Source organism: Necator americanus, chromosome X (assembly GCF_031761385.1).
Source record: "Necator americanus strain Aroian chromosome X, whole genome shotgun sequence".
NCBI classification, from domain to species: domain Eukaryota; kingdom Metazoa; phylum Nematoda; class Chromadorea; order Rhabditida; family Ancylostomatidae; genus Necator; species Necator americanus.
Window position 1 is genome coordinate 1,538,566 of NC_087376.1, and position 127,599 is coordinate 1,666,164.

Below are 127,599 nucleotides of genomic sequence, written 5' to 3' on the forward strand. Positions count from 1 at the left end.
TTCTATTTTACAGTTTTCAGGTGAAAAATAAAATTGCTATTCTTGACGTCGTAGAGGCGGACACTCGTCCTGTGTTTTATCAACATGCAATGAGTAGGTTTTTGTGCATTGTTTTTATGAAACATTTCTTTCAATATTTTAAAAATAGTCAAAAGACAAAAGTATGTCACATAAAAACATAAATATGATAAATATAAAGAGTGATATATAAATAAAAAATAAAATGTACTTCCCTCGACTCATAATACATTTTCCATTTCTTAAAATGAAACGAAGCATCTTATCGGCCACTGTTTAGTGCCGAACTAATCGACACGACCAGGATCGTATTGATCCGAGTGAGGTAGACTCGGTCTTTGTCAAGGTTCCTTGCTTTAGTGAAATGAAATGTAAAAATCGATTCAAAATGCACTTCTTTGATTAAAACTGTTAATAAACTGATTTTTACCTATTTTGTTTCGTTTTATATGGAAATTGAGAGGAATTATGAATTGAAGCCGCTCCCGAATAACTAAAATCCTCGCGTTCATGTAAAAAAATATCTCGAAACCAAATTTCCTTGTTAACTGGTATTTTTACAACAAATTTACGACTATATTGCATCGATTTTATGACATTTAAAATCTTATTCCAACAATAATTTTCTAATGGCTCTTGTTTTGGTGTCTGTCGCATGCTACGCTCGTGCTCAAGGATACGAATTTCGAATAGTATTCTCATCGAATTATTCGAAACAATGTCCGCATAAAGATGTGAGGTAGCCGTATTTTTGAAGTAGATTAACAGCCTCAAACCCACTGTAATTTAGGTCTATCTACGACGTCATTGTGTAGTTGCACATGTTCTGCCGGAATACCATACTATTTTATATATAGACGCTGATATGGGAGTTGTGAATCCAAAGAAGTTCGACTTAATGCGAAACAATCTCTGAAGTTTTGTATCAGACATATTCTCCATTATTTCACTATAATTCCAGAAGAATTGAGGAATACATGGATGATTCCGTTGAAATATCTTTTTTCGATCGATTCTATAACTGGGAAGTTGCCGCTGGTTCATATATAGTCAGGAATACCGAATGGACGCAGAAATTCCTCAAAGGTATGTTGTATTTTTGCGCAAATCCATAGAATTTGGGAAATTCTAGTGTTCTTTACAGGTTTTGCCGATTATGAATTTCGTTTACCAAGATATTATCATGGTACAGATAATGGAGCTTTACATGTGAGTACTGGAAATTTCCAGAAATATAGCAATTAATTTGATACAATTCATTTAATTTTAAAGGGTGACGAGAGGAAAATTCAAAGAAAAGGAAAATTCATTTAATTTCAAAGAGCGATAAGAGGAAAATAGGAAAAATTGGGCAAGAAGACCACCCGCGAGGAAATGGGAATTGAGCGGTAGATCAATAAGTGCTCAATTTCCACAACTCATGCTAGCGAAGCAAATTTTAAGTGAATTGAGATCTAATTTTTTTCCCTGTTGCTGCAAAAAAGAATCTCGAAACTTTAGTAAATAGGTTTTATTGCCTTATTTTTGCTATAAGTTTTAAATACTGAACAGTCAACAAAAAAAATTTCTCTTATTTCCCCGTAATTTGTGCCGCTAGCATGAGCGCAGGACAATGAGTAGTTGTTGACCTACCGTTCAATTCTTATTTATTTGCTGGTGGCCTTATTGTTTAGTTTTTTTCTGTAAATAACTTTTATTCCTTACTTGTTCCTTCTTCTTTATTGAATAACCTGTTGATTTTAGAAAGTTTAGGCTTTCCTCGGTGAAATACTTTTCGGGAAGAGCCGGAGGACAGAACTAGCATTTTGTCTTCACATTTATTATAATTTGGGCAGTTACGAGGATTTGTTCACGTTCGAGGCGTGTATTCGTCAAATGCTTGGAATGCATTCAAATATGGGAAAAATTAAGATTTTCAAGAAAGTAAGTACAATCACATGTTTATTGTGTCATTGATGGAGCGTTAATTTTTCAAATTTATCCAGTTTATGAGGAACTTTTGAGGGAACCGCATGGGTACGGGATAACTGGATGACAAATAGTAAATGGTCGCCGAGTAGAGATTTTATGATGCACAATTGGAAGATAACGCAACTAAGGAAATATACAGAATATGACCTACCTATTTCGTTAGTTTTTTTTCTCAAAATATTTAAATCTTCATAATCATAATTTATTTTTATTACTCTATTTTTCTCTTTATCTATTTTTATTTCTTTATTTTCCCTTTATCTTTATACTTTTTCTCCAAGTGTATTATTTTTTAAATAAAAGTTGCACATAACTTTTATATTTTTTTTCATCTATCTTTTTTTTTCTTAGGATTTAGAAGTCAATTAAATTTTTTAAGGTTACATGGTCCATCAAAAGGTGAATGGTTTATTCCATTTAAAGGACATCTTCATCTTAATTTATGCACACCAGGGTACGTTTAATATTAATTAGAAATTTTGTTTAAGAAAATCGTTTTTTTTTTCAAACGGGAGGTTGTTCAGGAATATTACATGGAATTACGATCAGAATCTCATAGATACACAAAAAAGGATTGATGCAAAATTAGAAACTCTTTACGCTCAAATTGATAAAGATCGTATTAGAAGCATGGCAAGGATGGTGGACTTCCTTTAAGACTATAAAATTATTTAAAATAGGTACTAGGAGATTTTTAGAGGTTTTTTTTAGAAATAAACGATATGTTTCACACTTGCTAAAAATTATGTTCTGTAGAATTTTTCAAACATATTTAGTGATATATGTATGTGATTATTTGTAAGATATTGTCTTAGCATTAAAGTCGTGCTCCTGCCCTTACCAGTGCTTTTGCTCAGACATCTTTTTATATAAACATTTCATATTTTGAAATGACAACTCTTTTTGTGAGAATTTCTTTTATTCTGCACTCTTTAATCTTTTTATTACATATTTATTTACATTTTGCTCATTCATAAAATGGTCTACCGTCTTAAATTCTCTCCAAATATTTGAACTTTCGTATTGATACATATTTTACTTCACTTATTTATTTTTATCTTTATCTTCTAACCTATTTCTTCAAATATGTCACATATTCGGAGAAAGAGAAAATATATTGAATAAATTAAGATGAAGATGTCCTTTGAATGGAAGGAACCATTCACCTTTCAACGGACCGTGTAAACTTAAAAAATCTAGTTGACTTCTACAGCCTGAAAAAAAAGAACATAAAAGCTATGTGCAATTTGGATTTAAACAACATAATATATTTGGAGAAAAAGATAATATAAAGATAAAGAGAAGGATAAATAAATAAAAAAACTATGAATACGAAGATTCAAACCTTCAGAGAGAATTTAAAGTAGCAACTACTATGAAGCATCTTTTGTTTTACGCGAGGTATCCTGAAATTCACATAGCATTCAAAGTTTTTCATAGAAGTACTTTTGTAAAATGGCTGCTTCATAGTTATTTTCGACAAAAGTGAGTAAAAAACTGCTTCACTCCGAAATGGATGTAAGATGTGTGATCATTATCAATTTTTTACCTGAGAATCATAGTACTTTTATTGATCGTGCATATTCTACATTCTCAACTTTATTTTCTTCTCAACACGAAATAGTAGGTCTTGAAAAGAAATAGAAGAACTTAACGCTTCACTCAATGAAAAGGGTAGATTTTCTTCGTTCTGCCTGACCAACACAATCCATTTTCACTCGGATTTTGCATGATAGACGAGTTGATTTCGTTTTTCTTGTCGTTCCCTTTCAAGCTTAAGAATAAGCTCCTTAGGCGTAGCAACCACATCCTCGCTGTTTATCCAGGTTTTATAAGAGCGAATAATTGCTGCAAGGACAGTTGCAAGTGCCGAGTTCACGAGGAACAGGAGGCAGACCCAGTAAAGTGCCTCCATGATGGAATTCTAAAAAAAAAGAGATAATAAAATATTGAGATTAAAAAAGATTGAAATATCGAGTAAAGAAAGGAAGAAGATCATTTCAGAATTCATCCAGCTATCTATGATCCATGACTTTTTTCCACTTTTTAGTTTACAGATCCATAGAAAGCGGCCATATTATCCACATAAAAGTTATTAAGTTATTTTCCGGAAAAATCGATAGTTAATCTAATTTCTGCTCAAATAGGCCACAATTCCATTGAAAAATTGACGAAATCACTTGCAGCAGACAACACAATTCTTACTTTTGTGTTATGAGCATAAATTTGGGACCCAGTAACGGTTGTTAATGACATCATGGCAAAGATTTGAGCAAGTGCTTGCAGCATATCGACATTGTTATGGGTTGAGTGTAGATAAACACCTGAAAATTTAAAAATTCAAGAAATCGTCAGGATATAGCAGGTAATAAAATTAGTTCAAGCACAAATTCAACATACAGAGTGCAATCGCCCCAATACCGTAACAAAGCGATAAGGCCATTACGAGAAGATCTCGGATAAGCAGATTTTTCTGATAGGCAGCTGTCAGGCATTCAGCTAAATCTTTCGGTTCCGGAAGAAGCACAAACGATAGCAGGACGGTGAACAACCAATTGATCGTGGTGGTCATTGAAGCTGATTAAAGGTAGATTTTTAAAACGCTTTACACTGTATGGTAAAATAAATAGAATACACATTATCCACAACCTAATATCCACAACCTTACCAGAACATTCTTCCCATCCTCGTTGGTTTTACGCCACATATTTTGAATCAAATTTAGCGAATTATTTTAATTTCAAAGCATATCACTGAGATTTCAACGATTTCTTGATTAACCGAATATAAAATTGGGAAAAAATACAAAAATGAATGATATAATACTGGGAAAATGAATCTTTGCTCATGTTAGGCTTCTTCTGGATGCTTCCTATAGCAGGAGCAGCTGATCCTTGGTTGCTGCTTAAGCGGGAACAATTCATTAAGGGTTAAAATACGCGAATAATTGCAAAATGTTGGAAAAAAGAAAATAACCACTTATTCTACTTATTGAATATCTTTTTCAAATAAATTTGAAGTTTGCATCTAGGTTTTTAGACTTATAAAATGCAAAAAATAACTCACACTCTGATTTTAGACTGAAAGTAGTAAATTTTCACCAATGTCAACTGCTATAACCGCTTCTACCTCTGGAAGTTCTAATTCTGAGGAGTTTAAATGAGGAACTACCCACCTATTGCTAAAATAGCAGCAGTTGGACCAATAAGTTTATTGTATAATGAGAAAAGATGAGTGACAACGGAGAAAACCTTCTGTTTTCTGATCGGTTCGAGGGACATAATCTGACAGACAACGTACCATACGCTGAAAGCAACAATGCTAATGAGGATATATTCGAAATTTTTCTGGACTACCTTGTTGGATATGTCCAGAAGGTTGTGACTGAAAAATCCGATGGACTTGTTACCGAATTGGGATACTGCACATCTACATAATTCGCAATAATATCTGAAAATCCAAAAAAAATTGTTTTCCTCAGGATAGATGGATTGGAATGTTTATTTATTTCCGAGTTTTTTCTGCCCGAACGAGTGCGATAGTACGTAAAATATACTTACAGGCTAAAATTATTTTTAAAAATATAGTTTCATTGGATCAATACTCTCTAACTAAAAATAAGCTATTTAAACTGTATGACTTCATTGAAATTAACTTATCTTACTCCTTTTACAAACAAAAAGCAATGTTTTCTTTTTAAAAATCTTTATTATTATTTAATTTTTGATATTCTGTGTTTTATTTACCTTCTATCTCGGTTTCGGGTAGTTTCTCACTCTGCAAAGTTTTAGAGATCTGCTCGGACATCGTAGTACGGGAGACTTCCCACTATATTAACGTATTGAATATAGCTATTTAAAATCTCCAAGGAATATCACAAGGAATCCAAGGAATACCTTTAACTCTGAGCTGTAACGTGTTTGAAAATCAAGCTGTTCAAGTCTCCATTCGTTCGTGTACATAATCCTGAACGTTTGTATTTGCTGGAGATAAACAGTGCTTAAGAAGGCGGACCTACCAAGAAGTTCCAAAAACTATGAAGGCAAAAAATGCTAAAACAACGATGCACCCAAAAAGCACTCGTACCACGAACATTTCTAAAAAATTTTTACAAAGACAGAAAACACTAGAAATAGAAAAAAAAAAGAAGTCTTCACATTGCTAAACATATAGTAACTAGTTTCTCCTAGCAATAAGCATAGCAACTGGAAGAAGGAAAGGATTTTTATTGCCATGGATACACCAGTTTAAGATCCACGTTAGCATTGAAGTCATCAACACGTTAATTTTCCACCTGAAATCTCGCAAACCGTATAAAATCTGGACCAAATATCTCTGGAACAACGATAAATTTTCGGAGTACATTCACAGCATCCACAAATTGAGCGAACCAACTGATATGCACAAATGCTGCTCTGATTTCTCTGAATTTTTACACACGAGTGTGGAATACATTTGTGAAAGATCAACAACGTAAGGAATTTTTTTAAAAATGTCTTTCTGGGTTTTCAGCTATTTCTAAATTTCACGGGTTCTAAGCTTCTCAGTGTGGTATCGGATTATCGGAAAAATTAAAATTATAACGTGTTTTCTTCTGTTTTTAGAGGTTATTTACTCATAGAAAGAACAAAGATCAATCCGTGATATATTGCCTATTTTGTTCGATAACTTTTTTTCAGTGGAATTCATAATTCTTCATTCCTGGATAGATCTGTCTTTGTAGGAAAAAGAACTGCGTATGCTGCTGATTTAAAGCCTCATCTGAATTGAATGTTGTACCGCGGTAGGAGTTCTGAAGAGAGGAGTGAAAGAAGTGGAAATCTGATGTCGAGCTTGGATGCGAGGTAGCAACACATCTCATCCAAGCTGCAATAATTTTTGAGCTTAAAGTGCTCACTGAAAAATGACGAAGGGTTAATGAACAAAAGTTCTATATATCACCGATTGATTTTTGTTGTTTGAATGAAAAATAACTTCAAAAAAAAAGAAAAGATACGTCATTACGTTCTCGACAACCCAATAATTCGCATATTTTCCTAAATATTCTTCACGGAATATTCTTTTGTCTGGGATATGAATAATTAAATCCAATAAAATAAGTGGATTAGATCCTTCTTCCTACTTTTTCACTTTTACTGTATAAGGTGTTGATTTCTCGGAAAAAAAAATTCTCCATATATCTTTCTGCAATACCTTTTTCCCATTAGATGAATAAAGATCTGCTTACAACCTTCAATTTTCAAAAATCTAAAAAATATATAACAAAAATAGTTCGGTTTCAACAGCAATATCTTCAACAGCACCAAGTACTTTTCTTCTAATAAGGCAGCACTTCGTCTCTTCTCCTACAGAAATCCACAGCTTTCTGGATAACACAAAAAACATACGTTCTAGTGACAAAATGCCAACGAAGATAGAATAAACAACAAATCAAAGTTACACACTACAAACAAAATCCGAAATTTGAATCAAAATTGTAACACTATCTTTTTTTTCAAGGGAATAAATTTAAAAGAAATGTAAGTGAGAAAATGAATGTATGTACAACAGATACAAATTAGATTAACAATCAATTAGATACAGAGCAAATCACTGAAGCACAGAATAACCGTCATGAGAAAAAAAATAAAACTTTGAAAAGATTAAATGAATATTATATAGTGCCTAAGCCATTAAAGAACCCATTTTTCCAAGCGGATCATCTTCAGTATCTTTTTCCTGCTGATCATCCTTGATCAAATCGGATCGACCGTGAAAAACCGCGACTATTGGGCTACCTTAAGCAACATTTTAACAATTAGAAAATGAGAATGTGCTGAAACATTACATACCATGGATTGTTCCGAACACCACCGGTGCTTCTTCCAGTTCTAATTTAGGTGGAGACGCTAGGGCTGAGGTGAACACACTTGAAACTACGAGGATGATGAGGAGAGAGGTTGTCATAACTGAAATGTTGAAAAATATCGTTGAGAAGAAAGCAGACCAAGAAAATTGCTGGAGGTCCTAGAATCCATGAAATTGACCCAGGAGGAACAAGAATGCTAGCAAGTTATGGACAAGTGTAGAGAAAATGATTAGAATAGGGTGCAGGAAACGGTATCAATGGGTGGGGCGGTGATGTGGGTCCGGCGACTGTCGGTCGCTGGCTGGCGCCTCGTTGGCGGTACGCCTGTCATCTCGCGACAACTCGAACACACGCGTTGAAGATGGATCACACCTGAGAAATCAGCGAAAATAGAAATCTAAGACGAGTGTTGCTGTCAATAGAATGAAAAAAATATGAATTTGAAGAGCTACAAAATAAAAAATAGTCATAAAAGAGAATAATAAAAAATTAGTATTAAAATAAATCAAATAATAATAGAATAAACAATCAAAATAAAATAATAATATAATAAATCTCTAGACTATTTATAAAAATAACAATAAAATAGAGTAATAAAAAATTAGTAATAAAATAGATCAAATAATAGTAGAATAAACAGTCAGAATAAAATAATAACAAAGTTAATCTCTAAATTATGTTTCTCTTAGCGGTCCACAAGGATAGAGGATAATGTTCTTAGCGTGGATGAATCCCTCACAAGTGCTCCCTCTAAGAAATTTGCAATTAATTCCAATAGTGAGCTCAAAACAAAATGTTCTCCTCTTCCTTTGTCTCGGATCGGTTTTTTGTTTGTTCCACAATGTTTACTTCTTCGTATATTTTCTCTTGGTTCTTCAAGTAAGATAAAGATTCAAGTGATGTGTTTTTTTTTTCGAATGTGTAATACCTCTGTTGTGACTCTAAAGGAGGGACGGATACTGGAGACAGTAAACTTTTATTTTTATTTCTGCAGAAGTCGACTGTGGACCTTCCCATTATTTTAAACAACGCTACTTATTTTTTATTGTGATCTCTCGCTACTAGTTATTTTTACTCCTATTTATTGTTTAATTTTAGTTTATTTTCCAACGACTTCTCCTATTTACCTTCACGTCATATTCGTTAAAGAAATTCCATTAAAAAAAGAAAGAGACACTTCCATTTATAAATATCATTGATATTTCCTCTGGTCATATTTTAGCAAATCACAGATCCTCTTACTAATTTCGAATATCGATCCGTGGAGCTTAAGAATTTTCCCTTTGCTAATCTTTTCGAATTTCTAAAATTCGATTTATTATCGAATTTATGTGGGTTCGATAGGTACTTTCTCCTAAAACTCCTGAAACATGAAATTTTCTCCTGAAACGTCGTCGCTTTTGTGGGGAGAAGATTCATTAAGAGGGAAATTTCCCAGATGAAAAAAAAATGTCATATCGAAAAAAATCAAATCTTATTCTGGGTACGCCCTTGAGCGTAATAAATAAATAAATAAATAAATATCGAGATTTAATAATGTGATATCATTTTTTAATCATTAGCTATGATTTCTCCTCGATAAACTCTCTCGTTATAGGCGTTTTCATTTGCGTTATCGTCAGCTGTTACGATCTCATCACACGTTACGATGCAATTCGAAATGACATATCAACGACGTTGTGTTGTAACAAAGAGTTTTCTTCTTGAATTCTGTTTTCGGTGACGATGACGATATTCAGAAATGAACTATGACAGTATTTCGATCAAAGTAGAGTAGCCACGATCAAGGCAACACACTCGTTTTTTTTTCCAACGCGTAACATCCCTAATTCGATTTTTTTCCAAGGATTATTAGAGTAATTTTTTCTAATAATGCTTCGCTCGCTCTTTTTTCCAGATCTACAATGTATCCGATGTTCCCGATACTTTATGGGATGCTTCGATATCTATGATAATACTATTAGTATTGAAAAAAAATACTAAGAAAATACTAAAAAAATACTGAATACAATATAAAATAAAGAAATAATAATATAATATAACAAAATACTGAGCTCTACATAATGGAAGTACTAAAAAATAATATATTATAAATACTATAAATAGTACAGTAATAAATAAATAAAAAGATAAAATATTATAAATGCTATAAATACCACAGTAATAGATAAAAAAAAGTAAATTAAAAAAACATTGAAAATAAAGTTAAAATACATAACATAAAATAAATCTGCAAAAAAATCTATAGTAGATCAATGAAGATCACATTAGTAGGGGTTTGTTCTTCTTTTAGTCTTTTGAAGGATTATGAGATCCTCAAATATGAAGAGAATCTACAGTAACAAGAATTAAGAACATCAATTAAGCTAATAAACAGGTTTTATACCGAAAAATGTTATGATTCACCTCATTCTCGAGGAAATTCCAACAGATTTCATACCTCTCTCGTTACGTAAAAAAAACTCATTGTAGCAAATACTAACGAATACTACTTTAGCGATGATTTTAGTCATTTCTTCGTATATTTTGCAAGTTTTTCACCGGGCACCTGTTCATTGAAGAGATGTTGCGATATGCATAAGAAGTGTGAAGGTTCATTTGCGAGGCTAACTTTTAAGTTTAGTTTAAAGTTTTTTTTTACATATGTAATGCGAGCCATGCACTATGTTCTTCTCTTTAAACTCCTTCACGCTTCACCAAGTGTTTATATTTTGAAGAAAATAAACTGCACCGTTCATACTACTGCACCGTTCGTGCTCATAAACATCATTTAAACACACAATAACTAATTAGCAGAAAAGGGATAACACAAAATAATTTACGATCATTCTCCCGGATAAATCTCAGGAAGGGACCTCCATGTTTTTTTTTTCAAGATTACAACTCTCAAGTGCACGTATGTGATTATCGTGGCGGTGAGGACGAAAAAAAAAGAGGAGGCGAAATGATAATTGGCCATCCACAAGCCTATTGGATTCTAAAAGAAGAAAAAAATAGTATAAAAAGCCAAATTAAATGAAAAATGATTGAAAGTTTGATAGGAGAATCAACAGAGTTTCAAATAAAACCTCGGAATCTTGCGTGATTGAAGCTTTGTTTGTTTTTCTTCTAATCTAAAGTTTTATTATTCTGGAGAAAAAGGTGTTGCTAAATCTTGGCATCAGAAACTTTATACAACACTGGTTAATATAATAAATATTATATATTATAATAAATAAATTGAACAAATATTATTTTATAGGACTGTCGTACAAGAATTTTGAACTAGGAACACAGTATTTTCTGATTACGATATTATTCAAAGAAAACTCTTCCTCATCTACTTCCTTTTCTCTTCTTTGGGTGTCCATAGTACTTGTCTCGATGAAAGAACCTTTTCCTACTTTTATTTCCTCCTTTTCTTCACAACTGGAAAGCTAGAAATGTGTTTTTAAGGTGAGTATACGGAATTGTTTTGGAAACATTTTGGGAATTGAACTGTATAAAAAATACTTGTAATCCTAGAAAAAAATTCTCTCGTAACCAGCAGAAGTAAAATGCTTAAAGGCTGGTTGTTACTTCAACGAGATCAAATTACTTTCTTTCTACAAATTCTTATTTTCATGATTTGTTTCCGTATAAACATAAATGCGTAGTTTCTCCCAAAAAAAGAAAGCTCCTATAAAGACGAGAATTCTTAAAAGTTTTTAGAACAACCATTGCTTTTGTTGATTCCTGAACGAAGTTTTGCGATTACGCGATCAACGTTAGTTCTAAGCAATTCCAAATTTGCTTTAAACTGTGTCAGAAATTTACAAAAATTGAATCCTATCGGAAGAAAAAATAAATAGCTAACATCACTGGTTGTATCTGTGGCTTTTTTCAAGTTTAACCTGATCTTCTCAAAAATATTGAAATAAAAACAGTAAGTGTTGGTTGAGAAACGAAACCGATATGAAGGGAGACACTTCAAAAAGAAAACGAAGGTATGTTTCATGGATCAGATCGAAAATAATAGTTTTCTTTTTATTGAATTAGGCTACACATTGAAAAATATACACTTTTTATCATACTCAGCCAAGAAAAAGTGTTGCTCCTTATTTTAACTTTCAAAGGATATTGGTACAATAAATTCCAAGAATTAGGTTGTTCAAGGACCCAGGAGCTTCTTACCATAAGCATGTTCGTTTATAAATTTCTTATTTATAAAAATTCTTTGCATTTATACCTTCTGGAAGAAGTTTCCAGTTAGAAGGTAAGAAATGTGACCTATGGGTCTACAGTTTATAGTCTCAGGAGTTTTACTCGAGTAATATAAAGCTAACCTATTCGTTGTGTGCACATGCACAGTTGTTGTTGTTCTTCCGGTGCCTAACTCAATCGCCGAGTTCCATGTTCGCGTAGCGATGTGAAGTAACCGAAGCTGTGTTGATGTGCACGGCGACAACGTGTTGTGTGCGATTAATCGCTGAATCGCATGTCGCGCACATGGACATCTCATGTTATGTCGTGTTTCGTTATGATCGTATTTCATCATCTCATGGATATCCCTTCGGGGCTCCGAGGTAGCGTGAGTTATGTTTGTCGTAATTAAGTTAGCCACTGGAGCGATGTCTCAACACTCGCTCGGTTTAGTGAATTTGTAATTTTTCCGTGTACTCGCTGACTGCTCTCTGTTACAAGAATCTCTTTTACGTATCTAAATTAAAAAAATAGAACGTTCTTGTACGAAATTCACAGTAGACGTATCTTGTTCGAACACACTGTAAGGTGAATTAGATTAGTGTTTGCTTTTCGCTTCATTGAACAGCTCGAAGTTCACAGATACCAATCAGATTGGTGAACACAAGACGATTATTATCGTACGATAGAGGTCATACAAACCAATCCTCAATTGTTTTGCTTCCTCATGCATAATAAAGTGTTTTCTGGCACACATATGCACCAGGAATTATGAGAACCTACGAGAGTTCAAGCGATATGACGTTCAATTATCACTATAAACTTCACCACATTCATCCTTAATATTTCTGTATAGTGTTTGCTTAATTTCTCTGAAATTCTCCCCGTAGTTTTTCAGGAAATCGAGCGATTTCAAGTGTTTTTCTTCAATAACTCGGATTTTCTTCCTAAAGGTTGGGGTTCAATAGAGCTATAGAAGAAAATATAAAAAATATAAAAATAAAAAATAGAAGGCAAACATAGCGTCGCTACTCTTCTCTATGGTGACGATTTTCGTGAAAATTCATAATTAATCCTACCATTTTTATTTTATTTTCTCGGATTGTATCCATCGAGGAGCTGTTCCTAATATTTTCCGAATTTTTATCCTTTTATTGCACTCATCAACCTTGTACCATAGAAATCTCATTAGCTATAATTCCCATAACTGCTGCACGTAGCGTTCTATAGTCAGAAGCTTCAATTAAATTATTTATTTAATACCTCCTCATGAGAATAACCTCATTTCTTTGCGTATTTTGCACTATTTTAATTTATTTATTACACCCATTTTCCTGAAAATCTCCTCATTTCCCTCTTACAACAGTCCAACTTTTGTCCAGAAATATTTCCACTAGACTCCCCTAAAGGATTTCACTAATTTTATGATCTTTGTTGATCGTCCTTTAAGTGATGTTCCAGTAGTTGCCGGATGAGCTTATGGCCTTGTGCCAGAGGCATAAATTGCCTCATGGCATATGGCTTTGCGCACTTGGATCATCTTTAATTAAGCAGTCAATAATGAGTGTTTACCGATAAGTGATTTCGACCCTCATCAAGCGTCGAAACGATGTGGTCATGGATTCTGTAGCTGCTGCTGCTGGAAATGAAGCTCCTCATGGAAGTAGTGAGGGCGAAGAACAATAGTCGTGACATCACGAATGCATGAAATGAACTGGAACAAACCTCAATAGTTGAGGATGCGGTGCTGAATGTTGTATGAATGAAAGTTATCCTCCATGTTCGAAATGAGGTCGCAACGACCCTATGAGATCGTAAATCGGGGATGTTTCGTGCAATGTTAGTCATGCTTCCAGAGGTCATCCAGAATGGATTAGGTTCGGTTGTGTTCTCCACTATCCTTACCTTACCGGTCGGCATGCTCATAACCTATCATCTGCTGTGATTTGACACCAAGGCGAAAAGTGCCGATGCAGGTGTGAGGGAAATTGGACTCCTTCGTTGAGTACAAGTTGTAGTCAACTGATTAACGCTGAGAGAGAGCGCCTATTCTATTAGACGTCGTCCTAGTGGCATTGTGAGACAATTCGAATTTCCTGCCCATTGTTTTCTTCTCCTCCTCATCCTGGGAACGAACTTGTCGCATGTTTTTATCACCGATGTGTTGCGAATGCGGTTGTATCATAGTGTGGATGTGCTTGCTAGCCTCGTACCTACTCACCGAAACACCTCGCTCGACAGAAGCTATAATTATGCCGGTTGCGCAACGTGTCAATGATCATTAGATATCTGTTTAACTGGTAATCTTATTAGTTGTAGAGGTTATCGTGGTTGTCGAGCACTGAGACCAGCCGTGGGAGCGGTTTGTGAGAAAATCAGCGTCGAATAAGTGAAACTCAATAGGGAGGCGTTCAGCATGCACACCACCTCCTCCTATATCAGTTGTGCCAATTTGTGGTCGCTGTGAGAATTATTATTTCACGCGACAAGATTGCGATCGTGTATATATCGGCTAGTATAAACCATGATGTTGGCAGAATTGGCTGGTCATCGTATTGTTTCAAGCCGAAGCCTCCATTTGATTGTTTGGTTGGAATTCTCCAAGATCCTAAGGGAAACTCCGAAAAAATCTGCAGATCTACTTACAATTGCTTAACTTCTATTTATATTGTGAGTGATAACAAAGTATATGAATAGTGCCAGTAGACGATTATATGTACCTCCTTCGTCGAACCTCCTCACTACTCTTTCCCCGCCCACTTCATCCTCCACCCGCTCTCCCTGTCGCCCGTACGGCCAACTTAAAAGACACTACTGAGACATATGAGCCATTGTATGACCGGTGCAGCAGATGTACTTTCCGGAACTTTGCGTACCTCGTGGAAAATGCTCACAACGGTCATCAGCCATTTTTGACTCCTCTCCACGAACATCTTCTACTTACTCGACACCGCCCTCTCATCAAATTCAAGGCTCCAGACAACATTATAAGGAAGAGAATGATCCGCCGATGCAACGATGGATCGTTTACTTCCGCCGATTATGAATTTTCCTCTTCCGTGTAAGATTTCTTGCATTCTAATTCACCCCGTACGAATGTTATGTGATGAGGGTCACTTGCTAATTTTTACTATTCACTCCGGAATTTTTCACATCTCATCTTATTTCTTTTCTGTTCCTGCATTAATATCATCGAATCCCTTACCATTTCTCGACATTTTTGCATCCCCTATACACTTGCTGCTCAAGTGTTTTCCTGTAACTCTTCCTCTAAGAGTGGTACAAAATGGAACCTGCTGCCGCTAAACTTTTCTATACATTTTATGTGACGAACTGAATCCATCCTATTCACAAGTATCAACAAAGGGCGAGTTTCCCACCCAGCCTAAGCCACTTATGCTGGGCGGATTTCTCTCGCCTCTCAAGGTTTCTCACATTTCATTCCAAATAATCCAAATAATTCAGGTAGTGGCTATTTTTTGCAAAAATCTACAAAACTTTCTTGTTACGTAATATAATACTATGCATTTTCTCATATTCGTTGAATAGAAAGAAATAATGCTGCTGGCTACCGTAGTTGTAGTTTATCTACATTTTTCCAGCCACCTATTTTTTCTCAGTGGAACAGAAGGAGTAACTCAAAACTGGTTTTCTCTACGCATATCCGGGATACTCTTCAACGAGTTTACACATTTAATCTGTAGAAAGCGTTTTTTTTTTGTTCACTATGGATGTGGTGCAGTCCTACTGAATGAGGGAAGGCGGTGTTGTCCCAAATGCGGCAAAAGAGCTGTCGTGCAGCTGGCCCGGTTCGCATTTACATGTATGGAGGCAACCTCATTAATCACGACTAACATCAGTATCGAGACCGACTTCGTTATTCATAAGCAGCTTCTATTATCAAACAGCCGCTTCCCTCATTCCTCACACTTCATTCCCCCGTCATTTAGGCTTAGCTGATTTTCAAATGCACTTTCACATCGAAACTTGTTTTGACATGTTAAATAGACTTCTTCGTCCCTTTTTCTACGTTTTTCTTAAGCAAATGTAAGTGAAGTGAGAAGAACTGCAAGTACTTTCCCTCATCTTTTGACGAAACCTTTATTTATTCATGGGACATGGATTTTCTCATGTTCTTGAAAGCTGGACATGTAACCATTGTGCTCGCTACTGGCCAACAAACAACGCTGCTGATATTCCTATACGCGTATGATTCCCAATATCTTCGGATTTCATTACCGGCGATGTCGTTAGTTCCGTTCGTAATTTATCCACGTTTTCGCAAGCTCTTCCTTATGAGTTCGATTTTGAATCTATTCCTCCTGCTATGGACCTCATTTCCACGAGATGAAATGATTCTAAACATATGCTATGATCATTTTTTGAGGATGTGATTGAACTGGTATCCATCAGTACAACATTAACACATATTACTAGTAGCTCTCAGCAGTTCTATTTTCTTATCAGATGGATCTAATCCGAGCTCATTTCAACTCTATTAAAATTCTTTTTTTTTTGTGTTACTCTTTCTTTCCCTCTCCCTCTTTTCGTCTCTTTCTCTCTCTTCAGTAACGTGATCAGGTGAAGTCGATTAAGTTTACATTCCCCATTCAAATAAACAAACACATCGACAAATGTTGCGTCCAGCTGAGTTTCAACATAAATTTCCATATTATTCATCACATATATTATATAATTCCTTCCACTAATTGCTTCCGTAAACTCAAATTAATCGAAGAAGTTAGGAAGGTATTGATGTTTTGGAAGATGTTCGGCTCTATATTTTTTATAGCTGATTCCTTAGCTCTTGCTTTTCGCAGTTTCTGCTCAACTTCAATGGTTTTGTAAAAGTTTAAATGTAGCGATTAGATAGTATCGTATTTTATCCTATATTAAAATGAATCAACTCAGTGTAACTCGGATCCACCGTCACCACCGCGCTTCCTTCCCTGTTTTTTATCCGATTTTCGTTTGAGCGAGATAATTTTCCGTGAACATGCGGCGATGATGCCTCGAGAGCACTTCCCATATCCGATTTTGTGACACTAATTACACCGGGTGCATCTTACAACAACCAGCTGCCTTACGCCACAAGAGGCTCGTTGATGCCAACCTCGTCGACCCTCATATTTGCCCCAAATTTGCGCTGACCATCGCGCTTTTATCGTCTCCTCATCGGATGCGGTCATCGGAAGCACAGGAAGTGATTTGCTGAAATGAGGAAGAAATGAACACTTGTATTGTCAGAGCTCAGTAGCACGTGAAATCGTAGAAATCGTAGCACATATCCTTGCTTTAAGCGACAACATGACGTTCTCCCACGACGCCATGACGTCTAGAAATTTCATCCTCAATCCCTCATCACGTAAGTGAAAGGAGGAGAAAAAAAAACCGTATTACAACCACTACATCCGTTCAACGAAATCGTGCCGATGTATGTAATGGGCGAGTGTAAAATGTGTTTATTACTGATTCACGCAATGCTTTATTATGCAACGAACATATGTTCGAGCTTGGTGCGAAATCGTCCGAATGGAGACAGCCTGAATCAGTGAGGTTCCCGGATATTAGCACGTCTAGAGGATTGTTGAGGTGAGTAGTGAGCAGGAAAACCGGCAATCGTTCAGATAATACTTTCGCCACACACACACAATACCGCGTATTTTCGCGTATCGTTCCACAAATCCTGTGATTACTGTACATGTTTATGCAGTTCCTCTCCTTTTTTTTAGCAATTTTTTTTCGTTTAGTCTTTATCCAAAAACAGACTGCACTCTTTCCTTTTGACAGTTGTTTTCGCGTGATTCTTTCGGCAATTCATCGTTGTGACCGTTTATTTCACAGACGGCATTTGTCGTCCTCGTGGTCCGGGCATCTCCTCGATCCATTCATCTCGTCACCCGCCAGTTTTGTGAGTTCGAAAACCAGTTTTCGATCGTGACGGCCTTTTGATACGTTATGCTCAGCGTGCTCGTTACTGTAGCTGACTAGCCACACCTTTAAGTAGCGGTTTAAGTAGCGGTTACAGTAATTCAGTGCAAAAAGCGTTTTTTGATTGGTATTAGGGATCCGTGTAATTATAGTTTGCGGATTACTGTCTTTTTTAGTCCAGGAGACCTTGTTGCTTAGTTATAGAGGAAAAGGCAAGAAATCACTCCTCTCGATACAGCGTTTGATCTACAGACCGTACTTTGGTAGTAAGTTCCTATATGGTAGAAGATCCATCTAATAAACGCGCATATGATCTACTGACCATTCGATCGGGATCGATCGAGATGGGGGTCTCCGTTTTATTGATAGCACATAGGTGGTCCGCAGATCATCTCAACCTGTCGTCAACTATTTCGCGCCGTCTTTTTTTTTCATTCATCCACGACTATTCACTACTTTAATGTTTTCTCTTTTTACCAATCACTGATGGTAATGTGTCATTGAACTTGTCAACGCCTATCTCTGTAATTCATGACGACGTTACACATTTTTGTGTTTTTATTCGTGTATTTTCACTTCCTTTACGTATTTCTTCAATATATCTCTTTAATAGATGAACTTGTTTGTTTATGAGCGATTAATTCACTGTTTACTTGTCCTATACGAAATCACCGCGAAGTGCGACAACTAAGAAATGAGAGAGGAGAAGCAGGAGGATGAGAGCATTGAGGGACACTCGGAAAGCTTGCGGTCAATGCCCAAAAACAAGCCGACTTAATGAGTTTATTCAGTTTGCGGCCAGCCTTGCGCACATTCTGATTCGATTTAGCAAAAAGTCATGTCGACGGGACGTTGATAACCTCAACCGATTTGCTTTTCTCACCTTATGCCAACTATGTCCTTCCAGTTGTCGTGATTCTATGTACTTTCTCCAACACATCTTCTCCTACCTTGTTCTCGTCAAACGGGAATTTAATTCACTGCAAATTTTACGGATTAAATTTGATTTGCACATATTGTAACGAGTGCTGCCTTTCTCTTGCTTACGAAGAGAAAGAAAGGAGAGTACAAAGATAAGCTACCCTCCTTCTCCCTATAATTTTATCTCTTTTAAGATCACATAACATATGCGAGAACTACTAATAGCACTAATAATTCCGTTAACAACATCCATCTCGCAAGTGACCACACCAACACAAGGACAATGTCAGGCAGTTTGCCTGCGTGAGGTATGTGACTCTTGAAAACAAAAAAAAAAGAAGTTCTGTCTGGCGGGCGGTGGCAGTCCGTTAACTGCCCACTCGTTTGATAATTTCCCCTCACCACATCCGCGTTATGTACCAGATGTGTGAGGCGAGTAACGTGCTTCGACTGACTCGGCGCGAAAGTCAGTGCTGTGACGTGTTGGGGCAAAAAAATAAGCACGAAAATAAGATTACGCTAAGTGATTTCAGTATGCAAACCTAAAGGAATTTATCGCCCTGGATGGAAGCCCATATCGCGAACCGAACGTCGTTAACAACAGCGATTTCGCATTGGTATGGTAGTATTTGTAGTTTTGAAAAGAGTGTAGAAAAAAAAATGTTCATCGAAAATCTTTCAGTGCAAATTGGGCTGCGGTTCACCCGGATTCACCGAATTGAAATTAGAACCGTTCAAAAGAGGGCAAGCCATCTATGCGACGATCATTAATCAAGACGACCGAAGCGGTGAGTTGCTTTGAGGTGTTTAACTCGAATGTGCAATTAATGATTTGAGTGATTTGATGGGTATTCAGTGTTTATCGCAAGTAAATCACCGATTCGAAATGTGGCATTATTGTGCGCTGATAGTGCTGAAAATAATGGAAGTGTTTTCTGGAAAGTTGGACTTGATGTTCGAAATATGAGCGAGGATGGAATGTTAGCTCATTGGGTCGAAGCTGTTCGACGAACGAATAATGATGTGGCCAGTGATACGGTTGTCTTCAGCACATGGGTGAGTTTTTGATCTATTTATGGTTCTGGAGTGTTTGTTTTCGCGGATTTCTATCAATCTTTTAAAGTTCCAATCATTCCTGACAACTTTCCATTTTTTGGCAATCGCTGTGCTGCTCTCTTTTGTTCTTCTTTTTGTTATTGCACTTAGTTACCCGAAGATGCGTGCACGTAGTACTAATTTTAAGGATACAGTTCCAGAGTAACTATCCACTAAAATTGAATTACTCTAACTAAATAATTTTTTATCAGCAGAATCCCCTCAAGGATTTTTTTGAAGACTTCGTTTTGATTCAACTTTCGTCTAAATTCTTTGTCTCGTACAAGCTACTATAGATCGATTCTGCCAAGGAACTCTACTACTTTCGGGTCGTTGTTTTTCAGAGAATGTTCTTATTTTTTTCCCAAGTACGACTAAGTGAATGATTGCATTAACCTCTCAACACAGAAGGAGGATCATTCGTTTATGTAACACCGATCGATTTTGTTATGATGCACGTTTTGGTATCGGATTTTTTTTCTCGGTGTGCACTGAAAGCCAGTTAACAATTAGAAAAAAGATATCAAATAAATTATCGATTCATGAGATAATAATTGGTGTAATGAATCCATTCCATTTTTAATTACTATCATGTATTTATTGGGTGTATTCCGAGATGAGACAGACGCGTGGAAAGACATGGGACAAATCAGTTGATATTTCATGCTTTCCCTCCCTTAATAGCTCCTTTTTAGGAAATTAAAACTTCCCATTTTTATAAGTTTAGTAGTTATTAATCTTCACTTTTTTACTGATTAATTCCTGCTGGAAAGAGCTACCATTTTTTGTAAATTCAATGATTTTAACTTTTATAAGTAATATTATTTATCAATTTTTACACTTTCGGCGATTAATTCCTGCTCGAAAGAGCTAGTGTTTTTTTGTCAGTTTTTTCATCTATTTATTGGGTTAGCGTGTTATTTTTATTTTCAAGAATTCATTTCATTAAACAATATAAAGGTACACTATTAATCTAATAAACACTTTCGTCTATTATTTAAAATATCTTCCAAATAAACGATTATGTTCCAGGTCTCTAAATGCTTCCATAAAGTGGGGAAAACATTCCGGATCTGTTTTTCTCACCATGTGCTCAGCATCTATAAATATTCGCAGTTGCTTCTGGTCCCTTCCACTGATTTTATTCCTCTATTGAACTCGAACAAAAGAATATGAATAGAAATGTCAATTTATCTCACACTTGGATCCTCAAAATTTTTAGCTGCCGAAGGAATTATTTATGAATCAATACAAAAAGTTTTAAAAGCTTATAAGAGAATCTCTGGAATAGTCAAATTTGGGTGCTGGCTTTCATTTTTGAGTTGCCCTGCGATAAAATTCGTAATTAGTTGCCAGAGTTGATATTTTTATAGCATTGTTTTCCGGTTCTGTAAATAATAGGATACCTAGATTGGATTTCGTTAGTTGTAATCCCTCAAATTTTGCTTCATTTTATTATTTCCATCATTTTTTTCTTGATCACGGATATAATGACCATCGTGAGAATGGTGGATACGAAATGACGATGAAAACAATCAAGTAGGAGTTAAGATAAAAGAAAAACAGTTACTCATGGAGTATAGGAGGGATAAATCTTTAAACAAACAATATAACAACAATAAACAGAGGAAAACTGTTGTTATGAAGAGAAAGGATCCTTTATCTACTATTTATTGATAGTTCTTCTTGTTCTGGAAAATCTATTCCCACTTTCCCAGACGTAACCCTTCGAACTTCAACGGAATTCAACCCGTTTTTCGGATTTATAATGTAAAACTTTTGACTTCGATGCAAATTCACAGGTTATAGTGCTGCTATAGTGCTGCAAATTCGCATCCGTTTATTCTCCTTCCCTTATTTGATGAGTATTCGTTCTGAGATCTATTCGCACGCTCTGATTTGACTTCATTGAATGAGTCCAGTTAGCTATTATGAGGAGGACGCTGCCGCAAATTTCCCACGATGTAGTGGGCAACGCTTGAAGCGGGCAACGGAGGCGATCACCGGAATGGAAGGAGGGGATTAGCCTCCGCAAACAAATGTTAAACACAAGGGATTTGTAATGTCATTTCAAGTGATAACAAAATGAGGTACACCCCGTCATTGGTTTGACGTCGGGAATCCCTCAGAATTACAAATTATCCACGAAGAAACCAGTGCTGAATTGTCACAATGGACTACGGTATTCAATACGTCTGTTTAGACCTACTCTTCCTATGTGGAATTTTATGGTGCGGTCAGTGTAGCAAATGCATCTATACAATTTCGTGTCACATCATTCAATGGAAGCGGACTTTTGGGACGTGTCTCGAATTCAGAATGGTACAGTGAAGATCAGCTGGCAGGAGGGAATTTCATAGAAATGAGTGTGGTTGAGGAGGTGAGTTGAGGAGGTTGCGGTGTATTCGAGTAGATTTTTTTTCTTACTTTAAAAAGCACCACTTCTAGATGTGGAAGGACGAGTTAGCAGCAGCTCGGATAGCATTCAAATCCACGAAAATATCCTCATGCTCACTTGTTCTCTCCTATAACTCGCATATGGGTGTTGAACAACGAACAGAATTGATGATGGTTTGTTGAAGAATTTTATATTTTCTGAATTTATTATATTTGGTGAAATTCACGTCAGTCTAGGACCGTTCTCGAGGATTTCTTCTGGATCGGCTAGCATTTGATCATCCATACACAATTCGTTTATGGCATATTGGTGCAGTAACCACTTCCTATACTTCTTATGAATTTCGTACTCCTGAATGTCTTAAGTTGGTTAACGATCCGGCATTGTGTGGTAAGTGCAGAGTTTTATATTTACACAAAATCTCCTGTCGCGTTTTCTTCTCGCTTTCTTTTTTGTTTTGTCACCCTTTTATTTTCCCAGGACACCTTTTTTTCAGCTGTAAAGTATGTTTTTTTTTTCTCTTTCTAACCAGATAGATTTTCCCATATCCTGTGATTGTACGCAGGATACGGGAAAATTTCTCTAGTTACGTATTGGTGCGTGGGGAAAGAAAACCTGTCGAATATTACAAGCCGAAGCTCAATTCCATTATTTTCGTCAGACTTTAGATTTAAAGGGGCAGGAAATAAATGATCCACAATGGTGAACTGTGTTACCCAGGAATTTCTCGAAAAGCCTGAAAATTGGAGATTGAAGACATTTTAATTGGCTACTTTGGGGCTAGAGATTCTTTGAGCTTTTTGATTTAGCGCATATAATTCAATAATCCTATCCTTCGTCATTTTTACCAACTGCTCCTGTAACTAGGTCCCTAAAATTTCTTTAGACATAAAAGAAGCTAAGATGCTATGATTTCATATTTTTGAGTTCTCCGGGAAAGACAGGGATTTTTCTGCAGTTAACGCCTTTTTTTAAATGATTTTTGCTTTTCTCGACTTGTATTTTTCGAATCATGGGCTTATAAGGTGTTTTTAAGGATTTATCTGTAAGTCAACTAATAAATTTAGATTAATATTAGATATAGGACTAATCTCAGCAGCAGCTGCGTAGAATCGTTCAGACCGCTCCAGTACATTGCTCTTCTCAGCAAAATGACTAGTCGTGTGCTGTTTTTTCTCCTCCAATTTCCATGTCCATTGAGGTTTATCTGAGAGTTCAATCTGCCACTAACTCGCATCCATCAAGCTGGTTGTGCTTGTCCTATTGTCTAATAGCCAAGCACTCCAACTTGTGTTCCATGCGTCGTAAAACAACACAGGGATACATTGGTTTTACGAGTTTGTTAAGGCCCGTTACCTCATATTTCATAACTCATCTCCTCCCATCGACGAAAAGAATAGGAGCACACGTCACACATGACGCAACATTGTCCCACTACTGGCCTGGATACGGTAGTTTTAGCACCACCTCCTGTCAGCGATATCTCATGGAGTTGGAATTCTACGGCAAATGAGGGGAATCGTATTGTTTTATCGTGGATTTATGGATCACCCACTCAAATGGTGGAAGATGGTGAGAAAATAAAAGAATTTACGTTGTTGTTTTCATCCATCTTCAGACTATCTATTTAAGGATCTCGTGTTGAACGTCGGGATTCAATACAACCTATTGTGACAGCATTTCCTAGGATGGTTCATTTTGATATAGCCATCAATCCTTTAGTTACAGCATCACAGTATCAGTGTCAATTCCTGGACGGACAGAGACGTGTTGTGACATGGGTGAGGTGTAGCTACTTATTGCTTCCGGAAAACTATGATTCATTTATGGTTTGTCTATAGAAGCTTCTCAAGAATTGAAAAAATTTAAATTTTTCTAGGTCCTAGGACTTTGCCTAGAACTTATTCAACCCTGATAAAAGGAAAAATGAAAAGTATTTTGAAGATTCTATAAATATAGATCAATGGGACCAGTAGTTGGCAGTTTTCCAAGTCCTATTTCTATGTTACTAATTATGTTATAATTATTTTAGTACTACTTTATGCCAGTAAAGTAGTTACTTTACTAGTATTATATAAATGCAACGTAGAAAAGAAGTTTGCAGAAGTTCTCTGTGAAATTCATTTACTTTTTATTTAACATTTTCCCGATTCTGAGCTGAGTTCTTTTTTTCACTGGAAAACTGTTGGATGAACTTTTAGACATTTTTTTTCAGGACAACTTTGTTATTATTTCTGCAAAGTTAAAGTTTAGTGTATTTTATTAAAGGGAAACTTGTTTAGTATAGGTTTTTGCTAACTTGTAAAAAAATATTTGAGTGATGTCCGTTCCCTTTCTTTTTTCTTCAGAAAAGGAAAAACTTATAGTCGTGAGTTTAAAAAGGTTCTCTTTTTATCTTTACTACCATCTTTAGACTCATCGCTCTGTCGTTCTGTATGTGCCGAATGAAGAATGCAATTACGGTATTGAAATTACCGTAGTGGATTCGCGAAATCGTCGAAGCACGACGACGAAAACACAAGTGATTCGTTACGATGAAAAATATCAGATGCTTTTGTCTGGAGACGGATGGAATACTGGCGTAGTGAGATAAATTTTCTTTTTTTCTTTTTTATAACGATACTTAGTAGTTATGAATCTTCAGATAGTGTTATCCTTGGTGATTTTGGCGTGTTTTCTTACGGTATCAGGAGGTTTGGTAGCGTGTCGAGTGCGAGATCGACGAGAATGGAACACGATTAAGAGGAGTATCAGTCCTCCCTCACCAGGTCTTACCATAACAAGGACTACGTCAGCGTCTGTTGTTGGACTCACAAATAAATACGGTACTATCAATGAACAGTTTAGCAGTTGAAGTATTCCTTTTTTGGAATATATTATCTTTTTATATGTATTTTTTCATTTTCTCTTTATATTTTTGTTATTTTTGTTACATTTAGTTGTGAATGAACGTTGCCCAATGCGAACAGTGAATATGGTCCGACTGTCGTTCTCCGATGGTAGCGAAGGTCCAGTAAGCTCCACTCCCATAATTAAGGAAGTAGGTTCATTGAAAAAGTGAAGAAGGAAATTATCTAGCGTCAATCTGTTGTCCGTAAAAAAATCTCATTGTGATTTTCTAAGAAAAGAGAACTTTTTGCTTCAAGTAATCAAGTTTTTATTGTTAGTAGACGAAATGATAATTTTTTAGTATTAGTATTGAGGATCTTCTTTTATTAGTGGATGAGATCATTGAGCAGACTTGAAATTTACTATGGGTGAAATACGAAAAGAAAAAAATTTAAGCTGTGCGTCTTTCTTGGAACTGACACCGAGGGTAATGTTGAGGATAGCAGGATAGAAAGTGATCAAATGGATGAAGATCAGAGACGTCTGGATTTGCGAGAATCTTCTCCAGTTCCTCCAATCACTTATAATACTGACGTTTGATTCATATAATTACGTGATACGGGAGTAACGTATTTAGATTTTATTCGAGAAGCTACTGTGCCTTTCGAAATATTGTTGTTTTTGAAATGTTTGAATTGAGGAAGTTTTAATCTTACAAACCTTCAGCTTTTCGGAAAATAAATTTGAAAAATCTTCGAAATTGTGTGTCGATGATGAAAAAACCGTCGAGTGGTCGCTGACCAACCGTATTTGTTTGTACACTGCTCATCTATTCAACAATTTATTCATTAAAATCATTAAATATGTCCTCATTACCTATGAAGGGAGAATGCATCGAAAATTAACCTAAGAACTTATGGGAAACGCGTAACAATATAAAAAAAATTGAAGGATAGTACAGCTTTTGAGAAAAATTAGCACGTCTCATCTGTGTCCCGAATAGAGAAATTACTAAATAATTAGAAAAATCCATTAAAAAATCGAATTCTTAGTGAAATACACTTAAAGAGTTCAACATAGACTAACTAAAGAACACTTCAATTAGTTAGAGAATTTTTTTTTTGTTTCTTTAAACATGTAGTTGTAAGTAATAGGTTTCAAGTAGGAATTTCCAGATTTTCATTTTTAATTTTAGATAAACAAGGAATGTTTTTAAAATTTCTATTTGTGTATTTCTGGAAACCTTATGTCCTTCACAAAATAAAAAAAGGATAGACTGTTTTTGACAACTCTTTCTTTTTTGACTATAGGAAGTATGCCTAATTCTCTGGAATGAGATCTTTTGAATTTTTCTGAAGTTATGTTGAGTCTGTCCTCCTAGTCTAACTGTTTTCTTATCCAGAATTCTGCCGCCGAAACATCAGAAACTGATGATGTGTCGAAAGCTGGGACTTCACCCTCAACTGACGAGGCAGATTATGATACAATTGGAACTCCTAAGCTGACTCATAATGTGAGTCTATCCTCATATCCGGACTACAGTGAAAGGATATTTTGGAATACCTATTCATTTTCAGCCATGTCAATCCGGCACATGCACCGGAAAATGCCTTGCAGCTTCAATTATCACGGGAGTATCGAATATAAAGCCATGCACATTGATGTACGTTTTTGTATATTTGCATTATTTTTATTTGGAGGGAAAAGAAATGAGGGAAATTTTAGACGAACGGAGAAAATTGTTTAATTTAGGGTCCCACACGATTGTTTGATAGTTTGTCGACGAATTTCACGAACACCATTTTCGCTGTGGACCACCAAACATGTGGTTTGGCCGACCACTGAACAGACGTTCGCCATCAAATATTCGCAACGTTAGTTGCATTTTTAAATCGTAGCAGAATTCCACGCATATTTTTCCTTTTCATGAAGGGATTTTCAGAAGGCATAGGGCATCTACGTCGTGAATTCAAAGTATTGAATCATATGTCAGTAAATCATAAGAATATGGTAAAGTGGTTAGGAGTTGGAGTGTGCAGTGGACAGGTAAATTGAATTTCGTGGAATCCGAGAAAAATTTCCATTTTAACGATGCAATATTCATTTCACAGGTGTTATCCTTACTTTTTGAACCGTGTAGTGGTGGTACATTAGCTGTTTTTTTGGATGACGTCAGGAAAGCTCTTTTTCATAGGTATCCAGGATTTATGGGCTTTTTCACTCTAGGATGTTAATTTCACTGTTTATTGTTTACAGAGTAGTGGGCGATGCATCATCGCATGATCATCAAATTCATTATCTTGCATATCATCTTCATAGATACGCACTAAATGTTGCTGAAGCATTGGTGAGACTCTTCCTTATTTTTTATTACATTCGCTTGATGGATTTGTCGATGTTTTCTGGATTTACTTGTTGATTCTTTTGCACTAAAAGTTGCGTCATGTAGTCGAATATGCTCATGTTCTCGTTTCCAGCTGCTGTTCTGTCCCTTTTATGCTTTGTTTAGTTTAATTGTTAATTAATTATTTATTATAAGTGAATAGACAAAGCCAGTGCAAAAAAAATCAATAAGGAATTATTTGCGGAAAAATTGAATAGCAGAACCCAGCTCTCAATTTATTTTAACGTCCTGAAGAGTCAAATAATGGGCCACATGAGCAAAAAGTTCGGATGCAACATAGCCGTTGGAACAATTTGGTAATTTGAAATTTTGAGGGAATTTTGAGAGAAGGAAGTTCTTTGCGAAAAAAAAAAAACAAAGGACATAATCTAGCTTTCAATTCATTTTAGCAACCTAAAGAATCAAGTGATGGGCCAAATGACCAGAGTCTTCGAATACTAGTTGCTTGAGGCTTTAGATCTTCAATTTTGGAAAAGTCTGGGTTCTTTCAACAAATTTGGGACTCTATGAACCGTTTATACTAGGAGGTGCTCTTCTTAAGTTAATGTGATATAGATGTTTCCATGACCAGGGCACTTACAACAAGCTGAGTAATTTACGATTTTATTTCTTCTCTTTGTACGCTATCCAAGTTACACTCATCTAGGAAGCATCCTGGAGAATATTATCTATTTTTCCAGCTATTTTTTTATGTTTTAAGTGTTTTAGTGTAGCTACAAGAGTTTTTTTTTCTTTAGAGATTAGCAATTTATGGATGAGTGACGTGTCTCTACCAGTGCGGATCTGACTTGACATTCGCGACACTTTATCCTGTTTCACTTATGCCCTTGAAACGAGAAGAAAACGATTTTTATTTGTCACCATGATCACCGTAATGAAAAACTGCTTGACGATGTCCCCATACAATCCGCTTCAAACAGTCGATTGGTTGTCGGCCATAAATCTGACAACTCGTCCTTGAAAAGATCTATACGTTTGAGATTTGAACGTTGTAAAAGCATAAGCGTTAACAAGTTGCGCTGAGAACTCGTAAATTCGCGTTCAGTAAAATTGAAGTACCATCATCAGCGAAGCAAGCATGATGCTTAAGTGTTCCTCGTTTTCAGGTGTTCCTACACGAACAGGGATGTGTACATTCGCATATAACAGCAGAAAATGTGTATTTAGCATTGGATTACAGTGATCCACTGGATATTCCCTGTGATCAATCAGTGAAATTAGGAGATTTCTGTAAGTTTATTGAGTGGAGAGATTCCCAGCGAGTTTACTCAGTTCAATATATTAAAGGTTGGGCAACAGTACCACGACTAAAATGTGGAAGAGTCCATTCACCGCAATCCCTCCTTCCTCCAGAAGCTGTTTCTAATGATGAGAACTATAGTAGCGCTACGGATGTGTATGTTTTACTTTAATTAAATATGGTCCCTTTGGCTCCCTATCAAATATTTACTAGTTGATTTTAGTTGGCAATACGGTCTACTACTTGCATCCATGGTAACATTAAATTCCGTACAACCTCTGATATGCCTTCCACCGGATTTACTTCTTACGGATCGAATTATAAAGAACTACTACACGTGTCTTTCAAGCGGGATTCGTCAAGTGTGAGTGCTTTGCAGTGTATTGAGGGAGAAAAAAACTTGGCGGAACACATGCTGAAGAGTGGAATTTAAAAGCTCGTAAATACCTCGAAACGTTTTAGGGAGCCGTATGTAGTCTCTCTAAAAAGTAAAATCTTGATGTGCTTGTCGTCAAATGCGAAAAATAGAGCGACAATAAAAAAGATTGAGGTTAGCGAGGAATTCAGACTTTTTTCTAGAAACTTCCTACGTATATATAGAAAATTATATAGATATATAGAAAATTTCTTATGTGGATGGCCTACATGAAGTGTGACGCAAAAAAAAACTACCCACAACTTTGCATCAATTAATCCGAATAAGAAATATATTTTTTAAAATTCAATAAGCAGAAAATTCTACGTAAGCTCTCACACATCACATACAGACAGACCAGCTTTAGCTTCAGTACAAGAATAAGCAATGTTCCGGAAATTTGTGAGGATGCGCGCGATCAGTTCCCTTGTTCCATGCCTCATCCAGGGCTTCTTTCAACGAATACAATGACTTGTGCTTAGAAGAGCAGGCTTTTTATTCCAGAATAGATCAGACAGCAAAACCGAAAAGATTGAGATCGGGTGAGTTTGATCAGGCCAAACACCTTTGTCCAGAAATCCGGAAGATTGGTTTCACATCACTCCAGTGTTTTCTTTGTGCCATGGGCTTGTGCCCAATTTTGTAGGAAGGTGATGTAAGTGCGCTCACCCGTTTCTTTGGCTGGATTGATCACCGTAATTTCTGGATTTTCCATAGCCCGTCACACTCCATGTGGACCACCACATATATTATCCTACATATATACTAATTTCCTATGTATATATAGAGATGTAGTAGTGGGTATATGATACATATATTCCAGAAAGAAATCATATCCATAAATTTCACTGCCCCTGTATCAATTGCGGGCACAAGTTCAGTGCTCGTGTGAAGATCAGCTCAACTCTTAGATGGATCGATCGATACGTATGTTAGTGCTGGTCCGTGTTGTCGTGTTATAACCTCCAAGGTCTCCGAGATGATCTCACTATATAATTCGTCCATGTTTTGTACTATACATCTAGCGTTATATTGTTAATAATTCGTTCATTCACCTATGATTTGCATGCTTTTGTCGGAATTTTTCCGGAATTACTAGTAGATCAAAGAGTAGAGTAACGGTACATCGATCACTCAATGTGTGTGTATGTTTGTGCCATTCGGTCGTGTTTGTTTTTATTTGTTCGTTCGTTCGCTTCGTAATTACTACTCTTTTTTTTTTGTCATAATTCATAGATCGGTTATAGTTTTCTATAGGTATATATTTGGCCACGTGATTCTAGTTCATCAACTCGTTCTCGTCTCACATTTTTTTTTCCGAGTGTCCACAAAGTTTTTCGTTGTTCCAATTTTCGGGTCACGTGCTGTATGTTCAGCTTACGAGTGTTTTGCTATTTTTTTATGATTAATATGTAATAAGTAATTCACTCAATCATTGCATACACTCGTTTTTATATCTAATAAATCTCCTCAAATTTGTTTGTTAGCTCTTAAGATTACGAATAGGGAATTTCTGGAATGTAAGCTAAAGGATAAAGTGAACAGTGTTGATCAGTCGGGATCCGCCTACGCGTTCCACTTTAATTTAGAATTGTGGAATGTCATAAACACATTAATCAGCAGAATTTTCTAAGTTGTACGAGTTAATTTTTTTTCCACTGAAGGTCGTGAGGTTCAGTCATTTGAGGTTTCGTTTGCAACCTTACAATGACTCGCGGATATCATCCGATATACAAAATCAGTGCTTTTATCCTATTAGGCAAAAGTAGTACCATTTTATATGCCCCGAAGAGATGACGATGGCTTGAGCAACACTAGAATGGTATCGAACCATCGATCGATTCTGCAGTCACAATTGAATTTGTTACCAACTGCGCTACACTCCGCCTGAAATGTAAATTATATACTTCTTTTCTGGAAGAAAGATAATTCGCAAGTTCTTTGTAATTATATAACGTCTGAAGCATTACAAAATTCGCAAAAATACCAGTATTTTGCCAGTGAATGTAGAAAGTCGCTTAAGTAAGGATCCTTATCGACATCTGTCATTAGAGTTCCCAATTTTTAGGATTGGAACCACATTGCTTCAAAAATGATCATTATTTATGATTTGTTTGTGGTTTATTTGTCAATGGTTGAACGTGTTTTCTTTATATAAGTTATATTATTATGGATTGTGCGATCTAGCACAAATTTTGTATTGATCCTAGGATCTATTATCGTAGATCAGCTGGTGTTTACAAGAGGGAAAGGAGGATAAAAAGGTGGAATGTGACGTCAATTTTTTTTGAAAGAATCCTTGCAAATTATATAGAAAGTTATTGTTGGCTAGTTCTTTTTATAATAAGTTCCAAATTTTTCATGCTATTTTTTTACCTTATTTGTAGCTTTTCAGAATGATCACTTACAAATACCCGTTATCATTTTTTGCTCTATCCACTCCTCTACTCTATCACGTGTCTCCTGACCATTCCTTCATGTGTCGGTTTAAAAAATGACGATGTTGTAGGATTTACATGTGACGATAGTCGCTTCCAGAATGTCTATCCTCGATGTGAAGAGGCGCTAATATGAAATTTGATAGGATGGGATCCAAAACAATTTCTGTATTGTTACGCTGTGAGGTACAAATATGTACAAATTTTTACTGCAAAAAAAATTAAGCTGCTAACTAACTGCACCTGTAATCATTATTTCACAAGGTGATCGCATCATTCTATACATGTACAAAGCTATGAAACAAAATTAAAGGAAAAATCAAGAAAACAAAAGAGGAAAATTCACAAAGCTCTCTTTAATAAAGAGAAAGAATGAAGAGGTAATAGAAAACAGTATGAAGAGAGAAAGAGAGCAGATATAAAATGCGTGAGACTCATTGAATCAAAAATATGCGCAGAGAAAAAGAAATGCTGAGGAAAAAAAATGAAACGAGGAAGAAATGCTGAATGTATTGCGGAACGAAGCGATCGACCATTGAAGACGACCACTGTCAGTGCAGAACCCGGAACTCTGGAAGGAAAAAAAAATGAAGAAATTGATTCTCATTCTTCGCCACCACAATATTTTCTTTCACCTTCAATGACAAGTCGTGATTTTTGAAAATCGATCAATAGCAAAGATGACGTTACAGATCGGCTCGAATGCATGATTTTAACGGTCGTTTTGTTCCTGGACTACTTGAGATCGTCGAGGATGCTGATGAGGCTCCTCGTCCGGAATCTCTGCCATCCTAAAAACCGTGTGTGTTTGATTTCTTAAGAATGGAATTGATTAGGATTTCACTGACGTGAAAGTGTTCAAATGTTGTTACATTCTTCGAAACAAACTGATTTTGCAATTATTTAACTAGTACTTAATATAATACTAATACTTATTCACCTACTTAGTTATACTTTAACTAATACTAGTAATTTTTCTATAAAATACATTTTTTTTATGCCGAAAAAGTGTCGAATACATATGGAGAAGTCCTCAGTTACATATATACCTGTGAGATCTTCTCGCCATGTAAGCATAAAAGTCAAGACTTTCATTCTATATGCAGCACGTAACTTACAACCTTATACGGAAGTTAAATCAGTAAAGTTGTCTGGAATATTTTTAATTTTTGACCCTCTGATTATTTACCTATTTTTGACTTATCCGACTTTTTACCGAAAACACGACACATCCATTACTACGAAATACAAACCAGTGCAAATCACAAAAGTTGTTTTATTTTGTCAAGAGTTTCGTCCATGTCGCCTACAGTTGTTTGTAGATAATATTAAAGTGAATACCGAGAGATTACTTGATAGTAAGTGAAGCTATATCATTCATGTTTCTTTTCATCTCTCATTACTTGATTCTTTTTCATTCTCCATTCACATTATGGTAAAATGCACCAGAACTGTAAAGATAGACCGCACCTGCGAGGTGTCCAAGCAGTTCTCCGGACTTTTCGCTCTCACCGAACTAATGCATTCATCCAGGTGAGTCTGTAAAAGATCGCAAACACGAAGCGAATCGAACAGCATTGAGTCGTACACCTAAACGCATGCCTTTGTTATGTTTTACGTCCGAATGTGGACACTTATTTTGCTGACGTGGATTTACGAGGAAATGTTTCCAGGAGCACATTGCTCATGAATTCAATTTTTGTGCTTAAAGAGGACAATCCTCGTGAAAACCTCTAAGAGTCAAAAAAGTGTCGACATGAGTAAAAGTGAACTTTGATGTTGTTTTAAACGAAATTCGCTCCAACGTTCAAGATAGAAATAGCATTTAAATAGATCTCAAAAATTTTCCAATCACCTCTTGCTCGAACAAACAATTTCTCATGCTTTTATCCTCCTTCTTTGTGATTTTTGCATGTTTTGGAATGCTTCGAGCAACAATTGGCTGCTCTGATGCTATAGTTTCCAGTGCTTCTACAAGTGCTGCTGGATCCTCTTCAAGGAGTACATCGAATGATTGAGACTGAAATGATAAATCAATGTAAAAACAAACTGAGAAGAATGGTCGGAATTTTTTTTTTGCAATTTTTGAACCACGTTAGTTTAATGTTTCATTTCTTATGTGATTCATGTATATGTATATATTTATAAGAAGAAGAGAAGCATGTGATGTTGAGAAATTCCTTAGGAATTTCAATGAAAAACAATGAATAACTCGCTTGCCTTTGTCTGTTCCCACACAGGTTTATGCTTTTTCTTCTTCACATCCAATACTGCAGGAAGTGTAGTTGAATCGTGTTTTTTCACTGTCGTTTTCTTCTCATTCACACTAGTACGAGCCTGAAAATGTTGAATTTCTCGTTGAGGTGCATTTTTCAGGATATACGAACATTAGGTGACCATAGAGATTTGGGAACACTTTCACAAATCCGATAGCTTTTTCATTCGGGCTTTAAGGAATTAAAAATCTACTTTTTCACGTGTACGTCCACATACATAAAAGTCCATAAGATGTAGCCATTTCAAATATTTGACATTTTTCTTCCCCTTTCAGCCTCTATACTTCTAGAGGGTTTTCCACCGCTGAAAAAGCTCGAATCCTGGAGCATATTCCAAGCTATTGATGATGTGATGAAGATGAAACTTAATTTTTCTATTTCTTCCTTATATTTTAATTATCCAATTCCACTGGTGAAAATTTTTCGGGTCCCCTTGTGCCCTAGGCCACTTAACTAAAGAAATAAATTTTCCAGGACTAATCAATAAAACCTTAGTGGAGAGTAATGGTAAGATCTTTATAGTTTATTTTCACTGACAAATTTTCCACAAAGTACAAAGTACATTTAAAAATAAAAGTCGCAAACAAGAGACATCAAAAAGTTGGAACAAGACAAGGCCTTAACACGGCAAAAAAAAAGTAGCATAGTACAGTAGCATTGGTCTATTTTTGCTTTCTGGATTGTGTAACAAACTAAAGGACAGTGGAGCTTCTTCAACTATAATGTTTTTCCCTACTATCAGAAACATATTGACGTTTACAACGTTGATCCTATTGCGAAAATTCGTAATCTATTGACGCGTATTTTATTGGAGGTACGTCGGAAACATCTGGAACGTGAAATACAAAAGGTGTTGAAAAAGACGGATAGAATGGAAGATGAAATGTGTGAGAGAGAAAAAAAAACTATTTAGGATAATCCAAGCGTAATCATCAAGCGATATAAAGGTAGCATTTTTCTACTTTTCAGGCGTCTTCTTCGTTGAAACAGTAATTATATTCCAATATTTGCAATTAATCCGCTTAGAGTTCGATCCCATACTAATTTAAGAGGAAATGATACGATTTGAACATTTAATGCATTAAATTAGTTCCCTTTTACTTTTTTCACTGTACCTTTATCTTCAGAACATTCCAAAGAAAAGAAGACGAATGATCTGACACTTCCGTCTTGTCTCTGAGCATAAAAAAATCGCTTAGTGTTCCACTTTTTTACTTTTTACTACTTCTTTCGTTCAATGCAACATTCCAATCAGGTACTGTAGAATGGGACAAATTTATTCCGTTAAAATCTCAAGGTTCGAGACCATCTAAAAATATCTCTGGATGAGCGGTCGAGTTTCCCACGCTGTTTTCATCGCCATCACCACACCATCGATGCAAAGCTTCTCAGATATGGATGTAAAAGATGCTCGGACATTAACGGATAGCAATGACTAGAAGATGTTGCCGTAGATAGCCTTCAGTTGTACTACGAAACATGAATATTTCTGTAATATTCGGAAGAGTTCTTTCAAAAAAATCTTCATATTCAGGAGAAATCCGCGTTGTTCTACGGAGTTCTACGATCTTGAGCTACCACTTTTTACGTGTTCAGTGGGATTCTTTGCAAACCACTGTTCCGAATCATATTTTACCTTAATGGATGTATAAAACCATCGTATAGATGTGCAGAAAAACATCCCCTTACGGCCTCATCCTCATAGATTTTCTCATCTTATGAAACGAGTGAGGTATTGTGGCGATGTAGGCTCGGAGTGCGATCGGATTAATAGTACCTGTTCCTTTGGTGGTCCAAGCGCAGCCTTCAAATCGTCACTTGATTTCGTGCCATTCACGCGTTTCTTACGGTGAAAAAGCGAAAGGAATGGTGACGTTTTTGCGTTAGGTTCTGTGGTTGTCATCTGAAATACGAGCACGTCCTATATGTCATCTCACGTTTTCCAGAGTGTACACATATACGAAAACAAGAACGTAGCCGTCCACAATTGACTTCTTGGATTTAGGATAGCATTTGTAAAATGAGAACAAGGTCAACACTACATCCGCTCCAAAGTAGGAAAAAAAAGGATAAAGGAGGACGCGATCACGTGAATTCAACTACTTGTTCCTATATGTCCTAATTTAGGGAATAATGCTAGATAGCATATCAAACGATAGTAAGGAAGTTCTTCCAAGGATCAGAGACTATGTGGAGTTCATGTTAGTTAGGAGGTGTTTTTTTTTTCTTAAGTGAATCTTAACGAACGTAAGGATGAAGTAGGGGCGGGATGAATGAAAGGCGCTCGAATGCGGATGAGAGCACGCTTGAAGTGTTTAGTGGGCTGGACCATGGAGAAGAGTTCTATCGTCTCCTCGTTTTGGAACGACATCGGGATGAAACAATGAAGATTAATTGTTAATTTAATTAATTATCAACTATTCCTGAAAAATCTCAATCGTCACCCTTTTTTGTTTGATGATGAATGATTTTTTGAATTTTTGACAAAGAGTAAATGGAAGAAGAGAACAAGCCGAGGAAAAGAAGGAAGGACCAAGGAACAAAGGACAAAAAGAAGTGAACGAAACAATTGAGTATAATGAAACGTACTGTAAGAGACTTATAAATTAATTAATAAAGATATTGTTTTAGGGAATATCATAGGGCTTCCGCAAAAGTTGCATTTGTTCTATAATATTTCATTGTTCTTTATCCCCTCATCATTTTTTTGTCATCCGAAAGACTAAGTGTGACAACCCCAATATCCAAGAGGTTTCGACGTTTCCGACGACTCTTTCATACGCAATAAAAAGTGCTAAAGTTTGGATTGACCCAGTTCTTTGGTCTACGGAATCTAAACTTTTCGGATGCACATCAATAGAGTTCCAAGACTCTTAAAATATCTGTAATTGTATTGAGATGGGTGAATTGTGAGTTTTCTTCTTGTGGAATTCCCACTATATCTGCACTTAAGCGTAGTCGCAAAACCAGCGGAAAAGGACACATTATCCTGTCACATGGATTTATGAGCTTGAGTAACTTCGAAGGTGTAATTTCTGGCGCCAAGTATATAAAGGAAAGTTGAGCATTTTACAACTCACGTAGAAAGTTTTATGCTGTTTATTTTTCGGCGATATTTTAAAGGATGCACTTTCTCTAGGTTCTTCAGTAAATCATTTATTCTACGAATAATTAAGAAAAATTTGATGATCAACCCATTATATTTATTTCCAGTATTGAAGGAGAGCACAAAAATTTCTTCCCCCAAAGTAATTAAAAAATCGAACCAATCGGGTGTTCAATACAATACATAATTATTATTATTATTATTACATATTAATATGTACATATTATTTTGCTTAAATAGGTGTGAATAGTATAAACAGGAAGAATGGCATTATACGCGTTACTTGTGAATTGGGTAGGAAAAAAAATTGAGAGGGAAAGAACTCCTCACGACAACGATTAGTCACAGTATTTGTCAAGACACATTGATCGTAGTATTTTCTTAGGGAAACCCGCAGCGAGTAGAGCTAACATGAGGGAAGGAGGAGGAGGAGGTGAGTAATAAAATGATTTTTGAGCTCTAGTGTCTGAGTTCTTCTGCTAACTTACATAGATCCAGACAAAAGACCATGCGATCTCAAACAAATGTTAGTGAAAAAAGAAAAGCGCAGAAATTTTCGGAGGAATGAGAGAACACGAAGCGATTGTTTGCAAACGGCGCGATCCGACATGTTTTACTTTGAAAATGCCCCAAGAAAAATGTAACGTGGACAAGATTTCCAAAAAAAAAGTGTGTACAAGTGAAATATTAAGGCTGTACTCGTTCCTGGAATATTTTTCTATTTTTAGTCGATTGCGCACCTATATTCTGAGCACTCGGAGCAACGCTACGATGCGATTGTGAGCGTAAAAGACCCATTTGTCTTTGACGCACATATCAATGCGAAAGAGATGGCTTATTCACCAAGAAGTGTAGTATTTTCATATGTGGTTTAGGAAAAAAATCCTAGTAGACATTGTTATTGAACTATTCATAGTACATGAGAATACGAGAATAAATCCCACCAAATCGAGGATATTCGACATAAAATCAGAATTTCAAACAACGAAAAGATGAGAACAAACACATAGAATATCCAAATTATCACATCAAGCGATGATTTTGACGATGTTTTGAACAAATATTGACACTGTTCTCCCAACTCTGTGAAATAAAAGTAGATGACTCAAGGGTGATCGAAAAATATTCTACAATATCTGTCACTTTAACAGAGAAATCGGCTTGAATGTATCCAGAAAAGAAAACCGAAAAGTTTTCATACTTCAACAATTGTTCTTGTCAAACCCGATAGAAAATGCCTTTCTTCCAGAACGCGACGGTCTCAATCATCTTTGCATGATTCAGTGTCGGCAACAAAACCGAAACACATTCATCTGTGAAAACGTATTCGTAGGGGTTGTGTTCGGAAGGAAATTGAGGAGATCGAATCGTTGTGCGATTTTGTATTGTGCGAGCAAACAATCCCTATATGGAAACCCACTCAACCGCCAAGATTTCCCAGATTCGCTCAGTTAAGTTTGCGCCTAGAATTGTATCGTTAGCGATAAATGTGGGACAATTTGAGGACACGTTTTTAGTTTAATTTTTTCTGCAAGTAAAAAATTCAGGTTTTGAGATCCTACAAACATTTGCAAGAACGTTGGAGAAAATTCAAGATTGTATATAGCCATTAATCATTTTCAAGGAAAACTGCGTAACTATGCCGACCATTTCTATGCTATGCAGCACATAATGTCTGCCTATATTCTGAATATTACTATATTTCCTACTGTATTTTAGTTACCTACTATTAAAAAAACATTACTATATTTTTGTAATTAAGGCAAAGATTAAGCTATAAGGACTATTCGGCAGTCGAAAAATTCTACAAGGAGACAATCAAAGACAAGTAATCCAAAGAAAAGAGGGCAAACAGCCAATTTTTTTGCGGATTCTAGCAGTTTTTCTGTGAAGACATGTGCCTGAGTGAGGGGAAAAAGGATGAGAAAAAAAAACCCCATGCAAAGGATTTGTTGCCCTCAACAGCCGCCAATTTGCTGCAAGAATTGGAGTCGTAGAGAAATGTCGGAACTCGTTTGGACCAATCCATCAGAAAAACCAATGAGGAAGGTCACAATGATACTAATTTTGAGAAAGGAAAAACGGCACTCATCTATGTACAGAGCACGGCAGAAATTGATCGAATCGGTTATATTGATATTAGGGAAGAGATTTGCGCATTTATCACTACGGATTTCGAGATAGCGTGGATCATCTAGGACACAGAGGGTATCCTTGAAAAATTCATCACCTACAGTGAGTACAAACACAGATTCGACTGCTGCAAGAATGCTAAAGTGTACTTTGGAAGAGTAGTTGGTAAGTAAAAAAAAAACTTGTCTCACAGGTGAAAGATGAGTTTAACTCAGGTGATATGAGGGTAATTCTCACTCAATTAACGTTTACTTACATTCGATAACTTACAAGTAACTGATACTTCTCGTCGTACATCGAAGAACAAGTGCAAATATGAAAAAAGAAGAAACAGGAATGGTGGGTGTTTTAAAGGAGATTCGTGGGTGTTTGTACTCACCCCCACGATGCGGCTCTGATTTTGGCGTGTATTGAGAGTGAGGTTCCCTAGAGACCTCATCATAATGTATCATCATGCCCTACGCTTCATGGATCGAGTTAATCCACGAAGTCGGATAGAAAAACACAGTTAGTTTATCCGCACGCTTTTCAACTAATCCAGTCGAAAGAAGGCGAAAGGTGTGCACTTTGACGAGAAAACGAACGATCCACCAATTATCAAGGAAATTCATCAACTTCACTGTACCAGTTCAACCAAAAGAAGTTGTTCGAGTATGGTTGGTGTCAATCTGCAAAAGTAGAATATACCGATTCCGACTGTCTGTCAAAGTGACGAGGCTAATGCTCCCATTCCTAAGCGGACCAACAGCACAATTTTCGTGTCAACTAAAATGTTTCGTGTACGTTCACGAAGAGATTAGAATGGTATGCGCAGCGATGGGTTATCTGAAGATGTCGGCAACATCAAAGCGTATAAGGCACGCTGAGGGAGCCACCCCAAAATACAAACAGATACTGGTCGGCTCGGTGTGAGGTTACCTCCCGCCTCGCTAATACGATACAAAACAAAGACAGTAAATAAACAGTTTCGTTTGATGTGCTGAAGAGGTGTTGAAGAGGAAAGAAAATAGTAGAATCAATTCCAGAGACAGCGATACTCGACGAAAAGAATAGGAGGAGGAGCCGAATGCGGGTAACACGTGTCAATCACAATGGACGTCTTCTATAAGTGTTGGAAGAGACGAAACTGGAACTGGAGTAATTCTACTACGGATACTCAGGAGGGCAATGGATGAAACTCTGAATGTTGTCCACGTTAAGAAAGCTTTATATAAAAGAACACGACAGCTGATTCAAAACGACATAGTGATTGTTGGAGGCATAGTCGAGAGGCAGGACGTAAATCAGAAGTGCTTGAGAATTTACGACCGCATTTATAAGGAATGAAAAAAGCTGACGCAAATGCTATACTTGCAATACCTCAACATCTCTACGAATTATGAAGACGTACAGTGACACATCCTGGATGCTATCCGAGAATTATTTCAAGAGTACAGGATGTGTTGATGGTGGGCGGGCACCGGACGGGAAACGACGACGGGCTGCGCCGGCGGCGTATGTATGGGCCCAAAACGACGGACATCGTCGTTTGCCGTTTGTCATCATTATCTGGACATAGTATCGCCGAGGTCGACATAATGCTGATATGAGCATGGATTGTGTGTTGTTCGCGCCAAGATTTCACTCTGATATCCCTTAAGTGTTGTTTGGAATGTTCGCCTCGCCATCGCGCTGCGTCAACCAAAGATCAGTCATCACCAACGCTTTGGCGGGACATGAGAAAAGTGTTTAGAAAAATGAATAGTGAAGAAAAACATGATAAAATGTGCAAAATGACAAATTGTTATGAGTTATGAGGTGGGGATGAGAACGCGGGTGCCGTAGTGTAATGAGAGTTGACAGTGAGGATTACTACACAACAGCGCGTAAAGCCTCTGCAAAGGATTTGAAGATGTGTCTGCAAAATCTAGGCAGAAAATGTTACTATTTTTACAAGATGAATGAGTGTAAAATAGCGACAATCCTCTTTCCAAGGGTTAAGCCAAATTACATGGATACTGTAACGGTTACATATGCAAAGAAACGAAAAAATGTCGACAAACAGACATTTATTCACTAATAAAATTTCTCAAATTTTACGTGGATCCTAAAAAGAAACTTAGGCTAGGAAAGTGATTTCGTGGTATTCCAATGCAATTTTGTGTAGCGAGCTGGTTTTTTCGAGAGAAATTCCCAAAAGAAGGATAAAATTACTCTTCGAAAACCAAACAAACGCCCTTGAACACTTGTTTTTTTCCTGTGGATCACGTCCTGAATAAGCCATGCCAGGGTCGACTTTCATTACTAGATGGAAACTACGCGCGAGGCAATTGCGTCCGAGCGACGACGAAACGAGACCAATCACTACTAATAAAATGAAGCAGAAACTAAGCGGACAGCACAATGTGAAACCAACTAGGACCTCTTAAAAATGCAGCCCATTTGTGAACGGGATCTTTCAGGATCCTGCCAGATCAAGAAATGATTAAAATAGACGCTCACCCTCAAGAGACATCAAATTAGCATAGATCTCGCCTAATTGAACCTGCGCACCAGATCAGTATCTAAGGATCTGGAAAGGGTCATTCACTAGCGTACTAATGAGTATCGTTAGCAGACGGTGCCCGTCGTATGCAGCCACCTTGCGAACACTTGAGTAGGATTAGCGTCATGGATCTCAAGTGCTACTGACGCTACATATCCTACGTTCAGAAACGTGTGTAGTTGGCTGGAAGCGGTTGAACTTCAGATCGATGATGCGATGAGGGTGTTGGGGCCTTGAGCCGCTTAACTCGGTCTTGGGCAAATACACCTGGGGTACGTATGGGTCAAAGTGCAAGAGATTCGCACTCAGCTGTGCTAATGTGACTCGAGAGTACACGAGGGATGGTATGAATGGATGGCTTGAAGAGAAAAAGAATAACAGGAAAAAAATTGACTGCTCTCTGCTCCTGCGAGGCAAATGCACGGTGTCGGAAACCAATTACGGTGCGCGAATGCAATAACGTGTAGGAAATGAACCATGACAGACTGACCATGACAAAAGACCATGCTGAGGGCTCGAATTCATCACTCAGACGGCTATCGATTCTCTCACAGTTGACTCGATGGAAATGGTGGAAATGCTAATTAGGTTCAGTTCAAAAACGGTCAGTTCAGTGACACGACAGCGAAGGACGTGCACGAACATTGACATGAGATTGTTGTCAGATGAAAAAGAGAATATCGTGCCATAGGCTGGGGACACGCGACGACAATGACGTTGTGAACCGGACATCAGTTAGAAAATGCCGTTCATATGTGCAGCCGGGATCGACGACGAAATTGGCGCCACAGAACAATGGCGCTTTGACATCGCGTCATCACTGCGTCGGCTACCATCTGCACCGGACGTTGTATACTCGAAATTTACGATGCGTACCATGTTTGAACAGCGCGTTCCTCCTCCTCCTCCTCTTCTTAGGATCGCATTTGCCGGGAGATGACTGTAGAGGTGACAGGCGGTGAAATTTTGAAGGCGCCTACGACTCATCAGTTGCCTCCCGTCTAAACACACAGATATTTTCTTCGACTCTTTCCCCCAAAGCTTTTTTGCAACTCAAAATTTTGCTGTTAGTTGTGTCACGACCAACCAAATGGTAGAAAAGAAAAGTTCCAAGACTTTTCAGGATGTTATGGACCTTCAATAGCATACTTCTCAGAAATCTTGATAGTGAATGTCATGCAATTTCAATTTCGCAACTGTCAACCTCTGATATTTCCTTAATATTAATTTTTCCAGATCACATACTGTTAACGTCTTCTGAAGAATACCATTTTCAAGAAACGATACCATTTATTAATTCAGAAATACTATTTTTGGCCAAAAAAAAAGCTGAGAAAAAAAAAATAAACGAATGAATGAATGAGTAGAAGAAGATTCACAGATTGCGAAGGTTTTCCCGCAACAATTAAAAATCCTGAACAAGGATATTTAACTACAAATATGTGATTAATCATTGTCATCTATTATATGAGAACTTGCGAAACATAGAGGATTCCTAGTATTTCCTGAGGTTGTGATTAAAAGGTGATTTTTGGAAAGAGTAGATGGAAATCCACAGATCGCATTTGTTCAACATCCTCGAAATTAACCACAGCTAAATATTTGGTTTTTGTCGATATGAGAATAAAATATGAGGTACACAAAAGCTTCGTTCACTTGTATCATTCGAAATATTGGAAAGATATTGAAAAGATGAGATGCAGACAGTGATGTGTCAAGACAATCAAGGCGTCTTTGCTGATTCAAGTGATTCTCGTCAAGCAACGGATAAAAGAACTAGGGAGACATCAGAGAAAAAGGAAAAAAAAAGAGATAGTGATGAAGGAGGAGAAGTTGCTGTAGACGAGCTATTAATCGCGTTTGATGTCGAGTTAGGAGTCGGAGATTTTGATATAGCAATGCCAGCTGACGCCGCCTTTGTTAGTGGCGACAGGTGGGGAGGTTGGCGATGATTGTGAGATAGCGGCCGATTGAGTCAAACCGCACCGAAAAATTGCCCGAGAACGAGTTCGTTAGTTCCCCTATGCCCCTCTCTTTCATTTTTTTTATGTCAAAAAATGAGCGACTGGGCATGATATGATTCCTCTTGATTTTATTTCGTAGAAATTTGCTCGCGTTGAATCGCGTTTAGTCTGTGCTGTCGAAAGCACCGGAAACTCGTCCGAATTGCGCCGAGTTCCGATTCGACACAGCCCCTCCTCGCAAATTACTCGTCATGTCACGCAGTGTAGATATACGAGCGGAAAAAAAAAACATTGCAGTAAAGTGAGAGCTCAGATCGAGAAACCAATCCGCAAAGTGTCAAACTGTCACTTTGATCAGGATCACCAACGATAACAGATAGAGGACGAAAAACAGCAGTCATATGCTATTGTTGTAGGATCTATGCGTCCATCATATAGCGCGAAATGATCCTCAAAACTCACCGAACACGTCACTCTCAAGGTTGTCCCTTCACACTTCTTATCAGGCCAAACAGTGCGGGCGTATAGAAAGGTGTGAGGGTGTGACATCAATCCAGGAAATTCAATTCGATTTGTACATGAAAGGTGAGCATAGGGATTGGAATAAAATTGTTCGAATGCTCGGGAAAAACTTATTTTTTATGCTAACTATTTAAAAGGGAACCTGTACGAAAACTTATACAAACTAAAAACTAATTACAAACTAAAATTTAGAAAAATATATTCATTTCATATACAGCTGGATTAGCGACTAGCGCAAATGCCTTATTGAAAGGAAATGGGAGAGAACAGGTATTCAGAAATGAGAAAATGTTGACAGGTCTGTTTTCTTGTGTCTATCGGTTGTCCATGAACCAAAAATTGCTCAACAATCTGTTCAAAAAACCAAAAAGTGCATAATTGGGATATTAGATAAACACTATCTGCTCATCTCAAGGGGATTAGCGTGCCTCCTCTCCAACAAATCCCTAATATTTTCAGTTAATCCTCCCTTAGTTCTGAAAAATACTCGGATAGATGAATTTTTATCGGCAACGCTAAGTCTTCAAAAAAATATTCTTCAATAATTGCGAAAAAAAAAGTAAACAACGCAAGGACAATTGTTAAAAAAATAGAATTTTCAATCAAAGGCCGATAAAATCCTGGTTTTTCGACAAGTTTTGGTCCAAATAGGTTATATGAAATATTGTAACTGGTGTTACTGGAAAAATGCAGACATCATTGTCATTTCAATTGTAATTTGAGAATTCAATCGAAGAATTGAACAGTTTTACTTGTTACACTAATATGATGATACATCATAACATTTCACTCATCATTCATTCATCACAAGTTTTTCACCACCATTAAAAGAACCAAAACAGCGAGAAGATAGAGTAGTGAAGGGATAGGCAGTACTACTCCATCCAAGAAACTTCTAGAAAAGATTTGAATTTGAAAAAAAAAAGATTTCAGTAGCTACTCTCGGAGAAAATCAGCTTAAATAAAGGAGAATATCAAGGTTCGTCAGTAAAATCATTGTACGAAGCGAGAGGATGTGAACCGCCCTATTTTTTCTCGCCTAATCTCACTCCCGAAAACAACATCAACCTTAACATCTTTTTTTTTTCTCTTCCTCGTTTGACTAACGATGAAACGCAACTGCCACACATCCAATCCACGCCAACAACGCTTATCCGGACCACCACAACAATAAATGAGCTCATTTATCATTAGTATTTGTGAAGGTATCTAACGCGAAGATCATTTTAGCGAGCAAAAGTTAGAGAACATGCTCGGTTAAAGAATAGTGGACCGGTGAGGCATGTGAGGCTGGTTTATTGAGTGCATTCTGGATGCAAAGAATAGCGTTGAAATGTGATCCGACATGTATACTCACTAGCAAACATAATAAACAAAAGTCTGCTTCGGGATGAAAACGCCCTGCATTCTCCGTTTTTTTCTCGATAGAAGAAATTTTCAGTAAAAAATTGGTTGATGAATTTGTGCAAACCTATGAGGAGAAAAAAGTCATTAGACCTCCAAGAAATTGGTTAATGTTGTTTTCGCATGAACATAGTTTTTGATCGACTTTTCGGCTTTTGTCAGAGAACAATGGAATAGAATTCACTTCCAGGACAATTATAATAGCAGCAATTCTTCTGAATTCAGACTCTCCAAGGATACTGCTATGGATAACTTGTATTACATTGCCATACGGGTTGGTAATGAGCCGCTTTCGACAAGAATGATTGTATCATAGTGGGACCCATGCTTGCACCAACGTAAATTACACCCAATTACAGGAGACGTGTACGAAAACATTGAATACGTGATTGTGAGGATTTCTTTCCAGGCACCTTGTACATAAAGTACTCAGAGGTGATAAATAAATGGTAGAGAACATGCTGAGGTGGGAAAAATTGTCAACGAGTGAAAATCTTCCGACCCTCACGGCGATCTCGCAACATTTCCGTGCACGATGTGTTAATCTTTGCTGTGTAATATGCGAAACATCTCGATCGCCTTCAACATGGAGGGAAACATACCTCACGTCGCTGTGGACGACGATGTTACACTAAATGATTCCATCCATTTGTTGTTGCATTGTTGACAAACACATCGTCATATCGCCGTGTGATAATTTCTCCCAACATAACTCGTTGCACGGAGATACAAATAGAGAAGCAGTTTATTCCCCCGATCAAATGGCAATGAAGCAAAAAGCTGCGCTAATAACACAAGCGAATAAATGACACGTCGATCGATAAACTCCTCCGATTCTACTCGGCTTCGAACGCTTCTGCAGCTTCCTCATCGGCAGCGGCTTCCTGAAACAAAAATCTCTGAACGGTGCCCAGGAAGCAAGTAATATTTCTTGGAGTTTCTGATCACTTGGTATTGTTGATATTCAGAGACGAGGTCGTTCATATTCGATTCAGCTTCGGTGAACTCCATTTCATCCATGCCCTCACCGGTGTACCAGTGAAGGAACGCCTTTCGACGAAACATGGCTGGAATACTTCCCGTAGAGGTCACATTAACACCTATACAAAACATCGGAACCCTTGTAGCTCCAGTGGACTACGGAAAAGAAAGAAGTACTAAAATTTACTAAGTTGTACAGGACGAGGAGCGTAGAGGGCTCTACTACTGGTTGATCCACACAACGTGTTAAAGTAATTATTGACCATTTTACAAATAAAGAACTTTTTCGACAATTAAACTTACTGATACTATTGTACAGTAACTGGGGTTCTAGCATGAAGCTGCAACAAATCCATGTGAATATCTTAGTCAGCCTAACAAACGATGAGCAATTAATTACAATATTTTCAAATGAGATCGATAACTATAAGTAGTTCCATCAGTCAAGATCTTTTCATCATAAATAACGCTCAATTTTACTCACTGCTTGAACACCTCAGTAGTTTTTAAAGGTTTGAACTCAGAGCTCTAAAAATTCTTATGTTCAAGTTCATTCTACGGTCGGATTTACGAGTTCATTTCGCTCCCATTTTGATTTTATTGATTTTGAACTCGTTTTGCTGCATTTTATGTTTCTAGCATACATGTCCTTTGAAATCCGTGAAACTTCTGGAAAAAAACTGGCTTTCGAGTCCTAAGATGTCCGACTATTTGTTCGAGACAGGTTGAAGAATGAAAGTAGGTGATGCGTACATACCAGTGAACTGTTCGGAAATTCTCTTGAATAGCTCCTGAATAGCTGTGGAATTGCCGATAAACGTTGCTGACATTTTGAGACCACGTGGAGGAATATCACAAACGGCAGTCTAAAAGAGAAATAAATTGATGCATAAAATATGGAAAAAGATATGAAGAAAATAATAAGATGATGTACAACATTCCAAATTTCCCCATACCTTTACGTTATTCGGGATCCAATCCACAAAGTAAGATGAGTTTTTGTTTTGGATATTGAGCATCTGCTCGTCAACCTCCTAAAAACTACTTTTTGATGCATAAGATTTCTAGCACTGCTTCAAAAACTACGAAAATATTTTCTGTTCTGATTTTTTCTCTTGAAAAAATTACAACTCCCCGTTACGCACACTCATACCACATCCCCAATAAAACTCTCACTCAGAAAGGAATTCAGGAGAAAAAGGAGGTGACCTTCATGCTCATTCGACCTCTGAAGATTGCGGCAGCTGTGAGATATCTTCCATGACGAGGATCACAGGCTGCCATCATATTTTTAGCGTCAAAGCACTGTTGAGTTAACTCTGCCACAGACACAGCCCGATACTGAAATCAGCACAATCGCTGTATTTTGGTGTTGGAAAATGGAATTGTAATCTCTACTTGTTGGTTGCTTCTGGATGTCAACGGAGCGAATCCTGGCATAAAGAAGTGAAGACGTGGGAACGGCACCATGTTAACGGCAAGTTTACGAAGATCAGCATTTAACTTTAAATATTAAAATAAATGACATCAACTAGATTTATGATTAGAAAAATTAATCTGACATACCTGACCCGGAAAACGTAAACATGTTGTCACACCGCTCATCGTAGCTGAGACAAGATGGTTGAGATCACCATAAGTTGGAGTCGTGAGCTTTAGAGTGCGGAAACAGATGTCGTACAGCGCCTAAACTCTACCATTTTGTTGAAGTCATCTCGAAGAGAGATTTTTTTTTCGAACCTCATTGTCAATGCAGAAGGTCTCGTCGGTATTCTCCACAAGTTGATGTACGGAAAGTGTGGCGTTGTATGGTTCCACTACCTATAATTTATGTCATTTTATTTATTTTCAGAGATTGTCCCGTCACGAAAAAAATATCTCCTAGGGATTAAAAAAATATAGACGCAAATTTGCGCAGTAATCGTGCACTAGAACTTTCGTGCACGATTGTGCGAAAATGTGCCAAATTAGTGTAAATGAGTATAATATTTAGAGCAATTCAACTAATGTTTAAGTTCCTGTGGAGCAATTCCGTGCATGACTTTCACTCTGCCCTCAAGGTTTAATTTATTTTTTGAGATTAGCTGTTATATTGGAAGGGTAAAAGAGCAGATCACTTTTGAAAAATTTCTACAAATGAAAAATCGAACAAATTTTTGACCTCTTAGAATAGATACATACAATATAACGAGGAGCGTTATAACGAGGAGGTCGCAATGAATTCTGGAACTACCATTAAGGGAAAGTAACTAACCGTGTCCGAAACCTTAGGGCTTGGCACCACAGAGAATGTGTTCATAATACGATCCGGATATTCTTCACGAATTTTTGAGATCAACAATGTACCCATACCAGATCCAGTTCCACCGCCTAATGAATGTGTCATTTGGAAGCCCTAAAAGAATTTTAAAAAATAACAAAACACAAAAATAATATCATAACAATAAATTTTAAAAAATCCCTAAAAGAAATCAAAACAATACCAGCAAATTTCGTGTCTTTTTGAAACCAACCTGAAGGCAATCACAACTTTCTGCTTCCTTTCTAACAACGTCCAGTACATTGTCAACCAGCTCAGCACCTTCAGTATAATGACCTTTCGCCCAATTATTACCGGCACCTGATTGACCTGAATCAAAGTGATTGTATTTGATCTCCGGAGGTGAAATTCACACAGACTATTTCCAGATTTCATATTATTTCCTGTCACGCTCAATAACGCAAATGGTTAGCTGGCCGAGAAGTGGGTTTATGGCCTTTGCAGGTCATAAAAAATCCTCGTTTGTGTTCGTAAATACGCGTCTCAGGTTTCGTCTATAGAACGAGGGACAACGTCGTACACCGATAAAAACTGAGGTTCCTAGCGCCAAAAAAACAGGAGGGAAAAAGCTTTCCATGTAAATTTTAAAACCAATAGCACTAGTGCGTTAAAACGTATATAAAGTTATTGAGGAATGCAAGTAATATAGAAAACATCTACTTTTTTTATGGAAGTATTTAAAAGAAGTCCAGAAAGTTGCTCATATTTAGAAGACAAGGGGAGGAACCAGAGGACAATGGCAGCGGTTTCCAACATCATCGCTGATCGCATGTCGTGACCGACAACACTAATCAATTTGTAATTCAACGGCTGTTACGGTACTTCCACTAAATTTTAAGTAATCGTTAATGCAATGGTAATCGCTATAGAAATAAAAGCAAAAATTATTCGAAAATACAACCGAAAATAAGTAAAACTATTCGGAACTGGGATTATTGGTCAGATATTGTTGTCACAAATCCTATTTCATACTGGGAGATCAAATATGATCTCCCAGAGCTCGGCAAAAAATCAAAGACAAGACGTCGCCTAGCGAAATTTAAATTGAAAACGAATTTTTAAAGGGGGATATTGTGTAAAAATGTGGACCCTTTGCCGACACGGATATTCTAAGTATCTGAAGTCCAGAAGAAATAGTGAAAGGAGGTAAAAGAAAAAAAAGTAGACTAAAAACGTTAACTTCTACAGGAAAAAAGGTGTAACTTTTTGTATCCGTTGACAATAAGCGAAACAACTAAGTAACCCACCAAAAACAAAGTTATCCGGGCGGAACAACTGGCCAAATGGTCCTGCACGTACTGAATCCATTGTGCCCGGCTCAAGATCTACCAATACGGCTCTATAAAATTCGAGACTGTTTTCGTGTGGATAACTGACAGTCTAACACAAAAACAAATTCTAAATTCTCAAAAAAAAACTTCTGTTCGAGATAGATTCGCGTTGTTATATAATTTTATATTATATTCTCGAAAGGAGAAGGCTTTTTTCACGTAGTCTTTTTTCAAAAAGAATTTTTGGCTATTTTTGGGGAAGGAACGACAGTCCTGGTAAGTTTTCACAACTCGTAAAATTATCTAAACTATGGGAAAAGTCTTAATATAATCTCGAATCCTACTGCCATAATGTTGGTTAGTTTTTGAACTTTTTCTCAATTTTCAACTGATTTTAACATTTAAATTCTTGAATTATCTTTGACTTTTGCGGATCTCGTGTGGTTTTTTTTTTCTATTCCCAATCAGGCGATTAAATTTTCCAGAACTGAACCTGTGATTTAGTTCGAAAAATGTTATCCTTTTCGTTTTGTTTTCCCTATAAATATGCAGAGATGTGTTTGTACACTGTCTTTACCACTTAATGGATTTCCCTCTTATTTCACCTCTTTTTTCGTAAAAGGTGAGCTGATTTTGTTTCGCCCGCTGGAACCACATCCAGTAGATAGGAATTCTGGGATTTTACTCTTCAAACTGTTTGCACTTCTGAATCTTTTGTTTTATGATGATAACACTTTGAGGAAGTGATGCAGGCGAATGCTACCGTAACTGGCTCCAGTTCATTTCACTGTCTCTCAATTATCTCCTCATTTTCTTGAGTGCTTGTGGATATGAGATGCAGCTGCCGATTGCGTGCGGTTGTTTGCGAATGCGATCGGTGGCAAGGTCGATTAGACATTCATGACTTGGACAACGTAGAGTCTTCAGCACTATGCATTTCTAAGTTCAACAGGATGAGGACAAGTTGATATCTTTTTTTTGCAGGAAAGAAACAAATGCTCTTAGAACCAGTAATTGTCCAAACGAACAATTTCTTTCCAGAAAAAAATGTTCACGGTAATTAATTGTTGGGCTTCGTTAGGGTCGTACGAATCGTTCTGGAAAAATATATAAACGTAAATCCAAACAAATTTGCGCGGTACTCATACACACGGTCGTGCACGTGCGAAAATGTGTCAAATTAGTGTAAATGCTGATGTTGGGAGCAATTCAACGAATGTTAAAGTCGTGCGGAACACTCCAGTTCATGATTTTCACTCTGCCCTCAACATTTAACTTATTTTTTTGAGATTAACCGTTACATTGAAATGCTAAAAGAGCAAATCGCTGACGTTCATGAGGACTGTTCAAAATCTCCAATTGAAATGACCTCTGGAAATATTCGGACAGGTGCTAAATTCCTTAATTTGAATTTTCATTTTCGCGGGCAAAGAATGTGAGCTGATCTAACAGTGATGTTCACTAACCAAACCCAAAACATATGTTATCCAAGACGTCCATTTGCGTACTACAATATTCTAGTAGTTCTCATCTTGTATTCTCATCCAGAACGCTCTCTTTGTTCCCTATTCTCAGAACGCTTCCCCAAATGATAGAAATAGAAAGAATATCAATAATAGAAACACCCTTCCACCAAATAAGATAAAGCGAACAAGAAACTTCTAACAATTTTTATGTTTATCTATTTTTTTTTGGGAACTTTTGAGTTCCCACGACGGGAAGTAATAAGATCATTAAGTTCCCAAGAGATTTTCAAACATTCTGTGATAATGCGATCGTTGAGGAATACTAAAGATTTTAACAAATTTTAAGCATTCGCCAACGTATTGTCCGGATGGATCGATACCATGGTCGTCGGAGATCACTTCCCAGAACTAAAGATCAAATAGTAAATCTCTACATGGATATCTCTATGTACATGGTATAGATCTATTGCTAGAAATACTAAAGATTTTAACAAATTCCAAGCATTTCTCTAAGGACACATCAGAAAAGGGTCTCCTTGTTGTGATAGAGCTCACAAAAAAGGAGCACCGAATTTTGAACCTCTATCCATCATTGATCAATCTATATCCGTTCATAAGAAGAACATTCATAAGGAAGACTATGGAATTGAGGTGACTGTTGAGTATAGATACAAGTTTCCGATTGGAAACTGTATTTGTTATATCTTTACCGTATTAGTACTAGTTAGATATTAGTTGAACGACAACTAGTTTAATCTCGTCTAACAACTGGAATATAAGTCTTTTAAGGTTTTAAGGAAACATCTCCTAGGAAATCTCTAACCCACCTGGGAACATATCTATTTTGTCCAGCTTCATTGTAGTACACAGAAATACGTTCCAACTGAAGATCCGAATCGCCAACGTATTGTCCGGATGGATCGATACCATGCTCGTCGGAGATCACTTCCCAGAACTAAAGATCAAATAGTAAATCTCTCGAAGTCATAGATCTACTGATGTCTCAACAAGAAAATCTGATTCATCATCTTTTCATCTATCAAATCCTAGTAATCCTTGCTTTTGAAGCACTGTTTCACTAAAATGAGTGCAAATTCTAATCCCGCTCTTTTTCAACATCCTCATTCTCTCTTTAATTAGAACTTTTTGGTTGGTTTACATCCAGAATCAATAAAAGGAGTAAATTCACTGCGAATCATCACCTTGCTCTCAAATTTTTGTTTCGTCGGGCTTCATACTACGATGAGACTCATACAAAAACTCCAAGGTCAATTACGTCGTGAAAGAGTTATGGAAATTTGCATAGAATGAGGTCAAACTAAATCACGACGAAGATGTAAAGAAGTGCTACATGGTGAACACTCTTTAAATGAGTAGATACACTTTCGACGGTTTCAAACAACAGTTCCGGTGATTTTAAGAGGAGGAAGACTTTTAACAAATCGAAGATCGGAATGTGAGGTTCGCCCTCATAGTTCATAAAGTTCATAGAGTTCACTGTCTTTACCTTGGATCCAATTTGATTGCCACACTGGCCAGCCTGGATGTGGACGATCTCGCGCATGGTGTTGCACACGACTGGACGGCCGTAGCGCCGTCACTGGCTCTCGTCCATGAATTTTTGAGGCTCGAGTGCTATAGTCTGCGTCTCTCGGCACAGCCTATTGTCTCTCTTAGATGTGAGATGAGTCCACAAATTGGCGTCGGAGGCAGTCTGGAACCTCATGAATTCATACGCTGTTTTTGGGCGCCAACATCCAACCCTCACTCCATCCCCTCCGTCGTAGATCCACTGACTGAGCAATGACCACATTCATAGTAAAGTGCAGTGCCAGGAATGGATGAAAGTGAACATATTTGGGCATGGACACTTCATATCAACGAGGGCGACAAGTTTGTTGTAGAGGTGGCGGAAAGAAAAAAGTAAGGAGGCTGTTCATGCTTGGCTCTCCCTCTTCAGAGCTTCAAAATAATCTCCTGTGATGATAAACATAATGAGTATACTGGAGAGTGAAACTAATACAATACACCAAAAACCCTCTAGAATGAACTATCTAGCAGTTCAATTCATGCATTCAAACATAAAAATCTAAGTAATTCTATTTTAAATTTTAAAAATTCTAGATAATTCTTTCACCAACATTTAAATTTGTAACATCCCAAGCAATCAAAGATGATAATGAAATTGAAAATCAGAAGTGACATATTTCGCTGCTCCCAGGTGAATTAAGATCCAAGATGTGAGAAAATGTGGAAAGTGAAACAGAAACGAAAAAACCACCAAGCAAAAAGTATAGTCTGCAGCGAATCCTAACCTTACGTGGATCATGCTTTTGAGATGAATTTAGTTATAAATCTTAACAAAACTCCGACATTAACTCGCACATAGAGCTGAAGAAATATAAATATAAAAAACTAGGTCGCCCTGTGGATTCTTCGTAGAGTTCTCAAGAAATTTTCCACTATGCGAGTCATCTTTTTTTTTCTCTTCCGAAATCACCTATCCATTATTCTTCACAGAAATTTTAAGACCACATAATTACATCCAATGGTGGTGATCAACTGAATCTTCGATTACTCCTGGAAGGCTTCAAAAAATGTCTGTCAAAAGAATTGGTGATTAAGTTTCTTTTTTCAAAACGGATTTTTCACAGAGTGTGAGCGTTTTCTCTTCACAATTTGATTAATTGCGACGGATTACTGACTCGGACAGTAAAGCATTTCAAGGATTTTTTTCCTGCGTTATGATGCAGGAAAACTACGCTGACACTAATTACATTTCGATCGTCACTATTCCACGCATATAATCTGAAGTGGAAATTGAAATTCTCATTAAACTAATTCTCATTAATTCTCATTAACATATTCCAGTGTCAAAATTACCATGTTAGAATGGTCGCCTGGCACGGTTTTTTTCTCTGAGCACAAATTTTTATTCGATACTTTTTCGCTGCTTACGCTGGATGCTGTTGTTCTTGAAGAAGCTAGATGTTATCACGAAATTATTAGCATCGAGGGAGAAAATAATCTCCATATTTCATGGATGCAGTAATGCATATTGAATTACCTGACTTAAATGAGCGGCAGACTATCGACATTTCTTCGAGGTCGTCTTTAAACATATCCTGGTCCATCTCTAATGAGGACTCTCGTCGCTGTTCCATATTCTGCGAAACGTTATGCCCATTAATACCGAGCATGCGTAGATTTTCTTTCACCAGTTAAATACGGATGATCCGTTTCCAACCAGGTTGCCGCTCCCACTTTACGGTCAAGAGCACCCTCAAGGCAATATAGACAAGGTGAAAAAGCGAAGGCTATTCTTCATAATGATTTTAGAAAGAAGGAACGATGTTGATAATTTCCCCCGGCTCCTAACATACCACACCCATTTCGGCTCAAATTTCTTCGCTATAGCATTACTTTGGACAAAAACACCAACTTTCTACCCACGCAATTTAACCACCGCAGTAAATGGGGTCTTCAGTGAATCCGTGCATCATGGATGGTCGAACAGCGGATAGCTAAACTTGCATTCGAACCTCGTTGGCGATAGTAGTCGGGTAGGGGCACATCGTTGAGTTGCAGGCCGAAATAACTTTAGGCCTTCCCTGCTGAATATCTCTCTCGTAGATCCTTTTGGTTTTCAACCTACAACATTGATTTCAGCGCTCAACCACAATTTCAATTGGTTGTCCGTCCGCGCTAAATCCCACTAAAGTTTCGATGAGACGAACACTTGATTTCACTTGGGAAGGAGGAGGGATATTCCATAGACTTGTTACGATAAAATCCTGACGACATGTTGCAGTTTTGTACTTCAATATCAGCAAGGATACCCTACTGAACTGTTGTTCGCATGATGTCAATGAGGGCAAAGTTGAACAAGAAACAAGTTTGTTCAGTCGTTGCCCTATCTTCCTCCAGCTCCCATGGCAAACTCTAAAGTGTACATCCGACCGACCGAGCGCAGCTGTAATTCAGCAGTCCATACCCTGAATAAAACCGTTGACTACAGTGAAGAAATTTATAGTCAGCCTCCGCAGAACTAACCATTAACAGATTAATGAACTATCGCTTTGTTAATTAACTATATTTTACACTTTACTGACACCGCTGTACCGTCTCAAGCAGTATGCGGACAAAAACTTCAAGGTTATGCAAGGAATACCCCGATCTATAGATGTCAGAAGAAAGTTGGTACTTTCATTGAATACTTTGGTGCTAAATAATGTCGGAAATTGAAAGATTCCATATCATTGGTGAAGATAATCTATTCATCTACTTCCCTAAAGTTATAAATTTGAGATTTACGACTTGTAGACGGCTCGAAAATTGGAAGTTCAAAGACAGACTGATGGATTTGAAACGGTTGATCTCTTTGGGTAAGAACAAATATGAACATTAAAAGAAACTAACTGTTTTAATTATCATGATAGAACGCCACCCAATACACTAAGCACATATTCCTTCGTGCAAATAAAACCGTAATAACAATGCGTGCTTTTAGAATCGAAGTGATTATAGGCAACCAGTATCAAGGCAGAAGTACACAAATGGAAGCGAAATAACGAGATCAATGCAGCTGAAAAGAAAATTCTCTTTGGAGTTTAAATCTGCGGCGGAAACACACCGGAGTACAAAGAAGGGGAACTCTAACAAATAAATAAGTGTTCGAAGAGATGACCGAGTCAAAATAGTGAAATTATCGTATATGCACCCAATTTACAGGTAACCAGTTGAGGTTCGCTGGCCGCGCTTCTCTCTCATGCGACGGTCGTGCTCTTCCATACGAGTTCGGTGCTTTTCAGCACGGTGCTGAAATTCAAAATTTATTTATATAACCAAAATCGTCTACGTTCTTGATGTATAACCAGGACACACATCAAATTCACCGCTATTCTAAAAATTAGTTTATTGACTATGCAAAATGGCACAAAAAGAACCGTTTTTTTGAACTGAGTTGTAGTCGGGAGGTCACCAACTTGCCTATATCGCCTGATAATTCTACAGAGGGATCTGAGCGATAGTTAAGCATCAGAGGAACGCTGAAGAACGCTGCGTTCTTGCAATCGGGCACTTCTTTAAGAAATAACTATGTGTTTCAGAAATAATTAATTTGAGAAATACAGAAAAAATTTCAGAAATAACTATGTTTTTCTCTTAGCCAACACGGTAGCCGAAATTCCTTTTTTTGGATACTTCATATTAAAACTCTGCACTCATAAACTTTGTACACTCAACGATCTGAAAATTCCATTCGGAAAGACCTCACAAATATAATGCAGCACTTTAAATACTCCGGATGCAGCACGAAGAACCCTCATAGTCGGTTAGTCAGTAATCAATGTAATTAATCAAAACTGAATTTATTACTTTGCTTTAAATGTGTTGTTTTTTTGGGGGTTGAATGGAAACAAAACCACAATTACTTGGAAAATAAACGTTATTTTTGCGCCATCCTGAGAAAAAAACTATCAATACCTCATGGAGCGTCGAGTCTATGTCATCGTCCCATGCTGGAGCTTCCGCGTCATCTAGATCACCGAGTTGCGTACTTAGAGGCTACAAAAGACCATATTAGCCCGAAAAGAAATTCTTGAATGGGATTTTTTAAATCTCCTACCACTAACATTAATAGTGGTTAGCAACAAAGGAAAATAGCTGTTCGTGAAACGCGAACAGATCACCAAGTAATACTCAGTGTTGACAAATAACACATATGTAGTCTTAGCATCATTTTTTCTTTACAAGTGACTTAAATGACATTAAATTTTTAAATCCTTTAGCTGCTTAGCAGTAAATAGCTGGCTGTGGAATTTTTTTCAGCAGTTTCCCACCTGCAGATAGAATGGATGAGATAAAGAATCAGGATGATGGTGAAAAAAAGTAGTCATCCTTATACACCTAAATCTGAGAAATAACATGTGGTACTAGAGAATAAAAAAACAATTGGCACTGCTATCCATGAAGTAGAAACAATAAAACTGTCAGACATGTTAGATTCGCTCAACCACATGCCTCAAAAATTGGAAATTGGTCTATAAAGAAATCACAAATTCCTCCAAGGGGAGAAAACTTTTTAAAGCATCGTTTTTGTGCAATATTTCACACGTGTTCGCACGTAAGCTCAAATGACATTATGGTACTCAGAAGAGTTACTATTGAAGCTCTTGTGTACCACATTTCGGTGCTGCACTAAACGTAATTTCGTTCGATTTAAAGTGAATCATTGCCAATAACTCCCATTTGACCACGTTTTCTTTTCTTGAGCACAAACGACACGATGAATACTTCCTACGATTATATACTAATAAAAACTTATAATATTATTTAAATCGCCTCCTCGCTGTTCCTCAAGACATCCAGAATTTAGCCTTGCATCAAAAGCCCGTCATTCTCCGAGAAGACCTTCAATCACGGTGTTCACTCATGCGTCCGCTTATGGTAACCGATTTACACTAAAACGACATCACACCTGACCGACGATTGAAGACGAACGCGGACATTATTAGGTTTTCTGCAAATGCGCGTGAAATCGAAGGTTTTTATAGAAAACGGTGAACATGAAATGTGGGGGAAGGTATAGGAGAGATCCCTTCTCCGACTGTCTTTGTCTGCGCGAACTTATCTAAACACATACATCCTGCACCGCTCCGGCGCCTGACTGTCCGTTATGAAAAACCTCCCTCATTATCCACCGGCGCCATGACACGGCCTATAGATGCGATACGGTTTCGATTCGCTTTCATTATCGCACCTAATCTCGCGTTAGAAACAATAGTCATATCGTTTAACTTGACGACCGGTTTCCTTGCGCAATAGTACGGCTGTCAGAAAGAAAAGTCACACGAAGAAAACTCAAGGTGAAGCAACACTGTCACCATGAGCCGCTAAGTGATATTCGTTAAATGATAAGCATCATTCTAGAACTCAATAAAGAGGCATAAATATTCTGGAACTCAATCCCAGAAAAAAAATCAGCTGAGACAATGAGAAGTCGAGATCTGCATCCACCCCACGAAGTAATCTATCAGAAAATCGTTAGAAGCCATCTATCGTGAGAATCTCTGACTCAAAACGCAGTAACAGAAAGCAGAATTTACTAACGACGAAAAGTCAAAATAACAAATGTACGACTTCCTGTGAAAAGTGCCAGATTTGAATGAAGTTCAACCATAAGGAACAGTCAGTGCCGAATGTGCACTCTCAAATTTCTAGCACCTTTTGAAGTTAATTCTCGGAGGAGATGAAGTGACACGGATGACCACCATCACTCTTCCCTATTGAAGCAATTAAGGAACGGAAATGACCAGCCAGGCCTATGAAAAGAGAAGTAGTAGTATTCTTGAATGAGAATATAGGTATCGAAAAGCCCACCGATTTCCTACGAAACGACATTGATCTAACGACGCAATCACATAGAACGTTCAACACTTGAAGACAACTAATCCAGACATTTCTGGAAACTTTGCGAACAATAAAAGCGGATGATATGAATTGTCGAGTGATCAGATCGATCACAAGGAACACGCGCAGAGAGAACCCACATCTGGCACTTCATGACAATCATCCTTCATACCTCCACCGCCTTCGCCGATTCCGGATCTTCAAAACCTCTGCGCAAACATTTACGCTCAAGAGCGGCAATTATGGAATTGTACGTAATTGGTCCAAGCAACCAAAAAAGAATCCGTGTCGTAAGCTGGTTTTAATGCAAACTTACTTAGTTACCATTCAGAACCATTCAGAAATGGACAAGAAAGACTATTGCACTGTTCGGGCCGTCTGTTCACATTAAAGATCTTTATTTTCTGGCGCACCCGTAGAGGAAGTTTTTTGTCATTTCATTAGTCTTAGTTGAGCGATTCCAGTGAACAAAAACAAGTGTTGTGAAAGTGTGATGCTAGCAGCGAAAGTGTGGCGATTTCCCACCCGAAGGTAGTGAAAACCGTCGCCACGCCCATAGACGGGATGGTAGCGAGGGCACCACTACGCATAGCTCCACCGTCTCCGATGTCGCATAGCGTTTTCCATTCTGACCGAGAATTTTGTTTCAGCATCCCTAAAACGGAGACCTTTTTTTTCTCGACAATTTTCTCCATCAATACGCATTTTGCTAATGACAACCGTAACGCAACGTTACGCAAATTACATTGTCTCTTATTTCAGACATGTTGCGATTGCTTTTCGCACTCACTATCCCCACTCTCACCTATGCAGCCGTTCAGTGTTATGTTGGACAAAAACTATTTAGTTATGAATCGAATAATGTTAGTTCTTTTCCTCTCCAGCTTCCATTCTTTTGGTGATGACTTATGTTTGACTTCGATTTCCAGGCGATCTGCGCCCGATTCATCCCCTACCACTGTGCTGCTCAATGTGAGTGGCGCAAAAACTGCTCTACTCACACCTCATTCACGGCTTTTCACGGAAGACGAACATTCGTTTCCGGGCTTTTGATCAATTCTAAGTCTTTGATGGTTCTGTGCTGTGCTTCTCTGGCGACAAGACTTGAGACAGGTAAGAAAAAAGTTCATGACATTCCTTCTCTGGTATTTGAACAGTTTAGCTCGGCAAACTTTTAAAACAGTTCCCTTCCTTGCAGTAATCTGTGAAATCACATTCACATGATTGCTTCCTGTTACATAAAAGTATTAGTGCCAATATTCAACTTTTTTCGTTTTTACTGCTTGTTGCTGAGCTGCTTTAACGTTTACCGGTACCCTAACGAGAGAAAAATATGTTTCTTTCCTGGAAAACAACTCTCACTATACATAAATTTCACTGAATCGACCAGAAAATTACATCTTGGCCCCTCGACTTTTTCCTTTTCGAGATACAAAAATTCTATCAGAGTTCTCATCAACGCAAAATTTTCATATCCTCTCTTATGTCTACTGAAATCAATCCTCTTTAAACCACACACCTCAACTTCTGATCCGTTCATTAGTGAAGATCAATGCTTTGAAAAAAAAGTCCTCATACTCACATTTTTGAAAACAAACCAGAGAACCAGAAACCTTTCTTCGATTCCAAGAGAACTCTTTCTAACACGCTGGGTGCTCATGAAGCGAATTTTTATTTCATATATATGTATATATATATATATATATATATATATATATATATATATATGACGCGAGTGTAGCGCAGTTGGCAAGAGTTCCATGGTGGCTGCATGGTCGATGTTTCGAAACCGCACTAGTGCCAACCAAACCTTTCGCTCCTCCGGAGTCGGCGAATTGGTGCCAGACTTGTCTGGGAGGATAAAAACACTGGCTTGATCATCGGGAGACCCCGAGAAGTCATTGTATAGGCTAACACTCGTTCGAAAACCCCAACGATTAGGAATTGCAGTAAAAACGCGCTGGCATTGGCGTTTCCCAAGCGGATTGATACGCCAGACTTTATCCTTTATATATATATATATATATATATATATACTTGAAAATCCGAGTTGATCCCATCAAAGTAGTAATTGTTCGCTTTTAAGAAAACTGTTGAGAAATGGGCGAACGAAAAATAGCACCATACATCTACAAATATAACTAAAGGGCCGTAGACTAAGTGGAAGCATATTCAACTTGTATTTTAGATGATAGTGGTCGTGAAAAATGTGTATGGAGGGACACAGAATCAATTGCCGTGCTGGGACCATCGATCCGTACAAACCCCGTGCTCGCTCCAAATCATTATATCAGGTAGTGTTTTCGGAGAAACAAAGTGAGAAGAAAAAAAAAACGTATAACTGATCCTGCAATTCAGAGATGTCAAAATGGAACGAGATGGAGTTTCAAGAATCGATGTGACTTTGGAAGTATGCCAATATCAAACCGAAAGGGAACACTGCACAGTCGACGTTAGCTGCTCCAGATTCATCGGTTTTGGCGACTTTCCACATAAAATAACTGTGCCTTTCAGAAAATGACCGAAATTGAAAGGAAGAGATTTAATATCCTACAGTTGAAACTGCAACACAGCGAAGCGAGTAAGCCCGTTGCACAAAAAACAGTAGAAACGGTGAAGACTACAAGTGAGGATAAGAATGCCGGTGACTGCGAATCTCTCTCACACAGTATGTTATTACACCATCAAATTACTAGTACACAATTTTCATCACTAGAGCCTTACCACGACATGAAACACAGTGTGGTTGCGCGAGCGGCTGCGCTCCAAGCGACGCAGTGCAGATATAGATAGCGGTTGGAATCGAGATGGGACCATCGCGAACTGCAACGATGAATGGCGCTAGCTTGCGGTCCTCACTCCTCCTCGATCCTAACCGCTACTCTCTTCCTCACTCCTCCTCGATCCTAACCGCTACTCTCTTCCTCACTTCTTCGAGCGCAGCCGCTTACGCAAACGAATCACCTTCTATTGATCCATGAAATGAAAATTTAGGTGACTGTGGAAAGGAAATTCAGTCGCACATTCAAGCGTGTTGCAAAGACCAACCAAACTGCGACAACGAATGCATCAATAACGTCGAAAAAACACTAGTAAGTTTAGAGTATTTGCCATTACGTTTACATCTAGATATACGATGCGAGGACTAAATATAGGATTTTCATCTAAAGTGATCTATTGTTGAACAAAAAGGTGTACAGTAACGTATGCGCAAAGAACGGCAGCAAACAGCTGAAGCAAACAACTAAGAGGTCCACCCCAATTTTCACAACAAGTACAGCGAAGTTGCTAAAATATGGTGACTTGTGTCAAATAGAACATTTTTGTGAGATCCATACTTAGAATCCCTCATAATCCTATGGCTATGTTTGGACTTCCTTAACCATTTTAAATATTACGGTGTTTTGCAATTATGGAGAAGGCCTTGTGTACCCAAATTAAAGGCATCACCCCACGAATCTGAGGTGGTGCGGGTTTCAGGTGGGTTATGCTTATACGGGATCGTAGATTATGAAGAGGGGGAGGGGAGGGGGTGATTCCTCCCATTTCTTCCTAATTGCCGTAAAAAACGATCGGAAAGATACGGCTTCGAGCGTTCTGGTGCGCTATTTTCTACAACGAGTTCGATTGGAGCGCGCCAGCCTTGTGCACGCGCCGCATCTTCCGGGCCGTTTTTAGCGGCAATTAAGAAGAAATGGACGGAATCACCCTCTCTCCATAACCTATCTATCCCATATAAGAATACTCCACCTGAAATCCGTACCACCACAGATTCGTGGGGTGATGCCTTTAAGGGACATGTCGACACATCCCTGTTAATGGGTATGCGGAATCATACACGCTAGTATAGTCCGAGCCGCTTCTCCGTCCCCCTTCAGGTTTGGACGGTTGACGGAAGGATCCTCATCACTTGAGTTGCATCCCATGAGCAAGATACCCTTCACCTGAAGAGAGTCAGGTTCCTCTCCATCGTACCTATTTCTGGAATAGATTTCGTTGGAACTCTTTGCACACGTCTGCACCAAATTTTCATGGCTTTCGTACTGACAAAATGGCAATTGTCACTCAGTAAACGCGCGACAACGGCAGACTGGCGCGGCAGTTATGCAAGTACCACAGTGTGTAGTAGTTAACTGTGAATCTTTCAGTAAAAGAACTTCACTCGAATTACTACGACGCTACAACAGCTAATGTTCTTCCATGTAAGTTAGCAACTGTAGTTATACTGCGCAAGTACAATACCAGTCACAAGGAAGTATAAGGGTAGCTTCTACGACAGATTGCATGGACTGTATGCATAAATGTAGGTATTAGGGATCAAGATCGTTTCCATGTGGTCAATGTGAAATGGTGACCGTAAATAACATAACAAAATTAAAAACACAAGGATCATTCATATACGTTGTGATGGACATTACATATAAGAAACGGAGGGATTTATAGAATCTAGCTTCATTTCAACGAAAAAAGTTCAGCTTAGATCTGATAAATGCCAGACCAACCAATGTGAATGGTCCTTGTGCAAAAACGTGCAATTTTCGAGGATAATTAACGAATCAGGCTTGCAAATGAGAAGTTGTTGTGGAAATCTAGTGTGGAATGGACATTAGAAATTACAAGTAATCAACTAAGAAGCTCAAATGCGCAAAAAAAGATTACATTTACTTGACACCAGTCTTTGCAAATTAATAGGGAAACTGCGTAACAACAGTTCCTTTTTAATGTCAAAATTTCTAGAAACAACAACTTACCACTGTTGCACTCCAAGAAGAAACAAAGTAGGAAATGAAATGAAAAGATGATGGATAGCAAATAGACAATGAAATGATAAAATGAGAGACAGCAAGACAGCTTCAGTTACTGGCTGCAATGAAAAATCTGATATTTCCAAAACGCATCTTATCTTCCGGGAAATCCAAACATACTACGAAATTTTTCTATGCTGAGCTGATTCAGTGGTCACCCTCTCAAATAAGGACAGTTTACGAAATTCCAATAGTGTTATTTCAGCTGGATGAGACTGTCCGTAACAACAAAGGATGCACATCAGAAGAAGTTCGACTCGGCCTTGACTGTTTCAGCCGCAAAATCAACAATCACATCTCATGATACAGTACCATCTCATTTCGATACCATTTTTCAAACTTGACTATTTAATATGCAATAAACACACGAACATTGAACACTTACAATTTCAACGTTTGAATCTCCCATATATCCAAATAAGTTTCTATTTTCCTCTGATTTTTGCGAAGAGACCTTTGGTTTCAGCATAATCTGCAATCAAATGGTTAACCACTGTTTCTGTTTTCTTGGACAGACAAGACCGAAGGTAACAAATAAAAGGTAATTCAAAAAGAAATAAGAAGCACCTTCTTTGCTTTCTTAATGTCCGGCTGCATATCATTGAAGAAATCGATATCGTCACTTTTCGTGTTTTGATTCGATTCGGTCTCAATTATTCAACATAAATGTGGTAACACAACATAAATGAAACTAACGAAGGTCCCGAAATACCTTTTTGCGCCTCCATTCTTCAATTTTGTCTTCAACAGCTTGTTTTTCGCCCCAACGATCATCCCAATCTGACGACGTAACAGCACTGGGGTAAGGATCATCAGGAGCTGATTGACGTACGACGACTGAACAAAATCATCCAATCTTATGACAAAGTCGAAAGTGAACGGTTGTGAATGAAAATCTAAAAACTAACCCGTAAAAGGCAGTTCGCCAATATTCTCACGTTTCCGCATGAAACACATAACCCTCTTGAGAAGGCCAAGTATCGATTGAAATAGACGGATTACTCGGCCACATAGTAGCGAGGCCAAACTCATAGCTGGCCTCCTAGTTTAACAAATGACATTTCGCAAGTGAAACCAAACGAGAATAAACTATTAAACACATTCCGATCGGGGAAAAAACTCCTCAACAAGATGAATTTTCAACAACAATCAGAACGGGTGCCGACTAGATCCACCGAATGTGGATTCATCGGCCACTTCATCCTTAAATACGTGCTGATTCTAACAAAAAGAATGTGGAAGACCACACCAAGGCTAATGAGTGCAATTCAGAAGAAACCGCGGACGCAGACGCGACATTTGAATTAGCATTGGGGCGTGGAATCTCTCAGGGCTGTTACTACTGTTTTCCTCGCGTCCACGACCTGGACGGTTTGTCCTGCTTGATCAAGAACGCTAACCTCTTAGAAAAACCACCGAGGTAGATTCTGATTGGACGTATTGTGGCGGTTTTTTTTTCTGCGGAGCAACGCATGTCGCAAAGTTGCCTTTGCCTGTTCTGGTATTCACTATAGTAAGATCTGATACACATAGTCGGGTCAAGACGACATGAAGCACGATGCAATTACGTAAGTGGCTGCGCTCCAACCGACGGTGTGGAGGTAACGGATAGAACCGAGGTGGTACCATCGCGAACTACAGCGATGTGAGATTCTAGCATGAGTCTCCACTCGATCCTAACAGTTAGGCTCCTCCGTACCGCTCCGAGCACAACCGCTTACGCAAATGCACCGAGCTTCACTCCGTTTTGACTATACTATACACGTCGCGGTTGGTACGGTATGGTCTTAAGATGTATCATTCACATATATGCAACAGTAGTGTGTATCACATCGGAAGAAACGAAGAAAACATTAAACACTTCCGGTGTTCATTTGTGGATGATGGTCTCACTTCTTCACTTAGTGTTACTTCTTGCAAATTCCGTCACACAAATGTGTAATGGACACACATTTGCAGAAGAAAAAATTCAAACAAATGTGACATGACCGCGCAAGCACGAGAGGAACCGTGCATAAATGCATCAAATCAGGATATTTTGTGGCTACAAACCTTAGCGAATAGCCCTTCCGTTCGAGACCATACAAATATGATTCCTGAAACGAAAGGGCGACGGATGTCGGTAAACTTCTGGAATTGTTAAGCATATAGCAGTATTGCAATAGATGTCGCCGTTAGCGAAGTGGCATGAACTTTTGTTTGACATCCTTTTTTTGTGGAAAATCACAAGAACTCTCATTTTTGCGTGAAATGTTTACAGACAACGGAGTGGTAAAATTATATGATGGAAATCTTAAGATCCGAGAACTGGACACAACTCGTTCCATGCAGCGGACATTGGCGCGTATACGAGATTACGTCTTTGTTGGTTTGGAGAAATGCAACCTCGTTGTTGCTTGTGGCGATTATTAGGCTAATTTTTGGATGCAGTCAACATTTTCACAGTAAAAATGTGTAAGTAGTTTCTCGTCTCATCACATATCCCACTAAATAATACCCTACAAAAAGTCCTAGGCCTATTTTAATCAAACTTATTTGGTAAAAGGAGACACAGTCAGTAAAACACAGAACTTTCTTCATACTAGACAAACTTTATCGATAAAGTCAAAGACAAGGAAGGGATGCAGAAAAGTTCTGCTACTGTCGAGTAGAAAGGTGAAATCAATACTTCTTCGTCTGGGCAACATCTTTGATCGATTCGCCAGAGATCACGAGTCGGTTTGACCTTCGTTCTCACAACGTTCTACACTTTCTGGCCCACTCCGCCAATTGAAGATCCATGTTGGAACAGTCTGCGGAATACTATTACACGTGAACGCTTCCGAATTCGTATCCAGTTGCTGGGACCCCTTCCCCTGAAAAAATGATCCAACATAAGGCGTGGAATGTGCGTTACGCCAAGCAACATATATTAGGGTCAAAACGATATGAAGCGCAGCGTAGTTGTGTGTGCGGGTGCGCGCGCGGTGCGGTGGAACATAGCGGTTGGGGTCGAGTGAGGACCATCCCTCGCTTCAGTTCGCGGTGGTCCCATCTCGATTCCAACCGCACGTCTTCACCGCGCCACTTCGACCGCAGTCGCTTACGCAACTGCACCATGCTTCATTACGTTTCAACCTTACTATGGACGGGTCAGAACGACATGAATCACGAGTGTAGTTGCGGTGCATTTGCGTACGCGCTCGAAACGGCGCGGTGGAGGCAGCAGTTGGGACCGAGGTGGGACGGTCGCAAACTGCAGCGATGGGTAGTGCCAGCAAGGGTTTCACCATGCTCCTGGCCACTACCCTCCACCGAAGCGCCTCGAGAGAAGCCGAGTACGCAATTGCGTACGTGCTTCCAGTCGTTTTGACCCTACTATATGTGTGTCGAATTCGTCGTAGATGTGCAAGGACTGGACAATATAACCTTTAAATATTCTTACGGTAGATTTCATTATTTGATTAGAGAATTAATCATAGAAAATTCAGTATAGAATCCAAACCCGTATAAAACTACATCAAATGAGATTGTGATAAGATATGACATGGCAGAATCATTAATTGTGAGTATTTGTAGAACCTCAAAGTTATCTAAGAGTTAAACATTCGTTATCACGAGTGTTTCGTGTCCTGGAGGCGTGGTCGCTGCCCTTTCGGTGCTCTCTGATTCTTCCACAAATGTTCTGATCCTGAGACTTCGAGGGAAGACAGATCTGTTTCCGTCCGGAATAGATTTATCTGCTGCGCTTCTAAGCTCAGTAACGAATAGCTCCTGTTCATCTTGCAGAGGTGAAATTAGTTGGCGCAGTTCAAAGGTGTGATAAAATACAAGGCACGTCCTTCCTGTAAACTTTGTTCTCCACATCATATTTTCTAATCATCTAATATCAATTTCCTGTCGAAAGCGGGGTTTCTGAGCGAAATTAATGAACACTCTACGAATTTCATGGAAAAACCCTTTAAAAAACCAGCAACTACCGCCATTTTGTCATTGGCTACAGTAAGTTGAAATGTAGAAAATGTAGTAAATGCATTAACAGGACTTATGCGAGAGGGAATTCATAAAGGATTGAAGAGATGAGCAGCCACCCAATTTAAAAACTACAATTCATGGCTCCGAAACATTGCCACACAGGAAATCTACGCACTTTTCCATCACGGTGGCAATAAAGCGTGTCTGCCTTTTGTTTGAATTTTCTCGCCATATTTTCTTGCTTAAAATGGTGCCGTTATGATTTCATCTCTTGGCTTTGATGTGTAGTTGCTCGGTTTGATTTCATCAACCACTGGAAGTGAAAGGAAAGAAAGAATAGAGAACATCATCAAACTAGCAAGTCTTGCGTTACACACTATTTTTGCAGTTGAACCATGCTGTTGTTAGTGCAGATTTTAGATGCAGTTTATAAAAATCCTTGGAAAAAAAACACTTGTCAGCTGGAACCTATTTCAATATGTGCCCATGCACTTTTCCACTAACAATTAGAAAACTGGAAAAATTTGTTTATTTTTAGGAAATATTTTTTTATTTTTAGCTGACAAAATTCTTAGTTACAAAAATTTTTCTTTCCGTAGGAATTTTCTTTCTAAGGTTAACCTCATATACGTAATCGTTGCTTCCGATGTTATGTAAAGTTTCTCGCGTACTTCTGTTAATTAGACTAGACCTGTTGAATGTATTTGTTTCAACTTTTTTTCTTTCACAATCCCTTCTTCTTACCTCATAAATGTTTCTTTTATATCTGCATACATGTAGTGTCATTTGAATTTTATTTACATCTTAACGGTTTCGCTTTAATTCGCGGCATTGTTTCTTCTCCTAACTTTTTCTTTTGACTCAAAGTTTCGAACTGGCTGCCGTTATACAACAATCCGGAACTGTCTTCGCTGTGCTAACTCCTGCTGCCTGCTGCAAGTGATGTAACGGGAAGGATCCTCCTAAAGGTTGGGGTTTGTGCCAGATCAACGCGTTGTCGTTGCTTCTGCTTCAGAATTTATACTCAATTTGCGCTGGTGTATATACGCGGTTTTAAACCTTTTCCAAATTCCAGTTTGTATTAACATATGCTTCTTTTTGATTACTTCCGAGATCCGTTAGCGTGATTTATACAAGGCCACTGATTTTATCCGTTAACTAGCCGTTCATGGAAACAGTTGCTCCAGTTGTATATGGTGGTGTGTGGCAATATGTTATATATATATATATATATATATATATATATATATTCTGAGTTTTTCTCTTTCGTGTTTTTTCTTCCGTTTATTTGTTAGACTTTGCTTCTTTTGTTTCATTCATGTGTTACTTCTTGCTTTCCAGTGTATTAATCAGTAAATTAAAGCATAAAAGGACAAACTCTCTGGCGTATCAATCCGCTTGGGATGCGCCAACGCGTTTTTTACTGTAGTTCCTAATAGTTGAGGTTTTGGAACGCGTGTTAACCTATACAATGACTTACAGAGACCAGCCGATGACCAAGTCAGTGTTTTTATCCTCCCATACAAGTCTGCTACCAGTTTATCGACTCCGGAGGGAAGAAAGATTCGGTGGGTATTAGGGCAGTTTCAAACCATTGACCGTTCGGCTACAACGGACCTTTTACCGGTTGCGCTACATCCTATTTATTTACCTATTTAGTAAATTAGTAAACAAATAACGGGAAATAAATGAAAACCTCATTTCAATTACGTAGCACATGAACGCGTGAATGGTTCAAGGTTCAATCTGTCCTGAACTCTTGCAATGATGTTTACCCCTTTGATTCCGGCCTTATCTCGGCAATCCAGTGCACTTCCATGTGGTCAAGTACCTAAACCTCTATCTGTGTTTGATACGGGGCGGCCCCACTCACGTTGTCAGTATGGGTGTCGCACGGGAAGCTAACCTCGTCACTATCCAATTTCTTCTCACTTATGTTTACGCCCAGGTATGTTAGTTGAATTTTTTTTTATTTCAGATCATTCCTTATTTTAAATGCTCCACGAGAAATTCTTAGTTTTAACAGAAAAAAAACGAAAGAAATGTTCATCTATTTTTATTATTTATTTGCGGTATTTTGTAGAACAAATGGCACTTGTCTTCAGAATTTCAATTAAAAGGGTACTATAACAAAATATGTTAACTAACTTGTCAGTAATTGTTGTTCTCATGTTTACACTGGATAATCTTTGCAAATTCGCGATAAGCACATATAGTTTTTGGTTCCATTGGGCAAAATAAGCTTTAGAGGAAGTACATATTGTTGTTATTAGTTTTAATATGCATGAAATACAAATATTAATAAAATCAGTAGCTTTAAACTTTCATCACCTACTGATGCTTACAAATAACTGTGAATTCTTTTTTTTGTATATAGTCTTCGAGTAGATCAGCTCATTTGATCTATCGATAATTCGCTCATTGACATTGCACGGAATTGATTTGACTGGTTCGTCTTAAGAAAAGATTTGTTACTTTTCAAAAAAAAAAAGAAAAACAATGAGAAGTGAGGAAAAGAAGGAAGAGAACGAAAACAATAAAACATAAGTTTGTTGTGCGTCAAAGGTTTGTTTGATATGTAACTCCCATGGATACTTTTTTCTATGAGAAAAGGATGCCAGTGTATATTTGATCCCATTCTTACATATATTGTTTTCCTCCAGATATTGTTTCGTTTGTCTTTCGAATTACTCATTTTTTCCTCGATATGTTTGCACTTTTGCTCTTTCGAAAACTGATTTGATCTACTCGAAATGCGACTTATTCTGACTTGCTTTGGATTTAAGTACAGCTGCTTTTGACGGTTTTCCTCTTTTTTGATTTTGCAACAATTTATATCTGTGACGTACTTTCACAGGAATCTTGATCTCAGTGTGTAAAGATACTGAATATTCATGATATAGAAATTTGAAAAAAAAAACTAACAAAATATCTGAGGTTTAGTTTTGATGAAAATTACATGTACTACCCGTTTGTTTGATACTACCAGTTTCAAGCAATTGATGTCTCAAATAACCGTTTCCCCGTAAAAATCCTTGTTCTCTCTCTCACGCTGATTAATTTTCTTATCAGGTCATTACAAGATTTTTGAATTTCCATTAACGACATCGTTTCTTGTGAGCGTTATCAGTTCCTCGGTGTAAACCGCTTGAAACAATTCGAAACACATAATTTGTACTGATTCGTAAAATCTTTTATCACTATTTTATTGTCCAGAAACGAGATCAAAAATATATGACCTGGAAGATATCTGCATTTCTAGGAGAAGACATCCACAAATTCTTTCCCTTGCTAACTATTTATTCAAAACTAAGCGAATTTCTGCGAATATAATCGATTTTCAAGGAAATACTCAAGAAAGCAAAAAATAGAATTTCAAGTATTTTTCCAGATACTATATAAGCGTTGTCACGGTTATTCTCGGAGGTAGCGCTCAATTCTATAGTTATGGTATAGTCAACCCTGCACAACGACTTCTAACATCTTGGATTAATGAAACTTACATTGAAAGGTGACTTAAGTGTTTATTGTCTCGGTTGTGGATTGAGATCTTTTCGAAACATCTCGGCTTCATTTGTTTCCGATTACATTTTCGTTATCCTAGATATGGTGGACCTTTAACACTAACCGAATCAAACTTCCTATGGTCTTTTGTGGTATCCAGCATAGCAATAGGTGCTATACTAGGAGCAACTCTTACCGGGTTGGTTCAACGCACACATCTTTTCCTATTGTTTATGGACACATAAACACTCATTATACCATTTATACATGGATGGAGTTAACCATTCAGTTCCTGACCATCATTCACTATTTTGAGTAGGCATCCAGATAAAAAAAAATGTCGTATTGATTGAGAACAGCATTTGATTTTTATCCTAAACTAAGCACCATTTCTACAGTACAATCGCAGAAAAATTTGGCAGACGAGATGGTTTGATTGTGAACGGTGTATTCAATGTGTTCGGTGCGATATGTGAGCTTTTATCGAAACAGCTGAGGTAATTGGTTTTCTACTACTCAAGTACGAGTGAAACACAACTACATACGAATTCTTAGATCTCCTGAACTTCTTATTGTGGGAAGGTTCATATTCGGAGCAAATATGGGACTTACATCTGGCCTTGTTCCCATGTATCTCATGGAAATTACTCCCGTGAAACACCGCGGTCAAGCTGGAACTCTTCATCAGGTAATCCCCTCCTGCTCAAGTTTGTTGATTCCTAATGGAATTATTGTATCCAGGTAGCTGTAGCGTTCTCGGATTGGTTTTCTCTGCTGATAGGCCTCCCAGAGGTATTAGGAAATGAAGAGATGTGGCCTCTCGCCTTTGCTCTTCCTGGCATTCCAGCACTCGCGCTATGTTTTATTCTCCCCTTCTGTCCTGAGTCACCGAAGTACACCCTCATAACACTTGGCGACAGAGAACGGGTCAGAATTAGGAATGGGATGATATACTAGTTCAACCATTTTATGAAAAAAATGTGATTTTAGGCACTCCGCGATGTCACCAACTTAGTAAACCCGGATGATGTGGAACCAATGTTTGATCGATTGGTGAAGGAAGCTGCTTTGGATCGAGTATGTTGCATTCTAGTTAACCTTACTTTTCTGGCGCTATACCTTCTCACGAGTAGTCCAGTGGAGGATTGAATTCATTTACGTATGTGTACAATAGCAATTTGTGTAGTTGTAAGCGGAATGATCGTATCCTCAACCAATGTTTTCTAGCAAGTGATACCCGGAAGTTAGCTCCTGGAAGCGGAATCAATAGTTATTAGGAATTAAGAGAGAACAAAATATTTATTTCTGGAAGTAAGTAGTTAAATCAGGTCTTTAAGGCTGTGAACTCTGCGGGCAGCCTAAGACCTAACCATTAGCCTAAGAGGATCTGTGACATGTAAGCTAAATTACTAAGAGTAAAAAAGGAAGATAAAGCTCCCAGAAATAAGAGCGCGGTTGAGTGCTTCCCCCACCCCAACTACATTTCCTCACAATAAAGTTTTATTTAAGAGCTAAATTGGTTTTATAATTTTACGAATAAAAATTTTGGAAAAAAAATTTGAATGTATGAATGCACATGTTTTGTAAGCAGGCACCAGTTTTTTACATCAGTATTCATGACGAAAATCTTATGTTACCAACACGAGAAATCGACTGTTTCAAATGTTTAGTCTAACAAAGGCACGTTGCGAGAACTCCTCACAGATCCTCAGTTACGAATCCCGCTCGTGGTCTCTGTACTAGTAATGATCGCCCAACAGTTTACTGGATGTACAGCTGTCTTTGCCTTCTCGACAGAGATGTTCCTGAATGCGGAGCTCAGCCCGTGAGTAACTGTTGTGTTTGTTTGAATGGAAAATTTGACAGTGTTGCACAAGATACTAGTTTTTTTTTTCAGTGAAGTGGCTCGCTTTAGTACTCTTGGCATTGGGATTGTTTACTTTTTATTTGCTTGTTCAGCACCTTTTCTAATCGAAAAAGTAAGTCACATATGAATAATTTGAATTAAAAAGCAGTCATGAAAGTGGTCCGTAGTTGTTAATATGTCCATTACGCCAAACTAAGATAATATCAGACAGAGGTAAACAATAGTTCACCTGTTAATGACAACCTTAGCAAGAAGAAAAGTCTATAGGTCCCTACATACATAGATCTATTGTAAATTCCATAAATTAGGACTGGGGTTCGCTGACTATTTTTAAGTGGACTGGTCGCGGAGAACGGAAAAAGTGGAGGCAACAGTCCTGAAAGAGAGGATCGTGGAAGCATGACTCAAATAATAGTTCAGCAGTAATCTCAGATTAGTTACTCACACTGCCTCTTGGATGCCCACCATAGGAGAACTGCACGTGTCCAGAACATGTAGCCCACGTTTTCGCTACATTTAGTCTAGGTAATAGTCTTTTAAAAGTACCTAAATTCCACAGTTCCTAATTTTTTACTGTTTGATTGTTACATTTTCATAGTTCTTTCCTCTTCCAAATACACAAAGTTTATAGCAAAAAAAAAACAAAACAAAAATGAAGGGTTTTTTCCTGAAAAAGTATTTGGATAGGTATTAAACACAAGTAAGGTAACCGTTCTGAACCCGCTACTTCATATTTTTCACGAAAGACTATGACTGAGGGAAGAGGGTAGAGAGAGTGATGATGTTAAGGAGCAGAGCATGAGTTGCTGGACGTGTCACAGTCTTCCGTGGACACCAAGACCCACCAACTTCTCCAGGTAATCCTGGCAGGAGTGAAAGTTTCCTAGAGCAAACTGCAAAAAGGAACTCCCTCTCTAAGGATGGCACCTTTTCTTTCAGAATAGATAATCGATAAGTTGCAATCTTCTACGAACCCGGGGATTTCTCGCGCCATGATCAACATGGTCATCCCCACCGCGAGAAAGAACGTTGGGCGAGGTGACCACTCCCGATTTCTGGATCCCGCATGGAGAAGCACCATCCATCTTGCAACTCCCACAAAAGCTGCGCTACCCCAGAAGACTTTATTGTGCTGCTTTGGGAGCTCGCGCAAGATATTGATCGTAGTATTGACGCAGTTTGTCAAAGCTGGAGATCAAAATTGATCGAAATTCCATGGCTCAAAGGATTTTTTTCACAACCAAACAACAACCAAATCAATCTGATACATTCGTTCTGGATTCGCCAAGAATGTATTTAAATCTTAAATCGTTGCACGATTCAGGTAGGACGACGTCCATTATCGCTATTTCAACTAACCAGCTGTCTCGTCGCTCTTGTTCTTCTCTCCTTTTTGACGTTCCTGCAGAACACGTGGAATGTGAGTATTTCCGGAAATTTCTCACTATTAGGTGCGTCTTTGCATATAGGGCGCTTCCATTTTTAAGGAATTTTCATCTTTGACACTCTTATTCAATTCTTTGTAATAATAAAGTTCAGATTACTTGGGTCAGCTACGGGACAATATTTGCTCTTGTAATGTATATGTGTGTTTACGGTGTTGGTTCACCGATACCTTGGATAATTACTAGTGAGCTATTTTCTCAACAGGTCAGTTTTGAAGTCACAAATTCTAACTATAATTCGCCTTTGTTCGCAGTTTTCCTGCTATAATTAGGATGTTTAACTCGTAGAGCAAGAAAAAACTTCCTGAAATTTTATTATGCCAAAATATCAGCTTTCAAGTTAATTAAGATTGTAGATCAAATCCGTGCTTGGTCCCCAGGAGTCAAATTTTCAATAGTTTTTCTATGTATTGGTAAGATAGTTATAAATCTTTTTGAATGCAAATATGAGAGGTTAGCGCAGCGTTCGCCATTGTTGAAAAAAAAGTTGATTATACGATGTTGAAATAGTTGTTGCTTGGGAGCACAGACGCTAGCCCACTATTAAATTTCACATCATTTAAGGATACTAGTCAATTGAACAGCGTCATCAAATAAATAATAAAATTTAACGATAAAACTAGGATTTTGTTACTGTCTGAAGCTATAGAATGCTAAAGCTCTGGTTTATCACAAGCATGCATGTTATGAATGTGAATAGGCGGTACGTGTAACAACCTGCGATTATAGTGATATTTCTCGTACATTTTTGAGAAAAAAATGAATATGCATCTTCGCTCCACTACCTGTATTTTCCGTCAAATTCGTAATCCTAGTTTACACGCACCCAAAACGGTTTTTAAGAAGTTGACACGCATTCACTTCTAGCCATTTGAATTCCCAATGAGGAACGTATATAGCGGGATAAACGTATGTACGAGTGGCATTTGCTGTGCATCGCATTTCCGGAAACACCGTCTTCCCCTTCCGTGACGTAAAACATTCAGTTAGACTAAATACATAGACATATGCTCACGTATTCATGTGTGTTAATCGATGTCTATAAAGAACGAACGTGCTCCTACTGAAATTGCTGGTATTTAAGTTATTCAGCATATAGATTAGTAGATGTAGCTGAATAATCATAAAAGAAAACATGTCCAAGCAGTCACGCAACTGAAAGAGCTTTCAATGGCCTCGGTCCAATTTTTGAAAGGCAAGAAATCATAGATTGTTCTTCAAAAAACCGCTACAGAAGATTTCGCTTCGACTATAATATTTCTAGTATTTTTACTATTAATGCCCACTTCAAATAATTTAAGAAATCTTTCTACAATGAAGGAAATTCGTAAAATTTTCGGAAATTGTTACTTCACAGTTTTTTTTTTTCAAATTCATTTTTATAAGTTAGTCTCGTTCTAGTTTCGATCGACAGCGGTGACCATTTCCGTCTTTGTAGCATGGATGCTCGCATTTTTCATTTCAACTATATACTTACCATTCCAACAGGTAAGTTTTTGGTTAAAAAATATGTACGAGTAGATAGAAAGGAGTAAATTGATAGTATCCAGGGTTAGGCAGACACTGTAAGTACTGTAGTAGCCTTTGAGAGGATAGAGGAGTCTGAGTTAAGTATGACTGAAATTCAACAGCTCGCCACACTACTTTATCTTTCTAGATGGTCGGTGTCTCTCTGAGCTACATGCCTTTCATTGTTGTACTCTCAATCAGTATCATCATCCTGTACTACCTCTTACCAGGTATTCAGTTACGTTTTTTACTTTATTCCGAATAAGTCAAGGTAGATCTGTGTGATGGCAATGAGGATAACAACGAACTTAAAAATTACACGATAAAATATCCGTGGTATGCAAGCAACCTTCTAGACGAGAGTTACATACAATTCGGAGGTACTAGACTTGAACGGATTAAAGGCATACTGCAAGGATTGCCTCGCAATCCACAGACGCCAGACCTCAACCTATCACTTACAGAATATAAATGTAATAGAAGTAACCTAGGTGATAATACTTTCAAGTATTTCAGTAAATGCAGATAATATTTTTTCAACTATAACCTCAAGGTATGTCAGGTTCCAACTGGTGAATACTTGACGCCATTTAGCTTTCAACGAACGAAATGCCTGTTTTTGGATAGGTCTCATACTGAGGAATTTAATTATATATAATTTATTCTAAAATAGAATAAATTAAACATAAATAATTATAATTAAATCTAAATACAGCTTATCAAACTCGATACTGTATGTAATTTATTCTAAAATTTCCATATTATGACAACTTAAGAGTAAGCGAAGGTCCCTCACCTTCACTCTCTGTCAGTTTTCAGTGTTCATGCGTAGTATCGTATATTTATGAAATTTTCACACATCAAACTTACAAAATATTCTCAAGAATTTGTCTAAAAAAATCATTATCGCGAACACTTCGTAGTGAGCCCTAATGTTTGTCCGGGATAATGGATCTCTTTATCCTTAGAAATTCTCAGTGCTGATGGAACAAAGCTTTTTAATGTTTTCTTCTTCACTATATCTTTATCTAGTAAGTAGTTATGATTTAACCGAAAATATCACTGTAAACAAAGCAATCTAATATAAAATATATGTCCTGTAGAAGTTACTCACATTTCTACTCGTGTGTCAATAACTTTTTCTTCTTCACAACTTACATAATTCATGTAGAAAGTTCGTGTCCCCTTTCAATACATGACATATAATCCCGGCTTCGTACAACACACAAAACCTGAACTTGATTGTTTTTCACATGTTTGAAGTGTTGTTCCAGAAACTCGTGACCATTCAATCGAGGACATCATGTATGAGGTGCGACATCGTGCACGTTCTTTATCTACGGGTCGACCATGGGAAGCGAATCGTCCATCCAGTCGACTTGAGTTACAACGGTTACTCGACTCCATTGAACAACGTGTTTATGATTCGACCGATGATCTTTTCGAATAAACAATGAAACCTAGGATGTAGTGTCTGGAAAACGTTGGTGATGACGCATCAGTTCCAGTTGTATCCCCACTTCTGACTGATGGGTGTAATGACAGGCTGATCGATAACAAACATTCGGCTTACTCATCACTCAGCTATACGTAGATATCGTTGTCGCATGCTTTCTTAGCTAAGCATCTACTTCTTTTTTTCAAATCACATGACGTATTCATCCATGCATACATACATATAGTATTCAAACGTTAAATCTATGTGGCAAGTATAGGACTACGGTAAGAGATCATCATTATGTATGTGTGATCGACTGTTCGATACTGTTCATGACGAACTAAGCCTTTCGCTCTTTCAAAATAAATAAATTGCTGACAAATTTACAAATTTATTTATTTCTATGGAATTTTTTATTATTTCCTAGGGAATTAAGGAAGGATAAGTAATCATCTATTTTTTATGGAATGATGAAAATTTTTAATGTGATAAGCAGGCCTCCTAATGTCAACATATGCATCGGGTCTCCATAAACCTCTGAGATTTCGGATTGAAGTCGAAAGCGCAGGTGTATTTCCTACAGATCGATTAATACACTTTATTCTTTATCCTCTAATTCTATTACCTAAAATGTGTTAACCAATTTTCTTCATGTGTTGCTGTCCTTTTAACTGTGTTATTTGATTTGATGCGATCGATAATGATCTATTCATTACCAGATAGTCTTCTAAGATGAATGAGATGCAAAAGTAGCTACCTCTTCACTTCGTATCATTTTTGCACATTTATCCTTCTTCTGACAAAGTTTGCGCATATAAGACATCTTCAAACCACAACGTTTCATACTTCAGTAATCAATAAATCATTTTGGAATTACTTTTTGAAATAATTTTATAAACAAATTGCTTCATATAGAAAAATCAATATCACTAGGTTTCGAGATGACAAGACTATTGAAAAAAAAGCTGCGTGGGAAACGAAACTGATGTCCCGCTAACAAAATAGCACGGCAACGTTCTGATATTCGGTAATGCTTACTGAAAACAGACTATTACAGGCCACTAACCGAAAATGTGGAGAGCCAAAATGTATGGCAACAACCAGGTAGTATAAAAAAACAAATATGAGGATTTTTGGTCATCACACCAGATGGGAAAAGCTATTCAAAAATGACTAGTTTGAGAATGAACCCCGAAAGCACAAACGTAAAACAACAATCAATCAATACATGATAGCACAGTCTGAATGATACATGAAAACTTCAGAACAATAATTTTTCATTATTAACGACATACACCGGCTTTTGCAGTGCTTCCATTTGAAAAGTGGAAATTTTCGGTATGGGGTGTCTGAAACAAGTCGATGGGAGAAGGTGCAGCCGAATTCTCGATTGTCATAGATCGCAGACAACGGCAGAAAAAAAAAACGGGGTTTTATTACTTTGTATGGAGTTCTATTGGAAGAAAGTAAACATCAAGCGTGAAATACTTGAGAAATAAAGTATTCAGTTAAGGCAATGTGGTACTTTCATTATACTTTCCTATATTTCAGTGACTACTATCGATTCTTGACCATGTCCCCCTCAACGTTCTTAACCCAAGTAATCAATCATTAACAAATGTCACCGCTGGGTATTTCCTGTTTCACGCCGCTGGTAAATTCTGGCGGCGAATGTCCGGTCAGCGGGGGGCTAATTAACAAAGGTGCGGGGGTCTCTAGTTCATCGCAGTTAGCGGTTTTATTGCTTCTGGTTAAAAATACGATAGATCCGCTATTGCATGGAGACAGTAGTGCATGTGAACGTTTTCTGGAGGTAAAAGCTACGTAGTTCTTTGCTTTAGATTTGCTTTTCATACGCTGTTCGAAAATGCGATCACTTTTGTATGGAGTTTATTCATAGTTGCGCCCAATGCGTCCAACTAGGTGAAGCAGCGACGCTGCCGCAGCGCACACTCTTTTTCTGCTTGATACACACTTACGTTGCTCTCTGTCGTGCCTCAATCCCAATAACCCGGATGAACACGGCGACTAAACACATGAAAGTGCTTGGCGGTGATCAATTCATTTGGAATGCACCAACACGTACGAGTTCAATTCACAATGGTAGATGTTTACGGATGCATATGCGATCTATAGAATTACTTGCTGGCAAATAGATTTATGTAGTTAGTCTTCCCCAGCAGATCTGGTATTGATTCATCGATCCTAAAAAGATGAAAGGCCTGGTTGGCCTAGGGTAATGTCGAACCATCGTCGGCGGAGATGTAGTAGGACCCCCTCCCCTTTTTAATGAGTACATTCATATACTAAGTCCAGTACACATTAAATATAGTACGTAAACATGAATCCCTCTTCTTGACCTAATCAGAATTGATTTGGGACTGAGATCCTGAAATCAGTACATCTGTGACGACAGACACGTCCACCGCAACACTGCAAGCACACGTTGGTTTGTCTACGTTCATTTCAAACCGAAAGCACTGAATTCGCAATTCTTTACCAGGAAAAAACGACCTTTGGAAGCATTGCGAACAAATGAGCATTATTAATACGAAGTAGCAATCACGTTTCTTTTTGAATAAGGTAGCAAGTCGTCAGAAATGTGTGTGCGCCGGAACATTGACGCGCGGCGTGTACGTGTTTACCATTTCCCAGCTGTTGAGGCGAATGGTGAAATAGTGTGGATTGTGTGGAGGGCGCTAAACACGACTTTATCGCACTCGCTAGGCGCGCCGTCGCTGCTGGTTAGCCGAGCACCCTCCGCTCCCCTCAATGGACCCCACTATTCTTGTTGACATCCGGACAAATATTTCGTACTTGTTTAATCTGCACCTCATTTTTCATCATTCGTCTCTTGATATGTCTTTGTACTTATCAACTCTAACATCTTCTCCTAGAGATTTTCTCAAGCGCTCCATATGATGCCATTTCTCGTCTCTTGTAGCTGATCATGGATATCACGCTTGCCTATTTCCAAGAATTATGCTCATGATGTTTACTTGCTGTTTCCATTCTGAAGCTAATTACGTGATTGCTGTGTATTATCGCGTGTGGAGCACGTTCGTCACCTTTCTTATGACTTTAAAACACACTCTATTTTGCTCAATCTAGGTATAGTGATGTCAGCAGTACGGAAAAACAGGATTCAAATCGTACTATTTAATGTCTTAGTAGTATATATTCTAATCTCATCGTATGCCTAGAAATAACTACTAATATATATATATATATATATATATATATATTACGTTTTTGCTCAAAATCGTACAGCTGACGTGTAGCTGCTCTTGCGCTAATCACTGTGACTTAACTTTTCGGGTGCTCCTGCTTCTTCAGAGTTGGTTTTCTGATGCTTTTCTTTGTGTTGTTGATTATGGCCATGATTAAATTTCAGCTCAAAAGCGCCCTTATTTCTAAAAGTAAATAACTGAATCAATCGGGGCCCTAAGACCAAAGCATTAGTCTTAGAGGATCAACAACATTTAAGCTAATGTTAATAAGAGAAAAAGTTAGATAGAGCGTCCAGAAATGAGGGCGCCACTGAGTGCCCACCTTCCAACTTTATTTTCCGTCTAATCTGTACGTGCACTGTGACAGAAGAATTCGGCCTTTTTTAATTGAGTAGGATAACAATGCCTTAAAACCATGTGGTAAATGTTATTGTTCAGAAATGGGGAAACACTGTTAGGCTCTCGTAGAGCGAGACCTGCCGGCTTTCCACAATTCGAAATTAGCATAAGGTGTCTGAAGTGTTAAAATATTATTGTAGAATTCCTAATTGAGTTTACATGTTAACACACCTTGAGTATACAAATCAATAAATTTACGTAGTGTCGTAATCGTCAAAAAATATATGAGGTGTATATTCAGTATTCATTCTTAAGAAAACATACAAGAAGATCTTACATTTTTTGCCAAATCATTGCATCAATACATTGAAATCCAAGGTTTTGATTTCTCTATCAACGTAGCAGGGAACTGAATTTTGTTAGTAATTAATTGGATGCCTCTGTTGTGCCATTTTTCTTCAGGAATCTCAGTTCTCTATTCTGTGTTTCGACTGTGTTATCTATCCACTGAGTTCTAAGCACTTGCAACAGTCTGTCGCATCACTTCTTTCTCCAGATCGCTTCTACACGAAATGGAACTATATTATGTATTGCACAAGCTATGTGAAATTTCTGCATCTGTGGCAGTTAGACACACTCATTACTTACTAGTCACTACTTTGTACTCTAGCACTGATTCTAATCTGCTAGGATCATGTTTCGTGCCACATTGCAAAATTCTTCAAAACTGATTGGCTTCGTTTTTCATCCGCACTTCATTTGCTATTTTGCATCTCGCCATCACAAATACTCGGAAATTCGCGCCATCACTTCATGCCCCAGTGCATAGGATACTCAATTCGTCATGATGAAAATTGAGTGACATATTTAAGGATGGGTGGACATCGACGGGATCAGAGTGATAGCCACGTTCCGTTACGACCCTCAGCAGATTTCGGAATTGAAGGCACCGAGCTACAGGTACAAAACAAGAGCATGATATTAGTAATGTTGTTTTTTTTTTCTGCTTTCTTTGTTTCACTTGTGATCGCTTTTCGACTTAACAGTGGCAGTAGCTACTGCTATACCTACTTTTTATATTGGGATTGGACATCAATCCTCCACGTTTTCCCGTTCTATTTTGCTGAACGCATTCGTTGAGGTGCGGCTTGATACGTCCCAGCATTCCCTTGCCTCACCCACGTGCAATGGGATTTCCATCAATATCGACCCAGCTGATCCCGAACCGACTTGTATTAGTCCGAAACTTGTAAGTGTTTCTAGGTACTTATCCTTGTTTTTCCTTATCCTTCTTTATTTTCAAAAGTCAGTGTAAGTGACCAGCTCTTTTTTTATGGAGTACGTGCTATGAGCCATTTTCCTGCCCGTAAGAGGATGCGATTGAAATTCTATGCCAAGCGTACCAACTTTTACATTTTGCTGCTTTTACGAAGTGTTTTATGAGTTCTGATCAGTTGAAAGAGGTGAACTCGAGGGCAAATCATTTTCCATTGTCTTATGAATATCAGCTAAGAGGACGATCGTCAATGCCAGCCAAGCATTTCTTTTCTCCAAGATCGATAAATTGATGTCGCTTTTGTTTAAGAGGATAATTACACTACCTTCATATTGCTGTTGTGCTCGCAAGACACTGTACAGTCCAGTACACATTCATAAATGCGATTCCAGATGTGCATTCTTTATCTTTTATCGTTTAAGAGTTTATTCCCTCTATTATGCGACAACAGTAGCGAACGGAGTTTTGTTGAGTGTGCTCGCTTTCCGCCAGGATGACTATATTTAACCAAGATAATATTTTTACTTTAGTTTCCATGTAAGAAAAAAAATGACAAGGTCTAGCAAAGACATTTAGCAGCCAAGTCACAGAGAAGTTCATTGATTACTTCTAGCAGCTTGAAAACTTTTTGGGCTGTTTACAGAAACCTTCGTAGTATGTTTTGTTCTTAATCTTACCATCTAGGTCATTGACTCCTTTACAGTGACGTGCACACAGTTGAGAATCGTGAGACTCTCCATAAAAAAAACAAACTATTGTATTGCTCAAAGGCAAAGCAATTGGATGAAAAGACAAAAAAAAACGACAGAATCGATATTAATCGTGTGCGCATCCAGACAACGTAGTAATGCCCGTGTCGGCTGACATGAGAACCTTTTCGCTGAAGATTTTGTCCCTTTCCATGCTATCAACGAGAAATTTGGAGAGAAGGCACGAAAATTTCACACTTGTTGGACGAGACTTTCTCTAGTCATGGTTTTATCCGTGGTCAGAGGCCACAGCTCCAACAACACAATGTTTCATCGCACTCCTCTGCGTACTTGGCGTGGATGTGTGCTTCCTTCTGAAGAGGAGTGGATGGACATTGACACTCCCTCCGCTCACTCCAATTGAATTTTAGAACTTTAAGGTAGGTGGTCGTTCGTATATTTTGTACAGCTCATGGGATTAGTTTCATCCTGCTATTTCGATGTTTTGCTGCAGCGATTCAAAGAAAAACCTCTTGATCAAAGAGCGGTAGTTAATTTATCCAAGTTTGAGACACAGACTCACTTCGATCATGAAGATGTACGTGCAAATTCGCGTGCGTCGACTGGCCGGACCCATTACTGCTCTACAAAATAATATTGCCATTCTTTTCATTTACTTTATTTGCTTTAGAAGCTTGTTATCTTGAAATCACAATAATTGATAATAACATATTTCGTTCATTCCTACATTTCGACAAGCAATCCCGGGATTGACATCGAAACAATTTTATTGTTGCGCTCTCCATATCGTTTGCAGAGTCTGACTCGTTTGGTTTATTTGCTCGTCACATCAACACATCCAATCACTTGTTATGACGCATAAATTGGTGATTTTTCACTACTTGCATTTTTTTTTGCAAGAAATTTCAGTATTTCTCGCAAATTTTGATCCTCTTGAGTGTGCTGAGACAAGCCAAATCTAAATGAAGGATCAATCTTTAGTTTTCTTTTTCATATAGATATGTCCCTTTTGGTACTGATTGAACCAAGAAGAACAGCTAAATATTTGTTCTCATTTCCTTTTAATTTTTATCAGTGCGTTGCTGCTCTTTCGAAAGCGGGTACTAGTTTTCTGCGGTGCGAAATCCCGCTACACGGTTGAGAACACATCATTAGTGCGGGTTTTGTCGATTTGTTTATTTTCGGCTGTTGAATGAGTGCATTTGGTACCCATATGTCCTCTGCTAACTCTCGCTGAGAGATAAATTAGTGTAGTCTTTTTGGTGCTCTTTTTAAAGTTCATCTATGTGCATGTTCAGCGGTAATTCTTTTGAAGATCAATGCATTTTGTCTCGTTTTGCAGCTATAACAGCTTTTAGTATTTTTCTTCGATGGCTTTTCTCCATGGTATATAGCGCTGATCCATATTTTTCGCATTTGCTTCAGCTATTGTTAGTGCTTATTTGTCGACGTGGGTGCGGTTCATATATTGAATTCGTCAACGTTTTCTGCCGTCCTTAATGTTATTCGACACGTCATCCGAAATAAAGAAATGTTGCGTTTTAAATAGGGATTGTTTAGTCTGCTGTAATCGTTTGCCACAACGTCTTCTATTCGTCTAGTCATATCGACATTTTCATGACGCTCATCTACCGACATAAGATTCTGCCGTATACGACTGCATTGTTCCCTTCGATACGTAAATGCGCCTTTCTTTTTTACGTTAGTATTATGTCCCTTCAAAGCCAGAAATTCCCCAATCTGCAGCCAAATTCGTCTCCTCCGAAGGTGCCTGGCATGTAAAAAGCACCACTATTATGTTGAAGGTGCATTGCTACTTAGATACGACTCTGATCCCAATATGGTGAAGATGACATCAGTGTTAACGTTTTCATTTGATGGTTTTACGGTTTTTTGGACCAAATAAAAAAGCGAAAGTTTGGCGCCTATAACAACCATTTTCTTATTTTCTTTTCCCTTTTCTTTCTTTCTGTGTCAATCTTTCCGAGTTGTTGGTTATTTTTTTACTTAACCGTGTAATAATATTTACTTATCCAATAGGAAATTATTTACACAACACAACTCACTTCGTTATATGTTGACGTGATCCTGACTGGTTATCTCCCACTTTTGGATGTAATAATAGTAGACGGTATCACCAACCATCAATTAGTTGTTTTGAAACAAGCAGTAGAACCTGTTTACGTGATTGGCATAGGGTGAAGTTATTAACTATTACTAACTACTTCCTACTAACACAATAATTGGCTAGCTGCACTCTCAATCTTCACTGAAAGTTTACCTTGCGAAATGAGTTCATTTCAGATGCATCCGCGTCGTTCTGAGGGGCTGAAGACAGTGATTGCCTTTTGTTGTCTAATGCTTTCGGCGTTTCTTAACTTTTTCCTACTCACCGTCATTCATGACGTGGTTCCGCGTCAGCCGCTTCCTGATCTCACCTTTATGATTATTCCACAACAGAAATGGGCTTGGTCAGTTGGTGATGTGCTGTCGACTGTTAGGTACGTTGCGACATGTTCACAACAACTGATTGCTTTGAACAATAGTTAGCGTCAGTTGGATGTGTTCCTTCTTAATTTCAGCTCTGTGATGGCGTTCACTGTAGTGCTTCTTCATCATGAACGATGGGTTGTTTTACGTCGTATGTTTCTTCTTGGTGCGATTATGTACGGGTTGCGAGCTGTTGTTTTGGGAGTAAGTTAGAATATTTTTCTCAGTGCTCATAGTTGTATCCTTCGGGTTGAATTCTAACTAACTTGTGAAAACCCTTAATTGTTGTTCATGAACAGAGGAATTTTTATTGAAATACTACTTCAGAATTTAAATTTCATCATACTATCATAGTAAATTTTCCTATCTGAGACACTGAAATATACTTCAGGTTACTTTTCTTCCTCCTTCGTTTCATGATCGAGATGAAATATGTTTAACGCAAGTAAACCGATCAGCTATGTATGGGATGGAAATTGCTACTAGGTAGGAGCTACTTTGTTATTTATCGGTTTACCTTCCCTCACTTTGTCGCATTGGTTCATTCTACGGAGTCGTAAAATACGCAGTTATTTCTTTTTGGTTCTTTTTTTTTGTTTTTTAGTCAAGGACGCACTCTTTCCATTTCTGCCATTTCTACTGCATATGACGTATTGCGACTATGATGTAGCACAAACCTTTTATCAAGTATTGATTGTTTGAATATAAAAAAATTTAAGTTTCTCACAAAGTCGTCTTCTTTTTAATGAAAACCTTTCTCCATGAATTTTCTCACATTACATTGCATCATTATGAGGAATGATCTATGGGTTCACCTTCGTTTTCTATCTCCGGGTTTCTTCGGTAACATCTCTTCGAATTCTACATCAATTTGGTAAAGCTTACTTATTTATAGGTTCTTGACCTATGTTGTTACTTTGGGCCTCACATCCGGTCAGGATAAAATTCTCTGTGGTGATTTAATGTTCAGTGGACATACAGTTGTGCTTACCATTATGTACTTTGTACAGCTGCAGTACACACCAAAGGGACTGGTGTGGATGAGGTACGCGCCTTTTACACCCAGTATTATTTGTTCCACTTCAGTCTCATTTAATTTCATTCAGGTACCTAGCTGCTCCTATCACTTTTCTTGGAATAAGTGCGCTAGTTGTTTCCGGAGGCCATTACACAATGGATGTTCTTATTGCATACTGGTTAACTAGCCATGTTTTCTGGGCTTATCATCAGATGTTCGAGATGCCGAAGAAGGATCGTCCTGATGCCCCAATGAGTAGACTCTGGTGAGTTAAGGCACATCGAATTCCTTCTTATGGTATCCAGATGATTGTAATCCTTGTCCGTCGAGGAGAAGGGTTGATCTTGATAGTTCTTCTACTTTCGAGAATTTATTGTGGTTTGATTGGATCATTCGTTCAGTTCCACAATTAAGGTTATGCCCAATAAGTGGGCGGGATCATAGAATCATTGTAATGCCCTCTTTTGGTGACCTTTTTACACTTCATTCTAAAGTGGTTTCTATAATAGCTGGTGCAATATTAATCCTGCAATTGAAAAATCCTCGTTTCTGCTTATTTTGTGGTCTGGGAATTTATGGTTACCAAAATGAAGCTTGATTTTCCTGGGAAAATACACATAGTAGGTTTCTATTTCAGGTGGTTTTGGTTGTGTTACTGGTTTGAGTCCGACGTTGGAGATGGGCGACTAGAAAATCGTTGGAATTGGCCCTTTGAAGGCCCAAGGGTGATGCATGACGTGATGCGGCGAGTGAACAGGATTCTCGAATAACCGCATTTCATAGTTGTTTTTCTTGTTTTTTTCTCCCTCGTTTACATATGAGTCACGAAGTTTTTCGTTTGACTCACAATTGCAGATCTCATCAGAAGCACCGGTTTGCTCGCTTCTTTTCTCACGTCGTGTCTCCCACTCTTTTGTCCAAAAGCGCTGAAGTTCGTGTCACCCCAGGGTCATTTATTTGCAACGACCACCTGTCTTAATGATCTCTCATTTTGCGCGTTTGCACTTACAAATCGCTAATAATTTCATTTCGTGTTTTCATTTGCTATTGTGTTGTATGTCCGCATATTAGGCGGTTTTGATTAGCCGCCCTATCATTCTCTTCCTTTGGATGGTGCAATCGACACGTCGTGCTAGCCCTAAATTAAATAGTGCTAAGTAATACTTGTATTGCTCCTACGTCTCAGACATACTGGTTCACACATTTGTTTTATTCTGTCAAGTTTTAGATTTTATCTGTTGGTTTAACGGCCACTATGCTAATTGCTTCGATGTGAGATTACTTGTTGTATATCTTTGTCTAGTATCTGGGAGAAAATGAGGTAGTGACCCTCAGTCTAAACGGTGTGAACGGATATGCTTTAAGAGTACTGTGTACCCAGCTATTTTCTGATATTACCAGAGAACAATGAAACGAAGTAGGGACAAGTATTGAATGTAACTGAAATGTGTTCGCTACAGTGGTTTGTTCCTGTCGAAAACTCTTTCGGTATTCAGGTAGAGGTCTCAGCTTATTAATTCTTCTGTTTATTGTTTCTGGAAAAAATTTTGATGGAGCAGTTCCGACCAGAAATTGTTAGTGTACATTTCCGTTCAGTCTCATTTAACTTCGCTGGACTCCTTTTTCATACTGTTCGATTTCTAACCAAAATTGATGTCTTCTCATTCATCTCAATGCTATTTCCTTCTATGATTCTGTTAGGAAATACTGTTCATGTACTTTTTAGTACATGACGCCTTGTTATACCGGTGATTTGCTACTGTATTTATTCGAATTAATACAGATATCGAAATGACTTGCCATAGAATTGACAAATTCCCTAAACATTTCATGAAAATTGTCGTAGTTGCTTTGTCATAATTTTTCGTGATTTTCACAAAAGGTCCCAACATCATGCAGATCATGTCTGTTGTAGATGTGATTTTAGTTGTTGAAAATGAAGAAGAAAGTTTTTCTTGCGGTCTTTTTCCATATTTTATCATGGTATCAATTGTTAGCTAAGTTGGGTTGATTTTTTCTCGATGAAAAAAGAAAATGCATTCACAGGAGTGATTCTACGAAGTGTTGTGAAGTTGTCGACGTGAAGTACCGTTGTAGGGGTGAATTGTGGATGAAAACAGTTTGAAACAGTTGGTTCCGAACGCTGTGGTCCGTAGGTGCTCCCTCAGAGGACACGTACGACGAGTCAAACATCTCACGCAGAGGCTTTACCGAAAATAAGGAACGAAAACGTTCTAGTGTCTCTAGGAGATAGGAAACATCTTGTATTGGACGAGTCATTGAAGATAATCGTTCTATTGAAAGGAAAAAGGGAAATAACAATATCTTGTTTGATATATGAATATTGGATTTTTTAAAATAAAACTGTTATCACTTAGGAGCTGAAGGAGCTGCAAGCAAAAATTCGGAGAAGTTACGAGGTTATAACGCTAGTGATAATTTCAGGTCTTAAGAACATCACAACGTTATGCGTCAGGCTTATGAGTAGACCAGTGATTTTGATCCCAATCGAGATCTACCATAATCATTTATTTGATTGATCTTGAAAATTTGCTGTTGGGATTTCTAGAAATCGACCTCTATCGAAACAGTTCATGGTAAGTTTATTATCTCTCTAAATCTTTGCTAAGTTTCTATCCAAAACACTCGTGCATTTCCCTCTTCTTTTGTTTTGTGTTATTCTTAAAGGGTTCGATCACAATCCAATGTTGTGAAACTCCTTGAGTGCTTTGATAGATAAGTAAATGATAATAATCTAATTTATTGCGAAGTTATAATTCTAACCAAGTATCTGCTATTTACACCTCTGCTGAAATTCATGTTATCTTTTCTTTTCTGCAGAAGTATTGAAAAATAGGGAAGGATTGTGAAATGGCGAATTGCAAAGAAAATTCTTCGGTGGCATTGATCAGTAGATCAACAAAAGATCATTTGCTGGCGGTGTGCTGGGATTCGAAAGGCGGAAATTTCTAGACATTTGTTTTCACTCATTTCCCTCTCTTTTTAGACTCGTTCTTCCTTAAAGTTCTCCTCACGAAGTTTTTCTTTTCCATATTTGTGACCGCGTTCCTTCTGATTTCCCCTTCATACCACCACATCAGCTAATATCGAGGTAATTTGATTATTGTGATGTACTCTTGTAGCAATCTAACTGTTATTCGACATAATTTATCAGATAAGTTAGTATTAATAATTCAAATAAAACAGTTTCATTAATGTTTCCAGTAGATTCAGATAAAGCTGCAATTAATGGTACTTTAAACCTTTTTATTAGGACAATATATGAACAACACAATACAGATACACCCGCAACTTTTATACTGTAGCCCCGCCTAAAAAGTTGAATAAAGTGATAGAGTGAAGCTTATAGAATCGAAAGAGCAGCAGAAGAGAAGGTAAAAGTGTGTATGAGCAAGGGTAGCGAAATTTTTATCATAGACACTTGTGCTTACTATTTTCAAAGGATTTAAACGAGCTACAATACTGTTGTTGGTCAGAGGAGACTTCATGATTGTCATTAATAAATTTTCCGTTTGTAACAGTTCCTGAATCGTGAACACCAGAAGACATTCGAGTCGAAGTTGGCTCTGAAAAAAAGAGGGAGGACTTCAGAACTTCTAAATATAAATTGTATAGAAAAACGTAGCCGAGACTGCATCTAATTCTTTGATAGAAAACGAAAAAAAAAACCACGCGGTTCCATATTTTCTTCGTTTTCTGAAGTAAACGGGTGAACTTGATGAGATGGTCAGATAATCTTCGCATTTCTGTATTATTTTCCAACTATATTCCTCCGCTCAAACTGCTTGTGATAGAACGCTTTTTGATCTTTTGATCGTAAATCGATGTATGTGGAACTACATTCGGTCAGTCTGACTATCGATCTGTAGCTTCCTTGGTCTGTCCCTCATTCCTTCACTTTCTCTCAAGTTTTTTTTTTCAGAAAAAGAGAACGCTCTTAGATTCTCTACGCAGCATGTTGATTTAAGAAAAACCAATTTGGACGCTAAGGATACGACTCTTAAAAATACTTTTGAATATCTATTTAACATGTACCTAACAAAAACCTCCTGAATAATATTCCCTCACTGAAATGAGTTATGAGAATCTCTCGCCGTCACTGTTTTTCACTCTCTATAAAAAGTTTTTTTTTATGGGGCTGGAACACTGCGTAAGGAAGGTAACACCACGTCTCCTATATCGAAGGTTCGATCGATACTGCTTAGGGCCTACTAACTCATTCATTCCTTCGGAGTGGATAAATTGACGCTAGATTTTGTGGGACTATAAGAAGAGTAACCTTAATCGGAAGTTGGCCTCGTAATTTACTGTATATGCATACAAATTTGTGAATACTTTGCCATTATGAATTAAAATTGAACTTATTTGCACATCTCGGAGGGATTTTTACACAACGATTATTCGATCCTTCACACTCTAATTCACTTCAGAGCATAGAAAATTTGAAGGAAACTATGTATGTATGGTCGGCGCCAGATATGTTCAACCGGGTGACCGCGTGCGTCTTTTGGGTAAATCAAGAGGAGGGAGTGTGTGACAACCAGAGGAAACTAGAGTGCATCGCACAAACCTTGTTGAACTCATACTACGCTGACTATACGGTAATATTAGTTTACGCTTGAAAAGATGTTTCAAGGTTGTTATCTTACTCTAACCTGGCCTAAACTTGATATACTCTGGTAATGAACATACTTTCATGTGTAGCTGCTAAAGGAGAACTAGCTCACCGTATCTTCGTGTTTTTCGAAGAACAGTGGAAGAGTCAAATTCGAGATAGTGATGTAGCATCAGAAGTGAGACGAAATTACTCAGAAAATTACATTATTTTCGAATTAGTTTGAATCAACAAATTCACGAATTGGCCCACTCACCTAAATCAGAATATGAGACAAGCACCATTAGCAATGGGAAGGAAATCATCCTTTGTTTTTCGAACAGCTTGGTGAACTCGATCGTTCCACATTTAACAAGACCCCGCCTTGTTTTTTGGGTCAAATCCAGAAGACCTTGACATTGTACAACTCTGTAGAAATAACAAGAACACGACCTGATTTGAGTGAGGGATTTATCGTTATTATCTTGTATAAGCAAGGATCACGAAAGTAGCCGATTGAATGAAGCCCATTTTTGAGAATTGTGATTGTTGGAAAGGTGAAAAAGTTAAATTTAATTAAATTAATTAGAGTTAAATTATCGCTTCACACTTTTTCCACGAAATGATTGACGGAGATCTGACTACAAACTCTGAACTTTTGCTGTCCTACAGCCCCTGTTTACGAGAGTGAAAATAAGAGAACCCTCAAAGAAATGCCTACTTAATGCGGCATCATCCAGATTAAAACCAGCATACCACGAATCTGTCGTGGTGAGGGAATCCGAAGCAAAGCTAGAGGTGGGGTTTTAGATTGCGGGATCAGGGATGTTCTACTCATTTCTTCCTAATTGTTGTGAAAAAAACGGCATAGAAGATGCAGTTTCTAGGACGATTTCAGTTGCAACGCGCCACCCTTGTGCACGCGCCGCATCCAACGTGCAAGCGGTCGAAGATTAATTGATCTCTTCACCAGTCTAGTCAAGTAAAACTGATGAATAGACTGCTAAGGTGACCGGAACACGTGTGTAAAGGAGCGTTCCAACGTGCCCCGTAGGAACTAAAGCGGTTCCTACGCCGTTTCTTTTACGATGATTAAGGAGAGATGAGCGGAACTATCCCAGATTCCTACAACCTCATCTCTAGTTCTTCCCTCGGATTCCCTCACGATGTCAGATTCCTGTATGCTGCTTTTAAATAACTTTGCTAGTCTTTTCATTGAATGGTGCTGTTATGCAGATAGATTTTGGAAAATGTAATAAATAATCGTTGCTCAGAACTTCTACCAAATTTTTGCATTTTTCTGCTACTTTTAATTCGTATATTGTTCTTTAATATTTTCATCGCATATGTTTTCTGACTGCTGTTACTTTGACTTCATGTTATCGTATTCTGTTATCTTGATGAGACCTAAATTGTTAGCTATTAATCTACTCTACCTGCTGCACAGCTTTGTCTACAGTCTATTTATTTCAATATCTACGATTTTTCCAACAGTTCTTCACATTTGTAGATCTTTTTGCTAATGGTAGTATGCTTGAATGGTACAGTCAGTGCTACTGAGGTTTTTTTATATGTCCAGTTTACAATGCGGTCTATCCAATATTGTTTAATTTCCCCAAATTCACACTGAAAAATGCTAAGTTTTATGTTCGCTTTGATAACGACGATCGATATGATTCGAAGTGAAAGTTGATCCTAAGCCTAAGCCTAGACTTTCCACAGAGTAGTTTAGCGAAGAATTTTTTGTTTAAATTTCCACAACTTCACTTTAAAAAATGTTAAGATCTAATGTCCGTCCCGGTGAAGATGATTGGAGTGATTCAAAAGAAAAGATCTATGCCTTTGCCTAACACTAAAATAAACCTTAGTTCAGGCTTATCTCATAACTGCGTGTTTCTGAGTCTACTAAGTCTGATTTCTTCATTTATTAAACAACCATTGGGAAGATTCTCCGCGACAATTACCTTTCTTAATCACGGATGTATTCGTCTATTTATTCTATTTATAGTGGTAACATCATAGTATTATCATTACTGTGCAAAAATCTGAATGGAAGCTATTCCATACTTTTTATTTTGTTGGGAGGTTACATTCTTAGTTTAACTTGGCGTCACCTCTCCTTGATTTTCTGATCTGAACCTTTGGAGAGGTCAAATATGCCTAAATCCATTCTAATGTGTTCACTGTGCTCGCAATCAATTAGCCCTGATTTTGTGTAGGTTCGAGGATTAGATTTCCTAGAATCCTCTTTTCAATCTTTACAGTTTACATGACGGCATAAATTTTTTATGAAGCTATTACATGTATTGAATTGGCAGGACCTCTCCCTCTCTTCAACGAACTTCTCCTGAATTATGTACGTAGCTGTCAACCGAATTATTTCGATTGAGGCAGCACACAAAACAAAAGGCGGGAAATGTGTGCAGAATAACGAGAAATCATTCCCCAGAAACGTCGATATTATCGACAATCTGTGGTCAAATCTCTGACCTATCGATTTTGCATCGTGCTTTTCCAACACATATGTACAACGCTTACTCATAATATAGTAGCCAATATTCATTAACACAAATAATCAACAAAGTCGAGATAATGGATACACGAAAGAATAAAATAGGAATAAAAGTACACAACAGATATTCATCCTCTGAGTGATCCAATGCATTAAATTGAATCCGACGATATGCCAGCTATGTGTACTTCGAGGATTGAATAACTCTGAAATATGAATGATGAAGCTAATCCCTACAAATCCTATACCTCTCTTTTTAAGAAGAGGAGTCAGTAAAAAGTAATGAAGTGATGCACTAAAAACATGCTTGCCTTTTCTGACGCCCCATTGTTCCACGATATCCGGGAGCGCCATTAGTAACGGAGAAGTCGACCCGAACGCGCATCCCGTCAATTCGTGCATCCTTTAGCTCTGCTTTTGCCTGAATAATATAGCCAATTAAACAATTAGCATCGATTTCGGACAGATATGATACCATCACTTTGGTTTGGCAGAGAATTTTCTGTTCTTTTTTTTTCTTCAATTGGGATCAAAAACTCGCGATCTACGTTACTTTACAAGGTTGTACACTATACATGTACCGTATGACGGTAAGTGATATAATTGTTTGATAATTGATGGTTTGTGGTTTGAAAAAAAAAATTTAAAGCATGCCGTGGGCACGAGTAGTACACCAAAAAGTGGACGGTTTTACAACCCTAACTTTTAAAAAGCTGGATTCTAGCAAATAAATGCAGAGGTAACAAATGGAGAGCCGATACAGCTTAATGACGGCATAGAAAATCATCCACCCACAGCAGCAGCGTCCCGTGTCCTGAGATAATAGACGAAACCGAACCCGCGGCTTCTTCCTGTTACATGATCACGTACAATTTTTATCTGAAAAATTTTGGCGGTATATGGGAATACGCCGAAATTGAATTCTAAAATAGGCGAAAACACAAAATAGAGCATGATGTATCGAAAGCGAAACAAACATAATCAATCTCTCCAAATTCCTGGAATATATTTTCAAGATCTCTCTCCGAGGTATCAACGTTCATGCCAAATATTCCAATGCACCTAAAAGAAAATAACTAATACTAGATACAATTAAATAATCTATAAACTCAAAGCTTTTCTGTGAAAAAAGTAAGGGAATAAGTCCAGCAAATTCTTTGAGGATATGATTAGTAAAAAAGATCTTCAATTGGAAGTTAGAAAGAGAGAGAAGTTCTTCTTAATTTTGCAACATGTGTGTTAAGTCTTGAGGTCTACACATTAGCTGCTTGAACAGAAGTTCTTCAACACATGTGTTCTAAGTCCTTTCCAAAAAAAGTGTACTGCATAAGCGGGAGGACAAAGTTTCTAGTCATATGTCTGTCACGATCTCTGATGCATAAATATCACCGACGGCTCGGCTATAACAACGACTATAAACGATATGAATCCTTAAATGAGTAAGCAACGATCTTTAATGACGATCTTAGAGGATCTGTGGATCCGTAAGCAGTAGTAAAAAAAAACACGGGAAATCGTTTTACTACGAAGCTGACAGAGACACATGAGCGTATGACATCTACATGAGCATACAGTACCTGCTTTTGAGGTGAAGAAACAAACCTGCAAGGACGAGGATCCTCTCTTCCATCGCGATATCTCGCTAGTCTGTTGAATTGTTCACGAGAAGGTGACCGTGAACGGCTTAAATAAAATTGATACACATTAATATCATTCTATTCATATTTAACTAATCTACTATTCCGTTATCCCATAAATCACGTACCAACAGAAAAAAAGAGCAATTTCACCGAATCTATTAGATTTATACGTGAATTATGGGGCATCTTGCACCTATGCACCACATCGTCAGTGGCGCTTGGTTGTAACGTGTAGTTTGCAGGGTACATAGGCACCTCATAACATTTACCGCCAATCCATATTGATAGATATCACTTGAAGCTTTGATATACTGATACCACTTCTTTTATTGATCCACATTGATTTGCTTTTTGATCTATGACAGTGGGATTTGTTATGGTCGGTTTGGTTGATTGTGAAAGTCCGATGAGACGCCAGATTTTCTCATTACTTGACAGAGTCTGTTGGCAATCTTTCGGCCATAACCTAGTTCAAAACGGACGTTGAGAATTGTTGGGGGATCTGAGATGGTGAGGCAGTCTTATTGCGAATCGCTAACGCACCCTGCAACGTTGTTAAGTAAATGTACACAAACACCACTGAAATGGTACCTTTCTCGTGATAATAGCAATAAGGAAAGTTTCTATATTATTTATTTTATGATAAAAAAAAACACCTGTCTTCACGATGTCGCCTCCCTTGAAGATTTCGCGCACTATGCGGTGGCGTTCGCGAGTCGCTGCGTGATCGCGACCGATTCGCAGAGTTCGGAGCCGTGTGATCTCGTACGCGTCGCGCTTCGACACGTGAAAATAAACTGTCACGAGATGATTTCCGTTCTTTTTGTTTAGCTGATTCTGTAGTATAGGACCTGAATGGTGGATTTGCTTTTTATGGAATTTTAAAAAGAAAGTAGTAGTAAGAAATAGTGCATCATCACTGGAAATGGTAGGATGGGCCTAAATGCTAATTCAGTAGTCCTACCGCGCTGATCCATGCTAGCGCTTTTATATAAGTAGTGCAAGAATAGAGAGGAAAATGTTTCGTAACAACGAGGAAATTAAGAGGAGGAGTAGAATGATTCACAGTCATCTTGATGTGTTTCCGAGGAGAAATGATAACTGGTAACTATAGTCAGAGGCACCTATGATTACTCGAACGACCACGATACGTCCGCACTAATTCGGTCACTTTCTCCGCAACCATTCACTTACTCTTGCCCTGAGGCTATGACAGTTGTCTGGGCAAACATAAACACTGGCGCCTAAGTCTGCTCAGTATCTAAGCAACTGATGTCACCAAACAATTTCTCAAAACCATCAATCATAGAGGTTCGAGGAGAATAAAACAGGCACAGATGAACACTTTGGTCAGGTAAGCTACTAAAAAGCAGTCAAGAATCGTGAGGAAAGCGATTGAAGAGGGTATGTCCCAACAATATGATGTATTCTAACCTTTGTGAGGAGCGGGAACTTGAGCAAGCAAATCCTGATGAACGTTCCTGTTGTGGTGATGTTGGAGACGTCTAAACGGACTCTTTCATTCTCAAGGTTTGAATTTTACTAATTTTTTAGAAAATAAATCATAGTATTGTTTTATAGTCGATTTGTGTCCACGAGTTCATGAGAACACCATAAGTACCGAATTCCAATCGGAAATACAGTAAAACTAGTGAATCTAAACTAGTAAAACTAGTAAAAGTAACCGCAGAAGGTGACAACTATGAAAGAACTGTCTTCTTCCATAGAATCAGTTTTCAGTGCAATAGACTCCGCCACTTTTTTTTCACGTGAACAATAAAACTTTTTCCTGCCCAAAAACTGAAGCGTAAGGATAGTGCAATATTATGGAATCACAACATATTGCTACCATATCCAAAAAAAACTGTCAGGATCTGAGACGTGCAGTTGTTAAGGAAGATATTCAAGCTTTTCGAGTTAGCTCAAGAAGAGGTAAAAAAATCAACTAGCTAAATTTCACTGAGATTTACTTTACAATGTACCTGTTCCGCTTATGTGGGTATGGAGAGCGGCGATTTAGTGGATAAGATCCATAAAAGCCGGAGAAGAGAATAAGTCACATTTCCCCTTACTACGCAGATTATGACAAATTTTTAGACGAATTACTTCCACGTTTACTAGCTAAACATTTCCACTGAATAAGAAAGAGAACTTGCTCTGTCACGTTCTGTTTCCGGTCTATCCATATCCTGTAGCAGTGATAATATGGCCTCTTTATTCGCCAAGAGGAACGATTGTAGTCCTGAAAGGTTGAACTATTAAGAGTAGGAAAATAATTAATGGAAAAAAAAATATAATTGCTCTAACACAAATTTTGCTTCGCAGTTTCCTTTTTTTTCGCGATATTGTGAAAGCCGTGAATAATCATAAATGGTTATTGCATGTGAAAAAGAGTATTTACACAACATGTTCAAGTGGAAACATGAAGGTCGATGGACGATTGTGATGATAGCATGAATATTTGAACGTCATCTGATGGCGGCTGACGATAGTTGTGCAGACATGTAAAATGTATGTGTTAGGCCTTGTACGTGGAGCTTGGATTTGCATGACGGCCCCCATGAATCGATCGATTTCGGTTCCTGTTAAGAGCCGATCATGAAAATCATGCTATTTTTCTTTTATCTTACGTGAAATATCGGAGGAATGATTGAAATTGTGATTAATGATCACTGCTTTGTGACGGTATGTAGGTAAAGTAGGGCGAAAATAGAGAGAGCGAGATACTGTGAAAAGACCCGCCTCTTCTAAGCCAACCTTAGGAACCTTAGGGACGCTAAATGCGGATAATAGCAGCCTCAGGACAAATTCTCGTCGCGAAACATATTGACGAAGATATTGCAATAAAAAGAGAGGTAGAATTTGTTATTTTTTGGAATCATGGAGATGCAAAACAAATTATCCAATTGAAGATTGAATCCGCCTTCCCTTTATTTCAAATTCTGACATAATCTGGATCTTCGTTTTGAGATGATTGCAACCATATCCATGAAATGTTTGAGAAATTACCACAGCCGTCTTTTCAAGACCTTATGGATAGTGCACCATGATCTTATCGACAGTGTAGATCAAGACATGCTGGAGATGTGTGCGGACATTGAGATCGTCTCGTCCGGCTGTGGAAAAATCCTCTTTTTCATTTGTTATTCTCACATCTTTTTATTCTCACTATTCTCTTTCTTTTAATGTATATCGCTGCAGCCGGAATCTCTTGCATCCTCCATATTTGCAAAACTTCAAAAAAAAAAAAAAAAAACAGACCAAAGGTATGATTAATTCTCCAATGGACTTTTATAGACGTGTTTTTAGAAATGCAAGGAGATTAAAAAAAATTGAAAACTGATAGATGTGCAAGGAAAAAAATCAGCCGTTGGAGTTAGGGGAGCCACTTTCATCTTTTCGTGAAAGAAAATAAAAGTTTATTTGTCATCATTGCAAAAAAAAGAAGATCCCGTAACAATGCATAATATTGTATATGATTTCAACATTTTAAATGACGCTGTTTGGTTGTTAATTCTTTCCTTATGTCGGTGTTTACAGCTGAATTATGCCGAACGGATCAATGAAAATGGACGGGAATAAATCTTGCTTCCGAACACTTGCTGATTTTAGTCGAAGACAGCATCTTCACAAATTTTTTGTGTTGGGTTCTTATCATAAGTAGATAAAATCCGGAACGTTTTGCAGGTATCATCACGAAAACGAATATGTTTAAAGTTCTAAAAGGTGAAAAAAAACTTACAAATATTATCAATAACTATGAATCACAGTGTTGAAATAGAAGAAATGCAACGTGGTTCCTAATAGTTCTAGGATGAAATCCATGTCAGCTGATGTTGCTGGTTAGCCCAAATCAAAACTCGGCGCATGCGGAATATGGATATAGGTTTATTGTTTTGTTAGATGGGAACACGTCGTTGTAACAAGGATGTGTCGATCGATATGATCAGCTAATGATGAGATCAACTAATGACAAAGCCGTGCTGAAATGTTGTTGATAATTGCTGGACTACAAATCTGTGAGGTTCAATATGGGACCGTAGTTCCCTGAAGTTTTGAGGTTTCCTTGGAAATATAGCTGGTGAATGACCTGTAGGCGAAATTCTAATGAGCTCTATACTTTCTTGTTTATGCTTTGTGTGGGTGTTTTCAGATAAATAAATAAATATTCCAAGAAATTATTTGACTGAATAAAAGTTTTGTTTGCAAAACGCTTAACGCTTCATGTTTCTCCACGTTCCTCCTTCTTTTTTCTTCCGGATGACAATAATATCTCCGACAAGATTCAAATCACATACATACGTTGTTAGAGTGAATCGGTTTAATGATGCAGTGACAGAATCAAGTAATATGATCACTGAATCCATGGATTTTCAACACATTCTAATTTTTCATTGTTTAAATTGACAAAACTTTGAAGTACGTATGTAGAGAGCTTTGTTTCCCTAGTTACTCAGCAACCAGTTAACGAGGGCAGAAAAGTTGTGTGGACGAGTGGTTAGAGATTTCTGAGCTATTGTAACAATCATTTCTGGAGCACCATCCGAAGGGGAAATGATGATATTTTAACTCGGCTACATATTTCTATTTATATTATATTTTATATATACTTATACATATTTATGTACTTATATTCATATTTTAAGATAAGGCTTTGACATACATTTTCGGACTCACTATCGACTGTGTAGCTATAGTGTATAGATACACCATCACTACAATTTTCTTCCGATTATTTTTCTGTCTTCATCCAGAAGACAAAACACATAGCAAAATGCATCAAAACTTGATTTATGCGCATTTTGTCGCTTTCTGGATATGGCGTGCACATGATGTTAATGGTTTTCTTTGTTGCTAGGACGAAAAAAAAAAAGAAAGACCTTCAGACAATCCTAGGCGCCATCTAATGTCCGCATAAAAGTGAACTTCCTTCCTTGTTATACGAATACAAGCGGAAAACACATTGGAAAATTTGTTCATGAACTCCTTGATAGTAAAGCAAACAATGGATACTTGTATTGCAAATAAATAATAATGTAAAGAAAATTCATCTAAACTCTCTTTTCATACTATATAAAATCCTCAATTTTCACAATTATTCCGAACAAAAATGCATGAAAATAAATGAAAATCTTTTAGGAAATGCGGAATTTTATTATCTAACCTTGATCCATCATTTCGGACGTTGAGAGCATTGTGGACAACTGTGGATGTACGTATGAGAATAACAAAAGGAGTTTCGTTAACATAATAAGGGTTATCGAGATATTGGCTGCAACTATGGAACAATGGACATGTGGATTGTCCTCAACAATTACAATTTGTGCTAATATTTTACGGGAATTCTCTATGGATAGTCTAGATCAAATAGAGCAAAAGTGTTTGTTACTGTAAGTAAAAGTGTAAAGAAAGAGCATGTTGTTCATTTTTACAGTACAATGGGAACATTGGTGTTCAATTAGAAGAAATATAATAATTTACAAATTTATTAGTGTTATGGTTCTTGATGCTTTATCATTATTCATCATTCATATTTTTCAATGTTATTTTTTTAAATGATTTTTATTCACAAGGAATAATATTACTTCTTAGTGTTCAAATTCTCAAAAATTTATTTTTAGTGAACTGCAAACATTCCCCATTTGTCCTGGTCAACTATTTTTCTGTCTAGAAATCTTTTGCTGAGTTTCTCACAATTATTACGTTGCTTTGTTTTCTTCTAATGTTTACAATTGTATGATTTCACGTAAACAGTTAAAGTATCGTTCAAATGGTCCGGATCTATTATCGTGACGAATCTTTGCTATACACTTCGACAGTTGGAACGGGAAGGTGATCCGTTGCCCGCGGCTGCAACATGCAAAAGAGCGGAGGTCAAGGGTGTAAAACCGCACGGTCCCATCCGATCCCTCAAAACGCATTAATAGCATGGATTTCTACACGGAAATGACCAAAAAATCAGCTCCTTTTCCAGGGGAGGAAAAAAAAACACTTAATTCCACTTTAAATTAGAGTCATATTCACAAATCAATACATAGCTATCATACATAGGTGTATTGTGTAGCTAATTGAATGATTGAGTTTCACTGGATAAATCCTTTTGCTTTGATGATTCCTCAAACTTCAAGCGATCACCCATTTGTCAGGAAGCTAGTAACAGCTGACTTTTTGTGTGCTGCTTTTTTTCAGTTGATCGTTGATACGCGACGGATAGATAGGTCCCATTCAATTGAAATGAATAATTGAATATGTTAGGAAATTGTTCTATTGGTGTATTAGTGGATTTCGGAAGTAGCAAAATGAAGTAGTAAGGAGAAAATATTACCTTATTCTCATTTGTACACTATTCATGTCCTTTACATCTTATTTTGCTGTAACAGTAACTAATGATCTGTTTATATCGAAGTGTAAATGTGGTGATTTTGAGCTATTCATTGATTCGTGTTTATTTGAGTAATTGCAAAAACTCTTAAAATGAGCATAAATATAATGAACGATAATTTCCGTCTCATTTTCGCAAATGAGGATATCTTTACACACTGCCAGGTTTCCGTCAAACATTGAAAACAATGGAAAGAGGAATTTTAGGAAGCGAACAGCTGACGATGATTGCATATGTGAACGGAGTGTTCGTTTTGTCATGTGCCCGTGACAAAAAGTATTAGAATTACTTAATCCCAAGTATCCGTAAAGAATAATGTATTAATGAGTCCTCAGGTATAGATAATACCTATACCAATCAAATTTGTAATCAAAAAAAGAAGTATGAAAGAGCTTGGGATGGATCTGAAGGAAAAAAAAAAACATCCACAAAGGAACGAAGGATGACAGAAATCGTTACAACTAATCACTCACCTCGCATTGCAACTTCTGATTCCGGATGCATCCTCGTTCGTGCACATACACTTGCTTTGGCTTGAGTTAATCTGAGGGCGGTGTTCTCTTCGCGAGGAAACCAAGAGCAACCTTCTCGGTGCTTTATTACAGCGTCGAGTGCACAGAAAAAAAAAAGCTGCGGATGACAGGACGTTGACGGCGACAAGTTCGTCGACTCTGAACCGACCTGAACCGATAAACTGGATAACTAGGTCAATTTGTTATGCGTGTCTAGCCCCCCTCGGCTACACTATGTGATCGTAAACTTGTTGTTAACGTTCAAGATTTTCTTCACTCTGGAAACATGTGTTACATCATGAAAATTTTGTGACAACAATATGAGCACACCTACAGCCAGCTGTTAGATGAATAAGATGAAGTGGAGTCCAGTTGATCACGAAGGGATTCACCTACTCACATATGCAGTGACTTCAGCGTAGCTAAGTCTCTCGCTCTCCCTCTCTCTCTCCTTTTCTTCCGCTCCATGAATACTTTATGGTTACAGTTTAACGATATCGTAGCCTGATTACAGTAAAAGATCAATTTTTTATCTTGTTTTGAGCAAAATTTGTAGTATTATTGCGGTTATTCAGCATTCGCAGTCAAATTGCTGAATTGTGGCTAATCCAAACAAAGAAAACATGTAATCGTTGACTCCCTCCATTCTACTCGATTTGTTTCATATTAATTTTTGCTTTCATACTCCCACATCTTCTCACACAAGGATTCACTACTCATACGGTTTAAATATACATAAACAATACAGGATAACTGCATGTACAACATTTTCTATGCATGAACAACAGCAAGACGAGTAATTATTTCGTATTCATGGGTTTTTCTATTGTGAACATCATTTTGACCCATACGTTAACATAAGGGATATTAAGGAAAAAATAAATGTGCTGATAGCTAATCAATAACTTAAAGTTTAGATAATTTATTTTTACTATATTTTATTCTTATTTTACTTTTTTTTGTTATTTATTTTCATTTATTTCAGAAATTAAATGTCAATAAAAGTGAAGTGCGATTTCCACAATTGCAGAAGCGAAAGAAGATCCTATCACAAATGAGTTGTCAAAGCTTAATGAGACGAGAAACGCGACGTTTTTTTTAAATGGAATTTTATTCACTTCCTGATTCAGGTGAATCTGTTTTTGTTACCAACGGTTACGATTAATCCAACATTTTCATGTGATTTTCTAGAATGACATGTAGTTATAGTCATTGAAATGACTGGTAAACCTTCAAATGTCAAATAATCATCCATCAACCATTTCAATTCTCCATTGAACCATTGAAACTATCTTTTTTTTTGCAGAGTGCAGTTATCCAACAATTCGATATTTTCAAAATACTTTAAACTTCATTAGGTTTGGTTCGCCTTCTTCTTTTTTTTTTCGTCGCCACACACGTGAGAGCGATTTCCCACCGGTCCCCATTATCAGTTCATAACTGTCAACTAATCGCTAGTGTACACTTAACATTCGCCCTTCGACCTACGTCGATGCAACGTGTCCGGATATGGTCTTCAACTTTTGAACGTTCTACTCTCCTAAATTCATTAGATCGTAGGAAAAAATAATGATATTTTAACTTTTGTTGAATTTCTATCGGATGTCATAGAGACCGCTCTCATTAAATTTTCGGGAATCAACAAACCCCATTACCATAACCAACCATATTCTAACCATAAAACAACATTATCATATTCTAACTGATTGGTCCAGAAATTTATTACAACTCAATGATTTCATTTGCGTTTGCTGCTCTTTCCAAGATTGACGGAAACCATTAGAACCAGATGTTGCTCGATAAACATTCAGCATATGACTAAGCAGAAGAACCAGTGAGAGTTGTAAATTCTTATTTGCCAGATTCTCGTTGTGGTTTACCAGAACTCACTCATACCTCTTCTCGTCTCACTGCACGGTGGTCATATATCTTTAGTCTGTCAACAATTTAACTGTTTATTAAGAAACAAAACTGTCTTCCAATGATTTTTTTTAGTGAACAAGGATACCGCTAACGGAACCGCTGATTCTTCTCATTCTCGGTCATTACATTCGTAATTTCCCTGAAACCTTAACAAAATTTTTGTCTTGATGAATATATGTCCTAGAGAATGCCAACTTCAGTTATGAATCGATCACAGAGCGACCATCCATTATAGGATAAAAAAACCTTGGATTTCTTCAAAAAAAAAACCAAAGAAAAATCGAAGTGATTTGAATACTCACGAAAGAGGATCCTGTTCATAAGTTGTATCGACTACTCTTTGAAGTTTACCAAAATGAAACATGCCAAACTTCTTTTATATGCTAAAAACAGTAAAAAAATTTTTTGACTATGAGTGTTCGCAAGGACGAGATTTCTACCTGTTATTTCCAAAGGAGACCGATCTACCATCACCTTATAAATGAACACACAACGTTATCTTACGTTCCGTGCGTCCTTTGGATGAAAATTACACAACAAAACCGGAAAAACTTGACTTTTCCGGTTGAAATTGTACACTATGTGTGAAAGAAGGTGTCCTTTGAAATCTGTTCTCAGGAATGATCATACAACAACATTTCTAACAAAGATGTCTATTGTGAAACTTCTGCGAAAACAATCGTTCTACCGTTAGAGAACTCTATATTTCTCACTACCTTCACTCTATTTACAACTATCAAGTTATTTATTCTTCTAGCACCTTTCTTAACCCAGAGAAGAACTATATCTTCTATAAAAAGTATAACGTTTCTCTTCTTTTCTCTCAGGAGAATCCAAGGTCCCTTATATTCCCTTATATAATAATCATATTATAATCCCTTATATTTTCTATTTTGTCGTATTTCGCACTTTTCTTGGATTCAATTTGGAGGCATGAAAGATTTTTATGTTGGATTTCTATTGTTAGTGGTGTTTTGCCTATTCATAGAACTCGATCGCAATGATAAATGAAAAAGAATTTGGGTAAATTGCAAAGATTAGGCTACGTTAGTCGATGTTGTAAGATAATTTACATTTAGCACTTCTAATGTATTCAAAATCTAAAAGAACTTCGGTGAATTTTATTAGGTGGATCCTAGAAAAATTAATGTTGTCATCCACTGGATTCCTCCAAAGCAGAACATATGAACGCTCCAACTCGAACCGCGCTGCAACCGCCGGCGTCAACCGGAAATGAGGTCGCGCGATCAATGTTCTAGCAAGTTTCGCAGACGCCAGTGAACATTACTGAATAGGTTGCATCCAGAAAAATTGTGTTGTGGGAACCAGATTGGTGCTTAGTGTGGTCTGTGTTGTGTTTTGTCCAGAACATTCGTAGTTTCTTCCTATTTTCAACTTTTAGTTGGTTTGGTTGCTTTTTTCTCCTTTTTCGCGTGCTGCATATTATTGAAATACTAAATAACTTCTGATGGTACTATGACGTCGTCGATGTTTTTCGCATTCATCTCTTGCTAATAACTTTTAGAACCACTTATGATCCATTGCTGTTTGTTGTGGGCACGTTTCGCCTGGATGCGTCGAATTTCCGATTGCATTATGGCGTGCGAGCAGCATTTGGATTTCTATGATTTGACTCATTTTTCGGATCTGCGCTCATCATTGTCGTACTTTAGCGGTTTCTTCCCAAAAATAGTGTTTCGAAATATATTTAGTATATTATTTAGTGTCCTTTTTCCTAATTCGAAGGAGGTAGTAATGGAGGAGTTTTCTATTGCTGTTTTGATTCCATTTCTTCGAATCTGTCCGATCTAACATGTTCATTCATCCGTATTATTTCTTTCATCTCTTTTTTGTTTTAATTTTATCCTATTTAACGCAGATGAATGTGGGTGTGATGAAGGATTTCCCTCAGCGCCAACAAAACCAGCACGATGGATCCCTCTCTCGTAATAAAGTTGCTGGAAATTTATCATTTTTACTGAACTGGACCAGGAATGAACTCATGGGACAGAGTGCACCGCTCTAAGCGAGATAATGCAGAAATCCAGTGTTTTTTAATCTTGCTTTCTCTGGCATACACTCAAGTAAATTGATGTTTTTGTCGTACGTTAACCATCGTAGTCATGTGAATAGCTTTTTCTTACTTTCTGGTCAAATCAGCTTAAAACCTATATCTTGAGTATTATGGGATGAAACAGTTACGAGTGTGTTCATTGTGAGTCGTCCACTTCTTCAGGATACGAAATCTTGCATACGATATCGATTGGAGGAGAAGTAATATGATCTTACAAGGGTTTTGATTTAGGATTATAACACTAGGAAGAATAATTCTATCTCAGCCGAATTATTTCACATTTCCCGCTGTTCTCAACAGTTTTTATTTCCTTCGTTTCTCATTTCTAGTTCCACAATGCTTCCCAGGCAGTTGAATCCTCTGACTGGTCGAAAAATAGTAGTCCTGTGTGGTTTTCTTTTGTAACTTCGTGTTCGTGTGAAATCATAGAATTGAATGAATCTTACTGTTTGCCGACTGACTTATAAACTTATTGATGTCATGTCTACTAAAGAATTACTCTCTCTTAAGCACATAAGAGTCGGGAAAGACTTTTTGACGTGAATTATATTCGATGTTTTTTTTCTGCAATGACTACTGTCGTTCCTCATATGCTCTGTTCCTTCCGCATAATCTACTCATTCAACTATACATAGGCTGGGACCTTCCATTCACTTGTCATTCATGCGTTTGCTCGGCATTCATAACTTTTACTTCATGTCTCTGTTTTCATATACTTGTGCGCTGCTTCGGCTCGTATGTAGCTGTAACTTCATATAAGTAGTTTTCTCTACAGTCTGACTTTACTGTGAAATAACCCATCAAAAAATTGTCAAATTTGCACTGAGAAGTTCGAAATTAGCAAACACTAACGTTTTATTTTGGGAAACGAACCAATTTACTCCTTTTTTCTCCTAGGCAAAAATTTAGTTTCATAATTCAAAGCTAAGAAATTTGGACTGTTCCCGTAGAAATGCAATAGCAATTAGCTTTTCTTGACTATGAAGTAATTAAAAGGATAAAGTGTTATGGGTTGATCTATTCTCTAGGGAAACGGCGGCAACCCGTCCGACTTCAATTTAGAATCTTTTGAGGCTTGTGCGGGATATACAGCCAACGGAATGACTTGCGGGGGTTAGCCAATGTATCAAGTGAATGTTTTTATCCAAGAATCCGGTACCAATTTATCTATCCTGGAGTGATGAATTGCATGGTTGGGTTTAGAGGGTCGATCATTGAGACCCATTGACCGTGCAGTCACTGTGGAATCTCTTTCCACGCCGCTGCAACCACTCATAAAATAAATTATAGTTTTCAAATTTTGTAGTTTGCATTGATTTCAGTTACTGAAAGAACAATTTCATTGTTTCTTGAAAGAAAAAAAAATTGTCGGCGACATTTTCGTTTGGAACTGGAAACTTGAAACAACCATTAACAGTATATATTAGTCGTATTCTCCTTCTTTCCAATCTTTTCATTACCAATTTGTTTACGCAACCTAACTATGCTCTGTAATGGATTTCTCTGGCCGAGTTGATGGATAATAATGTATTTAATTAATCTTTAATGGTTCGTAATTCTTTTTCTACAGTAGTAAATTGCAAATGGTTTAGAGAACTTCTATGGGTAGCAGCAAAATTTTTTCTTCAACTACAGTTGATAATCCATCAATCTTCTTCATTAGGAAGTAAGCGTGGTGGCGCATCCCAAACGGATTGATTAACCCCGGACACTTTATCCTTCATCCTTTATCCTTCTCCATTATTTAGTCACCAATGAATCACCACCTGTAGATTGGTTCTCGTATGACAGATTTATGCAGAATTAGGGGAAATTTATTGAGCTTGTGTAAAACGGGGATAAAGTTGCTGAATTTATGAGAGTGGTGTTAAGAGTTTTTATCGATAATTCTCATAGCTCCTCGACGGTATTATGAAGTAAACAGAGGAGGAGGTGATTTATGGTTCAAAGACGGCGTAAGTTGTCATCCTACAGCAGTGTTCCTACTACTACTCGTCGCAATAATTACAGCATACACAACCTAACAGAGAGTATCGAGGGCCGCTATTATTTATCGCACATATTAGTCTGCAATACACTTGTGCCTACGACACATTCACTGAGATTTTGAGGCCCAGCCGAATTTTTCGCTTTTTTTTCGGCCTCAGCTCAGCTATTGTTGTTGAGATTCGATGCATATTCTGAAGGATTTTCTGGGAATTTTCGTTGAAAACGTTTTTTTTTTATTAAGGAAGAAGTTTCCAAGAAATATATTCAAGAATGACTAATCACCAATTCAATTTCATCTTCTTCCTGAAATATGTGATTGAGAAACTGTTCCTGTTTACATCTTAGGTCTTGATTTAGTAAATTCAATTCATCAAACGACCGACGATGAGTATTTTCTTCGATAAATACCTAGTATCGGGATGAATGTGGTGTCTACAAATTCCTTGAATGCTGGCTGACTACATTATCCATCAAACTATTGAAAATTGCCGTAGTTGTATTAGCTACGGCTTTTGATTTATGAGAAAGAAAAAAACGTTGCTGTTGCAATCTGTACGCGTTTCTCGTTTACGATTGATGTGCCGTTTTTCTTAACCTCATTTGACATTCGTATTTAACGACGATATTCTACAAAATATATGGAGCTACAAATTTTGTAAATTGTTGACTCGAATTGTTCAGTTGTACTTTTATTGCCATACTCTTTTCTCGAGAATTGTATTACATGTCCTTCTTCTCCCATGGGTTGCGGCCACTTCTACGATCGATCTTGTAGGTCAAGGTTTACTTGATATTCGTTTGATTACTGTATTGAAAATGACGTATAAACCCTGGTAGTAATTGAATCTATAGAATGCTAAGCATTTCTTGTATCGATCAATCAATAGAAATACACATCTTAAAGAAACATACCTGTTTATGACTAAAGGAATTGAAATCGGAGATTGACTGTTGCGAGTTGGGCGAATGCCTTTTGTGTTCACGTCTCTTTTTGATTTTGTTTTCATAATTCGTTAAATGTCGTGGGAAAAAGCAGACGACATCGTTGGAATCGATCGTGGAACTATTCATATGAAGATTTTTGCATTGAGTGCCTCCTTTTTGTTCTTCTCTTTAGCATCTATTATCTATTGTGCGTTTTTCTCCGGAAAATTAAGATATATATAGAGGAAGAGAACATCCCAGAAGGGTTTCTAATTAGATCGAACACGTTTTTACTACTCTTCCGCTGTCCTCGAATTTTTTTTCTTATTCTTCCGAATGAGGTTGGGTTCAATTTTCACGGATTACCTGTTTTTGCTCAACTCATTTGTTGCGTGAAGGTCTTGAAATTGACTACTATCCACGTCGTATTTCACGGAAATGTTTCCTCAAACCTCCATTTCCATTAGTTAACTTCCTGGCGGATTATGTCTACCTTCGTTTGCTTTTCCGAATTGCTACTCCTTGTAAATTAATGTTATTTGAAATAGTGGAGCTTTTCAGCTTCCTGATTCGAACATTTTTTTGAAACATTGTTAATATTTTTAGAACTTGAAAGAAATTTATTGTCATTCAATAGATCTTATTATTGCGAGGTGACATTGGGCAGAAAATGTGGTTTTTTTTTTCGAGGAGAGAGGAGGGATTCCATGTATATGATTTTAGCAAGATCAACATTTAGAGTTTTTTCTTTCCAGAAATATCTTGTCTCTATGTAAAGAGACTTGACGAAATTTGGGAATGAGGCTTTGAGAGTTTTTTTTTAGAAGTCCTTTCTACTAATTTCGCATAGCGGAGATGAAATTAATGGTGAATGAAATTGATATGATGAATTTCTGGAATATAAATTCCCTACATCCCATCACTCACTTCTCCCATTCACTTTTGATGGTACATCGTAATTGTAGTATAGTATAACTCTGCAAGCTTTCTTCTTGGTGAATGTAGCATGCGTTTTCGCTTCATTCATCTTTTCCAACACTTTATGGGCTCATCTTCTCTGAGTTACACGCCGGTGCTCGTTCAGTGGTTGTTACGAACTTAAGAGAAAAAGCTCAGAAAGTCTTCCCGGCGGAGTACTCTTTTGGAGTTTATTTTTTGCGAATATTGATCACGTCTTGATCTCTTTTAGAGTGAATATATTTTCAAGTTAATTTTGTAATTGTAATTTTCTTAATTTCATGAGCCTGTATGTTTTTTTTTCTTCACAGTCAGGCGCGTATATCACTTGCAGCGTATTTGGTGATTTAAGACAGCTTATCTAGCATTAATGCGTCATCTGGAAAGTGGTTATCTTTTGTTTGCGACTGAAGAATTAGTTTTTTTTTTCGTGCTTTAGCTTAGTTAGAAGCGTCAGAGCCCTTTATTCTGATATGTTTTGATGATATACCGTACGTGGATAAATCATACTGGTTGTCGCAATTTCCTTTCAGTTTTTTGTTATATGAACCTTTTTGTTATGACACGTCGAAACACTTCGATTTGATGTAAGGTATGCAATTTTTAGTTGAAATTTATGAAATGTAGGTGAGGTAGTGTGAGAAGAGGTATTTTGATTTTATTTTATTTTCTCTCTTGTTGGGTGAAACGTCAGTGGCATCGTCCATATTGTAGAGTCTTTTTAGAGTTCGTATCTGGAGTAAAATAAACAAGATTATCTTAGAATCTAATAAAATTTTTTTGCAAAACAGTCATACTCTTCCAAATTTAATTGTTCATGGTTTGATAGCGAATAGAATATCTTATCTTAAACAGGAATTTGCGTAGAAATGAATCAAATGGACCGTTCTCGGAGGATTAATATAAAGGGATTTCGAGGTCGTGATGGCATTAAAATGGAACGAGTACGTTTCCTTTTCCAATAGCGTATGTGATGGTTGTTTGTAATGTCTTTATTTTGGAAGATCCTTACAGAAAATACTCATGTTATCGCCAATTTTCTTTGAAAATAGGATTCTGGAAGGGATTCGGTCTCTTTCATATTTATTTTATGCGAAAATTTCTATTTTTGCCAAAATTCCTATCAGCTTGATTCAACATTCTCAGTTTGAAGTTGATAAAATGAATAAATGTTCATGTTTTAATAAGGTCAACATCAGAACGACATTCACATTGTTTTCTACATCAAAATCTTTTCTTCAGTTCTTTCAGTTTCAGTGTATTTAAAAGATCTACTATTTCTTCCAGTGCCTTTGCTCTGCATTGTGTCATTCTATGGAACGCTATTCAGTTTCTTTGAACGGTTCTGCGTTTTCCTATATTTGTAACTCGAGCAGCACTTAGTATCTGTGGTGCTTTCAGTTTACATTTCATTATTGACGGTTCACAAACTTTCGATTCTTTCCTAGGTCTTATTTATATTCTCCTCTTTCTCCCTTTTTCATGAAAGCGAACATTTGCGAAATTTGCTAATTTTAGCTCTTTTGTTCAACAGTTTTTTTCTGGACAGTTGATTGATTTATACGCGCGTAGGGAGTTACGGGTCCACCTTTTCGTAATAATTCTTCAAGACGATTCCTCGCAGTGGCTGCGCACTAGCACGATTCGTTGTGAATTGCTGGAATTTCCGCTCAATTTGTATGTTTATACTATAAAGTGTTCTCTTTGTCCGAAAATACGCAAATATGGTGAGATCCATCCATGGGTCTGTGGATTTACCCACAAAAATCAATCGTTGCCGATCTCCCTGATAAGGCAGCAACTGTGCTCGATTTTTCGGTTTCTTTTTTTTTCTATAAGTGAACGTATGTACATCTATGCATGTTTGTGTATCTGTGCGTGGAAAACCACGCGTCGATTATGGCAAATAATTAGCGACAGCGACGGCGGTGCGTCTAAATGTGTGTATGTAGACGATAGCGCCGAGCCTCCACTCATTCGTGAGCTCCTTATGATTTTGAACGACCATCGACGACGTGAAGCTGTCCATGATTTGATGTCGTTTCATTTGTTCTCATTTTAATCGTATTGTACGTATCTGTATGTGCATATCGTACTTCGAATATGTGAATATAAATTTCATTTTCCAGAGTTTGTACGTCCTTATTCCGTGATGCTCGAATGTATCTATCGATGTATGCGAACGATCGTTGATTGACATTAATTATTCGCTGGAACGTCAAGTATCCCGTTGACTCATTGCCGTTGACGATTGCTCATCGTCACTCGGCGCCTACTGACTTCCGGAGTCAATTTCAGGAAGTGTATAACTAGTTTAACTTGCAGACATGGCATGCAATGAAGGCGAAGATAAAAAAATAGGAACCAGGTAAATTGGTTGTTCATAGGCTCAGAAAATATTCATTATGATCAGTTAGTCGCAAAAAATTCCTTCTTTCAGGGTGTTCAAGAAGACTAGCCCCAATGGAAAGGTAAGTAGTGAGTGTAGAGTTTGTGTTTTTATCCTAATCTGTTATGGTGACTACATCAAGAAATATACGATTATTGCCTCGGTAACCACAATGAAATTTGTCGCTTAGTCGTAGTAGAATATTGCACATTTCTTGTTTTGCAGTGTATACTAGTAATGGAATAAGCTAATGAGTGCGTAAATTGGTAAATATGGCACTGATTTAGTTACAGGTTTCCACCGGAAAATTGGATAACATATATATGCTAAGGTTTGCAAAAATGTGTTTTAGATAGACAAGTACAGAGAGGGTGACTACAGGGATTCGTCCCGGATGAAAATTTCAATATTGAGCCTAGTTGTTAAGAAAGTTGGAAATGATTGTTTAGGAAAAAACACTTGTAGTAATCAACCGAGAATGGGTTATATCTAGAGCTGTCAACTTCGGGAATCCACTTCCTCCTGGAATTTTTTTCTCACATATATGTGATCAACTGAGAATGGGTTATATCTAGAAGTGTCAACTTCAAAAATCCACTTCCTCGTGGATTTTTTTCTCACATATATGTGATTAATAGCACTACGTACGAAGAAACTCGTGGAGAAGAAACAATGCAGGACAAAACACATCCATAGATTTGATTTTGATTTGAGTGGGATTGTGTTACAGTGTTTTGCTATGAATCCTGGAATAATTCATTTCAAAAATACTGAAGTCATTTTTTTTCAAGAATAACAAACATTTTATATTAACGTAGATGTTTTTTGATCGATAAATTTTCCCAACTTTTCGTTTACAAATATGGGAAAGTTTAATGGAATTGATGTAGTAGAATTACTAGAGACTAAAAGATTTTGTTTATCCATATCTTGTTGATTTGTAGCCTAGTAATTACAGATTACAACGTATCTTGGTAAGAGGGACTTCATCGATCGAGGTGACTATGTCGATTTAATTGGTAAGTTTTGACTTGTAATGTAAACACTAGAAACTCGCAGGACAGCGACTAGTGCTTCGAAAAAAAATTCACGTGGGCTAAGAAAATAATAGCCCAGAGATTTCATGGGATGTAGTAATGTTTGACACATACAGCTGTTAACTGCTCTAAAAGTTCGATCTAATCTCTATTTACTTATAGTATTGTTTATAGTACTAGAATTCTATAAAACCAGGAATTTGTTTATTTTAGATGGTATGGTGTTAGTGGATGAAGAAACAGTTCGAGAAGGACGACGAGTGACGGCGACCTTGTTGGCTGCATTTCGATATGGACGAGAAGATCTGGACGTATTAGGGTTGACCTTCCGGAAAGATCTTATATCACAGCAATATCAGGTAACATTCATAGAGTGGAACTATGTGCTATATTTTAGAAGTTCTGGAGTGCTTCAAGTGGAGTTTTTTGTGCCCTCTTAGAGCCTAGTTTTGTAGTTGTTTAAACTATACATTACACACGATCATGTGTTCTGCAAAATCCCCTAAGGCTATGAGAATACTAACTAGGAAGTAGTTTTTCTGAGATCCAATTAGGTTAAAGGTCGAAAGTGAAACCTAGCTAGATATAATGTTATCATAGGAGGAGGTTTGAGTGCAAGATAAATAATTTTGGAGTCGTACAAGTTTTTGTGAATGAATTTCGAAGAGAAAAAAGTATGCTATACAATATTAGAATCTCTCATGACGTTCTCATTGTTTTGAATCGGTTCGCCAAGCCTTGTGATGAAGGATATTGAGGCGATAAACACGGACCAAGCAAATCCTTATGCTTCAATCATATGACGCGTGCTAGGACGCAGCAAATATATGAAAACACGACTACAAGGGTTGTTCTCTTGTTACACTTGAGATGAACCATGAGAAACTTGGAGTCGACGACGATATTCACGTTGCAAGGAAGTAGATTCCCATATTTCAGGTCTATCCACCGAATCCATCACAAACGAATAGGCCGCTTACACGACTACAAGAACGACTGAAACGAAAGCTCGGCGATTTAGCGTTTCCTTTTTGGTTTGAGGTACCACCCCGTAGCGCTAGCAGTGTTACATTACAAGTAAGTTCCATTCCATAAAAGAATTTAAGGAGCCACCGTTACTTCTGTTTTAGCGACTTTTACTTTTATTCGAGTGAAATTTCGTGCATATGCTTGCATTTTTTTCAGCCTGCTCCTGGAGATACTGGTAAGCCATGTGGAGTGGATTATGAGTTAAAAACAGTTGTTGGAGGACCAGACTCAAACACTAGTGATCGCCAGCGAAGGAAGTCAGTGTTTTCTTTTTTTTAAGTCCTTTTTTAAGATTTCCCATATATTGCTTGTTGAGACAAAATTTCGAAAGAAATCTCTTATAACAGATAATGATTTGGAAATTCATCACAGGGCTTCGCACTAGCTTATTTTCTATATCTTTTTTTTTTCAAGAAATTTCCTTCCTTTTTATTTTTATATTTTTTTGATATTTTTTTTTATTGTTTGTAGCAGCAGTGTCCGACTAGCGATTCGAAAGCTCACATACGCTCCTTGGGAAGCGAGACCACAACCGACCGCGGATGTGAGCAAGGATTTCATGATGAGTGCTGGTCTCTTACATATGGAAGCGTCGTTGGATAAGGAGGTTAAAATCGTCCCTATTAAGGAATTACTTGTCTGAACTCCAACATTTTAGATGTATTATCATGGCGAATCTATAGCTGTCAATGTCCACCTCCAGAACAATAGCAATAAATCAGTAAAGAAGCTAAAAGTGTGTTTTTTAGGATTTTCTTGATCAGTTTTGGAAAAATGACGTTGATGTTAATTTGATTTGTGGATTTATTTGAGGAATGTCTAAGCTTATTTTCCAGATCAGTGTTGTACAAATCGCCGACATTTGCCTCTTCACTACCGCATCCTATACGTGTGAAGTGGCCCGTGTTGAAAGCGCGTGAGTTCCCCTTTAATATTTTGGTTAGTGCTTGGATTACCGTAACCAGTGACCGGCACAGATGTTAGGCAGAACTCCGACTTCCTCACATTTGATCATTATTCCTGAATTTCTATTTCTTCAGTTTTTTTTCCTGAGCGATCCTTTAGAGATCTCTATTATTATTTTCCAAAATTTGATTCTATTCATTTCTACATCTATTTTTTGGTAGCTCCCATACTGCATGATGTTCATGTTTTCAGGGAAGGATTTCCCGTTGGTCCAGGCGCTACCCTTTCCAAAGTGTATTCTGTGTGTCCTTTGCTACGAAATAACAAAGACAAACGGGGGTTGGCTTTAGACGGTCAACTGAAGCATGAAGATACGAACCTGGCCTCAAGTACAATGTAGGCTCAACAGTGTTTTCAGCTAGATTCTTTTTGCGGATTTTTTGTTTCCATAATTTCCAGAATGCAACCGTCTACAACAAAGGAAAGTCTTGGGATTGTTGTAGCGTATCGAGTGAAAGTCCGTGCTTCTATTGCTGGACCACTTGGAGGAGAGTTGGTGGCAGAGCTCCCGTTCACTCTCACTCATGCAAAACCAGCAGAAACACCAGAACGAAGGGTTAGCATTTCAGAAATCTCATATTATAGCTAATATTAAATTCATGGAAATCCATTGTCGACAGTATTGGGCAAAAATGTTTTTTTTTCACCATATAGAACAACAATTATTTCAGGATCGTCCGATAGCTAGTCGTTCTGCGCAGGGTAGTACTGGTCCTGATCCATTAGAAGTTGATCTTATACAATTGAACGAGGAAATGTAAGTTTGTTTCTATTTCCCTGCTGTATAGAGCAGAAAATTCCAATTTTGGGAGCCCAGCTGAGCTAAATGTGACGGATAAAAGGGGGAAGCAAACAGTTTCATAATAGTAACAGTAGCAGTAGTACTCGTTTATAGTATTTTAAAACAATTTATCCAACTTTTTTACCTCCTGGATTTGGAATACTATCTTTTCAACTTCGATTGAAACACAATGTAAACTTGCATACTCTGAACAGTTCTAGTCAACATAATTAACTATTTCTTGTGTTTTTTTTTATTGTTCTAAGACAAAAAGGAGGGTTATACATTTCATATCTTTTCTATGAGATGTTTAATTTCAGCAATGACCTACGTATAGACGATGATGACTTGATTTTCGAGGATTTCACTCGCTTAAGGCTAAAAGGAGCAGATTCAACAGACGAAGCATCGCCAAGCGTACAACCACCAAGTCTAATTTAACTCAGTCTCTTTCAGCTGTTCTCTGCACCTTTCATCGATCGCCCATTCTTCTTCTGAATGCTACTGTTGCCCAAGAAAAGGACAGAAATTTTACTAAGAAATTGGAATCTCTTACCTTTACCTTCGAAACTCTTAGAAATGAAAAAAAGAGAATGTTTCTAGGAGGGGTTTTATTCTGATACTTCTGGTTTCACGTGAAATGTACGAGTTCTAACCTTTTCTTGGGCTACACTAGGAGTTCTTTTCCTACGTCTCAACACTTAAGCTTCCGGACTACAACATCTTTATCCCAGGTCCACATTTTCGACAAAACATTTTTGTTTGCCTATGCTTAAGTTTGGCCTTATCAATTCAGTTCGGCTATGTTGTGCAGGGTCCTGGTGTCTCTTCATTGTTTTCCTTAATGGATTAGCAGAAAATTCTTTCTATATACTGTAGTCAACGCTAAGTACATTTGTAGAAGTGTCCGTTTTTTTTCTTGCCTTTCGCTATCATTCGAAAGTTCTTTTGGTCAGATACGGTTTATAGCAAAAGGAGTACTAGTACAGATCCTTGAAGATTCTAAGAGTCCAAGATACTCTGCGATCGAGCATCTACTTTTGTGCAAGAGTAAATTCAATGGGAACATTTCACCGTTGCGAAAATATAGACGTTGAAATTGTTGTGTATTTCCACATACAAGTCTTTGTTTAGGCTTTCCTTACTTTTCTTCTCGAAAACCTGTTGCTTTCTTTTCTAAAATATCTTTTTTTTTAAAAGATTTTCTAAGAGACTATCCATATGCAGCTTATAAGGTTTAGATATTTGGGCCACAAATTACAAGTTCAGTTGAGTTCTCATACAAAATACTCATACGCTATAAGCAACAATCATGAAAGTAATAATTCTTGCTTCTTTTATGGATATGTACTTTCGTTTTGTTGTCTTTCCCAAAAGTAGTCATCAATCTGTGGATCCTAACGTACACTTCTGCAAATTCTGGGCATTTCATCGCTAGCTTGCCTGTTGATGTGTCCGTGTACGGGGCCAGTGTTTCACGTTACAAAATATAGTATGCACTGTTCATTATTTTCCTATATTTATTTTTTTGTTGTACATATGGACCATATGTGTTTCTTGTTCACAAACTATGAATATGTCGCAATTTGTGGTCTAATTAGTCTATCTTGTCATACTTATGTTATCGGTTGTCTGGGTTTTGATCTGATTTTTTTTCTTTGTGCTTACGGTACGCTATATTGTATGATATATTGGATCTGAGGTTCACTAGCCTCATTTATCCCCGCCTTATGTTCCGAAATTTGAATCGTTATCCGTAATATGCAACACTTAGGCGCTGCTAAATTATTGGTTATTATCGTTTAAATGCGCATAATTCCGTTCTCTTTGTATAGTTTTCCATGCATTCATTTGAATCCAACAGGCATATCATTCATTTGTACGATAAAATCATGACAATTCACTGCTTGGTTTCTTTTATTATATCTCTAGCAAATTCTCATCAGTGGTACTCAAGACTAATTGTACCAAATATCAGGAGGTTGTGAAGAAATCTCCGGATTAGAAATTCTAATTTTGCTTTTTTAATTTGTTCATTCCACGTCCGAGATGTTTCTAAAATGTTCTGAAGCACTACTACAAGATTATGTATAGATGGACGACAATGATTTCGATACAATAAATATGCCTCAGAAAGAATAAGTGAGTACTTTTTTCCCGCTACAAAACCTCTCCTCTTGGCTCCAGATTTCTCCCCATATCTACTGAAGCTCATTTTTCATTTCATTGCAATAATATTTGCTCCAGAATGAAATCTACTTTATCGCAGTTTAAAAAAAAATGAATTCAGCACCTTTTACAGTCGTTAAAGTAATCTTATACATTGGGCTATAACTAAATTGCTCTAAAAAATTATAAAATTGTCCTAAGTTCTCCATTCTTCAAACATTTCAACACTTACGAACCTTTTCAATCACATGCATTTCTCAATAAGTAAAACTCTCTACTTGAAATGAGGGTGACAGTAATAATGTCAATAATTATATAACTATAAGCAGACAAAAGATTAGCTAACGTGGATTAACTTCTTCCTCAAGGATGTGAGGAAATAGTAGAGGTACTTCGTAAATAATTTGTTCATCGATTGATTCGAAAGCCATGGAACGGAATGGTGTGCAATGTGATCTATGTGCTTCTAGACTTCTTACCGTAGTCGTCTCGAAAAATCTCCAGGATCGATGTGTAGTTAGTGGAGTTGCTTCGGTAGCATGTATTATGTGATTTGTGTTTGTAGAATTCAGTGTGGATATGTGTCCCATTTGTATTTGTATAATAAGAAGCATAATATTACTATATTGATCAGTAAAAATGTGCTCAAATTGACCTACCAAGTCGATTCACTTCCGCTAAACCATTGAAATTTCGGCTATGCGTTTTTCAATCTTCGTGAGATATAGAACTAAATCGTAATTTTTGATCTCTCGTGCACTTACCGTGGATCGTATTTTCGTCAATCGATTAGACAAGAATCGAATGCAGCCGATATTGTTCTCTTTCAGACAGCATTTGACATAGTGGTAATGTGAATTTTTCTATCTCTTATAATTTGCTTGTGGATCCTATTTTTATAACTATTTGAACTTTTTCATTTGTGAATAATTTTATGGATGGGTTCTTATTCAATGAAGTATTTGAATTACATCGTTCCCATGTACCTGCGGGCTTTGGCAGAGACCACTGCTGACCAGCTGACATAAAGCGTTGGTGGGTAGGAAAATAGCGGAACGCTTCGAGAGAGCGTCCCTATGTCTGGATCTACGCAATTTCATTATGACTTCCAAGGCTATGTCATTTACGGTGATGTTTGATTAATTCCTCTTCCCATCATTCTTTATGTGTTCAGCTTAAAAACCGCATCGGAAAAAGTTCCTAATATTCGGTTTTCTCTAGTACCAGATTTTCTTCAGGAAGTAGTCTGCAAGTGTCACACTGAAAATCCTAAACACTCGTGCAAATCCAGGCACTCTGAGACGTCAAAAACACTCGACACATCACTCAATCGAACGATGCAACTCTTTACACCCACGGGTTTAATTGGATGAAACGTCGTGATGCGGGTTTTTTTACTCCGGGTGCAAAGAGTTGCTCTATCGGATAACATCACTGGTGATTAATTCACATAGCGAATTATTCTTATTCCCATTATTCATTTTATTATGATCTCGCTATTATTGCTGAAGCGCTGGTTTTTTTAAATGTCTAGTGCAATTTATAATGAATGAATAATGAATGAGTGCAGTTTATAATGAATCCGAGGACCTTCTGTTGACGTCGTATTATCTCCGAAAACGCATCCGTCATTAAAATCTAGGCCCGTAGTAAACCACCCATGGTGATAAGTTGATCTTCTCGATCTGTGGAATAGTCCTTAAAGTGGACGGTATCCTGCTATAGGAAATAGAACGTACTTGTGAGACCGTTACCAGCCCTCGAGGGTAACGAAGCCACGAAGCCTCTCCGCTATTGATATGCCGCTTCTTCAGCAGAAGATCACTGTATCGAAGTAATGCCTGAGACGTAAAGGGTCCCTTTTAAAGGACCCGTTAACAATTTACACGTTCTTCTTTTGTCTGTGTAGAGCTTTGATGCGTTGAGATTCTCGTGAGAACGATGACCGCCTGTTCCAGGCGTCCATCAGTTCATGGATCACAGCTGCACAATCCCGTATGTACGTCATCGACTTGTTTTGATCTATCCCCGCCACACATTTACAAAAGAAATAAATTGAGGGCCAATTGAGGAACGAGTAAATTCGGAATAGCGACCTTCTTCTTACGAACTTCCAAAACAAGCGCATCGCATCAAATTTGGTCAAGATATGATGAATTTTATATAAATTCTTTTCATGCTTGTGAACCCTATATAGAAACTGATCTAGAATCAATAAACATTGGTGGTGGCCGCAAAATGTTGGTATTCATCCAGTGCGAGCTTATGAATAAAATAACATCCTTGAACTGTCCAACATTCGCGAAACGACGAATACTAAGGTTTATCTAATGTATAATATATTGTAATAAATTTTAATTAGTACTCATACATATTTTGTGTGTGTGTGTGTTTATGAATAGATTAGATTCGTTTCGCAACGTATATACGTAAAGTTCTTTTTAGTTTTGTTTTGTCAACTGCGTATAAACAAAAATTAAGCCCTTTTTGAGTATTTTGTCTTCTTTTCTCTGAGCTTATAATGCTCAATTCACTTTTTTCACAATGTGATATAATACGTGTGGAAGTTTGAAGGCGGAAGATAACATAATTATTTTTCGATCCTTAATATTCTGAAGATTTATGCTCTGCAGTAGTTTTTTACTTTTACATTTATTTTGGATTATTTTATTACTTACTAGTTTCTTTGTGAAAACGCTTTCTTTCATGGTGTATGGGATATAAAACCGAGGTTTGCTTCATACTACTTAAATACCTTTATACATCCCTGATGAATTTATCCAGAACACGTTTATCCATGTCATATGCAGTGTCTATGATTCATTTAGTTGAACACGTTAATCGTCTCGGCTTAGAGAGGAAGAAAATGTAATAGGGCACAAATACAACTACAACTGCTGAATAAAGAATGATGATCAAAGAACGCCGAAAATGATTAGATTATTTCCCTCATCCTCACAGATGCGACCCTCGCAATCCTCAACCTCTCCACTAAGCAATATAGCCAAGTAGTTTTTAGTTATTTAGCTCCGATTCTTCGTTTAACATGCATGAAATGAATGTGTGATAGTCCTCCATCCTATTATTTTCCCTAAAATAATGTAATATTAAAATCGTATCCTTCGATTAAATGATTCACCGTTTCACTATCCCTTCATCAAGATATCCTGGTATTGCTTCGTTAGAGGCAGAGGCTCGTCTGTTATGATGTGATTCTGCTTTGGGAATGCTCTTGAGTGAACAACAAACGCTGTGCTCGTTAGTAGTTGTGGATAGGTGTAGCGGTGAAGATTTGCCTCTTGGATTGTATATCCATCTAAGACTGTTTTTCCTTGTTCCGTTATATATGACCAGTGGCAATCAAAAATTTTGGAAATTTTAGTTTATTTAAATACCTGACATATATTCTATGCAAAAATCATTCTGGAAACGGCAATGAAAAATTGCACAAATACAGAGTCAGCTGGAGAAAAGAACTTTTAGTTTGTCAGATGATGAAACTCCTTAAATCTGTGCTGTAATGAATTGAAATGAAAGCAAAAAGAAAAAGATAAAATCACAAAAATCGTTTCTAAAGCAACTGGTTTACATTCCGCTTTGCAATTTTTTGCGCCACTTTGCTACCTCTTCATTTCCTCACCACGCTGACGTAGAAAATTGCATAAGAATCCAAATTTGAGAATTCGTTCGAAAGTTTCTGTTTTTTTGCTCTGATACTGTTCTGGAATTGCAGCTTGACAACGTGTCGGGAGCGACTTTCAATCCCACTTGCTGATTTTGCTTTCTCATTTGATGGGCATTCATTCTCCCACATTTATGATGGGGCACTAATGGAAATACTCAGGAGATGGATTACTTGGCACACAATTTCCTTAAGTGATGACTTATACAGAGTAGACTTTTTTGTATAGTAGCACTCGCTAGCACAGGAAAGTAAAAATCATACTTGCTGGTATTTCTCGGAATAATTGTTATTTTTATTTTATTTTAGTTTTTTTCTTTGGTTACCTTGGAGCACTCTGCTCACACTTCAGCTTGTCCTCTTTTCCCAACTCATCTCTGAAATAAGTTCTACATTTTTCATATAACCTCATCACGGAAATATTGACAAAGCTAGAGCTCAGAAATTTAAGGAAACAGATAACGAAAACATAAGCATCCTACCCTTCCTTCTTCCACATCCAGATCCGGTTTCTGATGCGAAGTTCCGGAGTTTTTTTTTAGCTGTATTTATCGTTCCCTAGTGATTTGGAATGTTTCTTTGCTCCACAATCTTCCGTAATTTATTCCGACAGTTACTGCTTCTTTGCAATTCTTTTTCTTCCTTAGTCTTCTGTGTTTGTAGAATTTTTAGTGAACAAAAGAGAAATTTGTCCATGAAACGCTATTAGGTTTTTTCTTCTGAAATTTCGACTTAAAATCTCAATAAATGTCTTCTTTAATTTTCGTTCATAGACAAATTTCTGAACTTCTACCTTGCTATTTCAAATGCGAACATTATTGCCGTTCTTGAGCTATAATTTCTATTATTGGAAAATGTTTCATCCTAATGATATTTCCTAAAGTGTTCGTGAATACCATAAATTTTTGTTTATACAACATTCCAAAATAATGATTATATGAATGTGTTGTCATAGTTGCTGTTATCAGAGTATCTTGTCGGCCAATCTTCTAATGAGGCATCAGTTTTTGAGTCACCATCTGGCATTCGTTATAGTCATTTGCTCATTTACAGCGTATTTCTGTATTACTAAGAAAATTTTAAGTGTAATATATATATATATATATATATATATATATATGCGGTGAAATAATAGCTATCATCAGTTCTATAACTAACGATCAGAACTTCTCTCTTTTAGTTTTTTGTTTCTTGTAGAAATAGTAAAGGAAAGAATCTTTCATAGTTTTTAACTGTAACGTTGCTATAGAACCCCACACGTAGCCCAATAAGAAATAAACTTATTTAAATAAATTTAACTTGAATTTATACTGTCACATAGCTAGAATTTATTTTATTAGATACCATTAGTGTTTATTCAACGCCTGACATTGTGATATTTCGAGATTTTTTTAAATTAATAAAGTTTGAAGTACATAGCAGTAGGGTTATCAGCTGCGCCCACTACACGTTTTTCTACAAAACAGAAACCTCATAAAAACCTTATGGAAAAAGGGATAAATAGTTTTTCCTCAAAGTCACTTATATTAATCTTTTCAAATATGGATGTATCTCGACTTTTTCAACCTGAAAATTTCACGGACAACGGCTTTTGAAAGTGTATTCTTTGAAAAATATTTTATTAGGATGTGTTGAAATGGCATCGAATGTTTTGTATATGAATTTGTGGGTCCACTTTCGATAATTTAAACACTTTTCTGTGGCTATTTTATTGGAGTCAGAACCAGTAAAATACTATTACTGCAGGTTTCCAGATAAAATTATATATATATATTTGTAATAGGTTTAAATTTCAATTCGATTTTCTGACTTATTATGATACATAAGCTTAATAAGATTTCTTGAGAGTGTCAACTCTATTTTGAATCTATTATGAGAAGATAGAAAAGGAAAAAATAGTTAATAAACCTGTGTTGTTGAGATAGCACCTCATTCCAAGGACCTAAACTCCCGGGAGTTTACCCTTTGTTCCGTAGTCTGATTGCGAAAAACTATTGAATCCTCAGAACATTTAACATTATTTCCCTCAGATGTTGTCATCATTCTCAACTATCGTAAAAGGAGGGGCGTGATTGCTTCAATTCGAGTCGTGCAACCAACGCCTCCGTCTTCTTTTTCCGCTCTGTTTTTCTCGAAGTATGCCGGAATATCGCTACTTAATTATTTATCGCCGTCTTTAGAGAGCGCATGCAAATTCCTCAGTCGAAGTATATACCAGTGGTTGGAAGAGACGTTACTTTGCTTTCCTACTGTTTTTCTCGTGTATGCATCTTCGACAATGGTTCTTCTGACGAGAAGCCTACTAATGTATGCCAATGATTAGACTTTTTACACATCCGACCGAAATGCGCTTCAAATGGAGCAAAGCATCGGCGTTCCTGATATCCGCTGACTGGAGAGGAAATGAATATGCGCGCCTCACATTAGTAGGACGGCAACCGAGTTTTGGAGAGTGTTATTTGATTTCTGCTCTCATATGTATTGGAATTCCCATTAATTAGACTTGCTTGATGTCAATTAATTGCGCAATTGACGACAATGCTCGAAGCGCTTGACAATTTTACGCATCTTCGTACTTTTTCGACGTACATATGAATACACATATCTGAGAAATGTAAGTGTTAGTTCTAACTGTGTCATACTCATTTCATTTAACTGCGACAACCCCCCATTTAAAGCCAATCCAGGAGTCCACTTAGGACAGCAGACAAGCCTCTCTCGGAGTTGTTCTACCCTGAGATCGACTTACTAATGTTCACGAGACATAAGTAGGCCGTATTTGAATGTATATGCATAGAAATGTGAGCTATTACTTCCTCCTTTTCGCCTCCAATAAAGCGAGTTCCACGAGTTACTCCTATTCCTCTCATATTCGTTGTGATCTTCGTTTTAAACAACAACGTGAAATATAAGAATACAGCTTTCCTTCCCATTATATTTTGATTTTATTGCAAAATCTCAAAGCTCGTCTTTCATATGTAGAAAGATTCTTATCATATGTTTCTTTTTATAAGAACGTTTATCTGGAGCTCTTTCCCCTCATAAATATTTTGTAGTATCTAGAACTCGGAAATCTCTCAACATGAGAGGGATTTATGTGCTACGCTGGAATCAAAAATTCCTGAAGAGATGAAAAAAATCCTTCACATCTGATGATCAGGAGGAAAGCGAAGGTTTTTGAACCGATTGGCTACTTTTTCGAAATTCTATGTGGATTCAAAATTCCAAACTGGTTCGGAGTGTTTTCTGGATTCATTTTACTTAAAAAGCTCATAAATATGAAAGTGATTATGGATTTAACGCTCCGGCTAAAGGTCTATTTCCGCTGCCCCTTGGATCACGGACGTCTATTCACATTTGTCATAACGGCGAAAAGTTGCTGACTGGAATTAGTCCGACGAAGTCAGCATGAAAATCCTTCGCTCATCGAGCGCACTTTCCATCTATGTTGGCTTTATGCCGTCTTTTCCAGTCGAGAGCGTAATGAATTAAGGAAAGCATAGTTGAAACGCTGTTGCGACTGTTCGAACGGCTGTACAACGCCGACGTTTACATCGTGCCGTTCGCGCTGTTTGTCTCCAGACCTACAACGAAAGATAAATGATGGCAGACGTTGAAGTGCAGTTATCGGATGGAATCTGAGCCGTTCGATGACAAATCGGTCACATGGGACTCGTTCCTCATTCATTCGTGCTACCAAGAAAAAAAATTCCACAAACCGTTCCTTCTTCGTTTCAGGCTGCATTCTCACCTTCAGTTACACACCGTGTCCACGAACTTAACTTGAATTACCTACAGCGGATATCCAAGCAATCACGGGAATTCAACGTTGTCTGCCGATGTAACATACGTAACGAAATGTACAGGAATATATCTTCCCATCCGTCCTTACACTATGAAACGTTTTTCCATATTTTATTGCATGGATTTGGTCAGCCGCGTGTGTCCAATATCCAGAACCCTCACTGATGTACGTTATGATATGTTTATTTTCATATAATCTTTGCACCTTCAACATTATTTGCACAACAAACAGTAATCAATTCCTTCGTAGTAATGGATATCGCAATTATGAGATGCTTCATAGCGGTAGCAATCGGAGCTGTGCTTGAGTTCCATAATGCTGAAGACCTCATTTCTGATATGAGTTTGCGCACCTCGCATTACTCGTCTAGTTATGCGCTTCAGTTATGAGATATCCGTTTCATTCGCCAGGAACTACATCGGATTTTGACGGATATACGACAACCATGTAATAATTCCATTCCGCGAAACTGTCTTATAGCCGTACGTTTCATTATGTCTTGTTAGGACAATACTACGAGGTAAAGCTACTGTAACACCTCAGCTTCGCGGCTCGTTAATCACGCATCGGTAGGCGATTTCAGTCTCATTACTGAACATTTCAAATTTTGGAACAAAGAAAAAAGGTAACTGGAGAAGCTCAAAACAAGCTCACAACACATTCATACGTCCATTGTATACTGTTGATGTTGTCGAAGATTCTCTTTCGCAGTTTTTCCTTTAGGAATCGTGGCTTTTCATTTCTGAGTGTTTACTTCTTATCTTTTTCTACCACCTGTCGTTCCGCTTCTCGTGTTATTCTTTTATTAGTGTCCTCATAGCTATAATAATTGGTACGCGTCACTAGCATATGTATGCTTACTTTTGTTCGAGACTTAGGTTTTACTGAGTAAGGAACCATTGACAACATCACAGATTTCGAGGAAAAATAGCGCTGATCTCTGAAATAAAATCATCACGAGTAATGAGGAAGTTATTATGAGGCTAGGTTAACATGAACGAACTTTTTTAGCTGACAAAAATTGATGTTGCATGATGCCGTGGATGATGAAAAACACCTGTGCTGGTCGCGGAGGGATGTTTGAAATTTGATGAGTATAGTAATAGAGGTTTGAGGCGTAAGCGATTTCTGTGAAAGTTTTCCGAATTCAGCAGTTGCCTTCTGAAAAGTTGCCGAACATTCCCTCATTTATATTCAGCCTGCTTTTTTTGATAGGTCCGCCTAATATTTAAAATCAGAAATATTCATATTTTTGAGTCCAGGCAAAGGCAAAGTGATCTGCAGCTACAAGCAACAACTTTGATGACTCTAAACTTGCAGAGAGATTTGCTGGCTTGACAGAATTCTTTAATTCGGTATACAGAGGATAAACTCGTTTCCTCCAGCATTGCACTGATGGAGAGATTTTTCAGCTCAGTCGGGGTTGTTATTCCACCATTTTTCGCACCGACATCACTGCCAGCTGCAACCCATGTCACCGAGAGGCAAATCATAATATTTTTATACCAGATTATGTAGCTTCAGGTTTCACAACGCTTTTCCGCCTACTACATTTCATCTCACTACTGCATCCAGTCCGGCT

General features: G+C 37.5%; 14 protein-coding genes across 19 annotated transcripts; 7 read left to right on the plus strand and 7 right to left on the minus strand.

Moving 5' to 3' along the window:
- Positions 1-647: 647 nt before the first annotated feature.
- On the plus strand, positions 648-2,646 carry RB195_021206 (uncharacterized protein; the record flags this gene model as incomplete). The annotated part of the gene is made up of 8 exons (XM_064207827.1): positions 648-752; positions 809-906; positions 980-1,104; positions 1,163-1,227; positions 1,771-1,941; positions 2,023-2,147; positions 2,369-2,443; positions 2,514-2,646. 8 exons carry the CDS (start codon positions 648-650, stop codon positions 2,644-2,646), a joined length of 897 nt encoding a protein of 298 aa, XP_064063708.1.
- Positions 2,647-3,703: 1,057 nt separating this feature from the next.
- On the minus strand, positions 3,704-6,084 carry RB195_021207 (uncharacterized protein; the record flags this gene model as incomplete). 2 transcript variants are annotated; one of them, XM_064207828.1, is made up of 8 exons in its annotated part: positions 3,704-3,913; positions 4,195-4,313; positions 4,390-4,566; positions 5,165-5,295; positions 5,346-5,439; positions 5,736-5,817; positions 5,886-5,955; positions 6,008-6,084. In XM_064207828.1, 8 exons carry the CDS (start codon positions 6,082-6,084, stop codon positions 3,704-3,706), a joined length of 960 nt encoding a protein of 319 aa, XP_064063709.1. The 2 variants fall into 2 exon arrangements, with proteins under 2 accessions (XP_064063709.1, XP_064063710.1); XM_064207829.1 differs by lacking the exon at positions 6,008-6,084 and having other exon boundaries at positions 5,886-5,951.
- Positions 6,085-7,653: 1,569 nt separating this feature from the next.
- On the minus strand, positions 7,654-7,935 carry RB195_021208 (uncharacterized protein; the record flags this gene model as incomplete). The annotated part of the gene is made up of 2 exons (XM_064207830.1): positions 7,654-7,766; positions 7,821-7,935. 2 exons carry the CDS (start codon positions 7,933-7,935, stop codon positions 7,654-7,656), a joined length of 228 nt encoding a protein of 75 aa, XP_064063711.1.
- Positions 7,936-19,056: 11,121 nt separating this feature from the next.
- Positions 19,057-30,123, plus strand: RB195_021209 (uncharacterized protein; the record flags this gene model as incomplete). The annotated part of the gene is made up of 23 exons (XM_064207831.1): positions 19,057-19,158; positions 19,384-19,467; positions 19,533-19,638; positions 19,707-19,906; positions 22,149-22,325; positions 22,394-22,516; positions 22,580-22,733; positions 23,805-23,915; positions 23,976-24,124; positions 24,757-24,927; positions 24,988-25,168; positions 25,283-25,383; positions 26,575-26,685; positions 26,750-26,835; positions 26,925-27,046; positions 27,115-27,218; positions 27,284-27,366; positions 27,429-27,519; positions 28,683-28,806; positions 28,864-28,972; positions 29,040-29,180; positions 29,279-29,366; positions 30,055-30,123. The coding sequence occupies 23 exons, from the start codon at positions 19,057-19,059 to the stop codon at positions 30,121-30,123; spliced, it is 2,787 nt and encodes a 928-aa protein (XP_064063712.1).
- A 2,232-nt stretch (positions 30,124-32,355) lies between these two features.
- RB195_021210 (uncharacterized protein) lies at positions 32,356-35,848 on the minus strand (the record flags this gene model as incomplete). Its single annotated transcript, XM_064207832.1, has 5 exons — positions 32,356-32,460; positions 33,140-33,259; positions 33,525-33,689; positions 33,890-34,006; positions 35,723-35,848. 5 exons carry the CDS (start codon positions 35,846-35,848, stop codon positions 32,356-32,358), a joined length of 633 nt encoding a protein of 210 aa, XP_064063713.1.
- A 7,569-nt stretch (positions 35,849-43,417) lies between these two features.
- Positions 43,418-43,660, plus strand: RB195_021211 (uncharacterized protein; the record flags this gene model as incomplete). Its single annotated transcript, XM_064207833.1, has 1 exon — positions 43,418-43,660. One exon carries the CDS (start codon positions 43,418-43,420, stop codon positions 43,658-43,660), a length of 243 nt encoding a protein of 80 aa, XP_064063714.1.
- A 2,774-nt stretch (positions 43,661-46,434) lies between these two features.
- Positions 46,435-53,200, minus strand: RB195_021212 (uncharacterized protein; the record flags this gene model as incomplete). The annotated part of the gene is made up of 13 exons (XM_064207834.1): positions 46,435-46,482; positions 46,547-46,665; positions 47,337-47,445; positions 47,536-47,613; positions 47,789-47,920; positions 47,978-48,082; positions 48,146-48,265; positions 48,320-48,400; positions 48,834-48,974; positions 49,093-49,208; positions 50,147-50,238; positions 52,464-52,591; positions 53,144-53,200. The coding sequence occupies 13 exons, from the start codon at positions 53,198-53,200 to the stop codon at positions 46,435-46,437; spliced, it is 1,326 nt and encodes a 441-aa protein (XP_064063715.1).
- A 3,161-nt stretch (positions 53,201-56,361) lies between these two features.
- RB195_021213 (uncharacterized protein) lies at positions 56,362-65,325 on the minus strand (the record flags this gene model as incomplete). 2 transcript variants are annotated; one of them, XM_064207836.1, is made up of 7 exons in its annotated part: positions 56,362-56,454; positions 57,121-57,201; positions 64,237-64,323; positions 64,419-64,499; positions 64,564-64,688; positions 64,760-64,893; positions 65,252-65,325. In XM_064207836.1, 7 exons carry the CDS (start codon positions 65,323-65,325, stop codon positions 56,362-56,364), a joined length of 675 nt encoding a protein of 224 aa, XP_064063716.1. The 2 variants fall into 2 exon arrangements, with proteins under 2 accessions (XP_064063716.1, XP_064063718.1); XM_064207835.1 differs by lacking the exons at positions 56,362-56,454; positions 57,121-57,201 and adding an exon at positions 62,862-62,990.
- RB195_021214 (uncharacterized protein) lies at positions 59,811-62,219 on the plus strand (the record flags this gene model as incomplete). The annotated part of the gene is made up of 7 exons (XM_064207837.1): positions 59,811-59,909; positions 59,976-60,159; positions 61,235-61,340; positions 61,405-61,498; positions 61,561-61,714; positions 62,041-62,138; positions 62,202-62,219. 7 exons carry the CDS (start codon positions 59,811-59,813, stop codon positions 62,217-62,219), a joined length of 753 nt encoding a protein of 250 aa, XP_064063717.1.
- A 1,769-nt stretch (positions 65,326-67,094) lies between the features above and the next one.
- On the plus strand, positions 67,095-77,580 carry RB195_021215 (uncharacterized protein; the record flags this gene model as incomplete). 2 transcript variants are annotated; one of them, XM_064207838.1, is made up of 14 exons in its annotated part: positions 67,095-67,180; positions 71,197-71,316; positions 71,410-71,508; positions 71,708-71,806; positions 71,865-71,997; positions 72,051-72,236; positions 72,300-72,386; positions 72,980-73,134; positions 73,207-73,288; positions 74,501-74,596; positions 74,716-74,826; positions 76,023-76,109; positions 76,279-76,360; positions 77,405-77,580. In XM_064207838.1, 14 exons carry the CDS (start codon positions 67,095-67,097, stop codon positions 77,578-77,580), a joined length of 1,599 nt encoding a protein of 532 aa, XP_064063719.1. The 2 variants fall into 2 exon arrangements, with proteins under 2 accessions (XP_064063719.1, XP_013307199.2); XM_013451745.2 differs by lacking the exon at positions 67,095-67,180 and adding an exon at positions 69,740-69,753.
- A 4,430-nt stretch (positions 77,581-82,010) lies between these two features.
- On the plus strand, positions 82,011-87,610 carry RB195_021216 (uncharacterized protein; the record flags this gene model as incomplete). Of its 2 annotated transcripts, XM_064207839.1 has the most annotated exons (9): positions 82,011-82,097; positions 82,279-82,386; positions 85,428-85,624; positions 85,706-85,817; positions 86,005-86,099; positions 86,509-86,658; positions 86,720-86,896; positions 87,269-87,376; positions 87,487-87,610. In XM_064207839.1, 9 exons carry the CDS (start codon positions 82,011-82,013, stop codon positions 87,608-87,610), a joined length of 1,158 nt encoding a protein of 385 aa, XP_064063720.1. The 2 variants fall into 2 exon arrangements, with proteins under 2 accessions (XP_064063720.1, XP_013307198.2); XM_013451744.2 differs by lacking the exon at positions 87,487-87,610 and having other exon boundaries at positions 87,269-87,401.
- Positions 87,611-93,936: 6,326 nt separating this feature from the next.
- Positions 93,937-102,284, minus strand: RB195_021217 (uncharacterized protein; the record flags this gene model as incomplete). Of its 2 annotated transcripts, XM_064207840.1 has the most annotated exons (9): positions 93,937-93,964; positions 94,070-94,179; positions 94,554-94,637; positions 94,736-94,820; positions 95,361-95,441; positions 96,055-96,249; positions 96,833-96,903; positions 97,555-97,640; positions 102,254-102,284. In XM_064207840.1, 9 exons carry the CDS (start codon positions 102,282-102,284, stop codon positions 93,937-93,939), a joined length of 771 nt encoding a protein of 256 aa, XP_064063721.1. The 2 variants fall into 2 exon arrangements, with proteins under 2 accessions (XP_064063721.1, XP_064063722.1); XM_064207841.1 differs by lacking the exon at positions 102,254-102,284 and having other exon boundaries at positions 97,555-97,584.
- Positions 102,285-109,054: 6,770 nt separating this feature from the next.
- On the minus strand, positions 109,055-109,349 carry RB195_021218 (uncharacterized protein; the record flags this gene model as incomplete). The annotated part of the gene is made up of 2 exons (XM_064207842.1): positions 109,055-109,108; positions 109,191-109,349. The coding sequence occupies 2 exons, from the start codon at positions 109,347-109,349 to the stop codon at positions 109,055-109,057; spliced, it is 213 nt and encodes a 70-aa protein (XP_064063723.1).
- Positions 109,350-112,486: 3,137 nt separating this feature from the next.
- RB195_021219 (uncharacterized protein) lies at positions 112,487-116,802 on the plus strand (the record flags this gene model as incomplete). Its single annotated transcript, XM_013451741.2, has 13 exons — positions 112,487-112,527; positions 112,600-112,630; positions 113,507-113,567; positions 113,799-113,944; positions 114,525-114,662; positions 114,771-114,871; positions 115,086-115,221; positions 115,273-115,350; positions 115,451-115,530; positions 115,773-115,916; positions 115,980-116,136; positions 116,252-116,337; positions 116,682-116,802. 13 exons carry the CDS (start codon positions 112,487-112,489, stop codon positions 116,800-116,802), a joined length of 1,320 nt encoding a protein of 439 aa, XP_013307195.1.
- Positions 116,803-127,599: the final 10,797 nt, after the last annotated feature.